We start from the raw sequence: 135331 nt of genomic DNA, 5'->3' as shown, positions 1-135331 counted from the left end.
TCGTTCTCTCCCTCAGTCCGTCGGTCGGTCGGTCTCTCTATATGTCTGTCGGTCGGTCTCTCTGTCTTATCTGTCCCTCTCGCTGTCTGTCAGTCAGTTCCTGCCCTCTCTCATACTTACCATTCCCGGATCTCCGGCGCGGCGCTGCACTGCTGTTATAAAGGCTCCGGCGGCTTTTCCTCTTTTGTAAAAGCCGGCTACTCATTAATCAATCTCATATTCCCTGCTTTCCCCGCCCACCGGCAAATATGATTGGTTGCAGTGAGACATGCCCACACGCTGAGTGATAGCTGTCTAACTGCAACCAATCGCAGCCGCCGGTGGGCGTGTCACTATGGAGCAGAGAAATAAATAAATAAATTAAAAAAAACGGCGTGCGGTCCCCCCCTATTTTAATACCAGCCAGATAAAGCCATACAGCTGCAGGCTGGTATTCTCAGGATTGGGAGCCCCACATTATGGGGAGCCCCCCAGCCTAACAATATCAGCCAGCAGACGCCCAGAATTGCCGCATACATTAGATGCGACAGTTCTGGGACTCTACCCGGCTCTTCCCGATTTGCCCTGGTGCGTTGGCAATCGGGGTAATAAGGAGTTAATGGCAGCCCATAGCTGCCACTAAATCCTAGATTAATCATGTCAGGCGTCTCCCCGAGATACCTTCCATGATTAATCTGTAAGTTACAGTTAAAAAACAGACACACCTGAAAAATCCTTTAATAGAAATAAAAAACACTAACAAATTCCCTCCTCACCAATTTATTAACCCCAACAAAGCCCTCCATGTCCGGCGTAATCCACGGACCTCCAGCGTCGCATCCAGCTCTGCTGCATGAAGGTGACAGGAGCAGCAGTATACACCGCCGCTCCTGTCAGCTCCACGCAGCAAATGAGGTGAGTAGCGTGATTAGCTGCTGTCAGTCAGGTAACTCACGGCCACTGCTGGATCCAACGGTGGCCGCGGGTAACCTCAGTGACAGCTCAGCTGATCGCACTACTCACCTCATTTGCTGAGTGGAGCTGACAGGAGCGGCGGTGTATACTGCTGCTCCTGTCACCTTCATGCAGCAGAGCTGGATGCGACGCTGGAGGTCCGTGGATTATGCCGGACATGGAGGGCTTTGTTGGGGTTAATAAATTGGTGAGGAGGGAATTTGTTAGTGTTTTTTATTTCTAATAAAGGATTTTTCGGGTGTGTCTGTTTTTTAACTGTAACTTACAGATTAATCATGGAAGTTATCTCGGGGAGATGCCTGACATGATTAATCTAGGATTTAGTGGCAGCTATGGGCTACCATTAACTCCTTATTACCCTGATTGCCAATGCACCAGGGCAAATTGGGAAGAGCCGGGTAGAGTCCCAGAACTGTCGCATCTAATATATGCGGCAATTCTGGGCGTCTTCTGGCTGATATTGTTAGGCTGGGGGGCTCCCCATAACTTGGGGCTCCCCATCCTGAGAATACCAAAAAATTATATGAATAATCAGGTCCATGTTAAATTATTTATACCATAAGGAGTCACCACCAAACAACCTTGTTCCTACAGAAGACCTCCATATTTTTATATATATACTATCAATAAGCATAAAGAACCAAATGTATCAGTTTCCTAATAAATATGCTTTTATTTCAAAAATAATGAATAATAATAATAATAAATTGAAATAAAAGCATATTTATTAGGAAACTGATACATTTGGTTCTTTATGCTTATTGATAGTATATATATAAAAATATGGAGGTCTTCTGTAGGAACAAAACCATCCTGAGAATACCAGCCTGCAGCCGTATGGCTTTATCTCGCTGGTATTAAAATAGGGGGGGACCGCACGCCGCTTTTTTAATTATTTATTTATTTCTCTGTTCCATAGTGACACGCCCATCGGCCCACCAGCGGCTGCGATTGGTTGCAGTTAGACAGCTGTCACTCAGCGTGTGGGCGTATCTCACTGCAACCAATCATATTCGCCGGTGGGCGGGGAAAGCAGGGAATACGAGATTGATTAATGAGCGGCCGGCTTTTTCAAAAGAGGAAAAGCCGCCGGAGTTTAGAGAATAGCCGTGCAGCGCCATGCCGGAGATCGGGGAACGGTGAGTATGCAAGAGGGGTACTCCAGTCACTCTGGTGATTAGCAGTCACCGGTGAGTCCTTCACGGGTGACCGCTAATCAGGATGCGACACAGACAGAGCCGCGGTATGACAATGAAGTCGGATGAAGTTCACTCCAGTTCATTCTCTACGCGCGACTCTGTCTGCTGTCAGTGGGTATGTATCTACGACATTGTGCATCACAAACATGCATAAATTCACACAGACAACACATACACATGTCAGTTATTTCTCTCACGCATAAACGGACAATCAACACGCACACACGGCTAGCATACGGCATTCACACAGATGGCACACGGACACAAAAAAAGGACACAAAAACGGAAAACGGACCCGAAAAACGGACGTAACACACGTGCGTGTTTTTCCAGAGATGTGTGAAGGGGGCCTTAAAAGGCATTCATTGAAAATATTAAAGGGTTTTTTTTTGTTTTTTTTTAAATCATTGTTTAAGAATTGTACTTAAAATTTAAGGTTAAATATAATTGATTTGGTCAGGGCATGCTTGTTTTTCCCTTTAAGCGCTTTTGTTTTGTATTAAGCTATAAAAAAGTATTGAAAACTACAAAGTTATATCAAAGACAGTATTAATACACATTATTTTAGAATTTTACTTTCATGAGTTTCCTTTTATGAACAGTTCATTTTTAAATTACATTTTGTACAAATATATTTACTGGAAGGTGTGTTGTTCATATTTGCAGTCTGAAGTGACAGTGTGCGGGCACAGAATATGACTGCCCATTATAAGCTTCAGGCAGAGAATGAGAAGCAGCGATGAACAGTGACATCACTCAGTTTCTTTGCGGTCACAGCTAGAGGTCCCCATGGTCCTCCACCTGTGACAACAAATAACCTGAGTGGGTGGCGCCACCACTCACCACTGCGGCTAATTCATTCTGTGCCTGAAGCACACTGCAGGTGGTTACGTTCTGTGCCCATGCGCTGTCACTGCAGGTGTAGCAGAGCTGGAATAGTCATGGAACCTCGTGTGGATTATGACAGACCTGAAGTGTTTTGGGTTTTAAAAAAGGGGTGTAAGAGGTTGTTTTTTGTATTTTATTTCAAATAAAGGATTTTTTTCGGTGTTTGTGTTTATTTCTTTTCACTTACAGGTTAGTAATGGGGGCTCTCGTAGATGCCTCCCAGTACTAATCTAGAGCTTAGTGGCAGCTGTGAGCTGTTATTTACCGCTTATTGCCACCGCACCAGGGCAATTGGGATAAGCCAGGTAAAGTTCCGGGATTGTTGCATCTATGCAACAATCCTGGGCGGTTCCTATTTTTAGGCTGGGGGGGGCCAATAACCATGGGTCCTCCCCAGCCTGAACATACTAGCCCCCAGCTGTCAGCTTTATCATGGCTGGGTAACTAAGTATTATGTTTATTATTTGTGACTTTTTTTGTTCAGCACCTTTCTGTTTTTAAAGCCTCTCTTTTGTTAGAAAATTTAAATATGTGTTTGCACCACTTTTTCTCTTGATACACTATGACCAGATTTTTATTTATTTTTTCCTATAGAAAAATACATAATTTGGTGATAATTTGTCACAAGATGTCTGAGGTAAATAGGTCTCTGTTTGGACATGTAGTGGTTGTGATTTGAATTGCAGCTTGCAAAAGATTAAGCTACAATATGGCAATTACATTTAACTGTTTAATGTCTAAAACAACCATAATTTTTTATTTTTTATTTCATAAATCAATAGTACACAACAAAATAAGCAAGTTTGTAATATTAATATATCTACTTAATAAATCTTTCTCTACCAAAATTAATTAGTCATTATCAAAATTCTCAATTCTGAGTTAAAAGCTTTATTCAGTGAAGACTTTCCCATTACTGAGATATAGGAGATGGCGGTTGTTACTGATGAGATTCAATAAGGAAGGGAGGAGGGAGGGGCTAAAGGCAGAGGGAGAAGCTAGAGGCAGAGGGAGGAACTAGAAGCAGAGGTAGGAGCTAAAGCAAATGGAGGAGCTAGAGGCAGAGGTAGTAGCTAGATGGAGCAGTTAAAGGCAGAGGGAAGAGCTGGAGGCAGAAGTTAGAGCTAGAGGCAGATGGAGGAGCTACAGGTAGAGGATAGAGCTAGAGGCAGAGGGAAGAGTTAGAGGCAGAGGTCAGGACTAGAGCCAAAGAAAAGAGCTAGAAACAGAGCTCTGCTCCCTCCTTCCTCTTCTATCTACATTGAATCTCCTCATTAACAACTGCCATCAACCTATCTCAGTAATGGGAAAGTCTTCATTACATACAGATAATTATGATTAATTCTGACAGAGAAATAAGCAAATTTTGTCTGATAAGATATATAACAAAGTTGCTTATTTTTCTGTGCACTATAGATTTATGAAACAAAGGTTAAAATGATGGTAATGTTTTAGGTAGAGTCCTTGACCAAATTTCAAGAGAAAACCAGCCGAAGCTAACACAGAAAAGGGGTACAAAAGTGCATAAACTAAAAAGAAAAAACCCATTAAAGCGTAACCTTTAATACTACACTTAAAAGGTCAAAGGACCTAAACAAAACCTTATAGTAGTAAGGATAAAATAGTTAGGAAACAATATTAATGATAAGAATGTTATGGTAGGGAAAAAGGAGAACTCGCTCTATTGGGCCCTGAGTATCCCTACCTAGCAATTGAGGGTATGATGCCCAAGGTTGTGGCTCTCCCATTGGCCGACGGGAGACCCTAACAGTTGCTAGATCACCCTACACAGTCACAATGCACCAACCATAAATATGATGAAAATATCAATCGGGAAAAAGTAGGCGAGTAAACCTAAGCCTCAGTAATGCCACATACAACATGGTTACTTCTTATCTGGTCTAAAGGTCCATCAATCAGGTTCCTCATAAACGTCCTCCCGATGCATTTCCCCCCTGTTAGCTCCACAGGGTTCATCAGGGGACAGAGTTAAATAGAACTCAAGGATGATGGATGTCCCATCACAGTAACAAGGTGATTGAGGACAATACCTCAAGCACCTTGATCCTGTGATGTGACATCAACCTGTACTTCAATTTGACTCTGTCCCCTGATGAACCTTGTAGACCTAACAGAGGGAAACGTGTCGGGACGGGGTTTATTAGGAACCTGATTTAAAGGTTACATTTTAATGGGATTTTTCTTTTTGGTTTATCCAAATTTCAAGAGCAGTTAAAGATAGACTCTTCTATAGCTAAAGCAACCCTGGTTTAAAGTGTAATTTCTACTAGTAAATGACAGCAAGTAATACATTACTTTTAAATGTTTAATACTTTGAGTAAACCTTATACACTTTGTTATACCTAGCTACCATTAGATCTGATGCATGATAATCTGTATGGTGTACTTAGAATTCAGCTTCATATGCTTCACCTTGGGATCTTGTACTAGTAAAAAGAAAGTATATTAACTTTGACTGTAATGTAAGAATTCTACTACAATATTTTGTATCTTCTAAGGCTCTAACATACTCTTCAGGTTAGAGAATTAAAAAAATATTGACCTTCATACAGTAGATTATGTAATGTATATCATAGAATCAATTAATAAAAAAAATAAAATGAAGACTACAATTGCAGAAAACAAAACTGTCATTCATTTTTTTCATAAGTATTTCATTTTTGGGTGTTGTTTTAAATGTTTCTTAATAAATAAATAGGCAAACAGACTAATAGATTGTACATTTAGATTAAATTAAAGGCAGGTGTAATTGTTAAGCTGTACTCAATTTAGTAGCATAGGAAATATAATACATGTTTCTTATTAAAAATTGATATAGTTTATTTTTTTCTTCACTGCAACTACATTTCATTTGCTTAACTGATTTAGACAATTCTTCTTACATGTTGTGCCTTTTCTTTATGTTATTAATGTAAAGAGAAATGACCAATAAAATAAATATCAAGTTATTAAATTTTTAAAAATAGATTGTTGTTTTCAAGTATATTTAGTATCCTAAATAATTTAGGACAAAAATAATTGACTATTTAAATTATAAATTAATATAAGTTTTTGTTTTCAAATCTCAGTAAAAGAATAAACTAAATTGTACAATACAATAGAAATAGAATACAGATCATTTTAGTAAATGAATGCAACTTTTTCTTTTAATTATATTGTGGTTTATTAAATTACATAACACACATTAAACATATATAATTACAACTTAAAATTCGGAAATTTAAAGGATAACAGTGAATAAATATTTTACATAACTGCAGTTCCTCAATTTCACCTCAGAGCGCCGCTGTTTAACCAATAAATAAAAGAAATGAGAACTCATCCTAAGATGTTTTCAGCATTCACATACTGCAGAGCTGGAAGAAGAAGCACAAACATGTCTAGATTCTCTCTACAGCAAATACAGAACATTGGATTTTATTAGGATTTTAACATTTCAAAGGACTATTTCTAACCATCAAAATCTGGAAAAAATCAGGAGCAACAATGAGATCAACAGAATACACTTACACAGGAACCAGATGGCAAGTAACATTTTCTATCTTATATTTTTGGCTGTATCATTCAGTCTCTGGTCAGATTCATTATTCTATTGTAGAAGAAATGAGGAAAGACTCTGTTATAGCAAATATTGCAGATGACCTTGGATTAGATATTAAACAGATCTCATCCAGAAATCTAAGGATTGTATCTAGAACTTCAGAAAAATATTTCTATATCAGTCTGCATAATGGAAATCTGTATGTTAAGGACCGGATAGACAGAGAGACATTGTGTGGGAGAGAGACATTTTGTTTTCTAACCTTTGATGCTGTGATTGAAAATCCTTTTAGCATTGAAAAGGTAAAAATAGAAATTCAGGATATAAATGATAATTCTCCAGCATTCTTTCCTGATGTATTCAGTTTAAAAACAATTGAATTAACATCAGCAGGGACCAGATTTGCTTTACAGACTGCAGAAGATCCAGATATTGGTTCTAATTCTGTACAGACATATAAGCTCAGTGATAATCATTATTTTATATTGAGTGAAGACAGAAATCCAGATGGAAGTACATTTCTAGAGCTTGTTCTAGAGAAACCATTAGACAGAGAGACACAGGGTCACCATGAACTCATACTAACAGCTCTGGATGGAGGTAAACCTGTGAGATCTGGAACTGCCTTAATAAGGATCATTGTTACTGATGCTAATGATAATTTCCCAATATTCACACAGTCAGTATATAAAGTCAGTGTAAATGAGAATGCTCCAATAAATTCCACAATAATCACAGTGAATGCCACAGACAAGGATGAAGGGATCAATGGACAGATCACATATTCCTTTAGTAAAACATCAGGAAATGTCCATCGTTCAGGAACATTCAGTATCCACCCTGTGACCGGGGAAATTAAGGTAAATGATAAATTAGATTTTGAAATAACAAATCTTTTTGAGCTCTCTGTACAAGCTAAAGATGGAGGTGACCTTGTAGCCCATTGTAAAGTATTGATAGAAGTTATTGATGAGAATGACAATGCTCCAGAGATATCTCTCACATCAGTATCTTCCCCAATTCCTGAGGATTCGGTTGTGGGTACAATGATCGCTCTGATTGAAGTTCATGATAAAGACTCAGGAAGGAATGGAGAAATGGACTGTAAACTTTTGGATGAAATGCCATTTAATTTAGTATTATCATCTGACAATTATTACAGAATTGTTACCACAAGTTCTCTGGACAGAGAGAAGGTTTCATGTTATAACATTACTATTGCAGCCACTGACAGAGGATCTCCTCCACTTTCCAGCAGAAGAACCATCACACTGGAGTTATCAGATGTGAATGACAACCCACCGTTGTTTATCAGAAGTACTTATGTTGTATACGTCCCAGAGAATAATTTACCAGGGTCATCAATATACAGTATACAAGCCTCAGATCCCGATACTGGAGACAATGCCAAACTATTTTATTCCATCTCAGCCTCTAATACAGAAGAACTGCCAGCAACCTCCTACCTCTCCATCAATATAGAGACCGGGGTCCTCTATGCCCAGAGATCATTTGATTATGAGGAGTATAAAGAGTTTAACATACAAATAAATGCCAGAGACAATGGATCCCCATCTCTAAGCAGCAACGCAACACTGCTTATCCGTATTGTGGATCAGAACGATAATGCTCCAAAGATATTATACCCCTCAGCAGATAGTGGAGGTATGACTACATATGAAATTGTTCCTTTTGATTCTGAACAAGGATCCTTGGTAACTAAGGTGGTGGCCATAGATCTAGATTCTGGGCACAATTCTTGGCTCTCTTATTATTTTCTACAGTTGTCAGAATCTTCGTATTTTGCCATCACTCAGCATACTGGAGAAATAAGGACATCTCGTATGTTCCAAGAGAAGGATGTATTAAATCATAAGATTGTGGTGATGGTAAGGGACAATGGAGACCCCTCTCTCTCATCTACAGTTACCCTAAATCTCCTTATTGCAAACAACTTCCAACAGGTGGTCCCCAAGTTCAATGAACAAGACACTGAAGAAAATCCACAATCTAATTTACAGTTTTACTTAATCATCGCTCTTGGATTACTTTCACTGCTCTTTATTATCACTGTGATGTTGGTCGTTATCTCGAAGTGCAAGAAATCAGAACCTATCCCAATGTTCAGTAACCTCAACTCCAGTTTATATCCTCCAGTTGATCCCAGAGTCTTTTCTCAGTATGAAACTGGAACACTACCATTTCCTTACTCCTACAATGTCTGTGTGGGGTTTGATACCAATGAAAGTGACTTTTCCTACTTGAAACCAAATCAAGATGTTCCTGTGGATAATCTTATTGATGCTGATGGTTCTTTACTTGGGACTGAAAGTGTACAAGAAACTTTGCCAACCTCCAATGTTCTGCAGGTGAGCTTAAGCTTTAACTAATACATAGGCATGGATAAAATTCAATATCAATAGTTCCAAATTTAATTTTTCAGAATTGTTCTAGAGTGAACATTCATTAAAGGGAAACTGTCAGGTCCCCTATGTCCTGCAACCCAGCAGCCTTCATGGCTGTATGTCTAAATTCCCTGCCTAAACAGCCCTGTATAACACTATTCACTAATTTGAATGTTTAAAAAAACTATTTAAAAACCTCACTGGCCCTATGCTAATCAGACCTATGACTATTCGCAAGGGCATTAGTTCCCCTATCTAGTTGGCCCTCTTTCCTTGTCATCCTACTCCTTTGGTTGTGATAACATGATTTCCACAAGCTAGTTTCACCGCTAGCTCCTGGAAATCTCACACATGCTTGTGGCTCCTTTTGGCCGCATCAGTGCACCTCATAAGCTGGGTGATTGCCTATTGGCTTGATTAGGAGCAGAGTTGAGCAAACCTCAGGTTCGGTTTTTGAACCAAACACCAACTTAAAAAAACAGAGCTCGGGTTCAGAGTTCGGATGCTAGGTACGCTTGGTTCTCAGCCCTGTACGAGCCGCTTGCAGTGTTTAAATGGCTCACACTAAAATAAAAATGTAAACGTCTTACACAACCTCCCCTGGAAGTGATCTGCTTATGGGTGACTGTATGTGGGGGAAGACACAAACTGCCAATCAGTGATTCTGAACCTCCTCAGGGAAAGTTTGGAACATGGGAGGTTCAGTTCATTTGCTGTGAGCAAACCAAACCTCCAAAGGTTCACTCATCTCTAATTAAGACACTGCACTGCACTGAAAGTTCAGAAAATGGCTCACATACATCTCTTCTGAACTTCTGGCCTTGCTTTGTGCACCTAGTGAAGCTGGGAAGAATATACCTGGCTTCAAAGACATACTGATGCAGCCAAAATGAGCAGCGCACATGAACAAGATTTCCAGGAACTGGCTGTGATACTGACTTGTGGAAATCAAGTTATCACGCCACAGAGGCGTGCTAACATGGAAAAAGGGCTGACTAGTCCGGATATTAATGCTCCTGCGAATAGTCACAGGCCTATAGGGACAGCGAGGTTTAGAAGTAGTTTTATAAAACATTTATATTAGTGAATAGAGTTATATAGGGTTACTTAAGGAGGGAATTTGAGCATACAGGTATCAATACTGCTGGGTTGGAGGGCATAGGGGGCCTGACAGGTGCAATTTAACTGTGTTATTATTTAGAAGGGAAAAGGTCCCTTTAAGTATATTGATGTTTGTTCCTATACTGTCACAAAGCATTAGCTATACAATACTGAGCAGTTCTAAAATGTATACAATGTTATTTATTATTATTATTATTATATGCTTTATTGCATTCATATTAAGATGAGGTTAAAAGAGCACCTAATTAGCATTGCAACTAATTTCCACCTGCAAAACTTTTAGTTTTATAATATAGTAAAACAGTTTGCTTGTTGCTGATATTCATTGACCTCTTCAATATGCCTTTTTGTTTTTTCTGATGGCACATTCATCCCATGTGGTTTATTTCCTAAATCAGTGACTGCAATATCTATAATAAAATAGATATTATAATAAAATCTATGGTGGACGGCAATGAAGATTGTTGTATTTTTTACAATAAACTACTTGGTGTCTTATGATAGTTTTCCTCAATTGTCAAGCTCAACTAATAGAAGAGAACAATCGACCTACTCTATGACTCTTTGATGGTATAGTAGACTTGCATACAGTATATCTGGTTAAGCCTCATTTTCATTTTTTTCAAAGGTTAGCCTACAAATTTGGTAAAATTACATCTAGGTACTATATAAGCTGTTAAATATAAGTTATTGTTTGTCTCCAAAATCATTTTTTTATTTCGGTATTTTTGCAAAGCTTAAAGAAGTTGCCCTTTAAAAACTATTTTTAGATGGATTTGTAATTAGTACATTTTTAACCCTTGTCTGATAGCTTGGGGTCAATATGACCCTATGCAGATTGGTACAACTAGTAATTTTTCTGGTACCAGACAATGGTTAATGAAATTCTGTTATCAAAACGTCACCAATGTCCTCATTCCACATTGAGTTCCAGATCTTCAAAGCTGTAATTTAGAAGCAGGAGTTTCAAGTGTTGGAACATCATGACTGCTCTATACATGCATTGGCTGTGACATAGAAATGGGCTAGCTTATGGAAATGATCAGTCAACCCCCAAATACAGCACTGGTGATCTACTGACGCAAAAAGCTTTCTCGTGTATAGATTGTAATCTGTAAGTCAAGCTTGCGGCATCTGGGGGCAACTGTGAAAAGGGACTGTAGTGGAAGAACTATGGAGCTAACAGCACATTAGTAAATTATATATAACTATACCAGTAACACATCCAAATATATTTTTTAAATAAACTGTCCCTTTGTTGTTTTAAAGAGTAACTAAATTTGTTTTTATTTTATTATTGATCAGTGTTTTCAAAGTGCTGTTTCTACTGCTTTCTTCATGCACTTAGATTAGATGGTTTAAAACATCTACTCTAAATGCATGGACAAGGCAGTGAAAACAGCCCTTTCTGCATGGAGTTTGGGAGAAAAAGGGAGCAGGCTAAGGAAATGGCATGTTTGACAAAGATTAGTGATGAGCGAGTGTTTCACCATTGTTCGATGCTCGATTGAGCATCGGAGTGCTCAGCCATGCTTCTTACTCTGCCGTGTATCATGGATGTTCCAGCACAATGCTTGAGTCCCCACCCGACATGTTTTGTGGCTGTTAGATAGCCAATAAACATGCAGAGATTGCCTGCCATACATGATAATGCCATGGCCAAGCTAAAAATATCATCCTGAAGCCACCCCTGATTTGGTGCATCACAGTAGATGCACGGGTCTCCCTGATTGCCCTGGTGCGGTGGTAATTGGGATTCTATTTGTAGGTATTGATGTCAGCTGTGTAATGTTGCCACTCTGAGAAATAGAGGCAAAATAATATCAGTGTATTTTTTATATTTTATGTTCTTTCATGAGAGTAACCCCAATATTGGCATAACACTCGTTCAGCTCAACTATAGAGCCTTTCTCAAGGTTTGCCTGTGTACAAACAGAAAACAAGTGTACTTATACATCCAGTTACAAAAATATTTTAAAGGTTTTGCAAAACAAATCAAATCAAAATCATTAGGAAATGTTAAAATATTCCAGAGATATTTACCACAAAAGCTGACACATCAGATTTAAAAAATCAAATGTGGTCACTTTAGAGCTAAAGGAATGTAAATGTTATTCTGTATCTGCAGCCAGATATATAAATATATATATATATATGAATGTATATATATATATATATATATATATATATATATATATATATACAGTGTGTATATATGTATCTATATATAAATATATATATATATATATATATATATATATATATATATATATATATATATATATATATATAAAGCTGAATGTGTGTGTGTATATATGTATGTCCGGGATTGGCATCTGCACCGGCGCAGCTACAGCCACAAAATGTTGCACACTCACACGTCTGGACCCCGAGAGCGTCATAGGCTATGTTGTGAGGTGAAGTTTTAACCCCGCGCATTCCAATTTACCAATCAATTTTGCCCCTATCTACATAATGGGGAAAAGTGAAATGAAAAGTGTATCCGCACCGTCACATTTACAATCACGAAATTTTGCACAGACACTTCATGTGACCCAGGGAACGTCGTAGACTGTGTTTTGACAGGATAATTTAACCCCATGCTTTACAGTTACTCTCCAAAAAACATGCCTCCATTAAAGTAAATGGAGCCTGGAACTACAGGTTATTAGTAGGAGTTATGATTGGTTGCTATAGGAACAAAAGACATTCATAGTATAAGAAGCTTATATGTGAGGTAATAAGATGTCGGTGGGGAGACGGATATAGAGAGAAAGACAGAGAGACAGACAGAGAGACAGACAGAGACAGACAGAGAAAAGACAGAGAGATAGAGACAAATGGTAAAAGAGACAGACAGAGACGGGGAAAGAGACAGACGGGGAAAGAGACTGACGGGGAAAGAGACGGACGGGAAAAGAGACAGACGGGGAAAGAGACAGACGGGGAAAGAGACAGACGGGGAAAGAGACACACGGACATGCAGACAGGGACAGAGACAGGAAGACAGGGAAGGAGGAGACAACCAGAGAGACAGACAAAGATAGATGGAGAAAGACACAGACCTTGATAGAGACAGACGGGGAAAGAGACAGAGAAATAGAGACAGACAAGGAAACAGACAGACAGAGACAGGCAGACAGGGAAAGAGACAGACAGGAAAAGACACAGACAAAGAGATGGGGAGACATACGGGGAAAGAGACAGACCTGGGAAAGAGACAGACCTGGAAAGAGACAGATGGGGAAAGAAACAGAGAGATAGAGACAGACAAAAAAAAAGAGACAGACAGACAGGCAGATGGGGAAAGAGACAGACGGGGAAAAAGACAGACGGAGCACATTACTTGGCCAATTTAGTTAAATCTGTGTGGAATATCTGTGGTGATGAAATATATGTTGTGAAATGCTTCTATTAGCTTAGTTTTGCCTTTTAATAATTACATTTCTATCTACAGTTAGGTCCAGAAATATTTGGACAGTGACACAAGTTTTGTTATTTTAGCTGTTTACAAAAACATGTTCAGAAATACAATTACATATATAATATGGGCTGAAAGTGCACACTCCCAGCTGCAATATGAGAGTTTTCACATCCAAATCGGAGAAAGGGTTTAGTAATCATAGCTCTGTAATGCATAGCCTCCTCTTTTTCAAGGGACCAAAAGTAATTGGACAAGGGACTCTAAGGGCTGCAATTAACTCTGAAGGCGTCTCCCTCGTTAACCTGTAATCAATGAAGTAGTTAAAAGGTCTGGGGTTGATTACAGGTGTGTGGTTTTGCATTTGGAAGCTGTTGCTGTGACCAGACAACATGCGGTCTAAGGAACTCTCAATTGAGGTGAAGCAGAACATCCTGAGGCTGAAAAAAAAGAAAAAATCCATCAGAGAGATAGCAGACATGCTTGGAGTAGCAAAATCAACAGTCGGGTACATTCTGAGAAAAAAGGAATTGACTGGTGAGCTTGGGAAGTCAAAAAGGCCTGGGCGTCCATGGATGACAACAGTGGTGGATGATCGCCGCATACTTTATTTGGTGAAGAAGAACCCGTTCACAACATCAACTGAAGTCCAGAACACTCTCAGTGAAGTAGGTGTATCTGTCTCTAAGTCAACAGTAAAGAGAAGACTCCATGAAAGTAAATACAAAGGGTTCACATCTAGATGCAAACCATTCATCAATTCCAAAAATAGACAGGCCAGAGTTAAATTTGCTGAAAAACACCTCATGAAGCCAGCTCAGTTCTGGAAAAGTATTCTATGGACAGATGAGACCAAGATCAACCTGTACCAGAATGATGGGAAGAAAAAAGTTTGGAGAAGAAAGGGAACGGCACATGATCCAAGGCACACCACATCCTCTGTAAAACATGGTGGAGGCAACATGATGGCATGGGCATGCATGGCTTTCAATGGCACTGGGTCACTTGTGTTTATTGATGACATAACAGCAGACAAGAGTAGCCGGATGAATTCTGAAGTGTACCGGGATATACTTTCAGCCTAGATTCAGCCAAATGCCGCAAAGTTGATCGGACGGCGCTTCATAGTACAGATGGACAATGACCCCAAGCATACAGCCAAAGCTACCCAGGAGTTCATGAGTGCAAAAAAGTGGAACATTCTGCAATGGCCAAGTCAATCACCAGATCTTAACCCAATTGAGCATGCATTTCACTTGCTCAAATCCAGACTTAAGACGGAAAGACCCACAAACAAGCAAGACCTGAAGGCTGCGGCTGTAAAGGCCTGGCAAAGCATTAAGAAGGAGGAAACCCAGCGTTTGGTGATGTCCATGGGTTCAAGACTTAAGGCAGTGATTGCCTCCAAAGGATTCGCAACAAAATATTGAAAATAAAAATATTTTGTTTGGGTTTGGTTTATTTGTCCAATTACTTTTGACCTCCTAAAATGTGGAGTGTTTGTAAAGAAATGTGTACAATTCCTACAATTTCTATCAGATATTTTTGTTCAAACCTTCAAATTAAACGTTACAATCTGCACTTGAATTCTGTTGTAGAGATTTCATTTCAAATCCAATGTGGTGGCATGCAGAGCCCAACTCGCGAAAATTGTGTCACTGTCCAAATATTTCTGGACCTAACTGTAAATATATTTTAGTTTTTGAAATTTTTTTTTTTGCGACACCTTCCCTTTAAGGAACTTAGCACTAGGTGCCAGTTTAACACCAATAAGTTGAAGGTATCTGAAAGTCTTCTCCAATTTTGATCAGAGATTTTTCATTTATCTCATTTATATTTTTATTATGTGCTTTTCAAAAAATTCAATTTTAGAAATGAGCTTAAAATACTGCTAGCTTACTCATGTTATGATATAATCACACAGGACTACACAATGACCTTAACATTTAAAAATTTCTTAAATTTTGATCTACAGCGTATATACACCACTCACAAAGAGTAAGAGATATTAGGCTTTTGGGGGAAATTTCTGGATGATCCTGAAATGCACTCTAACCATTTCAGGTGAACTTAGTGTGACTTTCTCTAAACCTTTGAATGCACATGTCAGACTGCTCAGTGTTTCAGTATTTTTTGCACAACTTGTTGGAGTTTAATGGCAAAACTCGCTACAGGTGTTTAATCCATGAATCACTCAATACATTTTGGGGTTCAGATTAGAATTGTTATTTAAACAGTGCTTCTCATCATGCTGTTCACATTTTGACATCCTTAGACCATGATGACACTTAACAAGTGGTCAATAGTACCTCTCCATTGCAAGGTTTCAAGCAGGATGTTCTCAGAAGCAAGTGGCCACTGAGCTAAGAGTGTCACAGAGTGTTATAAGTAGGCTGCAACAGAGACAGAGAGACTTGAAGAGTAACAGAAAGGCATAGAAGTGGACATCCTTTGACCACATCCCGCACTGATGACCTCTTCATTGTGAACAATGCCATTAGGAACTGGATTATGAATGCCACACAACTTCAGGCACATTTAAGGGAGGTGAGATGCACCCAAGTGTCATATTAGACCATTCAAAACTATTTATATCTATGTGGTCTGTGTGCTAGATGACCGGCAAGACTACCAGACCACACAACCAGGCACAGGCATCATCTACTTTGGACGAGGGACCAGTGGGCCTCAGTGCTGTTTACTGAGAAAAGTCAATTCACGCTGAACAGAAATGATAGATACATCAAGTAGAGTGCTACACCTCAGCCACTGCTGTCACCAGATGAGCCTTTAGTGGTGATTGTGATGTTACAGTGTGGGTAGTTGTGTCTAATCAATACAGAACTGCCCTATACTTTGCAAATGGTATAGTGACAAGCTCATATTACTCGAACAACATTATTATCCAGTCATTGTGCCTTTGCATGAACAAAACAGGCCTAATTTCATCTTCTTGGATGACAATGCTCCTGCTCATCAAGGTCGCATCATTAGAGAATAGCTGCTGGAGACTGGGTACCTTGAATGGAGCAGCCTGAACTTTCTCCTGAACTGAATCCCATAGAAATCCTATGGGATCAGCTGAGTCACCATGTAGAGGCTCATATATCTGTATCCTAGAACCTCAATGACCTGAGGGACTGCCCTTCAAGAAGAGTGGCATGCCTCCACAGACAATAACTGCATTTGTGAACAGCAGGAGATGGCCTTGTCAAGCTGTAATTTATGCTTAAAGTCACATGACAAGTGACTGAGATATTGACATTTGTGGGGTGGAATACCACTGTTGGCAGCATTTGTTTCAATAAATTGTTTGAGATTAGGAAATCACCATTGCAACTTCTACCTAACATTTTACGTTTTGCAAACATTTCACCCAAAAGCCAAATATCCCTAACGTTTTGTGAGTAGTGCATACAGTATATATAAAAAACATATACCACATATACTGTATATACTGTATATATGTATTTATTTATTTTGGTTTATGCATACGAGTATATTTAAATAAAAAAGAAAAGAGATATAAAAAATATTATTCTTATCACTTTCTATCTCTAGATAGATTGATATAAGTAAAATGTTAAATATATATGTTTGTGTACCTGTGCTTGTATATATACATTTCAAGTTAATATCTTATACATATATATTTCTAAACTATAAATACCTAGTAGTAATATGAAAGTCAGAAAGAAAAATCTAGACTGCAGTTCCTCAATTTCCCCTCAGAGCGCCGCTGTTTAACCAATAAACAGAGGAATACAGAACTGGGATCCATTATTTCCTCACACACACACACTGCAGATCTGCACAGGGAGACACAGACATTGCCTGGATTCTTTCTACATTGTTTTATACACAACTGGACATAAATTAACATTTGCTGGAACATTCTGGATTACCAATACTGATATTTCAAGGAATATTCCTTTGAAGGATTTAGACGCTGGTAACTGAGATGAAACCTTATACAGAGAAAAACAAAGGACTCATGTGGCAAGTAACCATTTCTATCATATTTTCCTGTCTGTGTCATTCAGTCTCTGGTCAGATTCATTATTCCATTGTAGAAGAAATGAGGAAAGACTCTGTTATAGCAAATATTGCAGATGACCTTGGATTAGACATTAATCAACTCTTATCTAAAAAACTGAGGATTGTATCCAGAACAGCAGAGAGATTTCTCTATATAAACAAGGATAACGGAAAGCTGTATATCAAGGACAGGATAGACAGAGAGACATTGTGTGGGAGAGAAACTTCTTGTTTCCTAACCTTTGATGCTGTGGTTGAAAATCCCTTTAATATTGTTAAGATGAAGATGGAAATTCAGGATATAAATGATAATTCTCCAGCATTCTTCCCTGATGTATTCACTTTGGAGATAATTGAATTAACATCAGCAGGGACCAGATTTACATTACAGACTGCAGAAGATCCAGATATTGGTTCTAATTCTGTACAGACATATAAGCTCAGTGATAATCAGTATTTTACTCTGAGTGAGGACAGAAATACGGATGGAAGCACATTTCTAGAGCTTGTTCTAGAGAAACCATTAGACAGAGAGACACAGAGTCACCATGAGCTCATATTAACAGCTCTGGATGGAGGCAAACCTGTGAGATCTGGAAGTGCCTTAATAAGGATCATTGTTACTGATGTTAATGATAATTTCCCAATGTTCACACAGTCAGTATATAAAGTCAGTGTAAATGAGAATACTCCAATAAATACTACAATAATCACAGTGAATGCCACAGACAAGGATGAAGGGATCAATTCACAGATCACATATTTCTTTAGTAAAACATCAGAGAATTTTCATCGTTCAGGAATATTCAGAATCCACCCTGCGACCGGAGAAATTAAAGTAAATCGTAATATAGATTTTGAATTAACAAATAATTATGAGCTCTCTGTAAAAGCTAAAGATGGAGGAGGCCTTATATCCCATTGCAAAATTTTGATAGAAGTTATAGATGAAAATGACAATGCTCCTGAGATATCTCTCACATCATTATCTTCCCCAATTCCTGAGGATTCGGCTGTGGGTACAATGATCGCTCTGATTGAAGTCCACGATAAAGACTCAGGAAAGAATGGAGAAGTGGACTGTAAACTTTTAGAAGAAATGCCATTCAATTTAGTATTATCATCTGACAATTATTACAGACTTGTTACCACAAGTTCTCTGGACAGAGAGAAGGTTTCTCGTTATAACATTACTATTGCAGCCACTGACAGAGGATCTCCTCCACTTTCCAGCAGAAGAACCATCACACTGGAGGTATCAGATGTCAACGACAACCCACCGTCGTTTATCAGAAGTACTTATGTTGTATACCTCCCAGAAAACAATTTACCAGGATCATCAATATACAGTATACAAGCCTCAGATCCCGATACTGGAGACAATGCAAAAGTATTTTATTCCATCTGCACCTCTAATACAGAAGAACTTCCAGCAACCTCCTACCTCTCCATCAATATAGAGACCGGTGTCCTCTATGCCCAGAGATCATTTGATTATGAGCAACATAAAGAGTTTCACATAGAAATAAATGCCAGAGACAATGGATCCCCATCTCTAAGCAGCAATGCAACACTGCTTATCCATATTGTGGATCGGAACGATAATGCACCAAAGATATTATACCCCTCAGCAGACAGTGGAGGTATGACTGCATATGAAATTGTTCCTTTTGATTCTGAGCAAGGGTCATTGATAACAAAGGTGGTGGCCATAGATCCAGACTCTGGACACAATTCTTGGCTCTCTTATCATTTTCTACAGTTGTCAGATTCTTCCTATTTTGCCATCACTCAACATACTGGAGAAATAAGGACATCTCGTATGTTCCAAGAGAAGGATGTATTGAATCATAAGATCGTGGTGGTGGTGAAGGACAATGGAGACCCTGCTCTCTCATCTACAGTTACCCTAAATCTCCTTATTGCAAATAACTTCCAACAGGTGGTCCCCAAGTTCAATGAACAAGCCACTGAAGAAAATCCACAATCTAATTTACAGTTTTACTTAATCATCGCCCTGGGATTAATTTCCCTGCTCTTTATTATCACTGTGATGTTGGTCGTTATCTCAAAGTGCAAGAAATCAGAACCCGTCCCAATGTTCAGTAACCTCAGCTCCAGTTTATATCCTCCGGTTGATCCCAGAGTGCTTTCTCAGTATGGAAGCGGAACATTACCATTTCCTTACTCCTACAATGTCTGTGTGGGTTATGATACCAATGAAATTGGTGACTTTTCTTATATGAAAACAAATCAAAATGTTCCTGTGGATAATCTCATTGATGCTGATGATTCTGGACTCGGGAATGAAAGTGCGAAAGAAGCTTTGCCGAACTCAGATGCATTGCAGGTGAGTTTTTCTGTATTACAAGAAAATACACAGAATTTTAAGAATAAAAATTGAGAAATGTATCCAATATCATTTAAATAAAGTAGAGTCGTTCTATTAGCCATTTTCTTGACCGGTATTGTAACTTCTGGGGATGTTACTGCACATGCAAGGCTACCTCTTAACCCACCTTCCAACTGGATGTCGTGGCCATTGGTCACTTTACTCAGTAAAATATAGGTCTGGTGACAATGATCTGGAAAATGGTTACAGTTTAAGTCATAGGACCCAAATTTCTAAAATATTTTTGGCATCCTCTGTGGATATGTCATAAATGTTTAAAACAGGAATACTCATTGTAAAAATATTCTGCACTGCTATGGAAGTTTAGGTTCTTTAAAGTTTATAAATTATTGTTATGTCCTGTAACCAAATATATGAAAATGCTAATAATTACATACATTTTTAAAGAAAAAAAAAATTTGAATAACATTTGTTTCTATAGAAAGTAGATCTCATACCATTATTTAATATCCATGAACTCTCATGTTTTTGTTTAAACAGGTTAGTCACTACTTTAACATTGATGGCCTATCCTTAGGATAAGTCATCAATGTCTTATTGGCTGGGGTCCAACACCTACAAACCCTGTCAATCAGATGTTCTTGGTGACAGTTGAAGCAGCAGGCAGCCAGAAATGCTCAGTTCCGGAGCTGCCCTGTCTTCTAATAGTGGCCGCAGCCAGGAACTGCACATCCACCTCCTATAGATTTGTATGGAAGTCAAATGTGCAGTATCTGGCTACTGCTTACTGCCGATGTTGAGACCAAGAGCAGCTGATTGGCGGGTGTGTGGAGTGTTGGACCCTGGCCAATCAGACATTAATGACCTAACCTAAAGATAGGACATCAGTGTAAAGTGGTGGATAACTTTTTAAGTTTTTATTGGCAGGAAATCTGTGTACACATGTGAAACAAGTGATCCAAACTTTTTGGATGTGTCATTGGGTCAATAATAAAATAGTTATAATTTTTTTGCTGATATTATGTTTATCATTGAGTCAACTGAATTCTGAAATAAGGCAGTCTGGATCAGAACATAACTTTAGATTTTAAAATAAGAGGAATGTAAGTTGATTCCAAGCAGTAACTTTCTTATTTAAAGAGATTGTTTCAGTAAGATATCATTTCCTATGCAATGTGAGGGTTAACAGAGATTCCAAGGGAGACCTTTTCCTGGGTACTCTTCTCTATTAATCAGACCAGGATCTGTCCTGGCAGACTGAATTTGGCTACTGATTGTTTAGTCACACTATCTTTTGAATCGGTCAATTAGTTGACAGCAACAATTGAAATCTCTGGCTTCTCACAATAAAATATGGATAAAATATGGATAAAAGTTGATTTTCAGGGTTGATTTTCAGGTTTTCAGATGATCAGATGAATGCTAAGCCTTAGAGATTAGCAAACTGATTTGAGGAACATTTAATTACCTCCAATTTTCAAAATAATTCATACTCACAAGAATCTGATATTTTTGTGGTCTGTTCTGTGTGAGATTTTTGCAGACTGCTATATTGTAGAACTGTATAGGGCCAATAAGGGATTAAAAATGTTTTAAAAACATATACTCGTTTGTTCAGCCACAATCTAACCCAGTCATCTTCATCAATCCAGTCTGGCCTTCAGTTACATCTTGGCACCTAGTCATGGAGACTATTCTTAACATCGTGGGGCTTAGTCAGCATCAGAGATACCAACTATCCTCGGAGCTGGGGGCGCCTAAGCTGCCATTGAAGAAAAGACCAAAAAAATGGCCAGCTAGAAAAGAACTATGCGACAGAAAATGAGAGGGTGGAATGTTATTTTTCTTTACCTATTTTATTTTTTTGAAGTCTGGATAGTACTCAAAGAATAATAATGCTCATTTGATTGGCATAGAATACATTTGAAATTTGAAAATTCACTACTTGAATTTGAATTCTCAGCAAATAAACTCTAGCATTGAATGTTCACCAGATTCACTCAGACAGTGAATTTTCTGGGAATTTCCTCATACTTTAAACTTTATAAAATTGTGGCTCTTATTAGAAAATCCCAACAAAGATTTTCTAACAAAATTACATTGTCTGTTGTGCACATTTTTTACTTAGAAACTAAAAGATTTAACAATCCTCCAGCCTTATGAATTGCCAGATCTGTACAAGTCTTTTTACTCTGTCATAGAAATGTAAGTCATAAGTTTTATGAAAAATCTCTTTTTGCTTTGTAATCTCTGTTCCTCTTTCGTCACAGTGATTATTTCTTGTTCTAATATTCTTAACTTGTGCAGTACAGCTTGTGGGTGCCAAGGATCCAACCTTGGTTTGGTCAAGGTCTTTATATACAGTACTAGGGTAGCAAATGCAATTATTTGCCCTGATGAAGAAAAGCCTTGCTATCCCTTTGGTAGAAAATTGTGCATACTTAGTATTTGCAGATTATTTGTCCTTACTCCATATACAGAGGTATACTATAAGTTGTGAAGTTCTATGTGCTATGTGAGCTTAGATTTTTTTTTATATATATGATTTATTGTAATATAACGTAAATAAGTACAACATACTGTACAGCTGTAAATAACTGTAACTTTTTAAATTATATTGTCGCGCCCCGGGACAGCCGAGCTGCTCGGATCCGGGTGGTCCGTGGCTCAAAGGGGTCCCGGATCCAGGGGCACATTGATCAGTTTTTAAATGAAAAGGAAAAAAATAATAAAAATAGTCGGACTACGCCACTCACGGTGCTTTTACTTACAGCTGGGTTCACACCCTGGAGACGTGCTGGATTCCAGGGGCGCCCAAGTCCACTATAGCTGTGCCAGCCAACCTGGTGCCACTCTCCCACTGATGCACTTTTGTGTGTTTGTCAGTCCTCCCTGGTGGGGAGCTCCTGGAGGTCCGTCTGGTGTCTGGGTCCTGCCACAGGCAGCTTAGACTATTTAAGGGAATATGTCCTGGTTCTCCCTTTGCTGCTGATGCCTCAGACGTTATTGGTGGCAGATGAGTCCTGGAAACCCACCCCGCCTGGCAGAGTTAACAGAAGTCTCGGTCTGTTCTGGGATCTGCACCCCGTGCGTGCAAAGTACTGGGAGCCCTGGATGTCCACCCTATAGGATTCCTCTGTCCTTGGAGCTTGTTCTCTCACTTTCCAGCTACTTTCTCCCCTGAGTGGCTGCTGTTTCTCCTCAGGTCCTGGTGGGGTCTTTTCTACCTTCACTGTGTCTCAAGATTCCTTTGTCTGTCTTGACACCTTTACTGACAACTCTCTCTTTTTTACTCCTCTCACTTCAGACTCCTTTCAACAACCTTCTTCTTCCTCCCTCTCTCCTCTTTTTCTCTCTACCCACACCCCCCCAAGCCACTCGCTCCTCCCTCCACCAGGTGGCTGCCTGTTAGCTCACAGTGCCCAGCCCTGTCACCTGGTTCTAAGTGTAAGTGTCCTGGTGTGCTGGTGTGTGTACTGACTGGCACAGTTATGTAGGACCCGGACTGTTGATGTGGTGTTAACTTGTTTTGTGACACCTGGTTACCGCAGGGGCGTCACAATACCATTAAAAACTTAGAAATTATGTGTGACTAAAGTCATCCTCAATATTACATTTTCCACACTCTGTAAATTATATGCTTATTTTCAAAATATTTTTTTTCTGTTTTAGTGGTGAGTGATGAAATTCCAAAATTGTAATATGAAATTATAAAACTTGTATCTTTCTGCTTGAAAATGCATGTTCTCTATTACAACTGTGAAAATTTGAGCTTACTGGATGATTCTCACTTTCCATCTTTATATGCATTGATATATCTAACGTTTTACACACACACACACACACACACACATATATATATATATATATATAAAAATATATATGTATTTATATACATTTATCTATGCCTTGCTGTGCTTGCACGTATACATTGTAAAAAAAAAAATGTCATATCTTTTATACTTATATATCTGTAAACACCTAGAATTTTTATACAAGTTTGAAATAAAAATCTAGACTGCAGTTCCTCAATTTCCCCTCAGAGCGCCGCTGTTTAACCAATAAACAGGGGAATACAGAACTGGGATCCATTATTTCCTCACACACACACACACACTGCAGATCTGCACAGGGAGACACAGACATTGCCTGGATTCTTTCTACATTATTTTATACACAACTGGATATAAATTAACATTTGCTGGAACATTCTGGATTACCAATACTGATATATCAAGGAATATTCCTTTGAAGGATTTAGACGCTGGTAACTGAGATGAAACCTTATACAGAGAAAAACAAAGGACTCATGTGGCAAGTAACCATTTCTATCATATTTTCCTGTCTGTGTCATTCAGTCTCTGGTCAGATTCATTATTCCATTGTAGAAGAAATGAGGAAAGACTCTGTTATAGCAAATATTGCAGATGACCTTGGATTAGATATTAATCAGCTCTCATCTAGAAAACTGAGGATTGTATCCAGAACAGCAGAGAGATATTTCTATATAAACAACAATAATGGAAATCTGTATATCAAGGACAGGATAGACAGAGAGACATTATGTGGGAGAGAAGCTTCTTGTTTCCTAACCTTTGATGCTGTGGTTGAAAATCCCTTTAATATTGTTAAGATGAAGATGGAAATTCAGGATATAAATGATAATTCTCCAGCATTTTTCTCTGATGTATTCACTTTGGAGACAATTGAATTAACATCAGCAGGGACCAGATTTACATTACAGACTGCAGAAGATCCAGATATTGGTTCCAATTCAGTGCAAACATATAAGCTTAGTGATAATCAGTATTTTACACTGACTGAAGATAGAAATCCAGATGGAAGTACATTTCTAGAGCTTATCCAAGAGAAACCATTAGACAGAGAGACACAGAGTCACCATGAGCTCATACTAACAGCTCTTGATGGAGGCAAACCTGTGAGATCTGGAACTGCCTTAATAAGGATCATTGTTACTGATGTTAATGATAATTTCCCAATATTCACACAATCAGTATATAAAGTCAGTGTAAATGAGAATGCTCCAATAAATACCACAATAATCACAGTGAATGCCACAGACAAAGATGAAGGGATCAATGGACAGATCACATATTCCTTTAGTAAAACATCAGGAAATGTTCATCATACAGGAACATTCAATATCCACCCTGTGACCGGGGAAATTAAAATAAATCGTAATCTGGATTTTGAACTAACAAATCTTTTTGAGCTCTCAATACAAGCCAAAGATGGAGGAGGCCTTATATCCCATTGCAAAATTTTGATAGAAGTTATAGATGAGAATGACAATGCTCCTGAGATAACCCTCACATCATTATCTTCCCCAATTCCTGAGGATTCGGCTGTGGGTACAATGATCACCCTCATTGAAGTCCATGATAAAGACTCAGGAAGGAATGGAGAAGTGGAATGTAAACTTTTGGAAGAAATACCATTTAATTTAGTATTATCATCTGAGAATTATTACAGAATTGTTACCACAAGTTCTCTGGACAGAGAGAAGGTTTCTCGTTATAACATTACTATTGCAGCCACTGACAGAGGATCTCCTCCACTTTCCAGCAGAAGAACCATCACACTGGAGGTATCAGATGTCAACGACAACCCACCATCGTTTATCAGAAGTACTTATAATGTATATGTCTCAGAGAACAATTTACCAGGGTCATCAATATATAGTATACACGCCTCAGATCCCGATATTGGAGACAATGCAAAAGTATTTTATTCCATCTCCACCTCTAATACAGAAGAACTTCCAGCAACCTCCTATCTCTCCATTAATATTGAGACCGGAGTCCTCTATGCCCAGAGATCATTTGATTATGAGCAACATAAAGAGTTTCACATAGAAATAAATGCCAGAGACAATGGATCCCCATCTCTAAGCAGCAATGCAACACTGCTTATCCGTATTGTGGATCAGAACGATAATGCTCCAAAGATATTATACCTCTCAGCAGACAGTGGAGGTATGACTGCATATGAAATGGTTCCTTTTGATTCTGAGCAAGGGTCATTGATAACAAAGGTTGTGGCCATAGATCCAGACTCTGGACACAATTCTTGGCTCTCTTATCATTTTCTACAGTTGTCAGATTCTTCTTATTTTGCCATCACTCAACATACTGGAGAAATAAGAACATCTCGTATCTTCCAAGAAAAGGATGTACTGAATCATAAGATTGTGGTGGTGGTGAAGGATAATGGAAACCCTGCTCTCTCATCTACAGTTACCCTAAATCTCCTTATTGCAAATAACTTCCAACAGGTGGTCCCCAAGTTCAAAGAACAAGACACTGAGGAAAATCCACAATCTAATTTACAGTTTTACTTAATCATCGCCCTGGGATTAATTTCACTGCTCTTTATTATCACTGTGATGTTGGTCGTTATCTCAAAGTGCAAGAAATCAGAACCCGTTCCAATGTTCAGTAACCTCAGCTCCAGTTTATATCCTCCGGTTGATCCCAGAGTTCTTTCTCAGCATGGAAGTGGAACATTACCATTTCCTTACTCCTACAATGTCTGTGTGGGTTATGATACCAATGAAATTGGTGGCTTTTCTTATATGAAAACAAATCAAGATGTTCCTGTGGATAATCTCATCGATGCTGATGACTCTGGACTTGGGAATGATAGTGCGAAAGAAGCTTTGCCGAACTCAGATGCATTGCAGGTGAGTTTTTCTGTATTGCAAGAAAATACACAGAATTTTAAGAATAAAAATTGAGAAGTTTATCCAATACCATTTAAATAAAGTAGAATTGTTCTATTAGTCATTTGCTTGGCCGGTATTGTAACTTCTGGGGATGTTACTGCACATGCAAGGCTACCTCTTTCAACTGGACGTCGTGGCCATTGGTTACTTTACTCGGTAAAATATAGGTCTGGTGACAATGATCTGGAGAATGGGTACAGTTTAAGTCATATATATAAATATTTTTTGGCATCTTCTGTGGATATGTCAAAAATATTTAAAACAGGAATACTCATTGAAAATATATTCTGTACTGCTATGGAAGTTTAGGATCTTTAAATTATTATTATGTCCTGTAACAAAATATATGAAAATACTAACAATTATATACATTTCTAAAAGAAAAAAATGAATTTGATAAATTTTGTTTCTATAGAAAGTAAATCTCATACCATTATTTAATATCCACGAACTCTCATGTTTTGTTTAAAGAGGTTAGTCACTACTTTAACAATGATAGCCTATCCATAGGATAGGTCATTAATGTCTTATCAGCTAGGGTCCAACACCTAGAACCTCTGTCAATCAGATGTTCTTGGTGACAGTGAAAGCAGCAGGCAGCCAGAAATGCTCAGTTCCAGAGCTGCCCTGTCTTCTAATAGCGGCCGCGGAACTGCACATCCACCTCCTATTGATTTGTATGGAAGTTGGATGTGCAGTACCTGGCCATTGCCACTATCAGTTGATGAGTCAGCTCCGGAACTGAGCATTTCCAGCTCCTTACTGCCCATGCTGACACAGAGAGCAGCTCATCAGCGGGTGTGTGGGGTGTTGGACCGTGGCCAATCAGACATTAATTACCTATCCTAAAGATAAGACATCAGTGTAAAGTGGTGGATAACCTCTTTAAGTTTTTATTAGCAGGAAATCTGTGTACACATGTAGAACAAGTGATCCAAACTTTCTGGATGTGTCATTGGGTCTATAATAAAATAGTTAAAACATTTTTGATGATATTATGTTTATCACATAGTCAACTGAATTCTGAAATAAGGCAGTCTGGATCAAAACATAACTTGAGATTTTAAAATAAGAGGAATGTAAGTTGATTCCAAGCAGTAAAGCGAGCTTTACACGCTGCGACATCGCCTGAGCCATCTCGTTGGGGTCACGGAATTTGTGATGCACATCCGGTCACTTTAGCAATGTCTTTGCGTGTGACACCTATGAGAGATTTTGAACCGTCGCAAAAACGTTCAAAATCGCTCATTGGTGACATAGGGGTCCGTTCTCAAATATCGCTGCTGATCGGTGTACGAAGTAGTTCGTCGCTCCTGCAGCAGCACAAATCGCTATGTGTGACACTGCAGGAACGAGGAACCTCACCTTACCTGTGGCCGCCGGCAATGAGGAAGGAAGGAGGTGGGCGGGATGTTACGTCCTGCTCATCTCCGCCCCTCCACTTCTATTGGGTGGTGGTTCAGTGATGCTGCTGTGATGTCGCTGTGATGCTGAACGAACCGCCCCCTTAGAAAGGAGGCGGTTCGCCAGTCACAGCGACATCGCTAGGCAGGTAAGTAGTGTGACGGATCCGCGTGATGTTGTGCGCCATGGGCAGTGATTTGCCCGTGTCGCACAACCGATGGGGGCGGGTTCGCACGCTAGTGATATCGGTCACGATATCACAGCGTGTAAAGCGGCCTTAACTTTCTTAATTAAAGAGATTGTTTCAGTAAGATATAATTTTCTATGCACTGTGAGGGTTAACAAAGATACCAAGTGAGACTCTTTCATGTGTACTCTTTTTTATTAATCAGACCAGGATCTGTCCTGGCAGACTGAATTTGTTCACTGATTGCTTGGTCACACTATCTTTTGAATTGGTCATTTAGTTGACAGCAATAATTGAAATCTCTGCCTTCTCACAATAAAATATAGGACCAGTGAATGATGCTGTGGCAGAGAGAGCACAATAGGGTCTTACCTGGTAGGGAAATGAGACACAAAAGGATCACGGTACACCCACCTTCTCAGGTTGTGAGTCACAACCCCTATGTCACACACTCAGTAATAGTATCCGCTGCAGCCCCGAAATGTAGAGTAGATAGTAGAACGTAGATGGAAATTGGGTATATACCACACTGATACTCAATGGTATATTAATAAAATTCCTTTGTTGTTCATACAGGTCTACGCGTTTCAGAGACATCCATCTCCTTCCTCAGAACATCAAAGGAGCAATACATCTGTTCCTTTGATGTCCTGAGGAAGGAGATGGATGTCTCTGAAATGCATAGACCTGTATGAACAATAAAGGAATAGTATTAATATACCATTGAGTATCAGCGCTGTATATACCCGATTTCCATCTACGTTCTACTACTCACAATAAAATATAGATAAAAATTGATTTCCATGGGTTATATGCGTCAGACACACGATGATCAACTGAATGCTAAGCTTTAGAAATTAGCAAACTGATTGGAGGAAAATTTAATTTACCTCCAATTTTCAAAATAATTAATACTCACCAGAATCTGATTTTTTGTGACCTGTTCTGTGTGAAATTTTTGCAGACTGTTATATTGTAGAACTGTATAGGGCCAGGAATTGATTAAAAATGTTTTAAAATCATATACTCATTTGTTCAACCACACTCTAACCCAGTCATCTACTTCAGTCCAGTCTGTCCTTCAGTTACATCTTGGCACCTAGTCATGGAGACTGTATCTAAAATCGTGGGGCTTAGCATCAAAGATACCAACTATCCTCGGTGCTGGGGGCACCTAAGCTGCCATTGAAGAAAAGTCCAAAAAAAATGGCCAGCCTAGAAAAGAACTATGCGGCAGAAAATGAGAGGGTGGAATGTTATTTTACTTTACCTATTTTTATTTTTGAAGTTTGGATAGCACTCAAAGAATAATAACGCTCATTTGATTTTCATAGAATAAATTTGAAATTTGAAAATTCACTACTTGAATTTGAATTCTCAGCAAATAAACTCTAGCATTAAATGTTCACCAGATTCACTCAGGCAGTGAATTTTCTGGGAATTTCCTCATACTTTCAACTTTCTAAAATTGTGGCTTTTATAAGAAAATCCCTACAAAGTTTTTGAAACAAAATTACATTATCTGTTGTGCACATTTTTTACTTAGGAATTGAAAGATTAAACAATTCTCCAGCCTTATGTATTGCCAGATCTGTCAAAGTCTTTTTTCTCTGTCATAGAAATCCAAATTGCAAGTTTTATGAAAAATATTTTTTTTGCTTTGCAATCTCTTTTCCTTTTTTGTCATTCTGTTTATTTCTTGTTCTAATATTTTTAACTTGTGCAGTATAGATTGTGGGTGCCAAGGATCCATCCTTGCTTTGGCCAAGGTCTTTATATACAGTACTAGGGTAGCAAAGGCAATTCTTTGCCCTGATGAAGAAAAGCCTAGCTATCTCTCTGATAGAAGATATTGCATACTTAGTATTTGCAGATTATTTGATCCTTTCTCCGTACACAGAGGTATACTGTAGGTTGTGAGGCTCTATGTGAGCTTAGATTTTTTTTATATGATTTATTGTAATATAACGTAAATAAAAGTACAAAATAGAACATAGCCATAAATAACTGGAACTTGTTAAATTATATCATTAGTTAAAAACTTAGAAATGATCTGTGGCTAAAGTCATCCTCAACATTACATTTCCCACGCTCTGTAAATTATATGTTTATTTTCATTTTTTTTTCATATTTTAGTGGTGACGAAATTTCAAAATTGTAAAATGAAATGATAAAACTTCTATCTTTCTGATTGAAAATGCATGTTCTCTATTACAATTGTGAAAATTTGAGCTTACTGGCTGATTCTCGCTTTCTATCTTTATATGCATTGATATATCTAACATTTTATATACACACATATATATATATATGTATTTATATACATTTATCTATGCCTTGCTGTGCTTGTATGTATACATTTTAAAGAAAGAATTTTCATATCTTTTCTACTTATATATCTGTAAACACCTAGAATTTTTATGTAAGTTCGAAATAAAAATCTAGACTGCAGTTCCTCAATTTCCCCTCAGAGCGCCGCTGTTTAACCAATAAACAGAGGAATACAGAACTGGGATCCATTATTTCCTCACTCACACACACACTGCAAATCTGCACAGGGAGACGCAGACATTGCCTGGATTCTTTCCACATTATTTTATACACAACTGGATATAAATTAACATTTGCTGGAACATTCTGGATTACTAATACTGACATATCAAGGAATATTCCTTTGAAGAATTTACAAGTTGATATACTAGGATGAAACCTCATACAAAGAAAAACAAAGGACTCCAATGGCAAGTAACCATTTCTATCGTATTTTCTTGGCTGTGTCATTCAGTCTCTGGTCAGATTAATTATTCCATTGTAGAAGAAATGAGGAAAGACTCTGTTATAGCAAACATTGCAGATGACCTTGGATTAGATATTAGGCAGCTCTCATCTAGAAAATTGAGGATTGTGTCTAGAACAGCAGACAGATATTTTTATGTAAAAGTGGATAATGGAAATTTGTATATTAAGGACAGGATAGACAGAGAGACATTGTGTTTGGAAGAAGGTCCCTGCTACCTAATCTTTGATGCAGTGATTGAAAATCCATTCAATATTGCTAAGATGAAAGTGGAAATTCAGGATATAAATGATAATTCTCCAGCATTTGTCCCAGATGTATTTACTGTAGAAACAATTGAATTAACACCAGTGGGAACCAGATTTACATTACGAACAGCAGAAGATCCAGATATTGGTTCTAATTCTGTACAAACATATAAGCTCAGTGATAATCAGTATTTTACTCTGAGTGAGGACAGAAATACAGATGGAAGTACATTTCTAGAGCTCGTTCTAGAGAAACCATTAGACAGAGAGACACAGAGTCACCATGAGCTATTATTAACAGCTCTGGATGGAGGCAAACCTGTGAGATCTGGAAGTGCCTTAATAAGGATCATTGTGAGTGATGCTAATGATAACTTCCCAATATTCACACAGTCAATATATAAAGTCAGTGTAAATGAGAATACTGAAATAAATACCACAATAATCACAGTGAATGCCACAGACAAGGATGAAGGGATCAATGGACAGATCACATATTCTTTTAGTAAAACCTCAGGAAATGTTCATCATACAGGAACATTCAGCATCCACCCTGTGACTGGGGAAATTAAAGTTAATAAGTTAGATTTTGAATTAGTACAAAATTATGAGCTCTCTGTGACTGCAAAAGATGGAGGAGGCCTTATATCCCATTGTAAAGTATTAATTAAAGTTATAGATGAAAATGACAGTGCTCCTGAGATATCCCTCACATCATTATCTTCCCCAATTCCTGAGGATTCGGCTGTGGGTACAATGATCGCGTTCATTGAAGTCCATGATAAAGACTCAGAAAAGAATGGAGAAGTGGACTGTAAACTTTTGGATGAAATGTCATTTAATTTATTTTTATCATCTGAGAATTATTACAGACTTGTTACCACAAGTTCTCTGGACAGAGAGAAGGTTTCTCGTTTTAACATTACTATTGTAGCCACTGACAGAGGATCTCCTCCACTTTCCAGCAGAAGAACCATCACACTAGAGGTATCAGATGTCAACGACAACCCACCGTCATTTATCAGAAGTACTTATGTTGTATATGTCCCAGAGAACAATTTACCAGGGTCATCAATATACAGTATACAAGCCTCAGATCCCGATACTGGAGACAATGCTAAAGTATTTTATTCCATCTTCACCTCTAATACAGAAGAACTTCCAGCAACCTCCTACCTCTCCATCAATATAGAGACCGGGGTCCTCTATGCCCAGAGATCATTCGATTATGAGCAACATAAAGAGTTTCACATACAAATAAACGCCCGAGACAATGGATCCCCATCTCTAAGCAGCAACGCAACATTGCTTATCCGTATTGTGGATCGGAATGATAATGCTCCAAAAATATTATACCCCTCAGCGGACAGTGGAGGTATAACTGCCTATGAAATGGTCCCCTTTGATTCTGAGCAAGGATCTTTGATAACTAAGGTGGTGGCCATAGATCCGGACTCTGGACACAATTCTTGGCTCTCTTATCATTTTCTTCAGGTTTCAGAACCTTTGTATTTTGCTATCACTCAGCATACTGGAGAAATAAGGACATGCCGTGCCTTCCAAGAAAAGGATGTCTTCAATCATAAGATTGTGGTGATGGTGAAGGACAATGGAGACCCCTCTCTCTCATCTACAGTTACCCTAAATCTCCTTATTGCAAACAACTTCCAACAGGTCGTCCCCAAGTTCAATGAACAAGACACTGAAGAAAATCCACAATCTAATTTACAGTTTTATTTAATCATCGCCCTTGGATTAATTTCACTGCTCTTTATTATCACTGTAATGTTGGTCGTTATCTCAAAGTGCAAGAAATCAGAACATGTCCCAATGTTTAGTAACCTCAGCTCCAGTTTATATCCTCCGGTTGATCCCAGAGTCCTTTCTCAGTATGGAACCGGAACATTACCATTTCCTTACTCCTACAATGTCTGTGTGGGTTTTGATACCAGTGAAAGTGACTTTTCTTATCTGAAACAAAATCAAGCTGTCCCTGTGGATAATCTCATTGATGCTGATGATTCTGGACTTGGAAATGAAAGTGCAAAAGAAGCTTTGCCAACCTCAGATGCTCTGCAGGTGAGCTTATCTAAAATATAAGTCCATACTCAAATGTTTATGAATTGTAGGGGATAATAGATTCCTTCAATGTTTTTACAATTACAATGTTCAAAAAAAGTAACATTCACCTTACCTTTCAATGCCTTGCCTTTCCTTCGCCAAAGTTTCCATTTTGCATCATCAATTAGGCTACTTTCACACTTGCGTTGGGCGGCTTCCGTTGCTATCCGCAGCCTTGAGGAATTTACGGTAACCGTTGCAGGAAACCGTTTTATTCCTCATAGACTTCTATTAGCTATGGATAGCAAGGGATGGTCTTGCGTTGCATCTGCCCCGCGGCGCATCAGTTGTTTTGTCGCTGACCGTCAGTGACCACCGGGCAGATGGATCGCTGCTTCAAGCATTTTTCTGTGCTTTGCGGAGTGTCAAAAAAATGCAACCTCCAGGAATCCATTGGTGTCCGTTGTTTTTATAATGGACGCCTATGGTGGCAGATTCCGTTAAAATCAGTCATTTGACGGATTCCGTTAACGCATCCGTCTTTACACAACTGCGCATGCATAGATGTCTAAAGTCAAGGAAAAAACCTATAACTGATTGTGTTATTTTCTACGATCCGTAGCATCCATTGTGCCACTATATGCAACGCATCCGTTGCATGCGTCACACAACGCAATGCTATGGATGCCGTTTAATGCAAGTGTGAAAGTAGCCTAAGTTTGCCGAACTCCAGCATGGACATTATGTACAGTTAGGTCCAGAAATATTTGGACAGTGACACAATTTTCGCGAGTTGGGCTCTGCATGCCACCACATTGGATTTGAAATGAAATCTCTACAACAGAATTCAAGTGCAGATTGTAACGTTTAATTTGAAGGTTTGAACAAAAATATCTGATAGAAATTGTAGGAATTGTACACATTTCTTTACAAACACTCCACATTTTAGGAGGTCAAAAGTAATTGGACAAATAAACCAAACCCAAACAAAATATTTTTTTTTTCAATATTTTGTTGCGAATCCTTTGGAGGCAATCACTGCCTTAAGTCTGGAACCCATGGACATCACCAAACGCTGGGTTTCCTCCTTCTTAATGCTTTTCCAGGCCTTTACAGCCGCAGCCTTCAGGTCTTGCTTGTTTGTGGGTCTTTCCGTCTTAAGTCTGGATTTGAGCAAGTGAAATGCATGCTCAATTGGGTTAAGATCTGGTGATTGACTTGGCCATTGCAGAATGTTCCACTTTTTTGCACTCATGAACTCCTGGGTAGCTTTGGCTGTATGCTTGGGGTCATTGTCCATCTGTACTATGAAGCACCGTCCGATCAACTTTGCGGCATTTGGCTGAATCTGGGCTGAAAGTATATCCCGGTACACTTCAGAATTCATCCGGCTACTCTTGTCTGCTGTTATGTCATCAATAAACACAAGTGACCCAGTGCCATTGAAAGCCATGCATGCCCATGCCATCACGTTGCCTCCACCATGTTTTACAGAGGATGTGGTGTGCCTTGGATCATGTGCCGTTCCCTTTCTTCTCCAAACTTTTTTCTTCCCATCATTCTGGTACAGGTTGATCTTTGTCTCATCTGTCCATAGAATACTTTTCCAGAACTGAGCTGGCTTCATGAGGTGTTTTTCAGCAAATTTAACTCTGGCCTGTCTATTTTTGGAATTGATGAATGGTTTGCATCTAGATGTGAACCCTTTGTATTTACTTTCATAGAGTCTTCTCTTTACTGTTGACTTAGAGACAGATACACCTACTTCACTGAGAGTGTTCTGGACTTCAGTTGATGTTGTGAACGGGTTCTTCTTTACCAAAGAAAGTATGCGGCGATCATCCACCACTGTTGTCATCCGTGGACGCCCAGGCCTTTTTGAGTTCCCAAGCTCACCAGTCAATTCCTTTTTTCTCAGAATGTACCCGACTGTTGATTTTGCTACTCCAAGCATGTCTGCTATCTCTCTGATGGATTTTTTCTTTTTTTTCAGCCTCAGGATGTTCTGCTTCACCTCAATTGAGAGTTCCTTAGACCGCATGTTGTCTGGTCACAGCAACAGCTTCCAAATGCAAAACCACACACCTGTAATCAACCCCAGACCTTTTAACTACTTCATTGATTACAGGTTAATGAGGGAGATGCCTTCAGAGTTAATTGCAGTCCTTAGAGTCCCTTGTCCAATTACTTTTGGTCCCTTGAAAAAGAGGAGGCTATGCATTACAGAGCTATGATTCCTAAACCCTTTCTCCGATTTGGATGTGAAAACTCTCATATTGCAGCTGGGAGTGTGCACTTTCAGCCCATATTATATATATAATTGTATTTCTGAACATATTTTTGTAAACAGCTAAAATAACAAAACTTGTGTCACTGTCCAAATATTTCTGGACCTAACTGTATATGTGACAGTGGTGATGTGTCAAAACCACAAGGTCATAACTATGTCATGCTGAAGCTGAATTAGCAGAGAACAGAAAGGTGCAAGAGAAACATTGGCCGGAGAGTAGTAAGGTTCTGTAAACATGATTAATGCTATTTTTTTCAGGTCATTTTATAGTAAGGTATCCATAAAAATAAAATATCTTTGTTGGTACCATTAGATCATAAGATGACTTATGATCCTAGATGAGGAATATAGTTGTTTTTTTCTTCTATAATTTCGTTTAAAGAATTAAATGTGATGAAATTATTTATTTGTATTTTTAATGGAGAAGTAGTGATGTCCATCACAATAACTTTTTTCTGTAGTACAACGTGCACGAAACACGCTTTTGTGCAGTGTAATCTTGTTTCTATCCATGTAGTTGTGCATATATAAAATTCTCTATTTTAAGCAGATTCTAGTAATAAATATATCTAATAATGATTCTATTCTGGAGTTAGCATGTGCACTCTATCAGGTGCCACAGCTTTAATAGGTTCATTAGTAAAAACTTGTCTCTGACAGCTGATTGTGCCTAAAAGTGCTAGTGCTGCATATTGTAAGAACACACATGTAATAAAAATGGCATATGTTAGGAATGAGTCTCGAAGCATACTTTTCATTTTTATTCTTTTAAGTCCTAATTTTCCACATTTTAGAGTTATAACACTTTATGTTGTACTAAATCCATCAAAGTGGTTGTCCGATTAGAACTTCTGTTCCTTTAATGATCAGCTAATTATCAAGAAGGCTGAATTCTGAAGTCATGCAAATATTATTTTTGTGTTTAGATATACAGTAAATACTCAATTATGTTGGCCTTTTAAAATATGATTATTTTACATTTTATGTTAGTATAGTTTCAGTGTAATTGTAAAATCTTTTTCAAACCTTTAATTACACAAGCTTGTTGATGCCATCAAATGTCATATATAGGATTTTCTATATATTAATGGTGTTGTATAGTTTAAAGAACTCATTGAGAAATTTTCAGTTAAAAGAGGAGTTCTTCATTCACATCTTTGGGTGCATTTGCACTCCATGATTATTGGAAAGAAGTGTATAAAGCCTACTGGTCATCCAGCCTGTATCCATCAGGTGAAATGTTCTTTTAAACTTGCTTCACGAAAAAAATCACCATTCTTGGCAGCACATCATCATCTGTACACAAGACATGCGCTGCCAAGACCATGGACAACCTAAGCACATAGAATGATCTATTTCAGATCATTCTGTCCACATCCAATATGCAGAGGACCTATCTAAACTGGTTGTTTAACCACCATGGATCAGCAAATATGTAGTTGATTGGTGGTAGTTTAAAGCTGGGTTTACACGCTGCAACATCGCAAAGGACATCGCTGTAACGTCACCGGTTTGGTGACGCAATAGCGATCTCCATAAGTCTCTGGTGAGCGTTCAACCCGGCAAACCTGGCCAACAACTTACCAGCGATCCGGACCTGCAGAGCGACCTAGCTGGTTGTTGGGGACGTTGATAAGCAGCCTTTTGAAAGGGAAGTTGCTAACAAAGTCGCTGAAAAGGATTCACACACTGAAACTTCATGCTGCACAGCAGGAAACAAAGGACCTAGGAATGGTCCTGAACGACTTGTAGTGATCAGCAACTTCCAGCAACTTCACAGCAGGGGCCAGGTCGCTGAATGGTTTCACACACTGCAACATCGCAAACAACATCGCTATTGCGTCACAAAACCGGTGACGTTACAGCGATGTCGTTTGAGATGTTGCAGTGTGTAAACCCAGCTTAACACCTCCAATTGTCTAATGTAAATGAGCCCTTTGTTTCTTGACCAGATTAATTAGCAGGTACAAAGGACCCAGATCTGAAGGTAATTTGTGTTTCCCCTTAAAAACAAAAATCAGCTGATTTGAAAGTGGTATATACTATGAAATGATTAGTTTCTCTAGTGCTTAGGAAAATTGAACTGTTGCCATAAGAGTTTCCCACAGATTTCAGTAGATCATTGTGGTTCCTAATGGTAAACCTTTGTAACCTGACTATTGTCACGAGTTTCCTCTTACAGGCTAAATATCAGACCAATCAGCAACAGGCATAGTCCGGCCGCGAATTGGGGTGGGATTCACACCACACTTCACTGATTCGTCGCACACAGACACCGCCGCACACAGACACTGCCGCACATAGACACCGCCAAACACAGAAGCCTCTATATAAACCCCAGCAGCATCTATATACACCCCAGTAGCCTTTATATACACCCCACAAGCCAAAGCCTCTATATACACCCAAGCAGCAGCCACCAGCACACAGTAAAAAAAAAAAAAAAAGATTATACTCACCTTGCACTTTCTTCTCTTTCCATACTTTGTAGTACTTTCTCCCTCCCCTCACTGGCCCTGCAGGCTGGGAGGTGCGGCTGTTTCCTATTTCCTCCTCGGCATGTCCCTCCCACCTCTCTGCTCAGCTGCCTCCGGATTGGATGTGGGTGTTGCTGAGGGAGTGGTGCGGGCAGGCCCCTTAGATACCCAACTGCGGCCTTAGCAACGTAACACAGACTGTTTTTGGTCATGGACAACTCTTCGATGCATTTTCAAGAGTTAAAATGAGATCCAACGTCAAGGTTCAAGTTTTTGATACCCCTTTACAAGAAAAGTTGCTTATAGATAGTCAAAAGGTATTCACAAGAAATGTGGTGTACAAAAGTATTTGATATTGTTAACTAATATATTACAGTGTCGATGTACTTCTTCCATCCAATGATTTATTTAAATACAGTTAGATATTAATGTAATAGTTTATATATTTGATTATCTGTTTAATAATTTTGTTATTTGTATTAAGATCTATGAACAATAACATTTAATGATAATGTATATATTTTACCTTGTATATTCATTGCATTATTCTTAAATCTTCATAAATAAACTACATACATATTCTAGAATACCCGATTCGCTACAAACGTGCCACCATCTAGTAAATTATATATTCATGTTATGTAGAATAGTGACTGGAAAACTAATAGTAATTAGAAAATACAATGACATAAAATATATCTGTTTTTAAAATAAAGGTATATCCATTTAAATCAACTTTCTAGATGAGGATATATTGTAATCTTGTATACAAAGGGATTGTTTTGTGTGTCTGTAAATCTAAAATTAGTATCTCAATATCTTTATTGTCTATAAATCTAAACAGCTAGTATACTGTAAATGTGGTATGCTAAAAAAATCTAAACTGCAGTTCCTCACTTTCACCTCAGAGCGCCGCTGTTACCTTATAAAAGGTGAAATACAGAACTGGAGCTCCTCTGGTGTTTTCTATACAGACATACTGCAGATCTGCACAAGGAGATGCAGACATCATCTGTATTCTCTCTACAATATTCATTGAATTTATATTAATATATTCTTTAACATTCTGGATTACCAATACTGATTTACCAAATACTATTTCTTGGAAGAATTCAGAAGCTGATATACTAGGATGAAACCTTATACAGAAAAATACAAAGGACTCCAATGGCAAGTAACAATTTCGATCTTATTTTCCTGTCTGTGTCATTCAGTCTATGGACAGATTCATTATTCCATTGTAGAAGAAATGAGGAAAGACTCTGTTATAGCAAATATTGCAAATGACCTTGGATTAGATATTAAGCAGCTCACATCTAGAAAACTGAAGATTGTATCCAGAGCTGCAGAAAAATATTTCTATTTAGATCTTAATAATGGAAATCTGTATATAAAGGACAGGATAGACAGAGAGACATTGTGTGGGAGAGCAACTTCTTGCTTCCTAACCTTTGATGCTGTGGTTGAAAATCCATTCAATATTGTTAAGACAAAGGTGGAAATTCAGGATATAAATGATAATTCTCCAGTATTCTTCCCTGACATATTTTCTGTAGAGACAATTGAATTAACACCAGTGGGAACCAGATTTGCTTTACAGACTGCAGAAGATCTAGATATTGGTTCTAATTCTGTACAGACATATAAGCTCAGTGATAACCAGTATTTTACTTTGAGTGAAGACAGAAATCCAGATGGAAGTACATTTCTAGAGCTTATCCAAGAGAAACCATTAGACAGAGAGACACAAAGTCATCATGAGCTCATATTAACAGCTCTGGATGGAGGTAAACCTCTGAGATCTGGAAGTGCCTTAATAAGGATCATTGTTACTGATGCTAATGATAATTTCCCAATATTCACACAGTCAGTATATAAAGTGAGTGTAAATGAGAATACTCCAATAAATACCACAATAATCACAGTGAATGCCACAGACAAGGATGAAGGGATCAATGGACAGATCACATATTCCTTTAGTAAAACTTCTGGAAATGTCCATCGTTCAGGAATATTCAGTATCCACCCTGTGACCGGGGAAATTAAAGTAAATGATAAATTAAATTTTGAACTAACAGATAATTATGAGCTCTCTGTGACAGCAAAGGATGGAGGAGGTCTTGTAGCACATTGTAAAGTTTTGATAGAAGTTATAGATGAGAATGACAATGCTCCTGAGATATCCCTCACATCATTATCTTCCCCAATTTCTGAGGATTCGGCTGTGGGTACAATGATCGCGCTCATTGAAGTCCATGATAAGGACTCAGGAAAGAATGGAGAAGTGGACTGTAAACTTTTGGAGGAAATGCCATTTAATTTAGTATTATCATCTGACAGTTATTACAGAATTGTTACCACAAGTTCTCTGGACAGAGAGAAGGTTTCTCGTTATAACATTACTATTGCAGCCACTGACAGAGGATCTCCTCCACTTTCCAGCAGAAGAACCATCACACTGGAGGTATCAGATGTCAATGATAATCCACCATTGTTCATCAGAAGTACTTATGCTGTATATGTCCGAGAGAACAATTTACCAGGATCATCAATATACAGTATACAAGCCTCAGATCCCGATACTGGAGACAATGCAAAAATATTTTATTCCATCTCCACCTCTAATACAGAGGAACTTCCAGCAACCTCCTACCTCTCCATCAATATAGAGACCGGGGTCCTCTATGCCCAGAGATCATTTGATTATGAACAACATAAAGAGTTTAACATACAAATTAATGCCAGAGACAATGGATCCCCATCTCTAAGCAGCAACACAACACTACTTATCCGTATTGTGGATCAGAACGATAATGCACCAAAGATATTATACCCCTCAGCAGATAATGGAGGTATGACTGCATATGAAATGGTTCCTTTTGATTCTGAACAAGGGTCCTTGATAACTAAGGTAGTTGCCATAGATCCGGACTCTGGGCACAATTCATGGCTCTCCTATCATTTTCTACAGTTGTCAGATTCTTCTTATTTTGCCATCACTCAGCATACTGGAGAAATAAGAACATCACGTATCTTCCAAGAGAAGGATGTATTCAATCATAAGATGGTGGTGGTGGTAAAGGACAATGGAGACCCCTCTCTCTCATCTACAGTTACCCTAAATCTCCTTATTGCAAACAACTTTCAACAGGTGGCCCCTAAGTTCAATGAACAAGACACTGAAGAAAATCCACAATCTAATTTACAGTTTTACCTAATCATCGCCCTTGGACTAATTTCACTGCTCTTTATTATCACTGTGATGTTGGTCGTTATCTCAAAGTGCAAGAAATCAGAACCTTTCCCAATGTTCAGCAACCTGAGCTCCAGTTTATATCCTCCAATTGATCCTAGAGTCCTTTCTCAGTTTGAAACCGGAACATTACCATTTCCTTACGCCTACAATGTCTGTGTGGGTTATGATACCAATGAAAGTGGTGACTTTTCTTATATGAAACCAAATCAAGACGTTCCTGTGGAAAATCTCATCGATGCTGATGATTCTGGACTCGGAAATGAAAGTGTAAAAGAAGCTTTACCAAAATCAGGTACACCACTGGTGAGTTTATTTAGGATAACACTAAGCAGTATTTATTTCCATTTTTTCTTTCTGAAATTGACTTGATATGATCAGTTTATATAACTCTATGTGGGATTATCAATGTTCAGAAAACTTCAGCCTTGGTCTATTGTTCTGCTTGGCAGTGTGCAAGGAGGAGGCCTTGTATCCAGTTTGTCATATTGAGAAGATACAATGAGTCTCACATCTAGTATTTTTCAAAGAGCAACTGATAGGATCCTCCATATGTTTTTAAAATGTGCATAAAATGTAAAAACTAAAAAATCTGATGATCTGACAACCATAACATAACCAACTTGACAACCGTAGCACTTACAGGGTTTCTATTATATCTGGAATAATTAATAATATTTAATGTTAAAGACATTGAAAGATAGGTCTGAGATGGCAATATGTGTTGTTTAGAATCTAAAAATTGTAGGAAAGTAGCTGAAATTTACATTTGGATGATGTATTTTGGCCTGGTGGGAACCATGATGTTTATAGGAAGAAATTAGGACCTTAAAAATACAGTATTCTTGAAAAATGCAGTTTATCATGTCAACAGAAAACTGACATAATTGCAATATTATTGAAATTTAGTTCTAAAATGTAAATTGTTAGAACATCTGCTGTTTACTATGTTGAGTTATGTTACATGGTGCCCATGTCTTCTTGTCAACATAATGATTGCATCCATATTCTAACGTGTTGTTCGACAAAGTGAAGTGAGTAGGGTGTTTTTCTGGATTGGCTTAAGGGTAAACATTTTTATGTGAAAGTACAGTATGTTTTCTGAAGAGTATGATATGATCCAAGACTGTGGAACCAATGCATTTTCTGTAAAATGTGCCAGTCTTCATCTAGGCACTTCTTTTGGCTCCTTTTATTGAGGCTTATTTTGTACATTTTCTGGAAGCATTTATTTTCTATTTTGATTTTGCTGCTTTAGTTGTATTCTTTAACCATTATTGTGATTGTTAACTTTATGCACTTACATTCTGGTGAGCTTGTTTTGAGAATGTGCTTATAAAGACATATAAATGGCAAATTACAGTGAAAAAAACATGTGAATAGGTGGATTTCTGACTTATTTAGACTTCTTAGATAATATAGTGAATGTGGAAGCACCTCACCTTATTTCAGCAGCCAAAACTTTTTATTTTTCCTTTGATATAGCCATGTAAGGGCTTGTTTTTTGCAAGATGAGTTCTACTTTTGAATGACATCATTCATTTTATCATATGATGGAATAGAAAGCAGGGAAAAAAATCCAGTGTGGAGAAATAGCAAAAAAAAGTGAAATTCTGCAACTGTTTTGGGGGCTTTTCATTTTCAGAACCCTGAGCTGATATTTTTATTGATTTTACTTTGGGGTACACAAGATGTTTTGATTACCTGCTATTAATTTTTTTCTGTTTGTTGCAGCGGTCAAAAACCTGCAATTCTGATGTTTTGATTTTTTTTTTTCGCACTACACTGTTTAACGATCAGATTAATTTATTTGATATTTTAATAGATCAGACTTTTACAAACTCAGCAATACCACATATGTGTTTTTTAATTTTTTGTTTCTTAATTTTTAATGTAGTAAAAGAGGGTTGATTTGAACTTTTTTTTTTTATTTTTTCCATACATAATTTTTAAAATATATTTTTTTTCTAATTTGTACTTCTTTCAATAATTCCCTCATGGGACTTCAACTTGCAATAGTCTGATCACTGATCAGCATTGCTGTATGTAGAAGAATTCACAGTCTTCTGTGAATGCTGGCCACAGGCTTGTTATCACAAGAGTACTGGCTGTCTTGACAACTCATTAGAGTGCTGCTTCATCAGCAGCTGTTGAGAACAGATGAAGGCTGAATGCTTCAGCCTTCATTTGCAAGGAAAGATGCGGGCTTGGAATCCAAGCCTGCATCAAAAGCAGGGAAATAACTCATGAGGTATATAGCTCATTAAGAGCACAGTAAAGGCCCCATTACACGCATCGACGTATCTAACAATATATCACCGGGTCACGGATTCTGTGACGCACATCTGGCATTGTTAGCGACGTTGTTGCGTGTGACACCAACGAGTGGCCATTAATGATGGAAAATACTCACCAAATCGTCCATCATTGTCACCTCGTTTATTTTCAAAAAATCGTTGATTGTTGAGGACGCGGGTTGTTCGTCGTTCCTGTGGCAGCACACATTGGTACGTCTGACACCTCGGGAACGATGAACTACAGCTTACCTGCGGTCGCCGGCAATGAGGAAGGAAGGAGATAGGCAGGATGTTACGGCCGCTCATCTCCGCCCCTCCGCTTCTATTGGGCGGCCGCTTAGTGACCCCGCTGTGATGCCGCACGAACCGCCCCCTTAGAAAGGAGGCGGTTTGCAGGGCACAGCGACGTCGCTAGGCAGGCAAGTCCATGTGACGGCTCCTAACGATATTGTATGCCATGGGCAGCGATTTGCCTGTGACGCACAAACGACGAGGGCGGGTATGCTCGCTAGCGATATCGCACCGTGTAAAGCCCCCTTAAGAGGTAATACAATTCTAGACAAAACACTGCACTAGATCAGTAAATGTTATACTGTATAGGAGTACAGTGATACTTTTATTTCTCATTAAAAAGACGTTTGAAAAACTTTAAGCAAAACTCTAATTTCTGAATATTGTAAAAAATATCGTGCCTATTTTAGTTCACACATCATGGTATCCTGTTATATATTATACAAATGTACAATGCTGTCAAATTGAAATGCTTTTATTTATATAGCACTCTATTTCTATCTGTATCTAAAAGGACCTGTCACCAGGTTAAAAGGGTCCAGTTTTTGCTCTCATTTAATTTCTACTGCTCTACTGAGTATTCCGGTTTTAGAATTTTTTTTGCAAAGTTCCAAAGATATGGGCTTTTTTACTTAATGCCAATTTTTATGGTCTTTACCAAGGGGCACTGCTCACAGGATAATGCAGAGTAGCCTAAAAATAGTCTTTCCAGAGAATCCTGTCAGCCACTCCCCTTGTAAAGCCTGTAAAAATTAGCACGAAAATAAAAGATCCAAATCTCTGAAACTGTGTGATGCATTTAAGAAAAAAAAGGCCTTACTCAGTGAAAGTGCTCTGTTCCACTAGGGGACTTTTAGCTTCACCTCCTTTTCCCTTCTAAAGTTGATGTCTCTGCAATAGGCTTGTAGTCAGTAGTGATGAGTGAGCATGCTTGGTACTGTTTGGTTCTCAATTGGACATTGGGGTGCTCAGGTAATCACAGAGCTTGGCTGAGTATCGTAGGTGCTCGGAAATTTTGTCCTTGAAACAATGACCACAACGCAGAGGCTGGCTTCACTGTATGATGTGTGCAGACACCACAGGCAGAGCCAATCTCAGTCTCTGAATGGCTCTCACTGGGGTTAATGCAACATCTTCAGATGTAGTGTGTCAAAAGAAAAAACCTCACCCTCGCTGCCCCCGGAAATGCTCTCTCTATGGCTGGCTGTATGTGGACAGAGAGGCAAACTGCCCAATTATTGACTTTCAGTATACTCATTGCTTGCTATGAGCACTTTCAGAGCATCTGACCTGCTGGACTTGAGGCCCAAGCACCTAAGCATTTTAGTCCTCATACATCTCTAGTAATCAGGTTTTAAGGGGAGATTAGAATGAGCTCACAGATTGCCTTGAAAAAGAAGATATATCATTTTAAAGAAATATTTAAATATTTTTAAATATATGTAATTATATTATGTGCCTTTATAAAAGAAAAAAAAGTTCTAATTCATACTTGATACTTGTCTTGATTTTTAAAAAAGACCATGATTGCATCTCTAAGCACTAAATACAAGGAGTTGGATTTGTAAATTAAAGAAACAAAAAATATATTACATGAATTACCATAAAAAGTATACACCTGTTTGGATGTAAAAAAAATCTAGCCTTTTGTTTTCTGCTGAGTGCCGCTCTGTGATTTATCCAGCAGCCCCATAGAAAATGAATGGTTTAATGGTGCGGCATTTGGATTGCTGCTGCATTTTGTAATGCAGATAAATCAGCAGAATCTGGGATAGTAATAAGTTTTATTTCTATAGCGCCAACATATTCCGCAGAGCTTGATATAAATTGTTGTGACTTGCAGTGGTCATACCTCCACCAACCAACTATACAAAAGTGATTGTGTCTCTTTCTATACCATTTTAAAACTTGCACGTATTACGGAACTCTGAAAACAAAACAAAAAGAAATAAAAAAATAAGTGATTAAACTAATTATCCTGTATGATTTAAAATTTAAAATGTATTTAAGTAGTAGTGTAGACAGTGTTAAAAAATATTTAGGGCCTCATTTTTTTAGACAGTGTTAAAGATTATTTAGGGCCACTTAGTTAGTCCATGTACATTGTTTGCTGTAGAATACAAATACAAACAACTATATTATAATTGCTAACGAAAATGCAATTTATAATTGGCAATTAGTTTGTCTAGATGTTTTACAATCAATGTTATTATTTTAATTTCACAATCATTGTCATAATCATCATCAACAACACGTTCTAGTTACCAAACTACTTTTTACTAAGAAAGTAATTTAAAATGATAAAAGCATACAATCAACAAAATCTTTTCTTCATTTATCTCATTGTATTTGCTAACAGAGTTAACTTAAATATATTTTTTTTATAAACCTTTATAGAATGTATACTTTAAAACTTAAAACTATAAATTATAAAATTTGAAAATAATTCCATCTTAATATTTCACTTTTTTAGCTTTAAAGTAACATCTATATATATATATATATATATATATATATATATATATATATATATATCATTATGAAATAAAAGATTATTTAGGCCACTTTTTAGTTGATGTACTTTTTTATGAATTAACTTGTTTTTGATTCTCAAAAATACAAATACAAATAACTATTATAATCACTAATGAAAATGCAATTTATAATTGGCAGTTCTACAGTTTGTCCTGATGTTTTACTATTAATGTTATTATATAATTTCACAATCATTGTCCTAAATCATCATCAACAACATATTCTAAGTTACAAAACTTTAGTTTTTAGTAAGAGGGTAATTTAAAAACTGTTAAGAGCATGCAATCAACAGAAGCTTTTCTTCACTTATCTCATTATTTTATTTACTAACAATGTTAACTTGCATAAAGGTTTTTTATACACTTTTTTAAGCATGTATACTTTAAAACTATAAACCATAAAATATAAAATTTGACAATAATTCCAGCTTAATATTTCACTTTTTTAGCTTTAAAGTAACATTTACATACATCATTATGAGATAAAAGATTACTTAGGGCCACTTTTTTAGTTGCTGTACATTTTTTTATCTATTAACTTGTTTTTCGTGCTCTAGTATACAAATAACTATATTATTATCACTGACAGTTCAATTTATAATTGTCAATTCTACAATTTGTCCTGATGTTTTACTATCAATCTTATTATTTTGATTTTACAATCATAGTCATAATCATCATCAACAACATATTCTAAGTTACAGAACTTTAGTTTTTACTAAAAAAGAAATTTGAAATTATTATCTAAGAGCATACAATCAACAAAACTTTTTCTTCATGAATCTCTTTACATTGTGTTAGCATTTTCTAACAATGTTAACTTATATAAAACATTTTTATAAACTTTTATAAGCATGTATATTTTAAAACTATAAGATATAAAATATGACAATAATTCCAGCTTCAAATTTCACATTTTTAGCTTTAAAGTAACTTACACACATCATTATGAAATAAAAGATTTAAAATAATTGCAAGTTGAATCATTAAATACTATAAGTTATTTGTTAAAGCACGAAAAAGAGAAGATTAAACTTGGAAACATCTAGCCTGAAGTTTAGTTTGTATTTTAAAACTAAAAAACTATATAAATATAATCTGCTGCATGCCATAAATTAGAAAATATAAAAAATATGGGGTGAAAATATATATACTATATTGATACATATATATTTGATATAGTCTTTATATAACAATTCAGATACACTTTATTCCTATATTTATTATTCATTTTACATTTTATATTCCTTTTGATTTAAAAAAATGTACATAAAATAATATTATAATAATTGTACTCATTTTTAAATATAAAGTAAAGAGGCACATTTTTGGCTTACAATAAACTAAACTTACAATAAACTAAATTAATTTCAGTACTGCAATTCCCCACTTTCGCCTCTGAGCGCCACTGTTTAACCAATAAAGAGTAGAAAACAGAATTGCAGATCCACTGCCATTTTCATCATTCACACACATTACAGAACTGCAGGCAAAGAAACAGCCTTATTCAGAATTTTCTCTTTGCAAAACACTGAATATTGGATGTTATTTTTGGAAAACTGAATTTCTACATGTTCTTTATCAGAGGATTATAAACCTTGCTATCTCAATATCAGCTTTTAGACAGAACAGGCATGGAAGCTCATCTACAGATCTGCAGAGCAATCTTATGGCAAGTAACATTTTCTATCTTATTTTCTTGGCTGTGTCATTCAGTCTCTGGTCAGATTCATTATTCCATTGTAGAAGAAATGAGGAAAGACTCTGTAATCGCAAATATTGCAGATGACCTTGGATTAAATATTAAGCAGCTTTCATCTAGAAAATTAAGGATTTTATCACATGTTTCAGATAAATATTTTTATGTGAATTTGGATAATGGAAATCTGTATGTAAAGGACAGGATAGACAGAGAGACATTGTGTAGGACAGAGGATTCTTGTTTTTTAACATTTGATGCTGTGGTTGAAAATCCTTTTAACATTTTTCAAATAAAAATAGAAATTCAGGATATAAATGATAATTCTCCAGCATTCTTCCCTGATGTATTCACTTTGGAGACAATTGAATTAACATCAGCAGGGACCAGATTTGCTCTACAGACTGCAGAAGATCCAGATATTGGTTCTAATTCTGTACAGACATATAAGCACAGTGATAATCAGTATTTTACACTGAGTGAAGACAGAAATCCTGATGGAAGTACATTTCTAGAGCTTGTTCTAGAGAAACCATTAGACAGAGAGACACAGAGTCACCATGAGCTCATATTAACAGCTTTGGATGGAGGCAAACCTGTGAGATCTGGAACTGCCTTAATAAGGATCATTGTTACTGATGCTAATGATAATTTCCCAATATTCACACAATCAGTATATAAAGTCAGTGTAAATGAGAATACTCCAATAAATACCACAATAGTCACAGTGAATGCCACAGACAAGGATGAAGGGATCAATGGATGGATCACATATTCTTTTAGTAAAACTTCTGGAAATGTCCATCGTTCGAGAATATTTAGTGTCCACCCTATAACTGGGGAAATAAAAGTAAATGATAAATTAGATTTTGAATCAACAAAAAATTATGAGCTCTCTGTTCAAGCCAAGGATGGAGGAGGCCTTGTAGCACATTGTAAAGTACTGATAGAAGTTATAGATGAGAATGACAATGCTCCTGAGATATCAGTTAGTTCATTATTCAGTCCTGTAGCTGAGGACACTTTGCCTGGCACAATGATAGCTCTTATTAAAGTTCACGATCGTGATTCAGGACAAAATGGAGAAACGGACTGCAAAATTATGGAGGAAACTCCTTTCATTTTGGTATCATCATCTAATACATATTACAAAGTTGTCACTGCTGCTCCCATGGATAGAGAAACAGTATCTAGCTATAATATTAGTATTTTGGCAACTGATAGAGGATCTCCACCATTGTTTAGTAAAATACCCATCATCCTGGAGATATCAGATGTCAATGATAACCCACCTTCATTTACTAAAGCCATATTTTATGCCTACGTACAAGAAAATAATTTACCTGGATCTTCTATATTTAGTATACAAGCCTCAGATCCTGATTCTGGAGACAATGGAAAAATAATTTATTCGATTTTCAGCAACATAACTGAAGACCAGACATCCTCATCTTATCTTTCTATAAATATAGAGACCGGAGTCCTCTATGCTCAAAGATCATTTGATTATGAGAAACGATCTGAGTTTTTAATATACATCGCTGCTAAAGACAATGGATCTCCGTCTCTGAGCAGCAATGCTACATTAATTATCCACATAGTAGACCAGAATGATAATTCCCCAAAAATCTTATATCCCTCTATAGACAGTGGAGGTATAGCTGCATTTGAAATGGTACCTTTTGACTGCCAACAAGGCTTTTTAATTACTAAGGTTGTTGCCATAGACATAGACTCTGGACACAACGCTTGGCTCTCTTATCACTTTTTACAAGAACCCGAAACATCTTATTTTTCCATTACTCAACATACTGGAGAAATTAGGACATCCCGTATCTTTCAAGAGAAAGATGTATTGAATCATAAGATTGTGGTGATGGTGAAGGACAATGGACATCCCTCTCTTTCATCTACAGCTTCCTTAAATCTCATTGTTGCCAACAATTTTCAGCAAGTGATTCCCAGGTTCAATGATAAAATCATTGATGAAGATCCTCAGTCGAATTTGCAGTTATACTTAGTCATCGCTCTTGCACTAATTTCCCTTTTGTTCATAATAACTATTATGTTGGTCATTATATCAAAATGCAAGAAGCCTACATCCCTTCCAGTATTGGATCCTATAAGTTCAAACCTATATCCTTACATTGATCCCAGATTGATTTCTCAGTATGCAAATGAATCAATGACTTTGCCCTATTCATACAATATATGTGTGGCTCTGGAATCCGGTGAAAGCGACTTTTCTTACATGAAGCCAAATGAATATGTTCCTGTGGATAATCTCATTGATGCTGAAAATTCTGGATTCGAGAATGAAAACCTTCAAAGCAATTTGCCTTCAAGCAGCACTACGGAGGTAAGTGAGGCCAGATGAGATTTACTGCACCAATTTCTGCATGTCATAATAATAACTAGTTTTAGTTGCTTAAGGCTTATTTTGTACCATGGAGTCAATGTGACCCCATGCACATTGGTACCACTAGTGAATTTATTTACATTGTACCAGACATGGATTAAGTATTGGCATATACAGATTTTTTTAGAGCATGTTGCTCTTCAATATGTGTTCAATAATGTTTCTGACCAGATGGAGAAGATAAACCATTTTGAATATATTATTCATACTCTCAGTTAATTGACTGTATTGCTGAGGTTATGAGCAAATTCTGTCAGGTGCAGTAACCAATGTTTGCCAACTCTCCCAAATTGTCTGGGAGTTTTACAGAACAAGTCTTCAGAAAGAGTCAGAAAACTCCCAGTTCAGCGCTGAAATCACCAATATCCTACAAACAAGAAATGTCTTCATTTGAGAGGAGGTGACTGATTGTGTAGAGGCAGGAAACAGGGAAATAAACGAGGTGAGGAATGTGGAGCAGAAAATGAGGAATAGGTTTGAAAAAATGGGACCACAAATAAGTGGTCTGTCTATAGAAAAAGATTTCTGTACTTCAATTTGCTTCTAACCAACCATTCACCTCCAGGATGATAAGCTTTAAAAGTTCACAAGTAAAAGTGTGAATGTGTGTCACACTTGGCGTTGATAGTGTCCAAATACACTGCATGAAAGCTGCACTCAGACCCATTGATGTCTGATGCATTACACAGCACACAGCAAATAAGGGGGGACAAATGGGCACTTTTACAATGGTGGGCCCTGCAGCTAGAGAGAGGGGTGAGGGGACACCTCTTGGAATCACCTCAAGCTGTTTCCTGAGCTCCCTAACATCCCTATATGGGGTGTTTCAACTCGTCGGCCAGCCAGATACCTAATCCCTCACTAGCTCTACAAACACCCTGGCTAGTGAGATGGCCAGCAGGAGAGACTAGCCCCACCGCTATATTAGTCAACAGGCAGGGAAAGGTAGACAGACAGGGGAATACAACACAAATTTGATAGCTGCAACAGCACGACTCCAACAATTGGAAAAGCAGCAGAAATCCAGCAGCTCCTAGAGACGTGCAGTCACCTATGTGGTCAGGAACAGAAGATTCTATTTCCGAACAGAAGATTTTATTTCCAGCAGAAGCTGATAGATGGAGGGGCTATGTAAAAAATATGGGAGGAGTAATGCACGGGCTGCACATTAGGTGACTAGCTAGGAGCTGCTACCAGGAAAAACTGACGTTAACTCCTGAAGTGCCAACAGAAAGCAAACATATATTTAATATTCTGAGCCACCAAAAAATGAGTAAAGCTTACATCACAGGACCATCACACATCTCTCAACCACGAGAGACACATGTGACAATGTGCGTGCAGATATTAATGGTTCATTATGTAAACCCATCAAGGTTCTACATCTGATAGAAGTTAAAAGTTCAGGCTTTTGACCTCTAATCTTATAATCTAATGTGCCTTTTTTATATTTTAAATTTAAGAGATATTTAAACTAACAGAAAATAGAATTCTACAGCTGTGCATTTACCCCCCAGTTTTGAAACCTAGTTGTTCTCAGCTGTTATATCTGTGCTCAAAGATATATCAAAGAAAAATATCAGCACAGTCGCCAGTCAGTGGGGCAATCCCTCCTAGGGCAGTAGACCTCTAAATATAAAAAAATAAAGGCAGCTCTCAAAGGGTCCACATTTTGGTGAGTTGGTCTTCTTGAGGCCTGCTTCCATTTTGTGTTCTTTTTGTATCCACTAATATTGATAGATGAAGTAATAGAGATACAAAATCCTGGGTGTCTCAGGTTAGTCTTGCTTGGTAATTATATAGTTGTTGTGCAGAGACATTTGTGCTATTTTCTTTACTTACTTTCATGTGACTTCTGACAGTGTTGCTCTAATGTCATGGGCAGTTCAGGCCACATAGAACAACACAGCGCGTTTTCCAGAATGAAACTAGATAAAGAGGGACAAGAAAAAACATTCTAGTAAAAAGCTGTTTTTTGCAAGTCACAAAGACATCAAATAAAATTGTCTGCATTACATAAAAAAAGTAAATAAAGATATTCAAGAGATTCTATGTACAATTAAATATTTTATGCTTATATTTTTTAAGTATCCAAAAAAACTTTGAGTGTATTTTAGTTATTATTTCAGTTATTGGGTAAGCCGTTACTTTGACTTTAGCAGTAGTATCATAATATTGACTTCCTATCTGGTATTGTTTCATCATAATGTGACTTGTTATATCTTTTTTATGCTAACTTCTTGTATTGGAAAACAGAGACATATTGTTATATATAAACATCGCACCATTATGCTCCTTCCACTGTCTGATTCAGCAAGCAATATGGTTGGCACCAAAGTAGAGGCAATGGCACCATAGCTTGAGTACGTGTTTACTGGCCAACTAGAAGAACTATCTCTCCATCTCTCCTCTGGCTGGTAAAACGCACATCACCCAACAATATCATGCTCATTGCAATGCTCACTTTGTCTAGGTAAGCAGCTTTCATGTGCCTTTTGCTGAGGGGCATTAGCACTTACTAGTCAATTAATTGTATTTTTAAGTATCCAAAATAGGTATTGGTTAATGGTAGGGCCAGCCAGCATGATCAACATCTTATCGATGTACTTTGGGCATAGTACTCTATTTATTGTAATTCCCCTTTTATCAATAAATTAGTGACAGATATTTGTTACACCTCGTGGCTCTCCTGTTGCAAGGAATGAGGTGGTCCCCCATTCCTTGTCTGCCACGAGCCCTCCTGCTCAGCAGCACCAAAGGTCTGGGAGACTGCGCAGTCTGCAGGAGTTGCCTCCTCGGAGACGCAGCAGAAGGGTGACACCTAGTGGTTCTCTCCTTGCAAGGAATGGAGTGGTCTCCCATCCCTTGTCTGCCACGAGCCCTCCTGCTCAGCATCACAGAGGGTCTGGGAGGTTGCGCAGTGTGCAAAGGATGGATGCTCAGGGAAGCAGCATGACTTCCCTTATCTCTGCACATTGTGAAACCGAGGATCCCGCCTTTATGACCCAGAGGCAGCAAGATGAGTATGTGCCCCACGTGACGTCTTCTGATTCGCTCACTGATATCACACGGCCCGATAACGAGGCTGGTGGTGTGCTGAATCCTGACTGGCCGGGCCAAGACATCACGAATCCTGATTGGGTCACGTCCATCTCGCGCCCGCCCTTGGGTGGAGCTACACCTCCTTAAATCTCCCCCTGCCATCATGGCGGCGCACGACCGTCCTTCTATGTTTGGATGTCTGGCAGCGTGCTGCCACGCCACTGTACAGACGTCATTGTCTTTTGTGGGCTTTGCACTTGCTGCTCAGGCAGCACCTGGTTTGCAGGCCGTGTTCCTGCCTTGCTGCTCCGGCAGTATCCCCTTCAACAGGCCGTGTTCCTGTCCCAGGTGAGCTCCTTGAGTCTTTGTTGGACTCACCTGTTTCTGAAGCACACGTGCGTGGGCACCTCTGTGCTACCCTCGTGCCATATTCCTGTGACTCCCGCTGGCACACGTGCGTAGGCACCTCTGTGTGTCCCCGTGCAACAGGTACACCGAACGAGAAGCCCTGAGCCATACAACCCTCACTGGTTAGGGCGGACCGGTGTACATAGATCGTCTATGACATTCCAGACGATCACTAGTAGCAACCCGCTCACTCTTTCCTGACCATAGCAGCGGTCCCTTACACCGCACAGTGGACCTTGACCGGCGGAAGCTGTCCATTTCCCATCTTGACACGCTTCCCCGGGTCCCCCTCGTAACATTACGGTCGCGCCAAAGGTCTGGCTATGGCGGAAGAGCAGCAGCAGTTGCTGCGTTATGTGCAGCAGTTGGAGTCACGATTGGCAGCAGTGGAGCGGTCTTCCCCCGATAAGGCTGCTCTAGCAACAGTCGCCACCCAGGCGGCTACTCAGGCTGTGGAATTGTGCGGAAGGTCGCCTCGCCTTGCGCTCCCAGAGCGCTTCAGCGGGGACAGCTCTGAGTGCCGTGGTTTCATAAACCAGGTTACCACCTACTTGGAGTTGTCCGCGACTGATTACGCTACTGAGAAGGCGAAGGTAGCCTTCCTAGAGTCCCTGCTCACAGGGAAAGCGCTAAAATGGTCCACCGTTGTGGGAGCGCGGAGATCGGGTGGTGAATCACCTTCCAGTTTATCTTGAGGCCATGAGAAAGGTGTTCCTCGGGCCTCAAGTCACCCACAACTCCGCGCTGCGGCTCCTACGCCTTCGGCAAAGGTCCACTTCAGTCGGGGACTTTGCAGTACAATTCAGGACACTCGCCGCAGAGCTGGACTGGCGAGATAAAGTCCTGGTCCCTGTGTTCTTGGAGGATCTGGCAGGGTTCGTCAAAGACGCGCTGGCCACGCGTGACGTGCCGACCACCTTAGAGTCCTTGATTCGGCTTGCCTCTCGCATAGACATCCGCCACGCGGAGCGGAGGCTCGAGGTCTCTTCGGCACCCACATCTACCTGGTCTACAGAGCCTCTGACTCCCCTTCCCCACCAGACCGGTCTCCCAGCCAGCTCTGTTGATGACTCTGTGGAGCCAATGGAAGTCTCCAAAGTGGTCTTCTCTACCATAGGTTCTCGGCCGTCGGCCGTTTGCTTTGCCTGTGGGCAGGGGGGACATGTAGCTACCCGATGTTTGAAACCTTCGGAAGAAAGTCAGTGTCTTGTTTCACCTACGGTCAGCGTGAGGAGGGTCATTTCCACTCCCCAAGACCAGGTGCCACCTGGTAAGACCCTCACTTCCTCTGACTCATGGAACGGTGTGCTGTCATGGGATCATGCCTCCAAAGTTGGGGCCCACTTCAGGGTCGACAGGACCAGAGACCTAGGGGTCAGGCATCATTGGGGGCCGGCGGTAGCCCAGGATGTACAGAAGAATATGGGAGTCCGTACGTCCTGTGCGTATAATAAACCGTTCAGGGGAAGGCCTGCGAGTCTTCCACATCCTGTGCCATCTTTCGCACCTGGCGACCTAGTGTGGCTGTCTTCTAAACATATTAACCTTCCGGTACAGACAGCCGAGTTTTCTCCTAGGTACCTTGGCCCGTTTACAGTAATAGAGCAGGTAACCCCGGTAGCATATCGACTCCAGCTCCCTCCGCGCTGGGCTATTTCTAATACGTTTCATGTATCGCTTCTGAAACCCGTACGACCTAAAACCTCGGGGTCCCTGCTGTCCCAGGCCGACTTCTCGTCCGACGACCCAGAAGTAGCGAAGCTAGTAAAAACAAAAATCGTACAGGGCAAGAGGTACTTCCTCGTGGAGTGAGTCGGTCGTGGCCCAAAGCATAGGTCCTGAGAATTGGAGGATCATGTCCACGCCCCAGGTTTGGTGGTGGCCTTCGAGCGCAGGCAGGGGGGGGGGCCCTAGACGAGGGGGTAATGTTACACCTCGTGGCTCTCCTGGTCCAAGGAATGAGGTGGTCCCCCATTCCTTGTCTGCCGCAAGCCCTCCTGCTCAGCAGCACCAAAAGTCTGGGAGACTGCGCAGGCTGCAGGAGTTGCCTCCTCGGAGACGCAGCAGAAGGGTGACACCTAGTGGTTCTCTCCTTGCAAGGAATGGAGTGGTCTCCCATCCCTTGTCTGCCACGAGCCCTCCTGCTCAGCATCACAGAGGGTCTGGGAGGTTGTGCAGTGTGCAAAGGATGGATGCTCAGGGAAGCAGCATGACTTCCCTTATCTCTGCACATTGTGAAACTGAGGATCCCGCCTTTATGACCCAGAGGCAGGAAGATGAGTATGTGCCCCACGTGACGTCTTCTGATTCGCTCACTGATATCACACGGCCCGATAACGAGGCTGGTGGTGTGCTGAATCCTGACTGGCCGGGCCAAGACGTCACGAATCCTGATTGGGTCACGTCCATCTCGCGCCCGCCCTTGGGTGGAGCTACACCTCCTTAAAAGCTCCCCCTGCCATCATGGCGGCGCACGACCGTCCTTCTATGTTTGGATGTCTGGCAGCGTGCTGCCACGCCACTGTACAGACGTCATTGTCTTTTGTGGGCTTTGCCCTTGCTGCTCAGGCAGCACCTGGTTTGCAGGCCGTGTTCCTGCCTTGCTGCTCCGGCAGTATCCCCTTCAACAGGCCGTGTTCCTGTCCCAGGTGAGCTCCTTGAGTCTTTGTTGGACTCACCTGTTTCTGAAGCACACGTGCGTGGGCACCTCTGTGCTACCCTCGTGCCATATTCCTGTGACTTCCGCTGGCACACGTGCGTAGGCACCTCTGTGTGTCCCCGTGCAACAGGTACACCGAACGAGAAGCCCCGAGCCATACAACCCTCACTGGTTAGGGCGGACCGGTGTACATAGATCGTCTGTGACATTCCAAACGATCACTAGTAGCAACCCGCTCACTCTTTCCTGACCATAGCAGCGGTCCCTTACACCGCACAGTGGACCTTGACCGGCGGAAGCTGTCCATTTCCCATCTTGGCACGCTTCCCCGGGTCCCCCTCGTAACAGATATTGTGTTGTATTATTGATTTGGTAGGAAATATCTTATTTAATATTCTCATTCCTGACCCAGCATATTAAATCACATTTCTGTTATTAAATCCATTGAATGCTTTTTTGGATTGACCCTTATTTTTGCTACCTGTCTCTTTGCTGCTGTCTCTGCCTAATAATTTGAACTTGAGAATGACTATCCTCCTGACCTTGCCCTAACCTGCTGATTTTGTCATTGATTCCATAATTTTGTATAGATATATCTTGTTAAAGGTCCTACTGCCAATTCTCTCTGCCAATTTATAAACTGTGGAGGAAAGACAGGCGCATAGGGTCTTAACTGGTAAAATCAATAAAAAGGATAATAGGGTGCACTCACCTATGGATGTTGTGAGAGTCACAACACCTCATGAAGCATAAAAGTCAGTGGAGACAGCTGCGGACCCGTAACAATGAGATAGAAGTTTCATAAAGAAGTCGGAATATAGAATATAGTGAATATAGTGGTTCCCGCTGATTTTTTCAAACAAGTGGGTGGTCCTATGACGTATATGGGCCATGCCCATAATGTATAGGACTTAAGGTATTTATATCCATGTATGTGTTTTGCCTGCAAAATCTTCTGTGTCATTGTTGCATTGTCCTGAGGAAGGGGGCAGAGACCCCTGAAACGCGTAGACTTGTTCATGCTTCCTTAATAAATGACTTGGAAAATTATCCTTTGGATTGAATGGTGATAAGCGCGGCGCTGATACCCGACTTCTTTATGAAACTTCAATTCTCTCCACCAGAAAGCAGCTACTCTGTGGGCCTTTGCTGCAATGGCCAAATCTCTTTTAGATGTGAAAGGGTGAAAATCAGAGCTTTACTTGTGATATGCTAAGCACAGTAGCTGGTTTCATGTCTGTACAAACCATGTTTAAAGGGAAACTTATTAAGAACCAAATTTCATGTGTTTGTTATAAACAAAATTAACACAGACCTTTTGTCATGCTAGTGTTATAGGGTATATAATAAGGGAACAGGGGCTCCTAGGCTCGTACACACCACACTCAAACACAAAGGACAGACAATATGTGTACAGGGGAATAAAGAAAAGGAAAGGAAGTAAACGCACAACAGGGGAACTTTCACACCACTCAAAATCGCAATTACAGATCACCATGAACTGGATCACCACTAAGTCCAGAGTTGCTGGATCTATGCTAAAGCTAAGATCGGTACATACTGGAAGAAACCAGTACGTTAAGTAGGAAAGAGACAGCTGCACATGACAATTAGCAACCTTAGCTCCTAGTTCCTGCTCACCAGTCTGCAGGAATGAACTCCTGCAGGGCTGAAGACCAGTGAACCTGAATTAGCCAATACCCGACTCTGGCTGAAGAACTCTGAAGCATCAGGTTGCATGCCAGACTCTGTAGTGTGAGCAGCGTCAGACGCCGCCATGCCACCAAGTGTGCACGTAGCAAAACATCACATGACAGCTAGCAAAACTAATATGAAATGTAGCTATCCACTTTTAAGCACATTACAAAATCATAGTCATGTGTAATGTACACTACATTAGGATCAGACCTTGCTTGCTCCAGTTCCAATGGTCGCCATCGTCAGTGGCCACAGTTTTGCAATCTGCAAAATTTTGTCTGATATGGCAACCTCTTAATCAAAGCTGTAGCACTCCAAGTAGACAAATGTGAAGAAAAAAGTTGAGTTACAAATATAGAAATCCTTTAATAGCTTTAGTATATATTATATTTATTAATATTACATATTAAATCTGAATTATTTTTTAGGCTACATTGTAAATGTAAAATATAGGTAACACAATATATTCCAATAAATCTTTAATTTATGATTACAGTATATTACTTAAACTCTTATTTAATCCTAAAAGTATAAGAGTCAATTCATCCAAATCAGTGATGTTAACAGTCGTCTTCATGAAAGGGCATTTTGGAATCAGACCCTTCTGATTCATTAAGATGTGTTTGCCTCTTACTGAATCAGGGGCACATGACAAGTACTCTAAAGCGGGCTTTACACGCTACGACATCGCTCAAGTGATCTCGTTGGGGTCACGGAATTTGTGACGCACATCCGGTCGCTTTAGCGATGCCGTTGCGTGTGACACCCATGAGCAATTTTGCAGCGTTGCAAAAATGTGCAAGATCACTCATCGATGACATGGGAGTCCATTCTCAAATATCGTTACTGCAGCAGTAACAAAGTTGTTCCTCATTCCTGCGGCAGCACACATCGCTCCGTGTGACACCGCAGGAACGAGGAAGCTCTCCTTACCTGCCTCCCGGCCACAATGCGGAAGGAAGGAGGTGGGCGGGATGTTCGTCCCGCTCATCTCCGCCCCTCCCCTTCTATTGGGCGGCGGTTCAGTGACGCTGCTGTGACGTCGCTGTGATGCTGAACGAACCGCCCCCTTAGAAAGGAGGCGGTTCCCTGGTCATAGCGACGTTGCAGGGAAGGTAAGTAGTGTGACGGGTCCGGGCGATGTTGTGCAACATGGGCACAGATTTGCCTGTGTCGCATAACCGATGAGGGTGGGTACGCATGCCGGCGATATCGGTACCAATATCGCAGTGTGTAAAGAGGCCTTTAGTCCAGTCCATGACCAGAGTAAGATTTCTCACATAAGGAAAGCCACAGCTCTTAATCAATTAGGAGCAACTGAAAAGTAATCTTTTTCAAGTTTGTGACTGGAGTAAGGTTTCTGCCTAAAAGAGCATTATAGTTCATCGAGAAGTAAACAAACAGTGGAGTTATTCACTTGACGCAATCTGCTCCATCCCAGCTCTGCTCAATTTGGTGGCTCTGGGAGAAACTACCATGAAGAAGACTTCTTAAGTCGAAATGCATCAGTCTTTGTGCCTAGCAGTAGTTTGTTTGGTGGCATGTGTCTCACAATTTTTGAATAAAGCTCTTACCTGTATACATTTTGGATGCTGGAGATTTGGATTTTTTCCTATGCTTTATTGAAGTCGGGGCCTGGGTGGTTCCTGTTTTTATAAGGAACAGGTGGAATCAATATTGGGGAGTGGTTTCCTCTACACTGAGAGAAACTGGTGTGAAAATGCTGAAAGTATCAACATTTGGCACAAATTCAAGAGGGGCAAAAATTTGCAAGTTTCAAAGCAATTTTGTTGATGTGATTAGCTTGATGAATCAGAAGCTAAGTTTTTATTCCGAGCATTGTAAGTTTCAGATATACAGTAATTTGGTAATTATATGTACATAACTTTTGATTACTGTAAAACGAAACTTCTGTTTTCAGGAGCGCACAACTCCCATCCCTCCCGGCTTACTACTTTACAGTTTGCTGAGTGGCATGTTGTCAGGACCGGTCCGAATTGTGACAGCTGCAGATTAGGACCTGTAAACTACATGAGAAAGGGTATGCAAGTGTGCTCTCCTTACTTGGGAAACCAACCACCACTGTTAGACTGAAGAGGTGATTAGTGACCTAGGCAATGAACAATGTACAATAGAATTAAAAAAACCCTTTGTAAATGTCCAAGGTGCTGAAGAGAGGGTGCAGATTTGCTTCATATGTTCTGGTCATGCTCCTATTTAACTGATCTCTGGGAAAAGGTAGGCAACTCGATAGAGAGAGTATTCAATGTCGATATATGCTTGAGCCCGAAATTGGGTATCTTGGGTGTACTAGGAGAGGAGGCAGGTCCTGCTGCTACACAATTCGCAATATCTAAAATTCTGTATCAGATGAGGAAAACGATTGCTAGACACTGATTGTCCGCTAGCCCACCTGGTATATCCAAGGTAATTGCCAGCCTAAATAATACCAGTTTAATGGAGAAAAGAATATCTACCAAAAGAGGCACCATGCCTAAGTTGGGAAAACAATGGGGTGAGTGGATTCGAAGTCCTTCTGTGATTTCTGATGAGCTTGCCAGCGATGTGCTTTTTAAATGTTTGCTATTATGATCTTACATTTGATATTACTTGCATTGCAAATTTTTCTCACCGGAGGATTTCGTTAAGGGGATAGTTAGATGGGGGGGAAGGGGGAAAAGGGATAGGCTGTCATTAGTTATATAAGGACTATTGTGAACCTTGATATATATTGTATATATTGTATTCGGATTATGCCATGATCTGTTATGACTTTAATGTGCCAAATAAAAAAAATTGATTTAAAAGAAATCCCCTTGTTCTTAAGACAAGAGAAGTTTTTTTTTATCAAGTAATAAAATACAAAATTGAATGAAAATGAGAAATCCCTTTTAACAGGTTTTTTAACTTTATAACAGAGAAAGGTTTTAGTGAGATTCTTATTATAAGAAGGACATGAAAGATTTTATTGATTGCATATTGGTATTCATAACAGACCCCTACTGTTATTATATTTAAAAAAAATAGATTGCCGATATTAAAAAAAAATAAGATCTTTAACTCCTTCATCAAAGTTGAAAAACCCATAAAAGTTTCATAACATTCTGTACTAATTTATCATTAAAACTGTATATAAATATGTGGATGAAAGTCAAGTAGCAAATCACTAAGATTTTCTTTTGAAATATCCTAAAATCTGTATAGCGATCAGAAATAATTTAAAAAAAAATATTTACATTATTTAGGTTTTGAGCAAAAAATAAAAATTAAGTACAAAAACACTAAAATATGGTTCAAGAAACATATAATGTAAATATAGTAATTCAGTGCTGCAGTTCCTCACATTTACCTCTGAGCGCCGCTGTTTAACCAGTAAGGAGAAGAATACAGAACTGGAGATCCACCGGTATTTTCCTCACTCACATTTCAGATCTGCAAGAAGAGACAGCCATTTTTTAGATTTTCTCTACAGTAAACTGGATATTTGCTTTTATTAATCAAACAAATGGATTCTTTGGATTGATTTACCAGTGGATTACAACCAAGTGGATAATTTTTCAGAAAATATCAAGGTTTAAGAATGATCCTTCCTTATCAACAAATACACAAAGGACTCATGTGGCAAGTAACCATTTCTATCATATTTTCCTGTCTGTGTCATTCAGTCTCTGGTCAGATTCATTATTCCATTAAGGAAGAAATAAGGAAAGACTCTGTTATTGCAAATATTGCAGATGACCTTGGATTAGACATTAATCAGCTCTCATCTAGAAAACTGAGGATTGTATCCAGAGCTGCAGAGAAATATTTCCTTGTAAACATGGATACTGGAAATCTGTATGTAAAGGACAGGATAGACAGGGAGACATTGTGTCTCGGAGCAGCTCCTTGCCATCTAAGCTTTGATGCTGTGGTTGAAAATCCTCTAAATGTTTTCAGTGTCAATATTGAAATTCAGGATATAAATGATAATTCTCCAGCATTCTTCCCTGATGTGTTTTCTGTAGAGACAATTGAATTAACATCAGCAGGGACCAGATTTGCTCTACAGACTGCAGAAGATCCAGATATTGGTTCTAATTCTGTACAGACATATAAGCTCAGTGATAATCAGTATTTTACTTTGAGTGAAGACAGAAATCCAGATGGAAGTACATTTCTAGAGCTTGTTCTAGAGAAACCATTAGACAGAGAGACACAGGGTCACCATGAGCTCATATTAACAGCTCTGGATGGAGGCAAACCTGTGAGATTGGGAACTGCCTTAATAAGGATCATTGTTACTGATGCTAATGATAATTTCCCAATATTCACACAATCAGTATATAAAGTCAGTGTAAATGAGAATACTCCAATAAATACCACAATAATCACCGTGAATGCCACAGACAAGGATGAAGGGATGAATGGACAGATCACATATTCCTTTAGTAAAACTTCTGGAAATGTCCATCGTTCGGGAATATTCAGCCTCCACCCTGTAACTGGGGAAATGAAAACACATAGTAGACTAGATTTTGAATTAACTCATAATTATGAACTATCTGTTCAAGCCAAGGATGGAGGAGGCCTTGTGGCCCATTGTAAAGTACTGATAGAAGTTATAGATGAGAATGACAATGCTCCTGAGATATCCCTCACATCATTATCTTCTCCTATTCCTGAGGATTCTACACCAGGAACCATTATTGCCCTTATTAAAGTGAATGATCAGGATTTTGGTATAAATGGAGAAGTCGACTGTAAACTTTTGGAAGAAAGAGCTTTTAGTTTAATATCATCATCTGCCAGTTATTTCAAACTTGTTACTGTTGGTTCTTTGGACAGAGAAAAAGTATCTACCTACAATATCACGATTTTAGCTACTGACAGAGGATCACCTCCACTTTCCAGTAGAAAATCCATCATCTTGGAGATATCAGATGTCAATGACAACTCACCAGTGTTTCATAAATCAACTTACATTGCTTATGTGCAAGAAAACAACTTACCAGGAGCCTCAATATTCAGTATTCAAGCTATTGATCTTGATACCGGAGACAATGCTAAAATTATTTATTCCATTTCCAATGTTGATGCAGATCTTCCAGTGACAGCTTACCTTTCCATTAATATTGAGACTGGGGTTCTGTACGCTCAAAGATCATTTGATTATGAGCAACAGAATGAGTTTCTAATACAAGTGTCCGCTAGAGACAATGGATCCCCACAACTGAGCAGCAATAAAACACTAACTATACGAATAGTGGATCAGAATGATAGCGCTCCCAAAATCTTGTACCCATCTCTAGAAAATGATGGATCAACTATGTTTGAGATGGTCCCTTTTGCATCTGAACCTGGCTCTTTGATAACCAAGGTGGTTGCAGTAGATGCAGATTCTGGCCATAATGCATTGTTATCTTATACTTTTTTGTCAGTTTCCGAGTCCCCATACTTCACAATCAGCCAACATAATGGCGAAATCAGGACATCACGCATCTTTCAAGAGAAGGATCCATTAAACCAAAAGGTGTTAGTGATTGTGAAGGACAATGGACATCCCTGTCTTTCATCTTCCATCACTATCAATCTTGTTATTGCCAACAATTTCCAACAAGTTTCTCCTAAATTTCAGAATAAACTGACCGATGAAGATCATCATTCCAATTTACAGTTATACTTAGTTATTGGTCTTGCTGTGATATCCTTACTATTTATTATAACTGTTTTGTCAGTTATTATATCAAAATATAAAAAGTCCAAACCTTTACCAATGTTTGGAACTCTAAGTTAAAATTTATATCCCCAAGTTGATCCTAGAATGTTAATGCAAAACCAAACGGGAACATTAACTTTTCCCTACTCATACAATGTCTGCGTGGCTTTGGATTCTACTGAAAATGATTTTACTTACATGCAAGCAAATCAGAATGTCCCTGTTGATAATCTCGTTGATGCTGATGATTCTGGACTCAGTAACAAAACTTTGGAAGACTCTTTGGCAACTAACCCTTCTTTACAGGTGAGTCACTCTAAAGCAGGGTTCCCCAACTCCAGTCCTCGAGGGCCGCCAACAGTGCATGTTTTCAGGATTTCCTTAGCATTGCATGGGTGTTGGAATCATCAACTCTGCAGGTGATTAAATTATCACATGTGCAATACTAAGGAAATCCTGAAAACATGCACTGTTGGCGGCCCTTGAGGACTGGAATTGGGGACCCATGCTCTAAAGCTCAACTTACAGTTTTACCTACTGAAATCATATAAACACAGATCCAAAATGTCTCAGTAAATATATTAAAATCATAATGTATTTACATTAAAATGTTTAGTTTTAGCTTTAAGAAAGGTGTCAAAAAGTAAAATAACACTTGCTTATTTTTCTAAATCTGAGTTAAAGGGAAGGTAACATATGAAAAAAGCATATTATTTTAAATCATTTTTATTTTTGGACATATGTTTTTATTTTTTGTACTTTCACTTTTATTGAAAAGCAAACACAATAAATCACATTTCCTGATAGCTTAATTTTTTAACTTTGCTGTATAGATTGGGACAGAGTCATCAGGACGTGGGAGATTTATTGACTCTTGTACAGCAGAAACAGTAAATAAAAAGGCAGGATAAAAACACTGTACACACAAATAAAGTACTCCATGCAGGTCTCCTGTCACAATTGTACCATCTATTTAAGTAAATTTACACCGAGAGGTTGTCTTGTACAAGTATTCTCAAGAAATTTAAATTATAGTAATCTTGTAGTCTAAAATGACTGCTGATCATCCAATGAACACGCAAAATGCTTGTTCTTCGGATGAAATGATTTTTAAGCACGCAAAAAAATCAATGTTTTTTGGCAGCGCATCATCCTGTACAAACAAGAATGCGCTACAGAGTGCAATGACAGGCTATAGCGATTGAGCTATTAGAACTAATACACAACTTCCGATCAGTACCATATTTTTCAACTACAAAACGCACCGGACTATAAGACACACCCTTGTTTTAGAGAAGAAAAAATAGAAAAAAAAATTGAAGTAAAAAAATGTGGTCATGACACACTGTTATGGTGGGTGGGTCTGCTGCTGACACTGTTATGGAGGTAATAATATCCCCAAATTCTGTACTCATATCCCCCACTCTGGGCCTCTTCCAGGTATATTTGGCCCCCATAGTGGAATATGTATGTTCCCCATCCTTATATGTGATCCTCCAACTTGGTGTGTGTATGTATATATATATATATATATATATATATATGATCCAACCCCATCCAGGTATACAGTAATGGCTTTATATACTGTATTTGTTTATTGTCTTACTTTTACAGGTGTGATGCTCACCTAGCTTTCAGTTTGGTCCTGCCTCTGCACTAGAAACAAAGTCTCCAGGACCTGCAGTGATGTAATGAAGAGGCAGGGCACTGTGCTGTTTTGTGCTGCTCTGACTGCGCCTCTTCATTACATCATTGCAGGTCCTGCCAAGCCTATGGGAGACTTTGTTTCTAGTGCAGAGGCAGGACCAAACAATGCAATGTGAGCCCTCAGCACAGAGACTGCAGGCTGTGCTGTGATTGTATGCAGTGCTCTGGCCCGGACACTGCAGTAGTCTGCACATCCTCTGGGCCAGACATGACTGCAGCGGCATCCTGCTCCTGCCTCCTAACAGTGGACACACAGTCTCCGCAGCCGCTCGAGGAAGCCAGTGGCTGGAGAACCCATGTGTGTCCACTGTTTACATTAAACAAGTATTGATTTGCTGCTCCTCACACCCGCTTCTAGTCACTGACTGCAGAGAGAGGTGGGCGGGGAGCAGCTAATGAATATTCCTTTACTTTAAGCAGCGGACACACGTGGTTTCTCCAGTCGCCGGCTTCCTGCAGCAGCCACCCTCCCTGCCTCCTGTGATCCCACTCCACAGCCTCTCCCTCCCCACAGCTCCCTTCCCTGCACTTTGACATTTGGACTATAAGACGCACCCCAAACTTTCCTCCCAAATTTGGAGGAAAAAAGTGCGTCTTATAGTCCGAAAAATACTGTAAATATTTATTGGATGGCAGTTGCTTATATCCCCCTAGCAGTTCATGTAAATGGATGCTTTTTAATGCTGTTCATAATTTTTCCAGTAAATATATTGGAAACTGAAGACACACCAACATTTTGTTTACAATATATTCTGAAACAGGTAATATGTATAATACCGTCTAATCCCGTATGGTCCCTTGAGTTCATGTAGATGGCAGACTCTGCTCAACTGCAAATCCATACAAATCCTTCTCATCATGGTTACGGTGGGGGACTCTGTTTCTGGTGATTCATTTTGGGTCCCACTAGTAAAGCACTTGGCACTTATGTTGTGGATTGGTGATATATTTCTTATAAGAAATATTCCTTAAAGTTACATTTGGTGGTTTACAATAGCTTTGCTTTCAATAAGGTGTAAACCAATTTTTTAATTGACAATTATGGACATTTATGTAGTAATCTCTCTCGGTTGGTTCATACAGCAGAGTGTTGGAATGTGTAGGTATTAACCCTTCAATATCAGTATGTTTAACAAGGAATTGTTTGGTTAAGAGTAGTGGGTTTTCCTGTTAACACCAGCAATATATCTTGTTACATAAAAAACTTTTCCATAAAGGTAAATAGAATTGTAAGAATAACAAAATATATACATGTTCAAAGTACATTCATTTTGAATATTTTAATTTAGCAGAGTTAGGCATCTGAGAGCATCATAATGTAAGGATCAAGACCCTGATTCCAGTGATGTGTCCCTTACTGTTCTGCTCATTGTAGTTTTTATAAAATGACTTTATCAGCAGAAGATGATCACTGCCAGGTAATCCAACCAAACCTTTACAAGGGTATGGCAGCTATCTGCCTATATGCACAGTAGACATAGAAAGCTGCCAATCAGTGGCATGGGAGAAGTAATACAGAGCTCAGCATTCAGAGAACTGGTAGATCGGCAGCAGAGAAAAAAGTGATTTTGTCAAAACTGAAAGCAGCATAATTTTTATACATCTGTGAAATCAGATCTTTGCCAGTACATCATGCTGCTCTCAGATGGAGTAGCAAATATCAGATACCCTTTAAACTAATTGTCATGGGTAGCCTACACCCTGTAAGGTCATGATGCATGTGCACATTCTACTTTTTCCTCTATTTTGTTTGTACTTCTGCACATGTGCAAGCACCACAGCTATGTTTTAGTTAAAAACCAGATGATCAATTTGCACAGACACTTAGGCAAATGAATCGAGGGACAGCGGCTGAAAATCACACAGCACACTCATATTCCAGCATTGGGATTTTAAATTGAGCTGTTGTCGCCTTTTCGAAAACCCGTAGCGTTCTCCGCATGTATTGTATTATTTATGTATATACACACATATCTGTGAACTTAAATGTAAAAGTACTACTTTAATTACACTCAGTGCTCCTGTTGATTTGATAAGCTGGATAATATCTTGAGATCACTTGACTTTAAAGATTAATATAATAACATACAGTGCTGCTCACCATTATTGGCACCCCTTCATTTTTTTCATACATTGTACAATATCTTCAGAAATAAATGGAAATATACCAAAGTTATATACTCAGGACTTTTTAATTAGTGATCCAAAGTAATACAACAATAAAACATCTTTTGTCAACTTACATGTTGCAATTTCAGTGAAGAAACCAAATAAACAGCATGTGCAGCAATAAAGACACTCCTAATTAATACTTGGTTGCATGCCGTTTGGGATTGATGACAGCCTCCAAATGTTTCTTGTAGCCATCTAAAAGCCTTGCACTTCTCAGCTGGTATTTACTCCAACTATTACTTTACAATTTCCTGATGCTCTTGAATGTTTGTAGGATTCTTTTTTCCAATGGCAGATTTCAGCTCACCCCAAAGATTTTCAATGGGATTGAGGTCAGGGCTCATTGCTGCCCATTTCAAGATAGTTCATATTTTCTTCTTCAACCATTGCTGTTTACTTTTGGATGTGTGCTTTGGGTCATTGTCTTGCTGGAGGACCCATGATCTTCAACTCAAACCAAGTTTTCTTATGCTGGGTAGGACATTTTGGTCCAAAATATCTTGATAATTTTCTGATTTCATGATTCCAGTGGTACAAACAAGTCCTCCAGTACCAGATGCAACAAAAGAACCCAAAAACATTATGGATCCTCCACCATGCTTAACTGTTGGTAGAGTGTTCTTTTACTTATAAGCTTCATTACGCCGTTGGTAAACAAACTGTTGCTTTGCATTGATAAAAAGGTCTATTTTTGTTTAATCTGTCCACAAAACATTTTCCCAGAAGGAATGTGGTTTGTCAAGGTACACTTTGGCAAAGCTTAGTTGTTCCTTTTTTATGTCTTTTCTACAGCAATGGTTTCTTGTGCCCATAAAGCTCTGCTTGGTTTAGTGTGCAGTGTATGGTACTTGTTGAAACCATCAGCCCAGACTGTTCCATGTTGGCCTACAGGTCTTTGGATGTTTGACGTGTTTTTTTTTATACTATTCGCACCAACCTTAAAAGACATCTCTTGTCAATTTTCCTCAATCCCCCACGTCAAGGGAGGTTCTTGACAGTTCCATGTTTGGCAACATTCTTAATAACATTGTGCACTGTTGAAACTGGGATAGCAAGGTCTTTGGAGATGGCCTTATACCCTTAGGAAGTCTTGTCTTTGCTAACAATAGCAGTTTTGATGTCTTCAGACAGCTCCTTTGTTTTCACCATTGTGATAAAGGAACAGGACCTACCATGTGGCTTTTTAAAATTCTGAAAATATCATTCATTGGCTAATTCATGTCACATGGGCACCGACAATTTATCACAAGTAATTTTCATTTGTGATTTACCACATGCGAGTCAACATGTGTTTCCATACTTATTTAATGTAAAGGGGCCAATACCAATGCACAACAAGCTTTAGGTTTTTTTAGGTTTCCCTCCCATTGTTTTTTGTTTTAAATTGTTGTTTATCATTTGCTCTTTTGTATTTAACATGAGTGCTCAATACAAAAAAGCTGTTTCACTTGATTCATTTTTTTCAGGAGATTCCACGTTATGTATTTAAATTTCATGGGTGCCAATAATGATGAGTAGGGCTGTAAGTGCATTGGTTTTCTATTTGGTTTGATGGTACATCCTGCAGTTGGGAAGATTTGGTGGCATGGAATTATGTATGCATATATGTATGTATGTATGTATGTATGCTTAGCGCTTGAGTCCTTTGACGTACCTCCACAAGCTGTAATGTAAATGGCCAATTATTCAAGACTGGCATAGTGCGAGCTAGCTGCTAAATGAATTTGGCATCTCTTGTAAATGTGTGTGCCTTTGTCATGGACTGGCATAGCATTACTGATATAGAAAACACTTGCAGATTTGATGAATATGATGGGAGTCTTAGCCACCCCCTGTCTCACCATGGATCCTTCGCAGCATCACCTATATCAGCTGATCTAAACCTCCATATTGCATACAATTTAGTGACTTTTTAAAGCTTTTACTCCACTTTCATGGCAATTTTTTGCCTAATAATTACTGTAATGATAAACTTAAGATTTTATACTTAAAGGTGTCCAGTTGAGATTTTTTTTAATCTCCTGCGTTACAATGTTTTCCAGTTTACCACCGGTCTCTACTTCTTGGTCTATCACATCCTATTGTACAGGAAATGACCAATCAGCCAATCACTGTCAGAGGCAGGTCAACAATGTTGCCACTGAATGGCTGAGCTGTCATTACATGTGCGTCAAGGTGAACCCAGACATAGAGACTAGCAAAAGGCAGGTAGGAAATCAGTGGGGAACGAGATGATTATCACTTACTTTTGTAATCATTTGTAAGCTTTGCATAAAAAATAGTATAGGCTAAACAATGGCTTAGTTTAAGAGCTAGAATACATATTACATCATATTAATTTTATCAGTGTCTATTAGTGAAGGTTTTACATTATAATTTCTCATTCGTTCTCAGAATGTCTATGTGCTCAAACATCAATAGGAAATATTAGAACAATAGCTCTAGATAGTGGCAGCAGACCATGACTTATTCTGCTAAATGTTTATAGATATTTACAAAAAAAATAATTTTCAACTATAAAATATAAAGAATATAGAATATATCACACTTCTAATGATGAACATGGAAATTATTTCAGTACTGCAGTTCCTAACTTTCGCCCCTGAGCGCCGCTGTTTAACCAAAAAGCAGAAGAATACAGAATTGGAGATCCACTGGTATTTTTCTTATTCAGACACAGTGCAGATCTGCAAGAGACACAGACATATTCTGGATTGTGGCTACAAATAACAGAGGATTTTTATTGTATTCAATTTCTGGATTTTTACCCACAATTTACTGTTCACATCTTTTCTGCTGGATTAAGGTTAAATAGCCAAAGGATTATTATAGAAGAGCTAAGATTGAAGATGACTGAGTTGCTACAATATACAGAGAAATACAAAGGACTCAGATGGCAAGTAATCTTTTCCTTTTTATGGGTTTGGCTTTGTCATTTAGTCTCTAGTCAGGTTCATTATTCCATTGTCGAAGAAATGAGGAAAGACTCTGTTATAGCAAATATTGCAGATGACCTTGGATTAGATATTAAGCAGCTTTCATCCAGAAAGATGCAAATTCTATCCCAGATTTCAGAGAAACATTTCTATGTCAGCCTAGAAAATGGGAACCTGTATATAAAGGACAGGATAGACAGAGAGACACTGTGTGGAGCAGCACCATCTTGCTTCCTAAGCTTTGATGCTGTGGTTGAGAAACCATTTAATGTTTTCAAAGTGACTGTAGAAATTCAGGATATAAATGATAATGCTCCTAGATTTTATCATGAAACCTTTACTGTAGAAATGGTAGAACTGACTACACCAGGAACAAGATTTGCTCTACAGAATGCAGAAGATCCAGATATTGGTCTAAATTCTGTACAATCCTACAAACTGAGTGATAACCAGTATTTCACACTCAGTGAGAAGATAAGTAATGATGGGAGTAAATCTCCAGAGCTTGTGTTAGAGAAAGCTTTAGATCGAGAGGCCCAACATGTTCACAAATTGCTATTAACAGCCTTGGATGGAGGAAACCCTGTAAGGTCTGGCACAACTGTAGTAAACATTATCGTTGGTGATTCAAATGATAATTTTCCTATATTTACACATGATGTCTATAAAGTCAGTGTAACTGAAGATATACCAGTCAATGCCACAATAATTGCAGTACATGCAACTGATAGAGATGAGGGTGTATATGCTCAAGTCTCATATTCTTTCAGTAAAACATCAGCTAATGTCCATCATACCGGCATGTTTAGCATCCACCCTAGAAGTGGTGATGTTAAAACTAATAAACCATTAGATTTTGAAGTTGTACAGAACTATGAACTCTCCATACAAGCCAAAGATGGAGGAGGCCTTGTTGCCCATTGCAAATTATTGATAGAAGTAATAGATGTGAATGACAATGCTCCTGAGATATCTCTCACATCATTATCTTCTCTGATTCCTGAGGACTCTCCACCTGGTACTGTAATAGCGCTGGTAAGAGTCCATGATCAAGATTCCGGAGCAAATGGAGAAGTTGATTGTAAACTCACGGAAGAAGTAACCTTCAATTTGATGTTAACATCTGATAGTTATTATAGAATTGTTACTGCAGGTTTCATTGACAGAGAAAAAGTGTCCACTTACAACATAACCATATTAGCTAATGACAGAGGATCTCCTTTACTCTCCAACCAGAAATCCATTACTTTGGAAGTATCTGATATTAACGATAATGCACCAATATTCAGAAAATCTACTTATATTGCCTATTTGCAAGAAAATAATGTACCAGGGGCCTCAATATTCAGTATACAAGCCTCAGATATTGATACTGGAGAAAATGCCAAAATAATCTACACAATTTTTAACCCAATAGCAGAAGATCTATCAATATCATCCTATCTCTCCATCAATATGGAAACTGGAGATCTCTACGCACAAAGATCATTTGATTATGAGAAGCATAAAGAGTTTGTGATACAAGTAACTGCTACAGATCATGGGACACCATCTCTAAAAAGCAATGTTACATTAATTATCCATATAGTGAACCAGAATGATAATGCACCAAAGATCTTATACCCATCTCCAGATTTTGGAGGATCGTCTCCGTTTGAGATGGTGCCTTTTGCATCCGAACCAGGTTCTTTGATAACAAAGGTGGTTGCAGTGGACATAGATTCGGGACATAATTCTTGGCTCTCTTATGATTTTTTATCAATTACAGAATCAGCATTTTTTACCATTAATCAACAAACTGGTGAAATAAGAACCGTACGTATGTTTCAAGAAAAGGATGTGTTGAATCATAAGGTTGTAGTGATGGTGAAGGACAATGGTTTCCCATCACTTTCAGCTACAGTCACAGTTAGTCTAGTTATTGCAGATAATTTCCAAAAAGTAATTCCAAAATTTAGCAATGAAATTATCGAAGATACTCAATCTAATTTGCAATTATATTTGATCATTTCTTTGGCTCTCATCTTGTTGCTATTCATTGTAACCGTTCTTCTGGTAATTATTTCAAAATGCAAAGAATCAAAACCTATATCAGAATTTGGAACTCTACGGACAAACCTTTATCCTCCTATAGATCCCAGAATTCTCTCCTGGTACAGTGATGGATCTCTACCTCTGCCAAACTCATACAATGTTTGTGTGGCTTTGGAGTCTGATGAAAGTGACTTTACTTATATGAAATCAAACCTAGAAGTTCCTGTGGAGAATCTAATTGATGCAGATGATTCAGGACTTGGAAATGAGAATACGAAGGATTCTATTAACAATTCGATGCAGGTGAGTGTAAACAATATGATGGGATAACTAGATCTTATCTTAAAAGTTTTGATTTTTTGATAAACAAATAACACCCAGTTGGTTTCTACTACATTATAATTGCATTCATAGTAGCTACTCCATAGTAGCTCTTCAGAGTGCTTCAAGGGACAATACATAACATGGAAAAAGGGCTGAGTGGTCTGGGGAACTAACATATTTGCGATTAGTCAAAGTTCTAATTAGCAAAGGGAAAGCGAGGTTTATAAGTAGTTTTTCTTAAACATTCATATTAGTAAATAACATTATACAGGGTTAGTTAGATAGGAATTTGGGCATATGAATGCTGCTTGGTTATAGAACATAAAGCACTTGACCGGTTCCCTTTAATACTTTTGTGCTTATTTTGTTGTTGGAAATAAAGGTGAAGATTTAATCTACGTATTTTTGCGGATTCTTCCTCTCCTATTGATTTACCATTATCTCAAAGTTGGTTCAGAGTCTCTGTTCATCGCACCTTAATTAGGGTGATTCTCCAGAGTCTAGTGAGCTGATACTACATTCTTGGTTTTGACTTAGGAAATTGATGCTTGTTATTAAGATCCTTCAATACTCCTTTCTCCTTAGTGCAGGCTGTTAGTCCATAAAATTACTTGTTGAGCTTCTTTACCCAAATATTCATTATGGTTGTATTTTGGTATTTGTTCTTTTTATTTGTTGGCTTCACATTATGTCTTTAAATTGATCTGATAGTTTTCAATTTTGCAGTCACTGCTTTGTGTTTAGGGGTGTACATATAGACTCTAAAGCAAAAAGGGGATGGGATAATGACAGAGGTGTCAGAAAAGCCCAGTTTAATGGCTGAGATGTTGTCAGAATTTAGGGAGGGGTATTTAAAGACATTTAAGAGTCTTTGGAAATGGACCCGAAGGCAAAATATTTCTTTTCCACCCACCAAGTGATTTTTACTAAACTTATTTAATACTTTTAAATCTTTATTTGATGTTTTCATGTTTTTTCCTATATGAAAATGAACCCATATATACATAGAAAATATTAAAAAGTTAGATCATAGACTTTTTTGCATTTTCTGATAATGTGTATTTTTTAACCAGGCCTTACGCTGTCAGTACGATGGTGGGCAATTGACCCAAGGTTGTAAAAGTTAACCATATTGGTTTTGAAAATCATTAATAAAGAAAGTAATAAATTGAAGATGGAAGTCAGGTTCTTCATTGCAATATCTGGGCCTAAAGCTTTTAGCAGTAAAATTTAAGTGTTTCCAGTCTACTACAGAATATATAAATGGGTTGTCTTATCACCATGGATAGAGATGAGTGAACCTGAGGTTCGATTTTTGAACCGAATACCAACTTAAAAAATCAAAGTTCAGGTTCGGGGTTTGGATGCTTTATGTGCAAGCTTCACTCGCGTTGTGCTCTGGTACGCTCGGTGCCAGCCCTGTGCGAGCCACTTGCAGTGTTTGAATGGCTCATACTGGGGGTAACATCAGCACAATTACATGTAGTATGCAGCCCAAAAAATTGTTTGAAAAAGCCCTTCCCACACTCCCCCAGAAGTGATCTGCTTATGGCTGGCTGTTTGTGAGTGGAGACTCAAACTGTCAATCAGTTACTTGCTCCAGGGTTAAGGTCAAGCTTGAGCCAGTGGAGACTCGGCCCCTTGACTGCCGGGGAACAGAACCTCCACGGAACTGCTCATCTCTTATTATGGACTAACCCTTTATTCTAAGTGCAACTGCTTAAATGATTCTAATCTTAACTGATTCTAACTGCAAAAACAAAACATTTTCTCTGCAATGGCCGCAGCAAAGAAAATGCAGAATTTCAAGGCAGCCACTCACTCGGCTTGAGATGCAGCTTATTTCTAGAAAAAGACTTCTTCTATGATATATCAATATATCCTTACATAATTGTCTTTGCTTTTTCCTACCAATTTCTACCAATTGTGGAAATACTTTTATTCTCGGCTTAAAACAAATTACATGCCAGATTATATTTTAGTTTCTGCTCTAGAAATGTCCGATAATTTATGTTTATACTCTTTGTTTTTTGTACAGTAGATAATAATATGTAGATATTATTCTTGAGGATATGGCTTTTCTAAGTGCTGTAAAATGTACTAATATATCTTCTACGTAGCATTTACATTTTAGAGCTCCTACTTTAGTAACTTTTAAATCATATATGCAAGAAAGTAAAATGTAAAAGTATATCTCTAAAGCTAGCAACACATAACAAATGTACATGAACTTAAGAATGATGGACAGAACAAATAACCATTATAAACACCTTCGACTGCTTGTTATCAGTTACGGCATGCCACAACATTTAAGATTTTATAATATATTCAGAAACTTGTAAATATAAAGGGTAAAAAGCTGTTTTAAAGTGGACTTACTCTTTAAAACTATGATCTTCTATTCTAGTAAAGCACTGTGGAATTAATGGCTATATAAGCAATTAAAACAAAGAAATTAAAAGGTATTTTGTATTAAAGGTTTTGGTACAATGATAAATAATACAGTTTCTTTAAAAAAAAAAGTGTCATTATGGATTTATCTATATTAATACTTTTAATTCATTTTGTATTTAATATACTTAAAAGTTTAAAATACTTTATATCTCCAATACTGAAAATGTAGTGATTTAAAATAAAATAAAAAAAATCATTGGGGTTGCAGTACCCCACTTTGGCCTCAGAGCGCCACTGTTTACCACAAAGGAATAGAAATTGGCTCTAGAAAAGCTCTGCTAGGGAAAGACAGTGCATAGCTGTATACAAGAATATCCACCATTTCTGCCTGGGATGTGAATGATGCTGGTTGCATGAAGAAGAAAGCTTGTGCTAATTTTCATCTGGATTACATACAAAAAAGAGGATTTTTATATCTCAAAGAAAGAAAGGAATGAAAATGCATCCACAGCAGAAAAAGCAAGGACTCAGATGGCAAGTAATATTTCCCTTCTTATTCTCCTGGCTGTGTAATTCAGTCTCTGGTCAGATTCATTATTCCATAAATGAAGAAATAAGAAAAGGTTCTATTGTAGGGAATTTAGCAAAGGATCTTGAATTAAATGTTAATGATCTCTCCAGAAGGAAATTACGTATTGTGTCTAAAATCTCTGAGAAATATTTTAGTATAAATTTGGATAATGGAAACCTGTACATTGCTGATAGGATAGACAGGGAGACATTGTGCAGAGCTGCAGCTGATTGTGTCCTTACGTTTGATGTTGTTGCTGAAAATCCTCTGAATGTCTTCAGTATAAAGATTGATATTCAGGATATAAATGATAATCCTCCTACATTTATCCATGACCAAATTAAAATAGAAATGGGGGAATCGTCCTCTCCAGGAAGAAGGTTTGTTTTGCAAAAAGCAGAAGATCTAGATGTTGGTGTTAATTCTCTGATCAGCTACAGACTCAGTGCTAATGAGCATTTTATGTTGGGAGAAGAGAAAAGCATTGATGGCAGTTTATTTCCAGAGCTTATTCTAGAAAAACCCTTAGATCGGGAGACAGAAAGCAAGTATGAGCTCATTCTAACTGCTTTTGATGATGGAAAACCTGTACAAACAGGGACAGCAACAATAAAGGTAATGGTTACAGATTTTAATGATAATGTTCCTATCTTTACTCGAAATTTATACAAAGTATCTGTAAAAGAAACCATACCAGTAAATTCTACAATACTGCAGGTCAGTGCAAGTGATGAAGATGATGGTGTCAATGCTCAGATCACTTACTCATTTAGTACAATGGCAAATAATATTCTCCAATCTTTCCTTATCAATCCTGAAAATGGAGAAATAAAAACAAGACAACTTTTAGATTATGAAATGACGAAAAACTATGAAGTTTCGGTTCAAGCCAAAGATGGAGGAGGCCTCGCTGCTCATGCCAAGATTTTAATAGAATTAATAGATGAAAATGACAATGCTCCTGAGATATCCATTGCTTCCATTTCGACCCCTATTCCTGAGGACTCCATATTGGGTACAGTTGTAGCACTACTGGAAATTCGTGACCAAGATTCTGGAGAAAATGGAGAAGTTCAGTGTCTTATTACAGGTAATGTGCCATTTCAAGTTGTGTCCTCAGCAAGTAATTTCTATAAAATTATAACTAAAAGTAATCTGGACAGAGAAAGTGTTCCCTCCTACAACATCACAGTACAAGCATCTGACAAAGGTTCTCCAGAAATGACCTCTAGAACAATCATCCAACTGGATGTATCGGACATCAATGACAATCCTCCAATATTTGAGCAATCGACTTACAGAGCATTTGTGCCAGAAAATAATGTCCAAGGAGCTTCAATTTTCAGTATTCACGCAAAAGATATAGACGATAGAGACAATGCTAAAGTATTTTATTCGATAGCCAGTATAAATAAAGAAGAAACACCATTGTCAAACTACATATCTATCAATCCGGCAACTGGAGTGATTTATGCACAGCAGTCATTTGATTATGAGCAGCATAAGGAATTTAACATCCGAATCATCGCCAGAGACAATGGATCTCCACCATTAAATGGCACTACTACATTTAGAATTTCTGTTGTTGACCAAAACGATAATTCACCTATCATCCTGTACCCATCACCAGAGGTTGATAGCTCAACATTTGAGATGGTTCCTTGGACCTCTGAACAAGGCTCTTTAGTATCTAAGGTGGTGGCAGTGGACGCTGACTCTGGACACAATGCCTGGTTGTCTTACTTTTTACAATCTTCAGAACCATCACTCTTCACCATTGACCAGCACACAGGAGAGATAAGGACCTTCAGGGTTTTTCATGAAAAAGATGCTATAAAACATGGAATTGTGGTTCTAGTAAAAGACAATGGGATTCCCTCCCGCTCAGCTTCAGTCACTTTTAATATTGTGGTAGCTCATAATTTTCAACAAGTTCTTCCTGAATTAAATAGTCAATCTGCTAAAATAGAGCCACAGTCCAACCTACAATTCTACTTGGTGATTGCCTTGGCATTAATTTCCTTTTTGTTTGTGTTGACTGTGATTATTGCAGTCGTCGCTAAATGCAAAGACTCCAAATCCAATACTTCATTTGGGCCCTTAAGTACAAGTCTATACCCACAGATTGATCCCAGATTTCTCCCCCAGTTCAATCCGGGGACATTACCTCTGCCATATTCCTATGATGTTTGTGTAACTCTAGATCCAAGTGAGCAGGAATTTGCTTTCCTCAAACCTCAACACAACGTTCCTGTGGACAGTCTAATAGATGCTGATGATCCAGAAATTGGAAATGAAAGTTTAAAGAACTCTTCACCCACAGAAAATCTTATATCACAGGTACCTTTTGTAGCTTTGTAGTTTTCCTATATTTATTTTATATAAATAGTTAAAAAATATTTTTTGTGATTGCACTCTTTAAAAATATATTACAAGGTTGGATTTGAAACTAGAAGTCAAGTTTCTAAATTTTGTCTTATTCTGGAATATTGTAGTGAACAATGAAGCTATAGCGTGGAAGTCAGAAATGTATATTTTACAGTCCTTTGGTGGGTGACCCGTGACCATTGTGGGGTTTCCTTTCGTCATTTCATTGCTGTTTGGTTGCAAGGTTGTTATTACCATAAAAAACTTTGCTGCAGCCTAGCAAAGGATGACAAATATTCTCTGGAATGGCAGATTCTGATTAGTAAAACATTTTGTGTGTCAAAAAGGTGAATGTTCATGTGTTTTCTAAAGTTCATTGTTGGTACGGAAACTAAATCAAACTCTAAAACACATATTAATGACTTTTTTTCAGCTGCATTTTTCAATATATTTTACTTTTAGTAGTTGTCCCATCCCATAAATTGATGTCACATCCACAGGATATGCGATAAGTGTATAGAGGATATGGATCCAACCAGTGGGACCTGCATTTATCTGGAGAACAAAGGTCTGACAATCATCACTGTCAGTAGAGAAGTGGTCAAACTTCCCACCTCTTCTCTAAAAGCAGTCTGCATCAGCGCCCTGCTCTCCAGACAATGTGGGTACCATTGGAGAAACCTGTAAATATATACCATATCCTGTGAATAAGCTTCAACTTTACCAGATGGAAATACCCTTTCATCATTATTGCATTACTTAACATATATAAAGTGGGATATAACTTTCCCTAGCATCTATTAACTTCAAGCAGAACATGAATATTGCGCTTTTACTAAGCAGAATTCTGCAATTGAAGAGAGTATTTACCTTCCTCTACTAGGCCGCTTCTGAAGCCTGAACTGGCCTTGACAACATGTCAGCCACGCAACATTAACATGAGCCACCAGGTGGGCTGCAACAGAAAAAGTAGTAGTGTCACCCACAAAAGAACTGTTTAACAGATAAAATACATCTTTGTACCATGTTAGCCAGTAGCTAAAAAAATTAAAAAAATTTGAGAGTCTTCAATCATTGATATACCTTTTAATGGCTGACTAAAAAGATGGTAATAAGTAGCAAGTCTTCAAGACTTTTCAGGTCTCTGTATACTGATGAAGAGACATGAGAAGTCTTGAAACCTTGCTACTTATTACCATCATTTTTGTCAGCAATTAAAATGTATGGTGGTGGGCAACTAACCGAAAGTAGTAAACATTACCCAAATTGGTTATGGGAAACATTAATCAGACAGCTGAGGTCGGTTCCCGCCTGTTAAAAAAAAAGTAATAGATTGAAGATAGAAGTCAACTTTAATGCAAAATCTGGGCAGAAAGTATTTAGCAACAAAATGTAAGTGTTCTTCTCAGTCTACTACAGAATTTATGAAAGTGTTGTGTTATCATGGACTAATCCTTTACTCTAAGATCCAACTGCAAAAATAAAGCTTTTTCTCTGCAATGGCCACAGCAAGGAAAATGCAATATTAGATGGCAGCAGCTCACGAGGCTGGATATACTGCTTATTTCTAGAAAAAGACTTCTTCTGATGTCAATATATCCTTACATAATTGTCCTTGCTTTTTCCGATCAATTTCTACCAATTGTGGAACTACTTTTATTCTCGGCTTAAAACAAATCTTTTTAAAGTTTCTGTTTTATAGTTGCTGGTCATTTTCTTTATTTTTTGTTTTTTTTGTACAGTAGATAATATGTAGACATTGTTCTTGTGGATAAGGCTTTTCTAAAAGCTGAAAATTTTACTAATACATCTTCTACGTAGCATTTACTTTTTAGAGCTCTAACTTAAGTAACTTTTATGTCATGACTGTATGCAAGAAACTAATATGTAAAAGTAAAAATTTAGTTTGTATATCTAAAGATAGCAACACACAACAAATGTACATGAGTATATAAATGATGAACCTAAAAGACTGCAAATAACTGTAACAGACACCTCCGACTGTCTGTTATCTGTTATGGCATGCCATGATAATAAATTTATCATAGTTTATCATTTATTCAGAGAATTATAATGATAAAGGGTAAAAATCTGTTTTACAGTGGACTTGATTTTTAAAAATATGATCATAGATTGTAGTAAAGCAATGTGGAATTAATGACTATTTAATCAAATAAATAAAGTAAACAAACAGAGATATGAAAATCACTTTGCCGGGTTCAACATTTTTGAAGAAGTGTTTTATAGATGGGGCATTTAAAATGGAGAAATTCTTAATACTAAAATGATCTCACAAGAGCGCAAAGGGGTACTTTGCACACTACAACATCGCAACCCGATGCTGCGATGCCGAGTGCGATAGACCCGCCCCTGTCGCAGCAGCGATATGTGGTGATAGCTGGCGTAGCGAAAATTATTGCTACGCCAGCTTCACATGCACTCACCTTGCCCTGCAATGTCGCTCTGGCCGGCGACCCGCCTTCTTATTAAGGGAGCGGGCCGTGCGGCGTAATAGCGACGTCACATGGCAGGCGGCCAATAGAAGCGGAGGGGCGGAGATGAGCGGGACGTAAACATCCCTCCCACCTCCTTCCTTCCGCATAGCCGACAGGAGCCGCGGTGAAGCAGGTAGGAGATGTTCCTCGCTCCTGCGACTTCACACACAGTGATGTATGCTGCCGCAGGAACGAGGAACAACATCGGACTGTTGCAGCAAGGTAATTATGGTTTTCGCCGACGCTACACCAATGATACGATTACGACGCTTTTGCGCTCGTTAATCGTATCATCTAGGCTTTACACACTAAGATGTCGAGAGCGACGCAGGAAGTGCGTCACTTTCGACATGACCCCACCGACATCGCACCTGCGATGTCGTAGTGTGCAAAGTACCCCAAAGAGTATTGGCTCCCTTAAATCTCTATAGTCACTAACATCTTATAACTAAGGCTGCTTTCACACCTGCGGTTTTAGCAGAGCCGGCTAATCCGGCTCTAAAACCTATGCAATGGATGCGGCGACAAAACCGCATCCTTTGCATAAGTTTTTGACATGCGGCCCGTCCGGTTTTTGCCGCTTGCGGCAGGCTACTGAGCATGCGCAGTGGCAAAAACCGTATACGGCAGTTGTATGCGGTGTTTGCCGCAGGACGCCGCATGCAGCGTCCATAGGCATGCATTGCAAATCGCGCCGCATTGGCCGGATGCGGCGCGATGCGTTATTTTTTGCCGGACAAAAAACGTGCCAGGCAACGTTCCATCTGGCCGCATCTGCTAAATCTGCCGCATGTGGCAAAAAATGAACAGAACACAAGCCCATGCGGCACAATACGGCACTAATGTAAGTCTATGCAAAAAAAATGCAACTGGCGGCAAAAAAAAACGGTTGTGTTTTTTCTGCATAGAGCCGGATTGTGCCGCACAGCTAAAACTGGATGTGTGAAAACAGCTGGGTGCTTTACACACTGCAACATCGCTAACGATATATCGTCAGGGTGTTTGTGACGCACATCCGGCGTCATTAGAGACATCGCAGTGTGTGATAGCTAGAAGCGAAGATCAACGATCACAAAAACGGCAAAAATTGTTGATCAATGACACGTCGCTCCTAATCATAATGTTGTTGGTGTTTCATTCCGCTGGTTGTTCGTCGTTCCTACGGAATCACACATCGCTGTGTGTGACACCGCAGGAACGACAAACATCATCCTACCTGCGTCCACCGTAAAGGAGGAAGGAAGGAGGTGGGCGGCACTTTCCGGCCGCTCATCTCCTCCCCTCCTCTTCTATTGGGCGGCCATTTAGTGATGTCACTGTGATGCTGAACGCACCTCCCCCTTGAAGGAGGGATTGTTCGGCGGCCACAGCGACGTCGCTGAACAGGTATGTGCGTGTGACGCTGCCGTAGCAATATTGTTCACTATGGCAGCGATCACCACATGTCGCACGAACGACGGGGGCAGGTGCTATCGCTCGCGACATCGCTAGCAATCGCTAGCGATGTCAAAGCGTGTAAAGCACCCTTAAGTCTAATCCCATAAACCTTAACGCTTAAATAAAAATTTGTGGATAAGTTCAATACTTGCATTTCTTCAGGTTTGGAAAAGAAAAACTGTCATAGTGGTCTTAACTACTATATATTAAATAGGGCATAGCAAGGCCCATGCCGCATAAGATAACACCAATGTTAAGTGTCTTTGTGCAGATAATGCAATGTGGCATATGAGTTTTAAGTAATTTTGAGCGAGTAGTTAGCTATTCGTACTCGCTATGCTTTTAGCGAGTACTGTCCGCTAATCGAATATTCACTACGAGTAGCAGGCACAATGTTAGTCAATGGGGAATACTTGCTTTTCGTGCGAGTAGCGAATAGTACGGCTTTCAGGTTACTCGCTACTTAGCGAGTATTTCCCATTGACTTACATAACTATATTTACAGATATATTTTTGTTATATAAAGGGTACCGTATTTTGTATTAAAGGTTTTGGTAAAGTGGTATAGAATACACATTTTTTGAAGAAGAGTGTTGTCATGGCTTTAATCATATTAATACTATTCTGTTATTTTTTATTTAATATGCTTATAAGTTTAAGATACTTTATATCTCCAATACTGAAAAAGTAGTGATTTAAAATAAAATTAAAAAAAAATCATTGGTGTTGCAGTACCGCACTTTGTCCTCAGAGCGACACTGTTTACCACGAATGAATAGAGATTGGCTCTAGAAAAGCTCTGCTAGGGAAAGACTGTGCATAGTTGTATAGAGGAATATCCACCATTTCTGCCTAGGATGTGAATGATGCTGGTTGCATGAAGAAGAAAGCTTGTGATATTTTTCATCTGGATTACATACAAAAAGGATTTTAATATCTCAAACAAAGAAAGGAATGAAAATGCATCCACAGCAGAAAAAGCAAGGACTCAGATGGCAAGTAATATTTCCCTTCTTATTCTCCTGGCTGTGTCATTCAGTCTCTGGTCAGATTCATTATTCCATTAATGAAGAATTAAGAAACGGTTGTATTGTAGGAAATTTAGCGAAGGATTTTGCAATTCAAATTAACGAGTTATCAAATCGAAAAGTTCGCATTGTTTCTCGGATTTCTGAGAAATATTTCAGTATAAATTTGGATAATGGAAACCTGTACATTGCTGATAGGATAGACAGGGAGACATTGTGTGGAGCTGCAGCTGATTGTGTCCTTACATTTGATGTTGTTGCTGAAAATCCTTTAAATGTCTTCAGTATAAAGATTGATATTCAGGATATAAATGATAATCCTCCTACATTTATCCATGAAAGAGTAAAAATAGAACTGAGTGAAGCAACCTCTCCAGGAAGAAGGTTTGTTTTGCAAAAAGCAGAAGATTTGGATGTGGGTATTAATTCTCTGATCAGCTACAGACTCAGTGATAATGAGCATTTTATGTTGGGAGAAGAGAAAGGCATTGATGGAAGTCTATTTCCAGAGCTTATTCTAGAAAAACCCTTAGATCGGGAGACAGAAAGCAAATATGAACTCACTCTAACTGCTTTTGATGGTGGAAAACCGGTACAAACAGGGACAACAACAATAAAGGTCGTTGTTACAGATTTTAATGATAATGTTCCTATCTTTACTCAAAATTTATACAAAGTATCTGTAAAAGAAACCATATCAGTAAATTCTACAATACTGCAGGTCAGTGCAAGTGATGAAGATGATGGTGTCAATGCTCAGATCACTTACTCATTTAGTACAATGGCAAATAATATTCTCCAAACTTTTCTTATCAATCCTGAAAGTGGAGAAATAAAAACAAGAAAACTTTTAGATTATGAAATGATGAAAAACTATGAAGTTTCAGTTCAAGCCAAAGATGGAGGAGGCCTCGCTGCTCATGCCAAGGTTTTAATAGAAGTAGTTGATGAAAATGACAATGCTCCTGAGATATCCATTGCTTCAATTTCGACCCCTATTCCTGAGGACTCCATATTGGGTACAGTTGTAGCACTACTGGAAATTCGTGATCAAGACTCTGGAGAAAATGGAGAAGTTCAGTGTCTAATTACAGGCAATGTACCATTTCAAGTTGTGTCCTCAGCAAGTAATTTCTATAAAATTATAACAAAAAGTAATCTGGACAGAGAAAGTGTACCCTCCTACAACATCACAGTACAAGCCTCTGACAAAGGTTCTCCAGAAATGACCACTAGAACAATCATCCAACTGGATGTATCGGACATCAATGACAATCCTCCAATATTTGAGAAATTGACTTACACAGCATTTGTGCCAGAAAATAATGCACAAGGAGCTTCAATATTCAGTATTCATGCAAAAGATATAGATGACAGAGACAACGCTAAAGTATTTTATTCGATAGCCAGTATAAATAAGGAAGAAACACCATTGCCAAACTACATATCTATTAATCCAGTAACTGGAGTGATTTATGCACAGCAGTCATTTGATTATGAGCAGCATAAGGAATTTAACATTCAAATCATTGCCAGAGACAATGGATCTCCACCATTAAATGGCACTACTACATTAAGAATTTCTGTTGTTGACCAGAATGATAATTCACCTATCATTCTGTACCCATCACCAGAGGTTGATAGCTCCACATTTGAGATGGTTCCTTGGACCTCTGAACAAGGATCTTTAGTATCTAAGGTGGTGGCAGTGGATGCTGACTCTGGACACAATGCCTGGTTGTCTTACTTTTTACAATCTTCAGAACCATCACTCTTCACCATTGATCAGCACACAGGAGAGATCAGGACCTTCAGGGTTTTTCAAGAAAAAGATGCTGTAAAACATGGAATTGTGGTTCTAGTAAAAGACAATGGGATTCCCTCCCGCTCAGCTTCAGTCACTTTTAATATTGTGGTAGCTCATAATTTTCAACAAGTTCTTCCTGAATTGAACAGTCAATCTGCTAAAATAGAGCCACAGTCCAACCTACAATTCTATTTAGTGATCGCCCTGGCATTAATTTCCTTTTTCTTTGTGTTGACTGTGATTATTGCAGTTGTCGCTAAATGCAAAGACTCCAAAACCAATACTTCATTTGGGCCCTTAAGTACAAGTCTATACCCACAAATTGATCCCAGATTTCTCCCCCAGTTCAATCCTGGGACATTACCTCTGCCATATTCCTATGATGTTTGTGTAACTCTGGATCCAAGTGAGCAGGAATTTGCTGTCCTCAAACCTCATCACAACGTTCCTGTGGACAGTCTAATAGATGCCAATGATCCAGAAATTGGAAATAAAGGTTTAAAGAATTATTCAACCGCAGAAAATCTTATATCACAGGTACCTTTTATAGCTTTGTAGTTTTCCTAAATTAATTTTAGCTAAAAAATATTTTTTGTGATTGCATTAATTTTATATATATATATATATATATATATATATATATATATATATATATATATATATATATATATATAAATAAATATATATATAGATATATATTTATTTTTATATATATATATATATATATATATATATATATATATTACAAGGTTTGATTTAAAACTAGAAGTCAAGTTTCTCCATTTTGTTTTATTCTGGAATAGTAGTAAACAATGAAGCTATAGGGTGGAAGTCAGAAATGTACATTTTACAGTCCTTTAGTGGTTGATCCTTGACCATTGTGGGGTTTCCTTTGCTCGTGTCATTGCTGTTTGGTTGACAGGTTGTCATTACCATAAAAGACTTCAGCTGTAGCCTAGCAAAGGATGACAAATATTCTCTGGAATTGCAGAATTCTTAGTAAAACCTTGTGTGTGGCAAAAAGGTGAATATTCATGTTTGGCCTAAACTTAATTTTGGTACGGAAACCAAATCAAACTCTAAAACACATATAATGACGTTTTTTCACCTGCATTTTTCAATATATTTTACTTTTAGTAGTTGTCCCATCCCATAAATTGATGTCACATCCACAGGATATGTGATAAGTGTATAGAGGATATAGATACAACCAGTGGGACCTGAATTTATCTGGAGAACAAAGGTCTGACAATCATCACTGTCATACTAGACGTGGTCAATCGTCCCACCTCTTCTCTAAAAGTAGTCTGCATCAGCGCCCTGCTCTCCAGAAAATATGGGTACCATTGGAGGAACCTGTATATTTATGCCATATCCTGTGAATAAGCTTTAAATGTACCAGTTGGGAACACATTTTAAGTGAAATTTATTGAGCAGTATAGGAGAATGTAAATCATTATATATGTGTTAATTAACGTATATAAAGTGTGATATAACTTTTCCTAGCATCTATTAACTTCAAGCAAAACATAAATATTTAGCTTTCATTAAGCAGAATTCTGCAATTGAAGAGAATATCCTGCACTAGGCCACAACTGAAGCATGAAGTGGCCATGACAATATGTCAGCCAAGCAACGTTAACATGAGCCACCAGATGGGCAGCACTAGAAACAGCAGTAATGTCACCCACAAAAGAACTGTTTGAAGTTAAAATATTTATTTGTACCATGTTATCCAGTAGATAGAAGCAAATTAAAAGTTTGAAAGTCTTCTATCATTGATATACCTTTTAGTGGCTGACTAATAAAATGGTAATAAGTAGCAAGTTTTCAAGACTTTCAGGTCTCTGTATACTGATGAAGAGACATGAGAAGTCTTGAAACCTTGCTACTTATTACCATCTTTTTTGTCAGCCATTAAAATGTATGGTGGTGAGCAACTAACCAAAAGTAGTAAACATTAACCAAATTGGTTATGGGAAACATTAATAAGACAGCTGTGGTCGGTTCCCGCCTGTTAAAAAAAAAAGTAATAAATTGAAGATAGACGTCAACTTCATTGCAAAATCTGGGCAGAAAGTTTTTAGCAATAAAAGTTAAGTGTTCTTCTCAGTCTACTACACAATTTATGAAAGCGTTGTCTTATCATGGACTAATCCTTTACTCTAAGATCCAACTTCAAAAATAAAGCTTTTCTCTGCAATTGCCACAGCAAGGAAAATGCAATATTAAATGGCAGAAGCTCACGAGGCTGGATATACTGCTTATTTCTAAAAAAAGACTTGATGTCAATATATCCTTACATAATTGTCCTTGCTTTTTCCTATCAATTTCTACAAATTGTGGAAATACTTTTAAAAACAAATCTTTTTAAAGTTTCTGTTTTATAGTTGCTGTTCATTTTCTTTATTTTTTTGTACAGTAGATAATATGTAGATATTGTTCTTATGGATATGGCTTTTCTAAAAGCTGTAAATTTTACTAATACATCTTCTAAGTAGCATTTACTTTTTAGAGCTCTAACTTAAGTAACTTTTATATCATAACTGTATGCAAGAAACTATATAAAAGTAAAAATGTAGTTTGTATATCTAAAGCTAGTAACACACAACAAATGTACATGAGTATATAAATTATGAACCTAATAGAGAGCAAATAACTGTAACAAAGACCTCCGACTGTCTGTTATCTGTTATGGCATGCCATGATAATAAATTTATTATAGTTTATCATTTCTTCAGATAATTCTAATGATAAAAGGTAAAAATCTGTTTTAAAGTGGACTTAATTTTTAAAAATGTGATCATAGTTTGTAGTAACGCAATGTGGAATTAATGACTATCTAATCAATTAAAGAAATAAAGTAAATAAACAGAGATATGAAAATCACTTTGCCGGGTTCAACATTTTTGAAGAAGAGTTTTATAGATGGGGCATTTAAAATGAAGAAATTCTTAATACTAAAATGATCTCACAAGAGCGCACAGAGTATTGGCTCCCTTAAATCTCTATAGTCACATCTTATTACTTAGTTTAATTCCATAAATCTTAATGCTTAGGTAAAAATTTGAGGATAAGTTCTATACTTGCAGTTTTTCAGGTTTGGAAAAGAAAAACTGTCATAGTGGTCTTAACTACCAAATATTAAAAAGGGCATAGCAAGGCCCATGCCCCATAAGAAATCACCAACATTAAGTGTCTTTGTGGAGATATTGCATTGTTGCGTATGAGTTTTAAGTAGTGTTGAGCAAGTAGTTAGCTATTTGTACTCGCTATGCTTTTAGCGAGTACTGTCCGCTATTCGAATATTTGTTACGAGTAGCGGGCACAATGTAAGTCAATGGGAAATACTCGCTTTTCATGCGAGTAGCGAATATTATGACTTAGCGAGTACTTCCCTTTGACTTACATTGTGCCGTTGCTCGGAACGAATATTCGAGTAGCGGACAGCACTCGCTAACAGCATAACAAGTCCGAATAGTTATCTACTCGCTCAACACTAATTTTAAGTTATGTTCAACAATGATGTACAATGTGTTTGTTTATTTAGATACTCTCTCTCTCTATATACAGTATATATATAAATATATATATATATACAAACATATATATTTTATATATAGATACATATTCACAAGTATTTACCATATATAAATAAACATATATATATATATATATATATATATATATATATATATATATATATACATATATATATATAAATATATATATAGTACAGAATAAAGGTTTGGACACACCTTCTCATTCAAAGAGTTTTCTTTATGTTCATGACTCTGAGAATTGTAGATTGACATTGAAGGCTTCAAAACTATGAATTAACACATATAGAATGGAATACTTAACACAAAAGTGTGAAACAACTGAAAATATGTCTTATATTCTAGGTTCTGTAAAGTAGCCACCTTTTGCTTTGATTACGGCTTTGCACACTCTTGGAATTCTCTTGATGAGCTTCAAGAGGTAGTTACCGGAAATGGTCTTCCAACAGTCTTGAAGGAGTTCCCAGAGATGCATAGCACTTGTTGGCCCTTTTGCCTTCACTCTGTAGTCCAGCTCACCCCAAACCATCTCGATTGGGTTCAGGTCTGGTGACTGTGGAGGCCAGTTCATCTGGCGTAGCACCCCATTGCTCTCCTTCTTATTCAAATAGCCCTTACACAGCCTGAAGGTGTGTTTTGGGTCATTGTCATGTTGAAAAATAAATGAAGGTCCAACTAAACGCAAACCGGATGGAATAGCATGCCGCTCCAAGATGCTGTGGTAGCCATGCTGGTTCAGTATGCCTTCAATTTTGAATAAATCCCCAACAGTGTCACCAGAAAGGCACCCCCACACCATCACACCTCCTCCTCCATGCTTCACGGTGGGAACCAGGCATGTAGAGTCCATCCGTTCACCTTTTCTGCGTCGCCCAAAGACACAGTGGTTGGATCTAAAGATCTCAAATTTGGACTCATCAGATCAAAGCACAGATTTCCACTGGTCTAATGTCCATTCCTTGTGTTCTTTATCCCAAACAAGTCTCTTCTGCTTGTAGCCTGTCCTTAACAGTGGATTCCTAGCAGCTATTTTACCATGAAGGCCTGCTGCACAAAGTCTCCTCTTAAGAGTTGTTCTAGAGATGTGTCTGCTGTTAGAACTCTGTGTGGCATTGACCTGGTCTCTAATCTGAGCTGCTGTTAACCTGCGATTTCTGAGGCTGGTGACTCAGATAAACTTATCCTCCACAGCAGAGGTGACTCTTGGTCTTCCTTTCCTGGGGCGGTCCTCATGTTAGCCAGTTTCTTTGTAGCGTTTGATGGTTTTTGGCACTGCACTTGTGGACACTTTCAAAGTTTTCCCACTTTTTTAGACTGACTGACCTTCATTTCTTAAAGTAATGATGGCTACTTGTTTTTCTTTACTTAGCTGCTTTATTCTTGCCATAATACAAATTCTAACAGTCTATTCAGTAGGACTATCAGCTGTGTATCCACCAGACTTCTGCACAACACAACTGATCATCCCAACCCCATTTATAAGGCATGAAATCCCACTTATTAAACCTGACAGGGCACACCTGTGAAGTGAAAACCATTTCCGGTGAATACCTCTTGAAGCTCATCAAGAGAATGCCAAGAGTGTGCAAAGCTGTAATCAAAGCAAAAAGTGGCTACTTTGAAGAACCTAAAATATAAGACATATTTTCAGTTGTTTCACAATTTTTTGTTAAGTATTTCATTCCACATGTGTTAATTCATAGTTGTGATGCCTTCAATGTGAATCTACAATTTTCAGAGTCATAAAAATATAGAAAACTCTTTGAATGAGAAGGTGTGTCCAAACTTTTGGTCTGTACTATATATAGTACTGCAGTTTCTGCAGTTTCAGTTTTGGCTTGGACCGTGAAGAAGGCAGCTTTCACCACTGTCCGTGATGCATTTGTCCTGCATTTACTTTATGTCCTCAACTCTGTCATATTTTTAATTTTTTCTACAAATAAATTCACAAGTTTTATGCCACTCGGATTTCCCAATTCTTTGCTGGATCTCTTCCATTTTCTGCATAAATATATATCTATATTGCAGTAATATTGCATTCAGCATTTTTATATAAAAATATATATAACAGATATATTTTTCTTATATAAATGGTAGTTTGTATTAAATGTTTTGGTAAAGTGATATATACTACAGTTAATTTGAAGAAGTGTTTGTATGGCTTTAACCTTACTAATACTATTCTGTTATTTTTTTTATTTAATATGCTTATAAGTTTAAGATACTTTATATCTCCAATACTGAAAATGTAGGGATTTAAAATAAAATTAAAAAAAAAATCATTGGTGTTGCAGTACCGCACTTTGGCCTCAGAGCGCCACTGTTTACCACGAATGAATAGAGATTGGCTCTAGAAAAGCTCTGCTAGGAAAAGACAGTGCATAGTTGTATAGAGGAATATCCACCATTTCTGACTAGGATGTGAAAGATGCTGGTTGCATGAAGAAGAAAGCTTGTGATATTTTTCATCTGGATTACATACAAAAAGGATTTTAATATCTTAAACAAACACAGGAATGAAAATGCATCCACAGCAGAAAAAGCAAGGACTCAGATGGCAAGTAATATTTCCCTTCTTATTCTCCTGGCTGTGTCATTCAGTCTCTGGTCAGATTTATTTTTCTATTAATGAAGAATTAAGAAAAGGTTCTATTGTAGGAAATTTAGCAAAGGATCTTGCAATTCAAATTAAGGAGCTATCAAATCGAAAAATTCGCATTGTTTCTCGGATTTCTGAGAAATATTTCAGTATAAATTTGGATAATGGAAACCTGTACATTGCTGATAGGATAGACAGGGAGACATTGTGTGGAGCTGCAGCTGATTGTGTCCTTACATTTGATGTTGTTGCAGAAAATCCTTTGAATGTTTTCAGTATAAAGATTGATATTCAGGATATAAATGATAATCCTCCTACATTTATCCATGACCAAATTAAAATAGAAATGAGTGAATATACATTGCCAGGAAGAAGGTTTGTTTTGCAAAAAGCAGAAGATCTAGATGTTGGTGTTAATTCTCTGATCAGCTACAGACTCAGTGCTAATGAGCATTTTATGTTGGGAGAAGAGAAAGGCATTGATGGAAGTCTATTTCCAGAGCTCATTCTAGAAAAACCCTTAGATCGGGAGACAGTAAGCAAGTATGAGCTCACTCTAACTGCTTTTGATGGTGGAAAACCTGTACAAACAGGGACAACAACAATAAAGGTCTTTGTTACAGATTTTAATGATAATGTTCCTATCTTTACTCAAAATTTATACAAAGTATCTGTAAAAGAAACCATACCAGTAAATTCTACAATACTGCAGGTCAGTGCAAGTGATGAAGATGATGGTGTCAATGCTCAGATCACTTACTCATTTAGTACAATGGCGAATAATATTCTCCAAACTTTTCTTATCAATCCTGAAAGTGGAGAAATAGAAACAAGAAAACTTTTAGATTATGAAATGATGAAAAACTATGAAGTTTCAGTTCAAGCCAAAGATGGAGGAGGCCTCGCTGCTCATGCCAAGGTTTTAATAGAAGTAGTTGATGAAAATGACAATGCTCCTGAGATATCCATTGCTTCAATTTCGACCCCTATTCCTGAGGACTCCATATTGGGTACAGTTGTAGCACTACTGGAAATTCGTGATCAAGACTCTGGAGAAAATGGAGAAGTTCAGTGTCTAATTACAGGCAATGTACCATTTCAAGTTGTGTCCTCAGCAAGTAATTTCTATAAAATTATAACAAAAAATAATCTGGACAGAGAACGTGTACCCTCCTACAACATCACAGTACAAGCCTCTGACAAAGGTTCTCCAAAAATGACCTCTAGAACAATCATCCAACTGGAAGTATCGGACATCAATGACAATGCTCCAATATTTGAGAAATTGACTTACACAGCATTTGTGCCAGAAAATAATGCACAAGGAGCTTCAATATTCAGTATTCATGCAAAAGATATAGACGATAGAGACAATGCTAAAGTATTTTATTCGATATCCAGTATAAATAAGGAAGAAACCCCATTGTCAAACTACATATCTATTAATCCAGTAACTGGAGTGATTTATGCACAGCAGTCATTTGATTATGAGCAGCATAAGGAATTTAACATTCAAATCATTGCCAGAGACAATGGATCTCCACCATTAAATGGCAGTACCACATTAAGGATTTCTGTTGTTGACCAGAATGATAATTCACCAGTCATCCTGTACCCATCACCAGAGGTGGATGGCTCCACATTTGAGATGGTTCCTTGGACCTCTGAACAAGGCTCCCTAATATCTAAGGTGGTGGCAGTGGACGCTGACTCTGGACACAATGCCTGGTTGTCCTACTTTTTACAATCTTCAGAGCCATTACTCTTCACCATTGACCAACACACAGGAGAGATAAGGACCTTCAGGGTTTTTCAAGAAAAAGATGCTGTAAAACATGGAATTGTGGTTCTAGTAAAAGACAATGGGATTCCCTCCCGCTCAGCTTCAGTCACTTTTAATATTGTGGTAGCTCATAATTTTCAACAAGTTCTCCCTGAATTGAACAGTCAATCTGCTAAAATAGAGCCACAGTCCAACCTGCAATTCTACTTGGTGGTCGCCCTGGCATTAATTTCATTTTTCTTTGTGCTGACTGTGATTATTGCAGTTGTCGCTAAATGCAAAGACTCCAAATCCAATACTTCATTTGGGCCCTTAAGTACAAGTCTATACCCACAGATTGATCCCAGATTTCTCTCCCAGTTCAATCCTGGGACATTACCTCTGCCATATTCCTATGATGTTTGTGTAACTCTGGATCCAAGTGAGCAGGAATTTGCTTTCCTCAAACCTCAACACAATGTTCCTGTGGAGAGTCTCATAGATGCTGATGATCCAGAAATTGGAAATGAAAGTTTAAAGAATTCTTCACCTACAGAAATTCTTATGTCACAGGTACTTTTTATAGCTTTATATTTTTCCAATATATTTTTTTCATAAATAGTTCAAAACTATTTTTTGTGATTGCATTCTTTAAAAATATTTTACAAGGTTGGTTTTGAAACTAGAAGTCAAGAGTCTCCATTTTGTCTTATTCTGGAATGGTAGCAAACAATGAAGCTATAGCATGATCGTCACAAGTGTACATTTTACAGTCCTTTAGTGGGTGACCCGTGACCATTGTGGGGTTTCCTTTGCTCATGTCATTGCTGTTTGGTTGACAGGTTGTCATTACCAAAAAAGACTTCAGCCTGCAGCCTGCAGCCTGGCAATGTATGACAAATATTTTGTGGAATTGCAGAATTCTGATTAGTAAAACATTATGCGTGGCAGAAAGGTGAATATTCATGTTTTGCCTAAACTTCATTGTTGGTACAGAAACCAAATCAAACTCTAAAACACATATAATGACTTTTAGTCACCTGAATTTTTCAATATATTTTACTTTTAGTATTTGTCCCATCCCATAAATTGATGCCACATTCACAGGACCTGCGATAAATGTAAAGAGGATATGGATACCACCAGTGGGAACTGCATTATTCTGGAGAACAAGGGTCTGACAATAATCACTGTCAGTGGAGAAATGGGCAAACTTCCCACCTCTTCTCTAAAAGCAGTCTACATCAGCGCCCTGCGCGCCACAAAAAGTTTGGACCATTGGAGAAACCTGTACGTTTATGCCATATCCTGTGGATGAGCTTTAACTTTACTAGATGGGAATACCCTTTAAGTGAAGTTTATTGAGCAGTACAGGAGAATGAAAATCATTATTGCATTAATTAACATATATGAAGTGTGATATAACTTTCTCTGTCATCTATTAACTTCAAGCAAAACATAAATATTCAGCTTTTATTAAGCAGAATTCTGCAATTGAATAGAAAATGTGCCGTCCTCTACTAGGCCGGAACTGAAGCCTGAAGCAGCCATGACAACATGTCAACCAAACAACATTAACATGAGCCACCAGGTGGGCAGCAACAGAAAAAGCAGTAATGTCACCCGCAAATGAACTGTTTTACAGGTATAAAATATATCTTTGTATCGTGATAGCCACTAGTTAGAAAAAATTAAACGTTTGGGATCTTCAGTGGTTAATACCTAATAATGGCTGACTGAAAAGATGGTAATAAATAGCACGCTTTCAAGATTTCTCAGGTCTCTTTTTACTGAGCCTGATAAAAGTGATCTGAGAAGTCTCAAAAGCTTGCTATTTATTGACATCTTTTCAGTCAGCCATTAAAAAGTATCAACCATTGAGGACTCTCAAACTTTGCATTTTTTGTCTCTCATTTGAGGATTTTGGGGTCTAACTTTAAATTCAAGATTCTGACGCAATATATTCTGTGGGGGTCACAAGATCCCATTTTGGAAGGTATTGTTTTTGCAGCTTTTTGTTGTTTTTTCTTTAATCTATTTTATCCAATTGACAAGTTATCCAGCAGTGGACAACCCCTTTATGTAAAAAATGAAATTACAGTCATATGAAAAAGTTTGGGCACCCCTATTAATGGTAACCTTTTTTCTTTATAACAATTTGGGTTTTTACAACAGCTATTTCAGTTTCATATATCTAATAACTGATGGGCTGAGTAATATTTCTGGATTGAAATGAGGTTTATTGTACTAACAGAAAATGTGCAATCCGCATTCAAACAAAATTTGACCGGTTTTTAAACCTAAAATACTACCCAGAAAGAAACACAAACAAATGTATAGAAATATATAAATTTTATTGTTTTTTAAAAAAATATTGTTGTCTTTAAAAGGTAGTACAGCAGAAAAGAGTATAAAAAAGTGTCAACAATAGACACCATTAATTGATTACAAAAGGAGTCTGTCAATTAATAATAGTAATCTTGATAACATTAATTCATGACAGAATATCATATATTCCCATAAAGAGTTCTTTACACAAAGGAGGATACAGGTTATAAGATGTGTTTAGCAACCGTGATTAGATGGTATTGATTAGGCAGGGATGTTAAAAGTGACTTAAATAATGCAGAAAAGGGCTTGAAATAGAGCCCAAAGCAATCAAAAGACAATAACATCTAAGGACATGCCTGCTAAAGAAATATCATACACAGTGCTACATTAGATTATAGCCTCACCATTCATACCCTGATGCGTTTCGCCGTGGCTTTCTCCAAGGGCACATAGAGTATAATGATCAGTTTGGGGTATTTATAATGCCAAGGTAACAATCAATTGAAACGGAAAGTAGATAGGATTAAAAGATAAACCAATCAACATGCATTGCGTGAATTATATGGTCTTATCATTGGTGATTTTGAAAGATGCAGACCGTATTAGCATAAGTAATAAACTCACCGCAGGTGAACTTTGCAAATGAGCTGAACTACAGCATTTAGAAAATCCAAAGCCGGAAATGAAAATGAAGGTGTAAGGGAAAAATGCGTTCCTATAAGTGAAAAAGGTTCCATTTCAAAGGAAGTGACATGTAAAAAAGGTGCACAAACTGAATAAGCACACTGCGCATGTGTGTGGTGACTAAAAATAGAGTCCCCACTTCCATCATTAAGGTTCTGAAAAACCGGAAATGACGAAAGGGGGAACGTTTATTTTAGAGAACGTAATTGACTCGCATAAATCAATATGTAGTAAACCGATATTTAATAGTGTTCATTGAATATTGATTTATGCGAGTCCCAGGATTTTCTGTGCATAGGTGTTTATTTTCTTCAATAGACTTAGTAAGCGTATGATTATACATCAACGCATTGAATATCTTTGTATTTATATACCTTTGCGTCCTGTACAATAGTATTTCATAATACTAAATTATTGTCAAGATGTTGCAGTTCTTTAAAAAAAAGCCGGAAATGTTCTTTCCCTCACATTCACATCATATTACTATACAGGTGGAGCGCTATTGCGTTCCCCCTGTATTCTTATTCGTCACTTCCGTCTTGTGGGGCGTTCTACAATTACGTCCTTTGAGTGAATGTCCACCTTTCGTCATTTCCGGTTTTACGGAATCTTAATGACGGAAGTGTGGACTTGATTTTTAGTTCCACCCTAACACTTATCTGTCTCTTCCGTCTTGTGGAGCGCATTTGCGTTCCACAATTACGTTCTCTAAAATAAACGTTTCCCCTTTCGTCATTTCCGGTTTTTCGGAACCTTAATGATGGAAGTGGGGACTCTATTTTTAGTCACCACACACATGCGCAGTGTGCTTATTCAGTTTGTGCACCTTTTTTACATGTCACTTCCTTTGAAATGGAACCTTTTTCCCTTATAGGAACGCATTTTTCCCTTACACCTTCATTTTCATTTCCGGCTTTGGATTTTCTAAATGCTGTAGTTCAGCTCATTTGCAAAGTTCACCTGCGGTGAGTTTATTACTTATGCTAATACGGTCTGCATCTTTCAAAATCACCAATGATAAGACCATATAATTCACGCAATGTATGTTGATTGGTTTATCTTTTAATCCTATCTACTTTCCATTTCAATTGATTGTTACCTTGGCATTATAAATACCCCATACTGATCATTATACTCTATGCGCCCTTGGAGAAAGCCAAGGCGAAATGCGTCAGGGTGTGAATGGTGAGGCTATAATCTAATCTAGCACTGTGTATGATATTTCTTTAGCAGGCATGTCCTTAGATGTTATTGTGTTTTGATTGCTTTGGGCTCTATTTCAAGCCCTTTTCTGCATTATTTAAGTCACTTTTAACATCCCTGCCTAATCAATACCATCTAATCACGGTTGCTAAACACATCTTATAACCTGTATCCTCCTTTGTGTAAAGAACTCTTTATGGGAATATATGATATTCTGTCATGAATTAATGTTATCAAGATTACTATTATTAATTGACAGACTCCTTTTGTAATCAATTAATGGTGTCTATTGTTGACACTTTTTTTATACTCTTTTCTGCTGTACTACCTTTTAAAGACAACAATATTTTTTTAAAAAACAATAAAATTTATATATTTCTATACATTTGTTTGTGTTTCTTTCTGGGTAGTATTTTAGGTTTAAATTCTGCCACTGTTTTACTACCTGGTTATATTGGCATGTGAACTGGCTTGTTATGGTTGGTGGCCAAATTGTAGGTTAAAAATTTGATCGGTGCAAAAGTATGGGCACCTCAACATAAAAGTGACATTAATATTTTGTAGATCCTCCTGTTGCAAAAATAAGAGCCTCTAGTCGCTTCCTGTAGCTTTTAATGAGTTACTGGATCCTGGATGAAGGTATATTTGACCATTCCTGTTTACAAAACAATTCCAGTTCAGTTAAGTTTGATGGTCGCCGAGCATGGACAGCACGCTTCAAATCATCCCACAAATGTTCCATGATATTCAGGTCTGGGGACTGGGATTGCCATTCCAGAACATTGTAATTGTTCCTCTGCATGAATGCCTGAGTAGATTTGGAGCGGTGTTTTGGATCATTGTCTTGCTGAAATATCCATCCCCTGCGTAACTTCAACTTCGACACTTATTCTTGCACATTATTGTCAAGAATCTGCTGATACTGAGTTGAATCCATGCGACCCTCAACTTTAACAAGGTTCCTGGTGCCGGCATTGGCCACACAGCCCCAAAGCATGATGGAACCTCCACCAAATTTTACTGTGGGTAGCAAGTGCTTTTCTTGCAATGCTGTGTTTTTTTGCCTCCATGCATAACGCCTTTTTGTATGACCAAACAGCTCAATTTTTGTTTCATCAGTCCACAGGACCTTCTTCCAAAATATAACAGGCTTGTCAAAATGTGCTTTTGCATACCTCAGGCGACGCTGTTTGTGGCGTGCTTGCAGTAACGGCTTCTTTTGCATCACTCTCCCATACAGCTTCTCCTTGTGCAAAGTGCGCTGTGTTGTTGACCGATGCACATTGACACCATCTGCAGCAAGATGATGCTGCAGGCCTTTGGAGGTGGTCTGTGGATTGTCCTTGACTGTTCTCACCATTCTTCTCTGCCTTTCTGATATTTTTCTTGGCCTGCCACTTCTGGGCTTAACAAGAACTGTACCTGTGTTCTTCCATTTACTTACTATGTTCTTCACAGTGGAAACTGACAGTTTAAATCTCTGAGACAACTTTTTGTATCCTTCCCCTGAACAACTATGTTGAATATTCTTTGTTTTCAGATCATTTGAGAGTTGTTTTGAGGAGCCCATGATGCCACTCTTCATAGGAGATTCAAATAGGAGAACAACTTGCAAGTGGCCACCTTAAATACCTTTTCTCATGATTGGATACACCTGCCTATGAAGTTCAAAGCTCAATGAGGTTACAAAACCAATTTAGTGCTTTAGTAAGTCAGTAAAAAGTAGTTAGGAGTGTTCAAATCAAGAAATTGATAAGGGTGCCCATACTTTTGCACCGGTCAAATTTTGTTTAAATGCGGATTACACATTTTCTGTTAGTACAATAAACCTCATTTCAATCCAGAAATATTACTCAGTCCATCAGTTATTAGATATATGAAACTGAAATAGCTGTTGCAAAACCCCAAATTGTTATAAAGAAAAAAGGTTAACATTAATAGGGGTGCCCAAACCTTTTTCATATGACTGTATATGCAAACATAAATATAAACTGTATACTGTAACTGGAATAATATACATAAATATAATACAGAGAACTGCACTGAGTATATATATTAATTAAGAATGGTTGGAAAGTAAGAGTCCAAGGACAAGTGAAATAAAGGATCTAGTGTAGATTACCTGAAAACTAAATTAATCACTTGTAAAATAGACAGGACACCCTACCATGATCCTGGAGCAAAAAACAAAGTTGTTCTAAGGAGAAATTATGTATAACTTGTATACAACTATAAAAATAAAGTGAACCAATTCTGTAGTGGCCGCGCTCCCCGTAGTAATGATTTTAAAAACTCTTGTCCTCAAATGGAATTTATTACTCAAACATACGGAAATAAAAAACGGATACCAAATATTCTGGAATAACTTTTCCTAGGACAAAGCAATCTGAACGAAATATGGTATGTGCTCCTCAGTATATTTGACACCAGAGTGAATATGGATGTGCACCTGTATATTTAATTGGGAGCTACTGGAAGGTTACTTCCAGCAAGATGGAGCAACGTGTCACACATTGGCAAGGAACATGGCAGAGTCCTATTTCAGCAACAGGGTAATTTCCAAGAGAATATGGCCACCATATTCACTGTATCTGATGCCACCAGACTTCTTTAATTCGGAAAAATATATTGAAACAAGCCTCATATTGTGGAAAATTTGAAGGAAAACATCCAAAGCGAAATTTCTGCTATTCTCCTCCTCCCCCAAACGCAATATGTCATGAAAATGGAGTGTCTAGTAGAAAATGGAAATAAGATATATAGCATATTTTGAGGGGTTTAGATTGCTTTTCCCCAAAGGGAGTTACGGATGAATACTGTGGGTCTCTTTCAATTTAATCTCCCCGTGTTATTATTTAGAATTTTAGGAAATAAAGGCTGAAAAGGTATTTTTCATAATGTCAAAAGTATTATCTCATACTACTTGATTGTAAAATAACTGTGCATATAGTAATTGGGATTTAGGCTCTGTGCGCACTAGTGCGTTTTACCCGCGGATTTACCCGCGGATTTGCGGACATTTCTTGAGAAATGTCTGCAATCTTTGTGCAGACATTTCCCAGCAAATTCTATGAGAAAAAAAATAGCTGTGCGCACTGTGCGGATTTTTCTCAAGAAATTTCCTTGAGAAGAATTTCTCGAGAAAATTTCTTGAGAAAATAAGCATGTCAATTCTTTTCCGCAGGTACCCTGTGGATTTTGGCAGTACAGCCTGCAAAATCCGCAGGGAACCACCCGCGGGAAAATCGTGGCAAATTCGCGGCTATTCCGCGGCCAATCCGCGGCAAATCCGCATGCGGATTTGGTGCGGATTTTTTCCGGAGGTTCGGAAATCTTTCACTCCCAGAAGTTTCTCAAGAAATTTTCTTGAGAAACTTCACATTTCTAGTGCGCACATAGCCTAAAGGTTTGATCAATGCCACACTGCTTAAGTGGGGAGATTCCAATTTCAGGGATAGCTATTATATTATATAAGGGGTTAAAATTAGTTAAGTTATTACGAGCAAAGGCATAACGTCTGGACAGGGAAGAGTTAAGTTAGAAATGTGAATATAGGGCCCATATTTCCTTTAGATTTCTAAAGGGTTTCACCCCTTTCTGGTTCTAGTCAGCACATAAGAAGGAGCTTCCAGTTCTTCTACTCTTTCTGTTATTGTCTTTTTTTACTTAATCCTTGTCTGGTAGCATGGGGTCAATGTGACCCCAAGCAGATTGATACAACTAATGTTTTTTGTTTTTTTTTCATGATACCAGACAAGGGTTAAAAAAATCTTTGCTATACTAATCTTACTAGATCTTTATAATAGTATATTGAGTGTATAAGGTTTTTCACTATATATGTGAAGTCACAACTTCTTGGAGGTGATCGGTGGTATACCGTGGTGTGAACCATTGTGTGTTTTATGTGGTTCTGGACATGGGAGCTAATCTTGCGGATCTTGTGGATTAATAAAAAGATGACTTCCGTAACAATATGTTGTGGCTAGCTAATGCCTTCAAATGTAAAATGTGATGTGTGTGTGTGTGTGTGTGTTTACTTCACTTTGAACAATAGGCATATCATTAAAAAGGGGAAGTCTCGTTCCTGGCAGTCTGAGACAGACATGTTCTCTTAAACTTCTGGATTTATCATAAATTCACTTTTTGTTGATTCTGGATGAGATCTTTTTAACATGTTTTTCATAAGTAGCAGTAGATAAACTCTGTTAGTGCTCTGACATAGCAGTGGATCTAATCTTTGATCAATATAAACATATTTTCAATTAATGGAATATACGGTACCCATTCATTTAGTAACAATAGTTTTCAATATTACATCAGTAAATTTACTGTATGAGGTAAAATTTGTAAGGATTATAGAAACATCTAAGACTACATGATGACTTGAGATCTGGAATTCAAATACACTTTTCCTTATACCATTGTAACCCTTTTCTCGCCAACAACTCTTCCTTTTGTTCTTTTTACTCTTATTTCTTTTTTCTACACTTACTTGAGGAAATGCGCTTAATATGACTATCTTATGAATCTATCTGAGTACCTCGCTACTAGGATCATTTGTCAAGTAATAATAGATAAAAATAAATTGATGATAGATAGATAGATAAATAGATAGATAGATAGATAGATAATAAAAAGAGTTGCAGCTGCACAATGAAATGCCAAAGCTTTTAACTACTAAAAAAAGATGTAATAAAAATTTGAGATGTTTTAATATCAAAATGGGCATTTTCACAATTGCCCAGTAGCCACGTCACAGCAATCTCATTAAATTGGGTCCTACTCTTCTTTTCCGCTTCTTACTGAGTTTAAAAAAACCCTACAAGATAAACCTACTACTAAAGAATAAAAGCACCTGTGGCTAATGGGGTGGTTGGATTGGGTGCATAGTCAGTCAAATGGACATGACTCCATATGAAATGCAAAAAAGATAAAAAAAAGTCTGACAGCACTCCATGTGAACAGGTGCGTATCTGTTCATGATATATAATAGCAAAAAGAGTTACAGCCACCCACTGAAATGCCAAAGCTTTCAACTACTTAAGTAAAATTTTAGATGTTTTGCATATCAAAATGGCCACTTTAATACTTGCCCAGTAGCGACATCATGACAATCTCATTATACTGAGTCATACTTTTCCTTTCTGCCTCTTACTGGGTTTTAAAAAACCTACAATTTGTGTTTGTTTCTTTAGATAGATAGATAAATAGATAGATTTTTTTAATTGATAAATACTGGTAGATACACACTTAGGACATTTAAGACAATATATAGATGCTAATAAGAACACTGCAATTAATATTAGTAAACACTTTTAGAATTTTAACTGCAACATCACAAATAGAATTCCAAACAATTCAATCACAAATCCATAATATTGTTGTTGTTTTATAACTGGCATCGGCTGTTCAACAGATTAGTGACTATACTTAAGAATATTTGAATTTTCCTAATGATAAAGAATATTTACACTCTTTTGCATTCAATACTCTTAAACTTCAAATATGTAATGAATTTAAAGAATAGAGTTTAAGAGTTTAACACAGTAGTTTGTAAATATGAAAACGTCTATGTAACAGTTCATGTTATCATTTAAAATCACATTTTAAATTATACTTGGTAGAACTGAATCCAAGTCACTGACGCCGCAGTTCCGCATATTCACCTCAGAGTGTCGCTGTTCACCAATAAAAAAAATATTCTGTAAATCCAGAATCGCCTCCATGATGCAGACAGTGTTCAACTGCAAGAAGAAATACACAGCATTTCACACTGGGATGTGCCGGGTACAGGACTCATAGAGAAGACGGATTATTTTCTGCTGGATTATAAATATAACAGGGAATTTTACTATTATATTTCTGGTGAGAAGGAGGATGGCTGGATTACAACTGCAGGAAGGACAATCAGTGCAAGGACTCAGATGGCAAGTAATATTTCCCTTCTTATTCTCCTGGCTGTGTCATTCAGTCTCTGGTCAGATTCATTATTCCATTAATGAAGAATTAAGAAAAGGTTCTATTGTAGGAAATTTAGCAAAGGATCTTGAACTAGATATTAAGGATTTACCCAGAAGGAAATTAAGCATTGTGTCTGACCTGTCTGAGAAATATTTTAATATAAATCCTGATAATGGAAACTTGTACATTGTTGATAGGATAGACAGGGAGACATTGTGCAGAGCTGCAGCTGATTGTGTCCTTACATTTGATGTTGTTGCTAAAAATCCACTAAATGTCTTCAGTGTAAAGATTAATGTTCAGGATATAAATGATAATGCTCCTAAATTTGTCCATAACATATTGTCATTAGAAATGAGTGAATCAACCTCCCCAGGAGCAAAATTTGTACTTCAAAAAGCAGAAGATCTGGATGTCGGTGTTAATTCTCTGATCAGCTACAGACTCAGTGAGAACCAGTATTTTGCTCTTGGAGAGAAGGTCAGCACTGATGGCAGTGTATTTCCAGAGCTGATACTAGAGAAACCTCTAGACCGAGAGACACAGAACAAGCATGAACTCATTCTCACAGCTTCTGATGGGGGAAATCCTGTACAGACAGGCACTGCCCTGATCAATATCATCATCAATGATATCAATGATAATTCTCCGGTATTTACCCAGGATGTATATAAAGTAAGTGTCAGAGAAAATATACCGGTGAATTCTACAATTCTGCAGGTCAGTGCAAGTGATGAAGATGAAGGAGTCAATGCACAGATCACTTATTCATTCAGTACAACAGAAAATCATTTTCTTCAGACATTTACTATCAATCCCAAAAATGGAGAAATTAAAACAAAAGAACATTTGGATTATGAAAAAAATAAATACTATGAAATTTCAGTAGAAGCCAAAGATGGAGGAGGCCTCGCTGCTCATGCTAAGGTTATAATAGAAGTAACAGATGAAAATGACAATGCTCCTGAGATATCTATAACCTCATCATCAGATTTAATTCCGGAGGATTCTCCCCCTGGTACTGTGGTGGCACTGATTAAGGTTCATGACCGTGATTCAGGAGAAAATGGTGAGGTTCAGTGTATAATAACACAGGATTTACCATTTAAACTATTATCATCATCAAGTAATTTTTACAAAATTGTTACAAAAAGTAGTCTAGATAGAGAAAAACTGTCATCCTACAACATCACAATACAAGCTTCTGACAAGGGGTCTCCTGAAAAGATTTCTAGAAAACTTTTTAGGCTTGATGTTTCAGATGTTAATGACAATGCTCCAGTGTTTGATAAGTTAAGTTATACTGCATTTATACCTGAAAACAATTCACCGGGAACCTCGATATTTAATATTCATGCAAAAGATATGGACAGTGAGGATAATGCAAAGATAACATACTCAATACTTAGTAAAAGTAATGAAGACGATACCCTATCTTCCTATATCTCCATGAATCCAGTAACTGGGGTCATTTATGCTCAGAGGTCATTTGATTATGAGAAGCACAAACAATTTAATATCCAAATCATTGCCAGAGACAATGGATCTCCATCTCTGAACAGCAGCACAACACTAAGAATATGTATAGTAGACCAGAATGATAATTCACCAGTCATTCTGTACCCATCACCAGAGCATGATAGCTCAACATTTGAGATGGTTCCTTGGACTTCTGAACAAGGCTCTTTAGTATCTAAGGTGGTGGCAGTGGACGCTGACTCTGGACACAATGCCTGGTTGTCTTACTTTTTACAATCTTCAGAACCATCACTCTTCAACATTGACCAACACACAGGAGAGATCAGGACATCACGTGGATTTCACGAAAAGGAAATCATGAAACATGGAATTGTGGTTCTAGTAAAGGACAACGGGATTCCCTCCCGCTCAGCTTCAGTCACTCTGACCATGGTGATTGCTGATCATTTTCATCAGGTCCTTCCTGAGCTGAGCAGTCAGTCTAACAAAGAAGAATCTCAGTCCAGCCTACAATTTTACTTGGTAATTGCCTTGGCACTGATTTCCTTTTTCTTCATGTTGACTGTGATTATTGCAGTTGTCTCCAAATATAAAGATTCAAAGTCTACTACCTCATTTGGATCTTTGAGTACAAGTCTATATCCACCGATTGATCCCAGATTTATTTCACAATTCAACAGTGGAACATTACCTCTTCCATATTCCTATGATGTTTGTGTAACTCTGGATCCAAGTGAACAGGAATTTGCTTTTGTTCAGCCTCAACACAATGTTCCTGTAGACAGTCTAATCGATGCTGATGACTCCGGGATCGGAAATGAAATTTCTAAGAACTCTACACCTGCAGGAAATCTTATACCACAGGTATGTTTTTACACATGAAAAAGACAATTATTTGTTAAATAATAAATAAAAGTAATTTTATCTAGGAGGAGTCACATATATAGTTAGGTCCAGAAATATTTGAACAGTGACCAATCATGTATGTGATTTGGGCTCCGCATGTCACTATTTTTTATATAAACTTAAACAACCAAGCTGCAGTTGAAGTGTAGACTTTTAAGTTTAACTAAAGGGGCAGAAAAAAAAATCCTGTGAAAAGTTTAGGAATTGCAACAATTTTACTATAAAGCCTCTTCATTTCATCAGACATATTTACTTTATTGTAAATAAAATGTTCCTTTTTCATACTATGTAGAGAAATCTTTGCAGGTAATGACTAGTGATGAGCGAGTACGCTTGTCACCACTCGGTACTCGCATGAGTATCACTGTACTCGGGCTACTCGGCGGGTACCGAGTAATCTCGTGATACTCGTGCTGTACTCGTGGTCTTCATCCCTGCATGTTGGCGCTCTTTTTAGAGCCAGCCCTCATGCAGTGATTGGCTGGCAGACCACTGCAATGCCACAGCCCTGTTAGTTGTGGAATTGCAGTGATTGGCCGGCCCGCACCATGTCACCGAGCCTTTATACCGGCGGGCGCGCTGTGCTCTGCACACAGCCATCCAGACAGTCAGTGCAGGGAGAGTGTTGCTGCTTCAGGGAAAGGTTTGCGGCCCTTTATAGTTATTTCCGTAGCAGGGCTGCAAACAGTGTGACCAGAAGTCCTTCTCAGGACTATTGTAGTTGTATACAGGCAGGCAGGGTATAGCCAGGTCGGAGTACAGGAGAAGAGTCCTTCTCAGGACTATTGTTGCTGTATACAGGCAGGGCAGGCAGGGTATAGCCAGGTCGGAATACAGGCTAGTGACCAGAAGAGTCCTTCTCAGGACTATTGTAGCTGTATACAGGCAGGCAGGCAGGGTATATAGCCATTCCTAGTGGTGACCGTATACCAGCCTTCATCATATCTGGATATAACAAATGGCACTTCCTTGAAATGGAGAATATTGTGTAGATGGAAAGGGGTGCACTTAGTAGGTTCCAAAGCCAAGAAACTAAGTATAGACACAAGGCACTCCCAAAATTCTTGATGCTGTGATTTTATTTAACAGTGGATGTGCATAAATAACGAATTCGGTCACAGAAGACCTTCATCAGTTGCACTATATACAAAAGATTAATAAATAAAAAAAAAATTTAAATAAAAATTTCAAAATACATGATGTCAATAACACAAAAATGTATACAATAAAGAGGAAAATGGACAGTGCAGAATACAATATATATACATAAAATGACATAAATATATACAAAAAATTAATTTGATTTATTGCACAATTGTCCGGCGAGAATAGGAGGACAAGAAGTGGAGAAAGAAGAAAAGGGGGAAAAAAGGGGGAAGAGAACAGTAAATGATGAGATTCCTGAGGCAGGAAATAGATGGAGGTGACGTGGGGTCAGCAGCACCGCGCTTGCGCAGAACGAAGGACGCCGAGGGGGAAACCGCGGTCCCGCGATTATGGGCGGTTGCTTGGTAATAAACATCACAGCACCGCCCATAATCTAAAGCCTGCGCGCGCGTCACCAGCGGTGACACTGGGCACAGTGCTCATCCACGAGAGATGAGCACTGGGCATGCGTGGGGACCTGTGGAGCACTGGGCGGCGTCCACAGCTATGGAAAGGAGTGATGGGGGACGGCCTAAAGCGGCAGGAGGCAGCATAATGGACGCCAGGCAGCCTACCCCCGTGTCACATTTACAGAATCCAAATCCAAAAAGGTACCACTTTATAAACTCTGTATTTTGGTCAGAAAGGGGGCACAATAATAACAGGGACCTTTCTAGAATGCAGCCCAGGAGCTGCAGAGGGGAAATCTTTTAGGTTTTAGGGGAAATTTCTGCTGACAGGTTCCCTTTAAGAGTCTGGTGCACATGGCTGACTTTATGGTAAGCTGCCTGTCTTGTGACCCTCGCGTTAAGAACATCTTGGCCGACAATCATTACTGGTTGGTAACACCGTTAGATCCACGCTACAAGGAGAACTTTATGTCTCTTATTCCCGAGGCGGAGAGGTCAGCCAAAATGCAGCAGTTTCGGAAGGCCATAGTCACGGAAGTAGGCAAAGCATTCCCCTCACAAAACGCTAGCGCCATAGGTCAGGAATTAGTGGACAACCAAGGCGTACAGCCGAGAGGGGCACAAGTCCAATCCGCCAGAGGTAGGGGAACAGTCTTTAAGATGTGGGACAGTTTTCTCAGCCCCTCACGTACCACAGCCCCTGAGGTGCGGGGTAGTGCCACAAGAAATCCTAAGTTTGCCCAGATGCTCAAGGAGTACCTTGCAGATCGAACAACTGTACTCTGACATTCCTCTGTGCCTTACAATTATTGGGTATCCAAGCTGGACACGTGGCATGAATTGGCTCTCTATGCCTTGGAAGTCCTGGCCTGCCCTGCCGCTAGCGTTTTGTCAAAGCGTGTTTTTAGTGCCGCAGGTGGAATCATTACAGATAAACGCACCCGCCTGTCAACTGAAAATGCTGACAGGCTGATTCTGATCAAGATGAACAAGGGTTGGATTGGGCCAGACTTCACCACACCACCAGCAAATGAGAGCGGAATTTAAATTTTGTAACGGGAATTTGCCATGTACCTCCACTCACCCATGGGTACACACTTCTGGACTTTGGCTAATCGCTGGACTGCTCCTCCTTCTCCTCATGCGCCACCATGATGACCGTTACAATAGTTAGGCCATTGTTTCAGGTATACCCCCAGTGTTAAATTTTTTCGCCCATTCTTTCAGAATGGGCATTACAACGACAGGAGACCCTCTCCTTTGCAATGGGAACAATGTTTTGAGGCCCTCATGCACATCTCTATCCAGGGACAATGTGGAGCCTCCCAATTTTTGGTTGCCCTGCCAAAGGGCTATACTACAATAGACCCACTTCCTTACAATGGGCACTTCAGGTTTACAGGCCATCATGCACATCTCTATCCAGGGACAATGTGGAGCCTCCCAATTTTTGGCTACCCTGCCAAATGACTATACTACAATAGACCCACTGCCTTACAATGGGCACTTCAGGTTTACAGGCCATCATGCACGTCTCTATCCAGGGACAATGTGGAGCCTCCCAATTTTTGGCTGCCCTGCCAAAGGGCTATACTACAATAGACCCACTTCCTTACAATGGGCACTTCAGGTTTACAGGCCATCATGCACGTCTGTATGCAGGGGCATTGGTGGACCTCACAATTTTGGACTGCCCTGGCAAAGGAAAATACTACAAAGACTCACTTGAACTTCCTCAAAATGGGCACATTAGACTCGAGGCCTTCATGTACGTCTCTTCTCAGGGACATCGGAGTGCCACACAATGTTTTCACGTAAAATCTTTCATGTAATCTCAAAAAGTAACATACACCAGCTCTATCTCACTATTGGGTATGTGCCCTTAACATTTCCGCCATGAAATTTCATTTTGGTGTCATTTTGGAAGGTTTTCTGGTGAGTCCATAAAAATGGCGTAAAACTCAGACAAAATTGTTCACAGCTGTGACTTTTGAGTGATAAATGCTTCAAGGGGTCTTCCCCATGCTGTTGCCATGTCATTTGAGCACTCTTCTGAGACTTTTGTGACATTTTTAGGGTTTCTACATACTGCCGGGGGGTCATTTCATAAAAATACTCGGGTCTACCATAGGATAACATTGGGCTCGGTGCTCGGGCCGAGTACACGAGTATCTTGGGATGCTCGGCCCGAGCCTCGAGCACCCGAGCTTTTTGGTACTCGCTCATCACTAGTAATCACTGCCAGAAGACTAAAACCCCTGGACATCATCAAACCCTCGGTTCCTCTTTTATTTTGCTTTGCCGCTTCAGTTGTTGCATATTTGTGGGTCTTTTTGCCTTAACACTTGTCTTAAGCATGTGAAATGTAGCTCAATGGCGTTGAGATCTGGTGATTGACTCAATTATTGCAGAATATTCCACTTCTGTGCCTGAAAAATCTCCTGGATTGCATTAACAGTATGTTTTGGGTTGTTGTCCATCTGTACTCTAAAGCACCATTCAATCAACTTTGCTGCTTTTGATTGAATCTGAGCAGAACGTATAGAATTCATTCAGCTGCTTCTGTCTTACGTCATATCATCAATAACCACTAGTGACCCAGAGCCTTATAAGCCATGCATGCCGAACCAAAACGCTGCCTCCACCATGTTTAACCCCTTCACGACCATGGACGGATCTTTCCATCATGGATCGTGTCCCGGTAAGCCCCGCCCCCTGCCGCGGGCAGGTGGCGTGGATCGGCACACATATCAGCTGTTTTCAACAGCTGACATGTGTGCCTACATGTTCCGAGTGGAATCGCATTCCACCCGGAACATTAACCCCTTAGATCTCGCTGCCAAAGTCTGGCAGCGAGATCTATACGCGCGCGGCCATGTTTTCTACTTACCGCCGCCCCCTCCGGACGTCACGTGAGTGATCACGTGACGTTTGGTGGTTGCTATCGTAGCACAGGGTTATGTGATGACGCTTGCTGCTAAGAAGTTTCACTTTCCTTTTTCCTCGGCACGGAGCAGAGGAAAAAAGAAAGTGACTATTTCTGCTGTTTACAGCGGTATAGCTGTGATCAGCAGATAGCGATCAGCGATCGGATTGCTGATCGCTATAGCCCCCTAGGGGGACTAGTAAAATAAAATAAAAAAAGTTAAAAAAAGTGTTAAAAAATGTAAAAAAAAAACAAAAAACCTAAAAGTTCAAATCACCCCCCTTTCCCCCCATTGACAATTAAAGGGTTAAAAAAAATAAACATACACATATTTGGTATCGCCGGGTTCAGAAATGCCCGATCTATCAAAATATAAAATCAATTAATCTGATTGGTAAACGGCATAGTGCCAAATAAATTCCAAACGCCAAAATTACATTTTTTGGTCGCCGCAAGTTTTACGCAAAATGCAATAACAGGCGATCAAAACGTAGCATCTGCGTAAAAATGCTACCATTAGAAACATCAGCTCGAGACGCAAAAAATAAGCTGTCACTGAGCCATAGATCCCAAAAAATGAGAACTCTACAGGTTTTGGAAAATGGCGCAAAACGTACGCCACTTTTATTGGACAAGCTTGTGAATTTTTTTAACCCCTTAGATACAAGTAAACCTATACATTTTTGGTGTCTACAAACTCGCACCGACCTCAGGCATCATACCCACACATCAGTTTTACCATATAGTGAACACTGTGAATAAAAGATCCCAAAAGCTATTGTGCCATCACACTTTTTTTGCAATTTTTCCACACTTGGAATTTTTGCTGCTTTGCTGCTTTCCAGTACACCATATGGTAAAACTTATGGCTTCATTTAAAAGTACAACTTGTATCGCAAAAAACAAGCCCTCATATGGCAAGATTGACGGAAAAATAAAAAAGTTACGGCTCTCGGAAGAAGGGGAGCAAAAAACAAAAACGCAAAAACGGAAAGTGCCCCGGGGCTGAAGGGGTTAACAGAGGATGTAGTGTGCTTTGGCTCATGAGCCATTTCAAGCCTTCTCTGCACTTTCTTATTCCCATTGTTCTAGTGCAGGTTCATTTTAGTTTCATCTCTCCAAAGAATGCAATTCCAGAACTGGGTTGGCCTCCATAGATATTTTTTCGGCCTTCCTATTGTTAAGGCTGATTAATTGTTTGCAGTTTGTGCTGAACCCTCTATATTTGCTCTAATAAAGTCTTTTCTTTATGTAATGAAACACCTACTTCCTGGAGAGTGTTCTTCCCTTGGGTGAAAGTTGTGAAGGGACTTTTCTCCACCATGGAAAGGATTCTGCAATCATCCACTACTTGTGTCTTCCTTAGACATTCAGGCCCTTTCCCAGGCTTACCAGTGTACTCTTTTTTTGCAGAATTTACCAAATTGATTGCCCATTCCTAACATTTCTGCCATCTCTCTTATGGATTTCTTATTTTATTCTCAGTAATCATGGTCTGTTTCTCTTCCATTGAGAGCACCTTTGACTATGTCCAAATGCAAATACCATGCCTGGAATCAGCTCCAGACCTGTTAAATTAATGATGGATTAACAAGCCTATGCAACCTATTAAAAAGCTTTTGAGATAATTGTCCAATTATTTAAAAGCTTGAAAAAGAAGCAGCTACATAATAAAGAGATGTAATTCCAAAACCTTACTCTATTTAGGATGTGAATACTCTAAAATTAAAACTGAGAATCTACACTTTAATCAGATATTGATTACATAACTGTATTTAAATATATTTTGGTAACCAGATAAAATACCAAAACTTGTGCCACTGTTTACATATTTCTGGACCTAACTGTAACTTATTACACCTAAGTAATAATACATCCTGTGTATAAAATGTATATCTTCAAAGAAACAGAATGCCCTTAGACATTGTCGGGATATAATATGTTTTATTTCTTTTTGTAGTAAACCAGCAGTATTATAGCCTTAAATTAATTTTGTTTTATTTAGCTTATCTTGAATGTTGCTACAGCAAATTTTTTCTTTGATGAGCTAATGTACTAGACATATATTATTGAAATTAAATACCTCTCATATCAGAAATAATTTACATGTGTGGCTGTATTATACTTTAAATTTACAATTTTTTATGTAGATATGGTTGGACTATTCCATTAATGTACCACAGAATACTTTGATTGTGCTAGTCACTGGTGCTATACTTGGCTGTAAAAGACCAGGAAAAGAAATTAGGCTTGCTTCATAATTTGTGTTTTTAAGTTTATATTTGTATTTCTTTTTTGTTTGTTTTATGGTATCCATCAATGTTTTTGTGTTAAATTCTTCAAATTGTTGATAATAGTTAACTTTTTCCATATAATTGGAGTTTGACCTCTGAAAGTAATATTCTATTTTAACTTAATACTGATTTTTGGCCTTTAAGATCATCTGTCAATGGGATCAACCCTCCTAAGCCATATATATATATATAAGTATGCAGGTCATGAAACGTTGAATAAAAATGATACCTTGATATCTGCAATTCTATGTCTTATTCACAAGAAATCTGCATTTTTTAATATGTAAATGAGCTGTTAAGATCTATTGGGTGGACATAGATCTCCCAGAGAATCTCCCACCAGGTTTATTGTAAATGAAAGGGGGCGTTACCAGTGTGAGACATGTAGATCAGGAGAACAGACTGTTAGTTATTACATATCTCACATTGTTAAAGCCCTCTTTCAATTAAAAGAAGCTCTGGAGGCATATTCTCAGGGAGATCTAGGTCCGTCCCATAGATCTTAACAGCTAATTTACATATTAAAAATGTGGATTTCTTTGGATTAAGACATCGGATTGCAGATATCAAGGTATCATTTTGTTCAATTTTTCTATGACCTGCAAGGCAATATAAACAGCTTTGAAGGGTTTATCCTACTGTCACATACACTTTAAGTAGTGAATTTACAAACATATTTAACATTTTTATACTTTCTGAGGCCTGTTACAATTTGATATGATAGCCAAAGAAGGTTTAGGAAATTCTACCATTTATTGAATAAGATTTGTATTTAATGTGTACATCACTCTAACTTTTAGTTGCTTGTGTATGAATATGTATTAAAGTGGATATTTACCCCTACTTCGTACTTTAGGCTTATTGAGGTGCATATTTTTTTTATTTATTTGCTTTTGTTTTTAATTATAAGCTATCTGTTAAAAGTTATCATACTTGAAGTAAAATAAAGAGGCTTTAATATTCTATAGCTGTATACCTTTGTACCATTAAAATAACAGCCCAACCAATCAAACTTCAGATTACTATATACCGTACATGCACATCTGACTTTGTCAGGCCAGTCAGCTAACTTTATGGAGGTACTATATCTTGCCGCTGTCCTATGACTGTAGATATCGGGAAAAATGAGAATAATAAAGATTTAATCTGTCCAATCCAATTGCTCTAAGGAGTGTAAGCTGACGGTTGAAGAGTCAAGCAGAGTCTATCTCGCCTCATACTTTCGAGAACACATAGACACTCAGCCAAGTCCAATATAGATGTGTATAGATGGAGGTATCGGGAGTCATAGTTGTCAGCCAAACATACATTCAGATGGCAGATATCTAATGGGCATGGTCAGTCATACAGTTTTTTTTCTCTCCCAGAGAGGTCTACGCCTTTGTTTATAGAATGGCAAATATATGGTTTATAATAGTGTATTAGCTCATATGTTTGCAAGTTCGGATTGAATTCTGGGCTACAGAAATGTATTTTTTATCAGTAAAGATTTTTGACTACTATTAAAGACTATTCATAGACTTTCTCATTAAAATAATGTTAGAACCACAGTTTTCGAAAAATTGAAAAATAGGCCAGAACACTGAATTAAAGTTGTAATAGACCTGATGAATGTTTCTGAGCCTATGTTACATGCCTCCTGAAGATACAGGTACCCATTCAAGATAACATGTTCCTGCAAATTTTCATAAGTTTAAACCATATATGTTAAAACAGGAAGAATACTAATGTGCAAACTATTGTGGAGCAATATGTTCCTTACAAAATGCATAATGCCTATAGAGAGATAGGAAACATTAAGAGTTTATGCAATACAAATATATTTCAAAAGTCATCTAAAAGAAAATATTTAACTTCTTAGATTCATTTCATTTTCCTTAAAAAGGCTGTAAATTTGCCATTCTATATTTCTACACTCTAACAGCAAAAGAAAATTCTTGAAGAACCTCTAAAAGCCTTACAGCCTAGAATAAAATCCTCCACTTTTAGCGATCATGGCAGGTTTGTCTTTTCTTTCTATTAGCAAATGATTTGTTAAGTGTATTTTATATTTACTTTACTCTTTATCTTTTGTCTTAGGGTCTTTAATTTGTTTTCTAAAATAAGGAGTTAATTCAATACATGACACGATTCCAGTGTTAATATAATGTAGATAATATTCTTTAGTTCTTGCATGCATTTGTATGTGTATAATGCGTATGTTTATGTGTGTGCGTATAAACAGGTCGGCCATGACAGAGTCTCAGGGACCTTGACTTGGTTTTTAAAATATATATATTGTGAATTCTCAAATTTCTCCAATCTTGGGATTGCTGTTTTGAAAATAATCATATTTATTATAAGAAAACGCCACAATGATATCATCGTCTCTTAAAAACTGACATTTCATCAACTTAGAAATAATTATCAATATAAATATACAGTGCAAAGCTTTTTTTATTATTTCAAATTTTTTTATTCAATATTTTCATTTTCTATTTTATTTTTTACATTTTTTTAAATTTATATTTCTTTGCTAAATGTATTTTTTTATAGACACCTTGATATAAAAGTAGGGAAACTTTTTTTGCTATATGTAATAAAAAGAAATAATGTAGGTAATTATTTCATATCATTTAAACCTTTGCATTATGAAAGCCTATTAATAAGTATCATTATATATAAGAATTTAGTATTTAAGTCACTGACACTGCAGTTCCCCATATTGGCCTCAAAGCGCCGCTGTTCACCAATAAAGAAAATATTCTGCAAATCCAGAATCGCCTCCATGATGCAGACAGTGATCAACTGCAAGAAGAAATACACAGCATTTCACACTGGGATGTGCCGGGTACAGGACTCAGAGAGAAGACGGATTATTTTCTGCTGGATTACACATATAAAAAGGAATTTTATCATTATATTTCTGGTGAGCAAAAGGATGGCTGGTATACAACTGCAGGAAGGACAATCAGTGCAAGGACTCAGATGGCAAGTAATATTTCCCTTCTTATTCTCCTGGCTGTGTCATTCAGTCTCTGGTCAGATTCACTATTCCATTAATGAAGAATTAAGAAAAGGTTCTATTGTAGGGAATTTAGTAAAGGATCTTGAATTAGATGTTAAGGATCTCTCAAGAAGGAAATTAAGCATAGTGTCTGACCTGTCTGACAAATATTTTAGTATAAATCCAGATAATGGAAACCTGTACATTGCTGATAGGATCGACAGGGAGACATTGTGCAGAGCTGCAGCTGATTGTGTCCTTACATTTGATGTTGTTGCTAAAAATCCACTAAATGTCTTCAGTGTAAACATTGATATTCAAGATATAAATGATAATGCTCCTACATTTGTCCATAACATATTGGCATTAGAAATGAGTGAATATACATTGCTAGGAGCAAAATTTGTACTTCAAAAAGCAGAAGATCTGGATGTTGGTGTTAATTCTCTGATCAGCTACAGACTCAGTGAGAACCAGTATTTTGCTCTTGGAGAGAAGGTCAGCACTGATGGCAGTGTATTTCCAGAGCTGATACTAGAGAAACCTCTAGACCGAGAGACACAGAACAAGCATGAACTCATTCTCACAGCTTCTGATGGGGGAAATCCTGTACAGACAGGCACTGCCCTGATCAATATCATCATCACTGACTTCAATGATAATTCTCCAGTATTTACACAGGATGTATATAAAGTAAGTGTCAGAGAAAATATACCGGTGAATTCTACAATTCTGCAGGTCAGTGCAAGTGATGACGATGAAGGAGTCAATGCACAGATCACTTATTCATTCAGTACGACAGAAAATCATTTTCTTCAGACATTTAATATCAATCCCAAAAATGGAGAAATTAAAACAAAGGAAAATTTGGATTATGAAAAAAATAAATACTATGAAATTTCAGTAGAAGCCAAAGATGGAGGAGGCCTCGCTGCACATGCTAAGGTTTTAATTGAAATAACAGATGAGAATGACAATGCTCCTGAGATATCTATAACTTCATCATCAGACCTTATTCCAGAGGATTCTTCCCCTGGTACTGTGGTAGCTCTGATTAAGGTTCATGACCGTGACTCAGGAGAAAATGGTGAGGTACAATGTATAATAACAGGGGATTTACCATTTAAACTATTATCATCATCAAGTAATTTTTACAAAATTGTTACAAAAAGTAGTCTAGATAGAGAAAAACTGTCATCCTATAACATCACAATACAAGCTACAGACAAAGGGTCTCCTGAAAAGACTTCTAGAAAATTTTTTAGGCTTGATGTATCAGATGTTAATGACAACGCACCAGTGTTTGAAAAGTTAAGTTATACTGCATTTATACCAGAAAACAATTCACCAGGAACCTCAATATTTAGTATTCAAGCAAAAGATCTGGACAGTGAAGATAATGCAAAAATAACATATTATATACTTACTAAAAGTAATGAAGAAGATCCCCTGTCTTCCTATATCTCCATGAATCCAGGAACTGGGGTCATTTATGTTCAAAGGTCATTTGATTATGAGAAGCATAGAGAAATTAATATCCAAATCATTGCCAGAGACAATGGATCTCCATCTCTGAACAGCAGCACAGCACTAAGAATATGTATAGTAGACCAGAATGATAATTCACCAGTCATCCTGTACCCATCACCAGAGGTTGATAGCTCAACATTTGAGATGGTTCCATGGACTTCTGAACAAGGCTCTTTAGTATCTAAAGTGGTGGCAGTGGATGCTGATTCTGGACACAATGCCTGGTTGTCTTACTTTTTACAATCTTCAGAACCATCACTCTTCATCATTGACCAACACACAGGAGAGATCAGGACATCACGTGGATTTCACGAAAAGGACATCATGAAACATGGAATTGTGATTCTAGTAAAGGACAATGGGATTCCCTCCCGCTCAGCTTCAGTCACTCTGACCATGGTGATTGCTGATCATTTTCATCAGGTCCTTCCTGAGCTGAGCAGTCAGTCTAATAAGGAGGAATCTCAGTCCAACCTACAATTCTACTTGGTGATCGCCTTGGCACTGATTTCCTTTTTCTTCATGTTGACTGTGATTATTGCAGTTGTCTCCAAATATAAAGATTCAAAGTCTACTACCACATTTGGATCTTTGAGTACAAGTCTATATCCACCGATTGATCCAAGATTTATTTCACAATTCAACAGTGGAACATTACCTCTTCCATATTCCTATGATGTTTGTGTAACTCTGGATCCAAGTGAACAGGAATTTGCTTTTGTTCAACCTCAACACAATGTTCCTGTAGACAGTCTAATTGATGCTGATGACTCCGGGATCGGAAATGAAATTTCTAAGAACTCTACACCTGCAGGAAATCTTATAACACAGGTATGTTTTTACATATGAAAAAGAAAATTATTTGTGAATGATAAATAAAAGTAATTTTATCTAGGAGGATTCACATATACAGTTAGGTCCTACTATTTTTCATATAAAATTAAACAACCAAGCTGCAGTTGAAGTGTAGACTTTTACGTTTAACTAAAGGGGCTGAAAAAACAACCTGTGAAAAGTTTAGGAATTGCAACAATTTTACTACAAAGCCTCTTCATTTCATCAGACAAATTTACTATATTGTAAATAAAATGTTCTTTTTTTATACTATGTAGAGAATTCTTTGCAGGCAATGACTGCCAGAAGTCTAAAACCCTTAGACATCATCAAACCCTCGGTTCCACTTTTATTATGCTTTTCCAGGCCTTTACTGCCACTTCAGTTGTTGCATGTTTGTGGGTCTTTCTGCCTTAACACTTGTCTTAAGCATGTGAAATGTAGCTCAATGGCATTGAGATCTGGTGATTGACTCAATTATTGCAGAATATTCCACTTCTATGCCTGAAAAATCTCCTGGATTGCATTCACAGTATGTTTTGGGTTGTTGTCCATCTGTACTCTAAAGCACCATTCAATCAACTTTGCTGCTTTTGATTGAATCTGAGCAGAACGTATAGAATTCATTCAGCTGCTTCTGTCTTACGTCATACCATCAATAACCACTAGTGACCCAGTGCCTTATAAGCCATGCATGCCGAACCAACACGCTGCCTCCACCATGTTTAACAGAGGATGTAGTGTGCTTTGGCTCATGAACCATTTCAAGCATTCTCTGTACTTTCTTATTCCCATTGTTCTAGTGCAATGCATGACAAAGAAATTCAGCTCACCCACCCCAAGTCTCCAGGTCCTCTCTCTGCAGCATGGACAATCGGCCGGGCAGCTGCAAGCATGTAAGAAGAGATCCAGTGCAGGAGTAGGGGGTAAAATGACTAGCGACGCGTTTCAAACGTATTACACGGTCTTAGTCATGACTAAGGCCGTGTAATACGGTCGAAACGCGTCGCTAGTCATTTTTCCACTGCTTAGGGTCTGTCTGTACCTACCTTCACACGTGTGCACATGGAATAAACCATATGGAAATTTATATTGAAGAGTGCCTTCTTTCCTGCGCTGGATCTCTTCTTACATAAATTGTTCTAGTGCAGGTTCATTTTAGTTTCATCTCTCCAAAGAATGCAATTTCAGAACTGGGTTGGCCTCCTTAGATGTTTTTTGTGGCCTTCCTATTGTTAAGGCTGATTAATTATTTGCACTTTGTGCTGAACCCTCTATATTTGCTCTAATAAAGTCTTCTCTTTATGTAATGAAACACCTACTTCCTGGAGAGTGTTCTTCACTTGAAAGTTGTGAAAGGACTTTTCTCCACCATGAAAAGGATTCTGCAATCATCCACTACTTGTGTCTTCCTTGGACATTCAGGCCCTTTCCCAGGCTTACCAGTGCACTCTTTTTTTCCAGAATTTACCAAACTGATTGGCCATTCCTAATATTTCTGCCATCTCTCTGATGGATATCTTATTTTTTTTCAGAGTAATCATGGTCTGTTTCTGCTCCATTGAGAGCGTCATTGACTGCATGTTGTGGGTTCACAGAAACAGCTTCCAAATGCAAATACCACGCCTGGAATCAGCTCCAGACCTTTTACCTGTTAAATTAATGATGGAGTAACAAGGGAATAGCCTATGCCACCTATTAAAAAGCTCTTGAGATAATTGTCCAATTATTTAAAAGCTTGAAAAAGAAGCAGCTACATATTAAAGAGCTGTAATTCCAAAAACTTACTCTATTTAGGATGTGAATACTCTTAAAATAAAACTGAGAATCTATACTTTAATCAGATATTGATTACATAACTGTATTTAAATATATTTTGGTAAACAGATAAAATGCCAAAACCTATCACTGTCCAAATATTTGTGGACCTTACTGTAACTTATTACACCTAATTCATAATATGTACTATGTATAAATTGTAAATCTCCAAAGGAACAGAATGCCCTTAGACAGTGTCAGGATATAATCTCTTTTATTTCTTTTTGTAGTAAACCAACAGTATTATAACCTTAATTAATTATGTTTTATTTAGCTTATCTTGAATGTTGCTACAGCAATTTTTTTCTTTGAAGGTAATGTACTAGACATATTATTGAAATGAAATATCTCTCATATCAGAAATAATTTACATGTGTAGTTGTATTAGGCGGGCTTTGGACACTACGACATCGCAGGTGCGATGTTGGTGGAGTCATGTCGGAAGTGACGCACTTCCTGCGTCGCTCTCGACATCATAGTGTGTAAATCCTAGATGATACGATTAACGAGCGCAAAAGCGTCGTAATCGTATCATCGGTGTAGCGTCGTCGAATTCGATAATTACGCTGACACGACGGTCCGATGTTGTTCCTCGCTGCTGCGGCAGCACACATCGCTGTGTGTGAAGTCGCAGGAGCGAGGAACATCTCCTACCTGCGTCACCACGGCTCCCGTTGGCTATGCTTAAGGAAGGAGGTAGGCGGGATGTTTACATCCCGCTCATCTCTGCCCCTCCGCTCCTATTGGCCGCTTGCCGTGTGACGTCGCAGTGACGCCACATGACCAGCCCCCTTAATAAGGAGGCGGGTCGCCAGCCAGAGCGACGTTGCAGGTTAGGTGAGTTCATGTGAAGCTGCCGTAGCGTTAATGTTCGCTACGGCAGCTATCACAATGATATCGCAGCTGTGACAGGGGTGGGGACTATCGCGCTTGGAATCGCAGCATCGGCTTGCGATGTTGCAGCGTGCAAAGTATCCCTTATACTATAAATTTACAATTTTTTATGTAGACATGGTTGGACTGTTCCATTAAAGTACCACAGAATACTGATGCAATAATTGTCTGTAAAAGACCATGAAAAGAAATTGGGCTTGCTTCATAGTTTGTGTTTTTAAGTTTATGTTTGTATTTCTTTTTGTTTGATTTATTGTATCCATCAATGTTTTTGTGCCAAATTCTTCAAATAGATGGTTATAGTTAACTTGTTCCATACAAATGGCCCCTGAGAGTAATATCCAATTTTAAGTTAATATTGATTTTGGCCTTTAAGACCATCTGTCAATAGGATCAACCCTACTAATCCATTTACATAACCATGCAGGTCATGGAAAGTTGAAGAAAAAAATGATACCCTGATATCTGCAATACGATGTCTTATTCCAAAGAAATCCAACATTTTTAATATGTAAATGAGCTGTTAAGATCTATGGGGTGGACATAGATCTCCCAGAAAATCTCCCACAAGGCATCTTGTAAATGAAAGGGAACATTATCAGTGTGAAACATGTAGATCAGGAGAGCAGTGAGTCAGTTATTACATGTCTCATATTGGTAGCATCCCCTTTCATTTAAAAGAAGCTCTGGACGCATATTATCAGAGATATTTGTGCATGTCACATAGATCTGAACAACTCATTTACATATTAAAAATTTGTGAATTTCTTTGGAATAAGACATCGGATTGCAGATATCAAGGTATTATTTTATTCAATTTTTCTATGACCTGCAAGGCAATATAAACAGCTTTGTAGCGTGCATCCTCCTGTCAGATACCCTTTAAGTAGTGAATTTATAAACATATTTAACATTTTTATACTTTCTGAAGCCTGTTACAATTTAATATCATAGCCAAAGAAGATTTAGGAAATGCTACCATTTATTGAATAAGTTCTGTATTTATTCTGTTTACCACTTAAACTTTTAGATGATTTGTGTATGAATATGTATTATAGTGGATATTTACACCAATTTCCTTCTTTAGTACTTTGGGATCCTTTAGATGTATTTTTCTTATTTGTTTGCTTTTGTTTTTAATTTTAAGCTATCTGTTAAAAGTTATCATACTTGAAGTAAAATAAAGAGATTTTAATATTCTTTACCTGTATACCTTTGTACCTTTAAAATAACAGCCCAACCAATCACATTACAGATTACTATATACCATAGATGCAGATCTGACTTTGTCAGGCCAGTCACATAATTTTTAAGAAGGTATTATATCTCGTCGCTGTCCTCTGACTGTAGATGTCGGGAAAAATGAGAATGAGAAAGATTTAATCTGCCCAATGCCATTGCTCTAAGGAATATAAACTGCTGGTTAAGGCCCCGTCACACTAAGCAACATCGCTAGCAACATCGCTGCTAACGAACAACTTTTGTGACGTTGCTAGCGATGTTGCTGTGTGTGACATCCAGCAACAACCTGGCCCCTGCTGTGAGGTCGTTGGTTGTTGCTGAATGTCCTGGGCCATTTTTTAGTTGTTGCTGTCCTGCTGTGAAGCACAGATCGCTGTGTGTGACAGCGAGACAGCAACAACTAAATGTGCAGGCAGCAGGAGCCGGCTTCTGTGGAGGCTGGTAACCAATGTAAACATCGGGTAACCAAGAAGCCCTGTCCTTGGTTACCCGATATTTACCTTTGATACCAGCCTCCTCCGCTCTCACTGCCTGTGCTGCCGGCTCCTGCTCTGTGCACATGTAGCTGCAGCACACATCGGGTTAATTAACCCGATGTGTGCTGTAACTAGGAGAGCAAGGAGCCAGCGCTAAGCATTGTGCGCTGCTCCCTGCTCTGTGCACATTTAGCTGCAGTACACATCGGGTAATTAACCCGATGTGTGCTGTAACTAGGAGAGCAAGGAGCCAGCGCTCAGTGTGCGCTGCTCCCTGCTCTCTGCACGTGTAGCTCCGTGCGGTGGTAACCAAGGTAAATATCGGGTTGGTTACCCGATATTTACCTTAGTTACCAAGCGCAGCATCTTCCACGCGTCGCTGGGGGCTGGTCACTGGTTGCTGGTGAGCTCACCAGCAACTCGTGTAGCCACGCTCCAGCGATTCCTGCCAGGTCAGGTTGCTGGTGGGATCGCTGGAGCGTCGCAGTGTGACATCTCACCAGCAACCTCCTAGCAACTTACCAGCGATCCCTATCGTTGTTGGGATCGCTGGTAAGTTGCTTAGTGTGACTGGACCTCTAGTCAAGCAGTGTCTATCTCACCTCATGTTTCTGAGAACATGTGGACACTCAGCCAAGTCCAATATAGATGTGTCGGGAGAGATAGTTGTCAGTGAAACATGCATTCAGATAGCAGATATCTAATGGGCATGGTCAGCCATACAGTTTTATTTTCTGTCCCAGATGATTATAATGGATTGCTGCAGATGTCTATGACTATACAGTATTAATGGACCAGCAAATATATAGTTCATATAAATATGTAAGCTATTATTTCATATGTTTTGTGAGTTCAGATAAAATTCTTGGCTAAATTAATGTATTTTTTGTCAGTAAAGATTTTTGACTACTATAAAAGATTATTCATAGATTTTATCTGTAAAATAATGTTAGAACCTAAGTTTTTCAAAATTCAAAAATATGCCAGAACACTAAATTAAAGTTTTAAAAGACCTAATGAATGTTTCCGAGCCTATGTTACCTCCAGAAGATACAGGTATTCATTGAAGATGTTATGTTCCTGCAAATTTTCATAAATTCAAATCTTATCTGTCAAAACAGGAAGAACACTAGTGTGCAAACTATTGTGGAGCAATATCTTCCTTGCATAATATATAATGCCTAAAGAGAGACAGGAAACATTAAGAGTTTATAAAGAAAGACAAATAGATTCCAAAAGTCATCTTAGAAAGATAATGTTTAACTTTTTCAATTCATATAATTTCAAATAAAAAGGCTGTAAATTCGTCTTTTAATATTTCTACCCACTAACAGCAAAAGTAAATTCTTGAAGAACATCTAAAAGCTATACAGCCTTAAATAAAATCCTCCACTTTTAGGGATCATTGTATGTTTGTCTTTTCTTTCTATTAGCAATTGATTTATAAAGTATATTTTATATTTACTTTACTCTTTATCTTTTATCTTAGGGTCTTTAATTTGTTTTTTAAATTAAGGAGTTAATTCAATACATGACAAGATTCCAGTGATAATATAATGTAGACAATGTTCTTTAGTTCTTGCATGCATTTGTATGTGTGTAGCGCATATGTTTATGTGTGTACGTATACATCGATCAGCCATGACAGAGACACACAAATGCTTTTCAGGAGCCCTTGATTTGACTTTTAAAATTTATATTGTGAATTCTCAAATTCCTCTAATCTTGGTATTGCAGTTTTGAAAATAATCTTTATTAAAAAAAAGCCACAATGATAACATCGTCTCTTAAAAACTGGCATTTTATCAACTTAGAAATAATTATCAATATAAATATACAGTGCACAGCTTTTTTTTATTTTTTGTATGTCAAAATATTTGTATTCAATATTTTCATTTTCTATTTTTTTTTTACATATTTTTACTTTAAATGTATTTCTTTATAAACACCTTGATATAAAAGTAGGAAAACTTTTTTTACTATATGTAGTAAAAAGAAATAATGCAAGTAATTATTTCATGTCATTTAAACCCTTGCACTATGAAATACTATTAATAATTATCATTATATATAGGAGTTTTGTATTTAAGTCAATGACGCTGCAGTTCCCCATATTGGCCTCAGAGCGCCGCTGTTCACCAATAAAGAAAATATTCTGCAAATCCAGAATCGCCTCCATGATGCAGACAGTGTTCAACTGCAAGAAGAAATACACAGCATTTCACACTGGGATGTGCCGAGTGCAGGACTCATAGAGAAGACGGATTATTTTCTGCTGGATTATAAATATAAGGATTTTTATCGTTATATTTCTGTTGAGGAGGAAGATGGCTGGATTACAACTGCAGGAAGGACAATCAGTGCAAGGACTCAGATGGCAAGTAATATTTCCCTTCTTATTCTCCTGGCTGTGTCATTCAGTCTCTGGTCAGATTCATTATTCCATTAATGAAGAAATAAGAAAAGGTTCTATTGTAGGAAATATAGCAAAGGATCTTGAACTAAATGTTAAGGATCTCTCCAAAAGGAAATTAAGCATTGTGTCTGGAATTCCTAAGAAATACTTTAATATAAATCTGGATAATGGAAACCTGTACATTGCTGATAGGATAGACAGGGAGACATTGTGCAGAGCTGCAGCTGATTGTGCCCTTACATTTGATGCTGTGGTGGAAAATCCACTGAATGTCTTCACTGTAAAGATTGATATTCAGGATATAAATGATAATCCTCCTACATTTGTCCAAAACATATTGTCATTAGAAATGAGTGAATATACATTGCCAGGAGCAAAATTTGTTTTACAAAAAGCAGAAGATCTGGATGTCGGTGTTAATTCTCTGATCAGCTACAGACTCAGTGAGAACCAGTATTTTGCTCTTGGAGAGAAGGTCAGCACTGATGGCAGTGTATTTCCAGAGCTGATACTAGAGAAACCTCTAGACCGAGAGACACAGAACAAGCATGAACTCATTCTCACAGCTTCTGATGGGGGAAATCCTGCACAGACAGGCACTGCCCTGATCAATATCATCATCACTGACTTCAATGATAATTCTCCAGTATTTACACAGGATGTATATAAAGTAAGTGTCAGAGAAAATATACCGGTGAATTCTACAATTCTGCAGGTCAGTGCAAGTGATGAAGATGAAGGAGTCAATGCACAGATCACTTACTCATTCAGTACAACAGAAAATCACATTCTGCAGACATTCGCTATTAATCCCAAAACTGGAGAAATTAAAACAAAAGAAAATTTGGATTATGAGATCAATAAATATTATGACATTTCTGTACAAGCCAAAGATGGAGGAGGCCTCGCTGCTCATGCTAAAGCTTTAATAGAAATCATAGATGAAAATGACAATGCACCTGAGATCTCTATAACCTCCTCCTCAGATCTTATTCTGGAGGATTCTCCCCCCGGTAGTGTGGTGGCGCTGATCAAAGTTCATGATCCTGACTCAGGGGAAAATGGTGAAGTTCAATGTATAATAACAGGGGATTTACCATTTGAGTTGCTATCATCAGCAGGTAATTTTTTTAAACTTGTTACAAAACGTAGTTTAGATAGAGAAAAGATATCATCCTACAACATCACAATACTAGCCTTTGATAAAGGGTCTCCAGAAATGACCTCTAGAAAAGTTATTAGACTTGATGTATCAGATGTCAATGATAATGCTCCAGTGTTTGAGAAATTTAGTTACACTGCATTTATACCAGAAAATAATTTGCCAGGAGCTTCAATATTTACTATCCAAGGAAAAGATATAGACAGTGAAGATAATGCAAAGATAACTTATACTTTAAAATCTCAAAATGATAAAGAAGAACTGCTTTCCTCCTACATCTCCATAAATCCAGTAACTGGGGTCATTTATGCTCAAAAGTCATTTGATTTTGAGAAGAATAAAGAATTTAACATCCAAATCATCGCCAGAGACAATGGTTATCCATCTCTGAACAGCAGCACAACACTAAGAATATCTATAGTAGACCAGAATGATAATTCACCAGTAATTCTGTACCCATCACAAGAGGTTGATAGCTCCACATTTGAGATGGTTCCTTGGACCTCTGAACAAGGATCTTTGGTATCTAAGGTGGTGGCAGTGGATGCTGACTCTGGACACAATGCCTGGTTGTCTTACTTTTTACAATCTTCAGAACCATCACTCTTTACCATTGACCAGCACACAGGAGAGATCAGGACATCACGTGGATTTCATGAAAAGGACATCTTGAAACATGGAATCATGATTCTAGTAAAAGACAATGGGATTCCCTCACGCTCAGCTTCAGTCACTCTGACCATGGTGATTGCTGATCATTTTCATCAGGTCCTTCCTGAGCTGAGCAGTCAGTCTAATAAGGAGGAATCTCAGTCCAACCTACAATTCTACTTGGTAATCGCTTTGGCACTGATTTCTTTTTTCTTCATGTTGACTGTGATTATTGCAGTTGTCTCCAAATATAAAGAGTCAAAGTCTACTACCACATTTGGGTCCTTGAGTACAAGTCTATACCCTCAGATTGATCCCAGGTTTATTCCCCAATTTAACACTGGGACATTACCTCTGCCATATTCCTATGATGTTTGTGTAACTCTGGATCCGAGTGAACAGGAATTTGCTTTTCTTCAACCTCAACACAATGTTCCTGTGGATAGTTTAATTGATGCTGATGACTCAGGGATTAGAAATGAAAGTTTGAAGAACTCAACACCTGAAGAAAATCTTACACTCAAGGTATGTTCATATGCCATGAAATATACTAGGTTTTAAAATGTCATAAATTATTATGCACTACCAAAGAAAATAGCAAATCTCTTTTTGTAAATATATCAAGGAATTTCTAATATAGAATTTTTTTCATATAACATAGAAACATAGAATGGTAGAGTTGGAAGGAACCACAAGGGCTATTGGATTCAATTCTCTGCAAGTGAAGGTTTTCCCAACCCTCCCAGCTATGTTTATCTAGCTTCCACTTGAAGATTTCCATTGATGGAGAGCTCACTACCTCCCATGGTATCCTGTTCCACTCTCTGTCATCACTACCTCCCGCAGTAGCCTGTTTCACTCTCTGACTGCCCTCACTGTCATAAAGATTTCCTAATGCCTAATCTGAATCGCCTTCCTTTTAGTTTCATCCCATTGCTTTTTGTACTTCCTTGTGCTAATGGGAATAGGGTGGTTCCCTCTGCTCTATGACTATCTTTCAGATATTTGTAGACCACTATTAAGTCTCCTCTCAGCCTTCTTTTTTGCAAACTAAACATTCCTAGTACTTTTAGCTGGTCTTTGTTTGACATGGTTTTGCAGACCTTCAACCATCTTGGCTGCTCTTCTCTTTACTTATTCTCATATATCAATGTCTTTCTTTAATTGAGGCACCCAGAACTGTGCACAGTATTCCAGGTGGAGTCTGACCAAGGAAGAGTATAGAGGATTAATTACCTCTGTTGATTTAGATTTAATGCTTGTCTTCATTCCCAGAATTCCCAGAGTTTTGTTGGCCTTTTTAGCTGCAGCACCATACTATTGGCTTATATTGCATCTAGGATCTACTATTATGCCCAAGTCCTTTTCACCTGTGCTGTCACCTAGTTAGTTTTCTTCCCATACTATATATGTTTTTTACATTTCTTTTACCCTTATGTTGGACTTTGCATTTGTCCCTGTTAAACAACATTCTGTTCTTCTCGGCCCATTGTTTAAGTGTGCCTAGATCCCTCTGAATACACTCTCTCTCCTCTCTAGTATTGGTGGCTAATCCTCCAATTTTAGTATCATCTGCAAATTTTATTAACCTATTTGAAAATTTTGATTCATGATGTCTTGCAAAAATTTTGTATGAGTAAAATGCCAAGGATTTAAAAGAATAGAATATGTTTAAGTCTAAGGGATCATTATATGAGATCTTATATGATTTTCCTTTTTTTTAATTTAGCAAACAACAAACAACAGTTTTGACAATCATAGCTTTGCATATGTCTGTGGCCTTTCTTGGTGTTAATTAGCTAAGCTTGATTGTTGGAGTAATATACATCTTACTTTAAAAGTTTTCTGTAACAGTCCTATGTTATTAGAAAAACATACATCTCAGATATAGATATAGAAAGTGCCCCTGTCATTTTATTTTTAACTTAATCACTAGCCCCATCCTAAGATGTTCAGCCAACCAGGATGGGATCTGCATTCAGATAAGTTTCAAGCTGAAATATTTTTTTCAGAGGGTTAAGTGGGGGTCACAAAGTCAAAGCCCCAACCAATGTGTTGCACATGTTAGGAAAAGACTAGATATTAGATGAAAAAATTAAGCAATAGTTACCCGGTAAATACACTTTTACCTCTCAGTACATGGTGATATTGGGCAAAGAAATTTAACAGTATTCTCTGGTGGGCCTAGGCTCTGATACAGTAACAGGCTCCAATAGTCCAGTAAAAGACACCCTCTTTGGTAATGGACTTTGGAGCCAAGCACAAAAGTTTATATCCTATGAGTTAATTTACAAAAACATATTGGATATTATTAATAATTATTTTCTATGTGTATCGTGATAATAGCAGTGATTAAAATGCATTTATATGTCTATGTCCACTTGTTCTGCATTGAGTAATTTCTAGTGTGATTAACTTTAGGCATTTTCCTTAATTGGTGAAGTAAAAATATATATATATATATGTACTGTGTATTATAAACGAACTACTTTGAAACAATTTCAATATGTGGCATCCAGGTACCCATTCTACTGCTGAGTTAAACAGTTTTTATCAGTGTGAAAATGTCAAATAGAATTGGACTCTCATGCTGTCACGAGAAGATGGTCAGCAGTAATGATTAAATGTGTTTTTATTACGCGTTTCAGAGATCACATCTCCTTCTTCAGACATGTGTGATTTATCTGAGGAAGGAGATGTGATCTCTGAAACCGTAATAAATTCACATTTAACCATTACTGCTGACTATCTTATGACAGTGCAGGAGTCCGCTTCTATGTGAAAATTTTGACGCTAACTCCTCATGGTGCCTGCTGCAGCCATAACCGGCACACTTTCAATAGCAGTTGTGACTTTCAGAACTGAATCAGGTGAGCACATCTGATATTTATTCTATAAACGTTTGTAACGTTAGTACCCTATTAGCACCTTTTGTCTTTTCAGTCTCCTTCACATTGATTTAAACAGTTGTCGTGTGGCAGTAGATATGTTCCAGAGTGCCATAATTACTTTGTGCACTGTGAGTTAGGCAGTATGTAATGCATTGTGTTATGCTATGCATACACTGGGGATTGTAAATGTAATTTGCTGCCATCTACTGGTCAATGTATGCGTATGAAAGTTAGTTGTTCATTCTCCTCACAAGCTGCCATGGAAACATCTAGGAGGAATCTCCCACCTCAGTGCAGACACGTCCAGTAAACTGGATCAAACAAGTCTAGTCAGGAGAGAGGGAGGAAGCTTCCAGAATCTATATCCCAGTCCATGCTGTGGGGGCTTGTTTTTCTTCAAATAATCACCTCCACAGACGAGTGAAGCTTCATACAGCCAGGAGAGATAAGGTTGAATATGAGCTGTCCTGCATACTGTTATTTAAGTGCTTCCAGCCTGAACCAGTGTAATGTGACTTCTATGACACAAACTCTGTCTGCCCTAACCCCTACAATAGGGAAAGGTAGCATCAAATCCGTGAGTAGCTCCTTACCACTAGTGTGTTGCCATGGGAAGCCAACCCATGAAGCTAACCCCCAAGTCCAGAGTAGTAGGGGAAACTGACACTGGACACAGGAAGGGTAGGTACTTGCTCTATTTGTTATTTTAATTATTTTAGAGCATTTGGGTTCCACTTTCCTGAAAGAGGAAAACCCTTTAAAGGTCTATTTCCTAAACAATATTATACACTTGGATTGATTTTGAGATTTTTTTCATTTAAATATCTCAGCTATTGCTTATGAATGACAGATATACCTCTGATTCGATTTTTCACAACACAAGATTTTGGCCATTATCTGATTTTCTTAATAGACTGCAATAGAATGCTATAGTGCTGGGTTTTCAGATTCAGAATTCGATTATATCAACAGACTGAATTATAAGTTTGATAGGGGACATATTGTGAGCCTTAATAGTTACTTATCCTCTGGAGGTACAAATACTATTTCAAGATAGCATGCAAATGATCATTTTCAAAAGTTTAAACCATTTATGTCAGGTTAATAATATTCCTAAATGTTTCAATGGTTGTGAATCAAAAAGTTTAACAGCATCGGCATGCTAAGTGCAAGAAAACATTACCTTACAAATAAGAATGTTTTTCTACTTTGAGCCAACTCACCTTAAAGAAGATTTTTATGTGAAATTTGTATTCCAAAAGTAGCATGTAAATTGACTTTTTAATATTTCTTGCCCCTATAATGGGCACATTTCTTGAAGAACATCTAATATTAAAGAAAAGCAACTCTAAGTCAATACTTAAATTTATAAGATTTAAGAATTTTATTTCTCCTCTATGCTAATAATTTTGTGTTAATTTTGACAATGTATTGTATTATGGTTAATATTTTATAATTTGCTTTGATTATCATTTAAACAATTGATATCTACAGTCATATGAAAAAGTTTGGGCACCCCTATTAATGTTAACCTTTTTTTTTTATAACAATTTGGGTTTTTGCAACAGCTATTTCAATTTCATATATCTAATAAATGATGGACTCAGTAATATTTCTGAATTGAAATGAGGTTTATTGTACTAACAGAAAAGGTGCAATCTGCATTTAAACTAAATTTGACAGGTGCATAAGTATGGGCACCTCAACATAAAAGTGACTTTAATATTTTGTAGATCCTCCTTTTGCAAAAATCACAGCCTCTAGTCGCTTTTAATGAGTTCCTGGATCCTGGATGAAGGTATTTTTGATCATTCCTGTTTACAAAACAATTCCAGTTCAGTTAAGTTTGATGGACGCCGAGCATGGACAGCATGCTTCACATCATCCCACAGATTTTCAATAATATTCAGGTCTGGGGACTGGGATGGCCATTCCAGAACATTGTAATTGTTCCTCTGCATGAATGCCTGAGTAAATTTGGAGCGGTGTTTTGGATCATTGTCTTGCTAAAATATCCATCCCCTGCGTAACTTCAACTTCGTCACTGAATCTTGCACATTATTGTCAAGAATCTGCTGATACTGAGTTGAATCCATGCGACCCTCAACTTTAACAAGATTCCCAGTGGCGGCATTGGCCACACAGCCCCAAAGCATGATGGAACCTCCACCAAACTTTACTGTGGGTAGCAAGTGCTTTTCTTGGAATGCCGTGTTTTTTTGCCTCCACGTATAACGCTTTTTTGTATGACCAAACAACTCAATCTTTGTTTCATCAGTTCACAGGACCTTCGTCCAAAATGTAACTGGCTTGTCCCAATGTGCTTTTGCATACCTCAGGCGACTCTGTTTGTGGTGTGCTTGCAGAAATGGCTTCTTTCACATCACTCTCCCATACAGCTTCTCCTTGTGCAGTGCGCTGTATTGTTGACCGATGCACAGTGACACCATCTGCAGCAAGATGATGCTGCAGGTCTTTGGAGGTGGTCTGTGGATTGTCCTTGACTGTTCTCATCATTCTTCTTCCCTGCCTTTCTGATATATTTTTAAGCCAGCCACTTCTGGGCTTAACAAGAACTGTACCTATGTTCTTCCATTTCCTTATTATGTTCCTCACAGTGGAAACTGACAGTTTAAATCTCTGAGACAACTTTTTATATCCTTCTCCTGAACAACTATGTAGAATTATCTTTGTTTACAGATCATTTGAGAGTTGTTTTGAGGAGCCCATGATGCGACTCTTCATAGGAGATTCAAATAGGAGAACAACTTGCAAGTGGCCACCTTAAATACCTTTTCTCATGATTGGTACACCTGCCTATGAAGTTCAAATCTCAATGAGGTTACAAAACCATAGTGCTTTAGTAAGTCAGTAAAAAGTAGTTAGGAGTGTTCAAAACAAGAAATTGATAAGGGTGCCCATACTTATGCACTTGTCAAATTTAGTTTAAATGCAGATTGCATGTTTTCTGTTCGTACAATAAACCTCATTTCAAATCAGAAATATTACTGAGTCCATCATTTATTAGATATATGAAACTGAAATAGCTGTTGCAAAAACCCAAATTGTTATAAAGAAAAAAGGTTAACATTAATAAGGGTGCCCAAACTTTTTCATATGACTGTATATATCTATCTTAAATATTTCTTTGTTTTTGTATACCCAACATAAGTTTTGGTATAAAACAGTAAGACAAGATACAGGATTCTGAGAAATTATATATTATGGCAAGGCTATCATATATTCTAATTTAGTCACATTAGATATAACTTTTTCCTTCAATTTCTGGGAAATCTAAGCAGTTAGCTAGGGTATTGTCTTATAGTGAACTCTTCTAAGGCTTAGAACTTCCACATAGGCAGAAATTATTTCTAAGTATGTAATTTTCTACTTTTCTGTTATGTCTTCTTTTGGTAGTGATGTCATACTTTTTTTAGTCACTCAATGTGAACCTCTGACTCTCTCAGCAGGGTGAATACCGTATTTTTCGTTTTATAAGACACACCGGATAATAAGCCGCACACCAAATTTGTAGATAACAAAGGTAAATAAAAAATATGGGGCCCATTTTATAATCCAGGGGTGTCTTACCAGGGAGAGGGGGCAGCAGTGGAGTTGGGGTCACAGGAGGCAGGAGATCTACTGGAGTACTGCGATGTTGTGAGTGGTACAGAGGGGGACCCAGATACTCACTGCGGGCGCTGCTCTGCGCCGGGGCTGGTGACCCGGATCTGCTCTGTTCAAAGAGTGGTGAGGCACCGACCATTCTGAAGATGTCGGTGGTCAGCGGTGAGGGCTTAAAATAATTGCGTCCGGATTCAGCGCATGTGCAGATGAGAGCTTGAGCTGAGAGCTCCATCTGCACATGCGCTGACTCTAGGCACTATTATTTAAAGCCCTGATCACCAGCGCCAACATCTTCAGAATGACTGCCCGCCGCACAGAGCAGCCCCAGGCCGAGCAGAGCAGAGCAGCCCCGCACAGAGTAAAGCATAAAGCAGCCTTGCACAGAGTAGAGGCCCACTGCATAGAGCAGAGCCATAGTGCAGTTGCCCAATGCACAGAACAGCGCCGCACAGAGCAGCGCTGGCAGCTCAAAGCACTACCTGTGCCTCCTTTGACCCCTCTTCACCATCCCCCAGTAAACTACATTTAGATTTTAAGATGCCCCTCTCATTTTCATCTCAATTTTTTTGGGTGGAAAAGTGCATCTTATAATCTGAAAAATACGGCAAGTCTTGTAGACTAACTGATTCTGTGGTGTACATTCTTGTCCTCTATTGACTGATTTGATCAACACTGGTAAATCTGCAATACTCCTTGTGTCATCTCTAAAGAGGGGTTTTCATGACAATACAATGTACTTGAAATATTTGTCTTTAGACCCCCATCAAACAATTATAAATCCCCCGAGGGTTGCATAGTTTAGGCTACTGAAGTGTACCCGTCCTGTCTAAATGCGCACATAGAAAAGAGAAAAACTAAACTTTCTAGTAACTCCATACTAAGCTTAGGAAGTTGTGTGTCATCTAATGTTACGATACTGCTGGAATGCGGCGGGAATTCATTGGCGGTAGGAGCACGACCAGGAAACAGCAAGCGCTGGTACAAGTCCTTGGACGCAGCAATGAGAGATGTGGAAACAATCAGGAGAGGAGTGAGAACAGTATTGGTAAGACAGGTCTGGAGCTAGAGGCTGGAACTGGACAACAGGTAGACACAGTACTCAAGCAATATGTAAATGTTACATAAGATTTTAAGTAGGCCCAAACAGGAAACAAGATGGCTTCCACAGGTTCAACATTGGCCATCTTACTGAAGGGTGATTGCAGAACACAATAGCAGCCTCCAGTGGTAAGGAGTGGAATAGCAGCACAATACACAAAATGAATAACAGAAGCCACTAGTGGTCAATCCGTAGAAAGACAACAGAATCTTAACACCTAAGCTGTGTAATTTTTAAGCAATTGTTTGGCTCCCAGGACCAAGGCTCCCACTGCAATTAAAATGCCTGCATCATATTTAAGAACCTACTAAAGGTTTAGTTATTTCTTAAGTTTTCTGTGTTGTTGAGCAGCATGGATACATTTACTACATTAGGAGATTACAAAGATAATATTACATAAACATTTTCATGTTTCTCAGTATATATACGAAGTGGGTTCATATATTTGCGAATACGTTTGTTTTAATCATTTTTATTTAAAAAAAAACCCTGTTATTAGTATTTGATGTTTTTTTTAATTATCATATTAAAGCTCCCAAGAGCATTTCTTGCATTTCATACCATTGTTCATAAACCATGCCCTACTTTGCACTAATTTTTCCATATAAACCATTGTCTGTCCATGGGATTACTATTAAATCCAATATGATATACATTAGAAATTAATACGTACTTCAAATTTAATGTAAGGCAAATGTTATCAAACACGTTTGTCTCATCCTTTCACATTTTTATTGTTGGATTATTCTTACTATTGTTATAAAAAAATATATATATATATATATATATACTTAACTGCTGTTTTATCATCAATAACAATTATAAGTATACTACTTAATAAGTGATAAATCTGATTTCTGCTGTATTAATACATTGTTTTGTCATTTTTAGCAAAGTTTCTATAGGTTTTTTTATAACCAGGATGGCTTAGCATATCACTTTACTATATAGGCTAAACAAATTGTAAATCTATAAGACCCATCAATAAACAAACAAAAAAATTGACCTTTAAAGAGATGCTAA

The 135331-nt window shown here is 38.1% G+C and overlaps 3 protein-coding genes across 3 annotated transcripts; all 3 read left to right on the top strand.

The window, feature by feature from the left end:
* The first annotated feature begins 61894 nt into the window (after positions 1-61894).
* On the top strand, positions 61895-64312 carry LOC142303210 (protocadherin gamma-B1-like). The gene has a single exon (XM_075344412.1). The coding sequence runs from the start codon at positions 62032-62034 to the stop codon at positions 64225-64227; it is 2196 nt and encodes a 731-aa protein (XP_075200527.1). The 5' UTR covers positions 61895-62031; the 3' UTR covers positions 64228-64312.
* Positions 64255-114770, top strand: LOC142302314 (protocadherin Fat 4-like). Its single transcript, XM_075343379.1, has 13 exons — positions 64255-64455; positions 64983-65025; positions 68558-68638; positions 70969-73301; positions 74396-74435; positions 76295-78627; positions 80490-80541; positions 83626-85958; positions 87937-87991; positions 91583-93915; positions 103275-103425; positions 103532-105864; positions 114762-114770. Exons 1-13 carry the CDS (start codon positions 64255-64257, stop codon positions 114768-114770), a joined length of 12297 nt encoding a protein of 4098 aa, XP_075199494.1.
* A 679-nt stretch (positions 114771-115449) lies between these two features.
* Positions 115450-123960, top strand: LOC142302313 (protocadherin gamma-B1-like). The gene is made up of 2 exons (XM_075343378.1): positions 115450-118029; positions 123952-123960. Exons 1-2 carry the CDS (start codon positions 115450-115452, stop codon positions 123958-123960), a joined length of 2589 nt encoding a protein of 862 aa, XP_075199493.1.
* Positions 123961-135331: the final 11371 nt, after the last annotated feature.

Source organism: Anomaloglossus baeobatrachus, chromosome 4 (assembly GCF_048569485.1).
Source record: "Anomaloglossus baeobatrachus isolate aAnoBae1 chromosome 4, aAnoBae1.hap1, whole genome shotgun sequence".
Taxonomy (NCBI): domain Eukaryota; kingdom Metazoa; phylum Chordata; class Amphibia; order Anura; family Aromobatidae; genus Anomaloglossus; species Anomaloglossus baeobatrachus.
This window is presented reverse-complemented; position numbering and strand designations above follow the sequence as displayed.

Bases quoted from the DNA above. Each gene is read 5' to 3' on its own strand.
- LOC142303210 (XM_075344412.1), top strand. From the start codon at position 62,032: ATGATCCTTCCTTATCAACAAATACACAAAGGACTCATGTGGCAAGTA.
- LOC142302314 (XM_075343379.1), top strand. From the start codon at position 64,255: ATGTTAATGCAAAACCAAACGGGAACATTAACTTTTCCCTACTCATAC. The intron at 74,436-76,294 runs GTTGTAAAAGTT...TGTGTAATTCAG, and splicing joins TGGTGGGCAATTGACCCAAG to TCTCTGGTCAGATTCATTAT. The intron at 87,992-91,582 runs GTAAAAATGTAG...TGTGTCATTCAG, and splicing joins ATGCAAGAAACTATATAAAA to TCTCTGGTCAGATTTATTTT.
- LOC142302313 (XM_075343378.1), top strand. From the start codon at position 115,450: ATGATGCAGACAGTGATCAACTGCAAGAAGAAATACACAGCATTTCAC.